The 144,179-nt window shown below is 44.6% G+C and overlaps 4 protein-coding genes across 10 annotated transcripts; all 4 read left to right on the plus strand.

Annotated features, from left to right (window-relative positions):
* Positions 1–5,060: 5,060 nt before the first annotated feature.
* Positions 5,061–28,566, plus strand: LOC106571143 (uncharacterized). Of its 3 annotated transcripts, none has more exons than XM_082961657.1 (6): positions 5,061–5,258; positions 16,421–16,610; positions 16,678–16,713; positions 17,736–17,792; positions 19,161–19,208; positions 22,138–28,566. In XM_082961657.1, exon 6 carries the CDS (start codon positions 23,940–23,942, stop codon positions 24,543–24,545), a length of 606 nt encoding a protein of 201 aa, XP_082817783.1. In that variant the 5' UTR covers positions 5,061–5,258; positions 16,421–16,610; positions 16,678–16,713; positions 17,736–17,792; positions 19,161–19,208; positions 22,138–23,939; the 3' UTR covers positions 24,546–28,566. The 3 variants fall into 3 exon arrangements, 2 of the variants coding, with proteins under 2 accessions (XP_082817783.1, XP_082817782.1); XR_014380599.1 differs by having other exon boundaries at positions 5,068–5,461; positions 27,346–28,566; XM_082961656.1 differs by having other exon boundaries at positions 5,068–5,461.
* Positions 28,567–30,330: 1,764 nt separating this feature from the next.
* LOC106571140 (papilin) lies at positions 30,331–56,104 on the plus strand. Of its 3 annotated transcripts, none has more exons than XM_082961655.1 (14): positions 30,331–30,422; positions 43,787–43,854; positions 43,945–44,006; positions 48,696–48,805; positions 48,998–49,058; positions 49,152–49,254; positions 49,370–49,500; positions 49,744–50,052; positions 51,639–51,815; positions 52,044–52,194; positions 52,348–52,419; positions 54,021–54,168; positions 55,235–55,313; positions 55,632–56,104. In XM_082961655.1, exons 3-14 carry the CDS (start codon positions 43,950–43,952, stop codon positions 55,929–55,931), a joined length of 1,698 nt encoding a protein of 565 aa, XP_082817781.1. In that variant the 5' UTR covers positions 30,331–30,422; positions 43,787–43,854; positions 43,945–43,949; the 3' UTR covers positions 55,932–56,104. The 3 variants fall into 3 exon arrangements, with proteins under 3 accessions (XP_082817781.1, XP_013999334.1, XP_013999332.1); XM_014143859.3 differs by lacking the exon at positions 30,331–30,422 and adding an exon at positions 31,143–31,292; XM_014143857.3 differs by lacking the exon at positions 30,331–30,422 and having other exon boundaries at positions 43,736–43,854.
* A 2,071-nt stretch (positions 56,105–58,175) lies between these two features.
* Positions 58,176–61,262, plus strand: LOC106571145 (enhancer of rudimentary homolog). Its single transcript, XM_014143874.3, has 4 exons — positions 58,176–58,423; positions 58,959–59,046; positions 59,488–59,608; positions 60,318–61,262. The coding sequence occupies exons 1-4, from the start codon at positions 58,421–58,423 to the stop codon at positions 60,418–60,420; spliced, it is 315 nt and encodes a 104-aa protein (XP_013999349.1). The 5' UTR covers positions 58,176–58,420; the 3' UTR covers positions 60,421–61,262.
* Positions 61,263–67,318: 6,056 nt separating this feature from the next.
* On the plus strand, positions 67,319–94,250 carry LOC106571146 (serine/threonine-protein phosphatase 4 regulatory subunit 3). 3 transcript variants are annotated; one of them, XM_014143878.3, is made up of 15 exons: positions 67,319–68,624; positions 69,101–69,156; positions 69,266–69,364; positions 69,697–70,317; positions 74,179–74,256; positions 74,478–74,594; positions 75,405–75,521; positions 80,497–80,628; positions 80,912–81,014; positions 81,305–81,463; positions 85,935–86,104; positions 88,998–89,140; positions 91,243–91,451; positions 91,738–91,952; positions 92,988–94,250. In XM_014143878.3, the coding sequence occupies exons 1-15, from the start codon at positions 68,483–68,485 to the stop codon at positions 93,105–93,107; spliced, it is 2,481 nt and encodes an 826-aa protein (XP_013999353.1). In that variant the 5' UTR covers positions 67,319–68,482; the 3' UTR covers positions 93,108–94,250. The 3 variants fall into 3 exon arrangements, with proteins under 3 accessions (XP_013999353.1, XP_013999350.1, XP_013999352.1); XM_014143875.3 differs by having other exon boundaries at positions 67,320–68,633; XM_014143877.3 differs by having other exon boundaries at positions 67,322–68,633; positions 89,001–89,140.
* Positions 94,251–144,179: the final 49,929 nt, after the last annotated feature.

Genomic DNA, 144,179 nt, shown 5'->3' on the forward strand with positions numbered 1-144,179 from the left:
GGGGGGGGGGGGGTACTGTCATGTCCAGACCAGTAAAAGGGGTTGTTTGTTATTGTAGTTTGGTGTGGCAGGGGGTGTTTGTTTAGTGTGTTTCTGGGTTTTGTGGTTAATGTTCTATGTTAGTATATTTTCTAGTTTTTCTATTTCTATGTTTAGTTGATTGAGTTGACCTTCAATTGGAGGCAGCTGTTCCTCGTTGCCTCTAATTGAAGGTCCTATGGGTGTTTTTCCTTGGGTTTTCGTGGGTAGTTGTTTCTCCGTGTAGTCATTGTACCTTGTTTTGTTATTTTGTTTTGTGTTCACGTTCTACCTATTAAAGAAGATGAGTGTACACATTCCCGCTGCGTTTTGGTCCACTGTTTACGACGAACGTGACAGTGAGTCACTGAAGCCGGGCTGTGACCTCAGCGTGAGGGGGACATGGAGGCAGTAAGGTGCATATGCAACAGCTGTACACTGTGGATTTCCTACAGCAAGGCTCAGATCAACATGGCAGTGGTTGATAAAAGGTTATCTTTATAATGTCAAACATTTATCTAACCACCATAATCATACTCAAACATTATACACATTGTGCAATCAATTAGTGAGAGCCTCAATAATAATATTTGTGTTTATCCTACGGGACACACATCCAGGAAAATTGGTTTCCGTTTCAGTCATGTCTTTGGTCACGTTCATCTCGAGTCATCTAGCTTTCAACCTAACCTTCATGAGTTTAAGGACCTGACATTGAAATGGGTTTAGAATATTTATTGAGGAAATGGAATGGATGTGAGAGGATCCAGGAGAGGAATGAGAATGGACCAGATAAAGCAGATGGCTGCAGATGAAGAATCCAGGGGGTGGACTTTAGAGTTTGGCTTGGAGTCGCAGGTAGACATAGTCAGGCCGTGGTAGTTGGGCTGCTGTGGTGATGGCAATCCTCAAAAAGAGAACGCCAAGTTAGTCATACCCTGGAGAGGAAGGAAGCTGTTCTGTACTGCAGGCACTGAATATTTGCCAATATAGTTGAAGTAGTACAGGCATATGGACGAGATGCCAATGGAGTGACCCAACCTTAGACCCCAGGAGAGCAAGCACAAGGCACTGTGGCAAGGAAAAAACTCAAATGAAGGAAGAAAGACAATCCTATTTTTGTTGGTTGGATTCCGTTTTTGAGGTAGATGGTGTCTGAAATGAGTGTGCTTGAGTTAATGCAGGTTCCCGATAGGAGGGGCAACCATAGACAACCGACCGGAGAGAGGGAGAAGTAGTTTAGTGGAAGAAAAGGGGCACGAGGAATAGAACAATCATGGCTGGACAGACGGCAATGCCAAGAACCTGGTGGCATTTCTAGAGTGAGAAGGCCGGTCTGCAGGATGATAGGATAAGGCCAATATAATAGTGAATTTGTAACAAACTGATGCAATCTGATACTGTGTGGCCTGCCGTCACATGGACTGTGGCACACGTGACCCTGGACAAGTTCATTAACCTCTTACATCTAGACGTTCCGCTAGCGGAACACCTGCTCCAATATCCAATGATAGGCGTGGCGCGAATGACAAATTCCTCAAAAATACGACTATTTCACAGCATTTTAAAGACAAGACTCTCCTTTATCTAACCACACTGTCCGATTTCAAAAAGGCTTTACAGCGAAAGCAAAACATTAGATTATGTCAGCAGAGTACCCAGCCAGAAATAATCAGCCACCCATTTTTCAAGCTAGCATATAATGTCACAAAAACCCAGAAGACAGCTAAATGCAGCACTAACCTTTGATGATCTTCATCAGATGACACACCTAGGACATTATGTTATACAATACATGCATGTTTTGTTCAATCAAGTTCATATTTATATCAAAAAACAGCTTTTTACATTAGCATGTGACGTTCAGAACTAGCATACCCCCCGCAAACTTCCGGGGAATTTACTAAATTACTCACGATAAACGTTCACAAAAAGCATAAATTATTTTAAGAATTATAGATACAGAACTCCTCTATGCACTCGATATGTCCGATTTTAAAATAGCTTTTTGGTGAAAGCACATTTTGCAATATTCTAAGTACATAGCCCAGCCATCACGGGCTAGCTATTTAGACACCCGGCAAGTTTAGCCTTCACCAAAATCAGATTTACTATTACAAAAGTTTGATTACCTTTTGTTGTCTTCGTCAGAATGCACTCCCAGGACTGCTACTTCAATAACAAAATGTTTGTTTGGTCCAAAATAATCCATCGTTATATCCGAATAGCGGCATTTTGTTTGTGCGTTCCAGAAACTATCCGAAATGGTAAATCAGGGTCGTGCGCAAGGCGCAATTCGTGACAAAAAATTTCTAAATATTCCATTACCATACTTCGAAGCATTTCAACCGCCGTTTAAAATCAATTTTTATGCCATTTTTCTCATAAAAAAGCGATAATATTCCGACCGGGAATCTCCTTTTCGGTATACAGAGGAAAAAACACAAAGACGGGGGCGGCCAGTGCACGCGCCTAAGCCCACAGTCCCTTGATCGGCCACCTGAGAAAGGCGATAATGTGTTTCAGCCTGGGGCTGGAATGACGACATTCAGGTTTTTCCCGGGCTCTGAGAGCCTATTGGAGCCGTGGGAAGTGTCACGTTACCGCAGAGATCCTTTGTAATGGAATGAGATGTCAAAGAAAGACAATAAATGGTCAGACAGGCCACTTCCTGTAAAGGAATCTCTCAGGTTTTGACCTGCCATTTGAGTTCTGTTATACTCACAGACACCATTCAAACAGTTTTAGAAACTTTGGAGTGTTTTCTATCCAAAGCTAATAATTATATGCATATTCTAGTTTCTGGGCAGGAGTAATAATCAGATTAAATCGGGTATGTTTTTTATCCAGCCGTGAAAATACTGCCCCCTAGCCATAACAGGTTAATGGTATACTGACGTGGCAAGCAGTTATCAATTACTCTTAACATGAATGAAAGGAATACTCAACGTATCAAACGGGCGCAGGTACGAGATTTTGACAAAATATTACAATTAACTTGCTAAACAGAGAACTTAGCAAAGCTTCATAAGACTCGTCTCGCACATTGTTGTACAACATGCACTACAGAGCAAAGATGTCATGGATCCCTCCGAAACTTTCATTACGCACACCTGTCCCCTATTCCCACTGATTAGTACTTGTATAAGTGTGCCCTTTGGTTTCCATTGGGCTGTTGATTATTGTTACAGTGTCCGTTGGTACGTGTGAGTACCTGTGCTGTGTGTTTTGGGCTTTCATGCCCTTGTGGATTGGACTGCGCAGATCATTACGGGTCTCGTCCCGTGTGATAATCATTGTGCGCTTGTGTTATTTATTTGAGGAACTCCTCGCTCTTTTGTTTGGGTTTCAACCCTGTGTGTTGTATACGTGTTTGTTTGGTCTTCGTGCCCGTGTCCTTACACGGCACATCGTAATTTGGGTGTAATAAAAAACCATATTACGCATTCCTGCGCCTGTCTCCCGATCATTCATACCAACGTGACAAAAGAGGAGGAACATTTGTCTGGCCAGGTTTAATTAAGTTGGGTGCCAGTGGTGATTGAGAGAGAGGACTAGTGTAGAGGTTGATTAGCAATGAGTTGCAGCTAATGCTTGTTGAGGAGCTGTGTTCAAGGAAACTAGTTAAAATGGTTGCATTCAAGTCTGGTCCTCTCTCCTGAATTTTTTAAAACCTTTTAACCTTTACTCTTAAATGGATTCTCCAGTACTTTTTAGCCAGTAGTTCTGAAAGTAGAGCTCACAAGCCAAAAGTTTGACTAAAATTGGATACTACATCACATATGTGCAGATTTGTGCACCACATTCTCTCTGCTCTGGGTGCATCTTGTTAGCTGACATTCTTATGGCGAGGGGCTGATGCTCATTGGTTGAACTCGAATTGCTAGGCGGCTGGCCTACGTGGGGAAAATGTATGAAAAAGGGTGCAGAACAGCTTCTAAAAAAATTGTTGATTTGAAACTAGGGATTTCGTGGCGAATTAAGGTAAGACGCATGTTTGAACTGCACATTGAGCTCTTTGCTTGACATCATGGGAAAATCAAAAGAAATCAGCTAAGACCTCAGAAAACAAATTGTAGACCTCCACAAGTCTTGTTCATCCATGGGAGCAATTTCCAAATGCCTGAAGGTACCACGTTCTGGAGGAAACAGGTACAAAAGTATCTATATCCACAGTAAAACGAGTCCTATATCAACATAACCTGAAAGCCTGCTCAGCAAGGAAGAAGCCAACTGCTCCAAAACCGCCATAAAAAAGCCAGACTACAGTTTGCAACTGCACATGGGGACAAAGATAATACTTTTTGGAGAAATAACCTCTGGTCTGATGAAACAAAAATAGAACTGTTTGGCCATAATGACCATCGTTATGTTTGGAGGAAAAAGGGGGAAACTTGCAAGCTGAAGAACACCATCCCAACCGTGAAGTATGGGGGTGGTAGCATCATGTTGTGGGTGCTTTGCTGCAGGAGGGACTGGTGCACTTCACAAAATAGATGGCATCATGAGGTAGGAAAATGATGTGTATATATTGAAGCAACATCTCAAGACATCAGTCAGGAAGTTAAAGCTTGGTCGCAAATGGGTCTTCCAAATGGACAATGACCCCAAGCATACTTCCAAAGTTGTGGCAAAGTGGCTTAAGGACAACAAAGTCAAGGTCTTGGCATTGCCATCACAAAGCCCTGACCTCAATCCTATAGAAAATTTGTGGGCAGAACTGAAAAAGCGTGTGCGAGCAAGGAGGCCTACAAACCTGACTCAGTTACACTAGCTCTGTCAGGAGTAATGAGTCACTGTTGAAGTGTATAATTGTAATACATACATGCAGACACTGCATCATTCAAATAGTGGAATTTGATACTCCTGGTATTGGATATGATTGAAAAATTATCTCAAAGACATTCATTACTGAACTGCACCATTATTTGTCAAGGTAGAGTACATGGTTCTTAGCCTCGTTTCTCACCGTTTTCAGGAAATGAATGGGAAACGCTGCTTCACTCCGTGACACAGCTTGTTTGTTCAACACTGACGTTTAAACAGGCACTTCCGCTCATCCTCTCGTAGAAACCGCTGAGGGGTTTTTCAACCTGTACTCAGTGATAGACGCGGAAAAGTTTGAGCACTGTTTCTCTAGTTACTTAATATGTTTGTACATATGGATGTCAACAAGCCTTTAATATTAATACTCTGCCTATTGTATTATGTAGCCACGTGTGTTTTGGGCAACCCTGACGGTAAGATTTTTATGTCCTTCCTTGATCTCTTTACAGGAATTTTACGGAGTAAGTTAGCCTCGGTCCCGACCCCGACGCGTGTGCTTGCTTTAATAAACTGACAGATACATTGGATTATGATGAAATCATCACCATATTCAACTAAAAGCTTCGCTGTCTGCACCTTGTGATGTAAGTCATGCCTTATGATACGTCTACTAAAGGTAAGGTACCATTTTATAGTACTACTGCTTGCCGTGGAATAAATTGTAACATCAAATATAGGCTTGTTTGCCCATCGAGATTAAAGTGCGTCTGAAGATGAGTTTTATGTTGTTGGCAACTGGTCTAAAGTTACTGTCTTGTTTTAATATGCTGGGATAGGTAATTATCTGTGTATGTAATGAGTTTGCTCCAAGTACTATGCACTAGTATAAAACGATTGACTGAAGAAATAATATACGGTGCACGTCACAAAATAAATTAAATAAATAAGTAGAAATAATGCCTATCCACATTTTTCTAGGCCTATCCCCCCAAAAAATCTGGCTATGCCCTTGGGATACATATTGTCTTGTAGAGAGAACGTTTCTACCTGACTCAGCTAAAGTGGGGAGGGAAATACTCAATGCGGGCTCTACTTACAAAATATGGTTCGTTTTTGTCTATTACAGCATGGCACTTTCAAAAGTTAGGCCCACCTTTCCACCTCAGACAGAGTAGGTCTACCTACGCAGTTCAATTTAAGCTTTAACTGCTGGCTACACTTCTTCCATGGTTAAACGCAACGACAGAAGGTCACAAGTGTTTCCCTAAAAGCTGTCCTGGGTTTAACCTCTAACCCCACTCCCATCCCCTTAATGTGGCTCAGCCTGGTCTCGTAGACTAGACGTAACATAGTAAATGTAAATCCGGGACACTCAAATTATTATGATACTGTGCATTCGGAAAGTATTCAGACCCCTTCCCCTTTTCCACATGTTGTTACGTTACAGCCTTAATCTAAAATTGATGAAGAAAATTGTGTTTTTAATCCATCTACAATACAATACCCCATAATGACAAAGCGAAAATAGATTTTTTTTTAACATTTTTGCTAATTAATTAAATATTAAAAACAGAAATACCTTATTTACATAAGTATTCAGACCCTTTGCTATGAGACTCGAAATTGAGCTCAGGTGGATCCTGTTTCCATTGATCATCCTTGAGATGTATCTACAACTAGATTGGAGTCCACCTGTGGTCAATTCAATTGATTGGACATGATTTGGAAAGGCACACACACCTGTGTATATAAGGTCCCACTGTTGACAGTGCATGTCAGAGCAAAAACCAAGCCATGAGGTCGAAGGAATTGTCTGTAGAGCTACGAGACAAGATTGTGTCGAGGCATAGATCTGGGGAAGGGTGCCAAAACATTTCTGCAGCATTGAAGGTCCCCAAGAACACAGTGGCCTCCATTCTTGTACTCATTCTTAAATGGAAGAAGGTTGGAACCACCAAGACTCTTCCTATAGCTGGCCAAACTGAGCAATCGGGGGAGAAGGGCCTTGGTCAGGGAGTTGACCAAGAACCAGATGGTCACTCAGAGAGCTCCAGAATTCCTCTGTGGAGATGGGAGAACTTTCCAGAAAGACAACCATCTATGCAGCACTCCACCAATCAGGCCTTTATGGCAGTGGCCAGACAGAAGCCACTCCTCAGTAAAATGTCAGCTTGGAGTTTGCCAAAAGGCACCTAAAGGACTCTCCGGCCATGAGAAACAAGATTCTCTGGTCTGATGAAACCACGATTGAACTCTTTGGCCTGAATGCCAAGCGTCACGTCTGGAGGAAACCTGGCACCATCCCTACGGTGAAGCATGGTGGTGGCAGCATCATGCTGTGGGGACTGGGAGACTAGTCAGGATCAAGGGAAAGATGAACGGAGCAAAGTACAGAGAGTTCCTTGATGTAAACCTGCTCCAGAGTGCTCAGGACCTCAGACTGGGGTGAAGGTTCACCGTCCAACAGAACAACGACTCTAAGCACACAGCCAAGATAATGCAGGAGTGGCTTTGGGACAAATCTCTGAATGTCCTTGAGTGGTCCAGAAAGAGCCCTGTAACATGATCAAACATCTCTGGAGAGACCTGAAAATACCTGTGCAGCAACGCTCCCCATCCAACCTGACAGAGCTTGAGAGGATCTGCAGAGAAGAATTTGAGAAATACAGGTGTGCCAAGTAGAGATGCACAATATATCGGTGAACATATCTGAATCGGACGATATTAGCTAAAACTGCCAACATCGGTATCGGCCGATGTCTAGTTTAACACCCGATTTGCAAAACCAATGTCAAAGCTGACGTGCACACCTATATAACGAAGGTACATGACGTAATGATGCCACGTAAAATTGAGCAATATGTGCAACACAGCATTCCTAAACTAGCCCACAATGTCTGCTGTGTGGATCGAGCAGTCAACAAGTCAAGCAGTCATTTGAAAGAGTAACACAATTTCAGCGAGACGAAATCCATTAAAGCCAAGATAATGGAATTATCAACGTTTCTCTGTCGTGGGTGATTTTGACTTTCACCGACTAGTCGAGCACCGGTTAACATTTTTCAGATGTTGCCCTACCGGTGTTACACAGCAATAGCGTCACTGCTATTAGCTTCACGACATACATACTATGAAACGCCGTTTGGGATTTTGCGTGTCAAAAAGATACAGTAGCATTGTCAAAGCTGTACAAAAAAGTCAGCAAACAAGCAAACACCGGCCACGAACAACGTATTTACAATACCGCATTGATAATAAAGCATCATTTGTTCGACCGCAACTTCTGGGGTAGCTAGCTTTAGCTTGGTACCTAGCTAGCACCAATACAACCAGCCGGAAAACAATGACCAGTAAATACTGCAGTCATTTTCTTTATTCTTAGCAATGATTTAGGAATCCTCGTGAGTAAGTATTAGCTAGGTTGCCACTTGTTGTTCGCCTATTGAAATTTAATTTCAGTTCATGAAAAGCAATAGCTAGCCAGCTACTTAACCCTGTTGCCCAAAGCTAATGTTATAAGCAGCCAGCTAGCTTCATCTGACTAGTGAGGCTCGACCTCACTGGGTTATGTGTTGTGAAGCTAGCCACAATAAGGATTAGGCACAATAGTGGAATTTGCGGTTTGCCTTCAAAATAAAAGTATGTCATTGACAGTGATGCAAATGAATACAAATAGTAGAATTATGCCATACTTTTATTTGAAGGCTAACAGCAAAGTCCACTATTGTGGCTAATCCTTATTGTGGTTAGCTTCACAAGATGGGTCCGTCCACCATTAATCAATTAAGAACTGTCTTATAAATTAGGGTTATTTTAGATGACACCTAGCTATATAGTTACCTAGTTAACTATAGCTACTGAAACAAATCATGTCATCTTGCTATGTTTTTGGGGAAGAACATTGTTTGCATCCATGATAGCTAGCTTTTTTTAATGACCAGCACTGTAGGTGCGCGAGACAACTTTAACAGCATCATAGCATACGTATCGATGAATCATTGTGACATATGAAATACGAGTGATAGTGTAATCAATGTGTAATAAGTAAAAAAAATTATGAACGCGTTCAATTATTATGTGATGTGCAGTCATATTCAGGTCCTGATTGGTCAACAAGCTTATCTGACACGTCAGATAGTGTTAAATAGTATATTTTTTGACACGCAAAGACCCAAACGGTGTTCCATAGAAATCCTGGTTGAGAATGAAACTATTGAACAAATGAACAACGAAACAGCACAGCAAGTGAGTGAATGAAATAGGTTTTGATTATGTTTTACTGGTAATGGGGAAAATAACTTTTTGGTCAGTGTGGTGTGCGGGTGTGTGTAACCTTTATTTAACTAGGCAAGTCAGTTAAGAACAAATTCTTATTTACAATGACGATCTACCCCGGCCAAACCTGGATGACGCTGGGCCAATTGTGCGCCGCCCTATGGGACTCCCAATCACGGCCGGATGTGATGCGGCCTGGATTCGAACCAGGGAATGTAGTGACGCCTCTTGCACTGAGGTGCAGTGCCTTAGACCTCTGCGTCCATGTGTGTGTGTGTTAAATATTTAACTGTACTAGAATACTTAAAAGTCCGCTAAAATTATATCGGTTATCGGTATGTCGGTATAGGCCAAATATGTCATATCGGTGCATCATTAGTGCCAAGCTTATAGCATCATACCCAAGAAGACTCGCGGCTGTAATTGCTGCCAAAGGTGCTTCAACAAAGTACTGAGTAAAGGGTCTGAATACTTATGTAATGCACACACATTGGGTATGGTTACATAAGACAGATGTTTACTTACAAGGAAAGGTTCACCCATTTTGAATGTTTTTGTTTATCTCTGAGTGATGTTTTATAGATTTCCTTGGTCATTTAATATTTTCATGTGTATCTGAGTTATTGGCGTTCAAGTAGGCAGAAATCCGTCCGGTATGACTTAGCACTGTGATAGTACTTTTTAGCTACTTTGCAATTACTTAGCATGTTAGCTAACCCTTCCCCTAATCTTAACCCTTTTAGCTAACCCTTCCCCTAATGAGTGTGTGTGTTGCTATGGGGTAAATATTTTAGGGACAATACAAGATGAATCACAATAATTGTTTGACAAAATAATAATTCCTTGCCAAAAATGTCATTTTTGTAATGCCTGAACGGGTTAAAGTTAACAATCCTTCATATGAACTGCCTACATTATTACACATATTATTTGTTAATAGTGGAAATAAATGAAGATATGCAAGATTTGTTTTTGACATATATACAGTGCATTTGGAAAGTATTCAGACCCCTTGACTTTTTCCACATTTTGTACGTCACAGCCTTATTCTAAAATGGAGTAAATAAATACAAATCCTCATCAATCTACACACAATACCCCATAATGACGAAGCAACATATTTTTTTTTGAAATGTTTGCCAATTTATAAAAAAATCAATCTGATATCACATTTTACATAAGTATTCAGACCCTTTACACAGTACTTGGTTGAAGCACCTTTGGCAGCAATTACAGCCTCGAGTCTTGGGTATGATGCTATAAGCTTGGCACACCTGTATTTCAGGAGTTTCTCCTATTCTTCTCAATCTTTGTGAGGTTGGATGGGGAGCATCACTGCACAGATATTTTCAGGTCTCCAGAGATGTTAGATTGGGTTCAAGCCCTGGCTCTGGCGGATCCACTCAAGGACATTTAGAGACCTGTCCCGAAGCTACTCCTGCATTGTCTTGGCTGTGTGCTTAGGGTCGTTGTCCTGTTGGAAGGTGAACCTTCGCCCCAGTCTGAGGTCCTGAGTGCTCTGGAGCAGGTTATCATCAAGGATCTCTCTGTACTTTGCGCCGTTCATCTTTCCCTTCATCCTGACTAGTCTCCCAGTTCCTGCCGCTGAAAAACTTAACCACAGCATGATGCTGCCACCACCATGCTTCACCGTAGGGATGGTGCCAGGTTTCTTCCAGACGTGACGCTTCGCATTCAGGCCAAAGAGTTCGTTCTTGGTTTCATCAGACCAGAGAATCTTGTTTCTCATGGTCAGAGTCCTTTAGGTGCCTTTTGGCAAACTCCAAGCGGGCTGATATGTATCTTTTTACTGAGTGGCTTCTATCTTGCCACTCTACCATAAAGGCCTGATTGGTGGAGTGCTGCAGAGATGGTTGTCCTTCTGGAAGGTTCTCCTTTATCCATAGAGGGACTCTGGAGTGCTGTCAGATTGATCATCAGGTTCTTGGTCACCTCCCTGACCAAGGCCCTTCACCGATTGCTCAGTTTGGCCGGGCGGCCAGCTCTAGAAAGAGTATTGGTGGTTGGTGGTGTAGCAGGCTCAAGGGTGTGGGGTTTCCACGTCACCAAGTTCAGTAACAAAACATGCACCAGTATCACAAATAGAATGCAAATGGGAAGTTTATTAGGGGTTTTGGTACACTGGGGAAGAGGGGGAAATGCACCAATCACCTCACAGTCCACAAGCTGTTCTCGTTGTCCGTTCCGTTTTCCAGGGGTAATCCTCACACTCGGGTCCTCAGCCAATCCGGTCCGGTACAAACGGGGGATAACCCTACAGTCCAGGTCACAACGGGTAATCACACAGATAATGTTCTCGCTTCTCTCACTCTTCCTACCACTCTTGGTTCTCTCCCACTCTGCCCCTTTGTGCAGGCTGCCTCCTCCTTTATCCACAAGCACTCCCTGGCTTAACGCATCACAGCCTTGTCTCGTTGGGGCAGGAAATCCATATAAGGCTTGGGGGATGGAGCCAGAGGGCTGCAAGATATCTTCCCTCAATAACCACTCCTATCAATTCTCCCTGCTGTCTGCCACAGTGCATATTTCAGTTTTTCATATTTTATACATTTACAAAAATTTCTAAACCTGTTTTTGCTTTGGCATTATGGAGTATTGTGTGTAGATTGATGAGGGAAAAAACAATTGAATACATTTTAGATATAAGATATAAGTCTGTAACGTAACAAAAAGTGAAGGGGTCTGAATACTTTCTGAATGCACTGTATCTATTTATTATGGCCATCGGAATGTTAGCTATTAAAATCAGATCCAACAATAATATGAAGGGGCTAGAAATCCAGGGCTTATAAACAGAGGTCATTGTACGCTGACCTCCACAGCCTCATAGAGGATCCAGATCATTTTTCTAACCTCTGGATTACAACCAAATGATGATAATTATACTATTGACGTGTTGGATCACTAAAAAATTAAACTTTTACATTACCGTATACATTACCAATAAAATGGTCTGACGGTGAAGTGGATATACTCTGTATTCATATCCCGAAAGAAATCATCTCACTACAATACATTTTAATAGAAAGTTAGCAAAAATAAATAAGATCTTGCATGGAAAGAAGAATACCTGTTATACTTAAATCTGAACTGGTTCTCTAGCAGATTAGTAAGAATGTCTCACCCTACGTTCAAGAATGGCCTTTTTCCCTTTATTCAGCTTACAACCTCTTACATTTGGTTATTTGAAAATGAAATAATCTCCAAAATATCGCTATTTTTAAAACAAACCATAGAAAGTTGGTTGCAATTTTAGTTTAATCTACCAGAAAAGACAAAACAAATATTATGGTTGAACTCAAATATAGTAATTGATAAAAAACAAATATTTTGGGATTTTCTTTTTAAAAACGGTATAATCTTTGTAAAATATATGATAAATAGGACTGGTGGAGTGTAGCTAACAAAAATATATGGAAATATCTGCTCTGCTCAAAATTACAACCAAGTAATTGTAGCATTACCGCAAAAATGGAAGAGGCAAGTGGAAGGGGGAGAGAGTAAGGAGCTTGTCTGTTGGTCCTGAATTAAAGAACAAAATTGACAGCTGTGCCATATAGTTTGCAATATAGTTGGGAAGAGATTTTCAATGTCACATGGATTATGAACTGATACACAAAACAACGTTGGATTTAAATTATTATACAAAATTTTTGCAACCAACAGAATGTTTTATATGTGGGGTATACAGCCATCCCAGCTCTGCAGATTGTGCTGCGAAGAGACAGAATCATTTGATGATTTGTTTTGGTTCTGTCCATATGTACAGTTCAAGTCGGAAGTTTACTTACACTTAGGTTGGAGTCATTAAAACTTGTTTTTCAACCACTCCCCAAATTTCTTGTTAACAAACTATAGTTTTGGCAAGTCGGTTAGGACATCTACTTTGTGTATGACACAAGTAATTTTTCCAACAATTGTTTACAGACAGATTATTTCACTTGTAATTCACTGTATCACAATTCCAATGGGTCAGAAGTTTACATACACTAAGTTGACTGTGCCTTTAAACAGCTTGGAAAATTCTTGAAAATGATGTCATGGCTTTAGAAGCTTCTGATAGGCTAATTGACATCATTTGAGTCAATTGGAGGTGTACTTCAAGGCCTATCTTCAAACTCAGTGCCTCTTTGCTTGACATCATGGGAAAGTCAAAAGAAATCAGCCAAGACCTCAGAAAACAAATTGTAGACCTCCACAAGTCTGGTTCATCCTTGGGAGCAATTTACAAACGCCTGAAGGTCCCACATTCATCTTTACAAACAATAGTACGCAAGTATGAACACCATGGGACCACGCAGCCGTCATACCGCTCAGGAAGGAGAAGTGTTCTGTCTTCTAGAGATGAACGTACTTTGGTACGAAAAGTGCAAATCAATCCCAGAACAACAGCAAAGGACCTTGTGAAGATGCTGGAGGTAACAGGTACAAAAGTATTTATATCCACAGTAAAATGAGTCCTATGTCGACATAACCTGAAAGGCTGCTCAGCAAGGAATCCCAAACCACCATATAAAAGCCAGACTACGGTTTGCAACTGCACATGGGGACAAAGATCGTACTTTATGGAGAAAAAGGGGGAGGCTTGCAAGCCGAAGAACACCATCCCAACCGTGAAGCATGGGGGTGGCAGCATCATGTTGTGGGGGTGCTTTGCAGGAGGGACTGGTGCACTTCACAAAATAGATGGCATCATGAGGAATGAAAATTATGTGGATATATTGAAGCAACATCTCAAGACATCAGTCAGGAAGTTAAAGCTTGGTCGCAAATGGGTCTTCCAAATGGACAATGACCCCAAGCATACTTCCAAAGTTGTGGCAAAATGGCTTAAGGACAACAAAGTCAAGGTATTGGAGTGGCCATCACAAAGCCCTGACCTCAATCCCATAGAAAATTTGTGGGCAGAAATGAAAAAGCGTGTGCCAGCAAGGAGGCCTACAAATCTGACTCAGTTACACCAGCTCTGTCAGGAGGAATGGGCCAAAATTCACCCAACTTATTGTGGGAAGCAATTGGAAGGCTACTCAAGTTAAACGATTCAAAGGCAATGCTACCAAATACTAATTAAGCGTATGTAAAGTTCTGACCCACTGGGAATGTGATGAAACGAGTTTTAATGACTCCAACCTAAGTGTATGGAATTTCCGACTTCAACTGTATATGGTTGTATGATCTCTGTAGTAATTTGTATCTGGACAGAGGGAACTCTGAATTACTATAGGCAAAGAGGTTTTATTGTCTTCTCAGGAAATCTGTATTTTTCTTTACATTGTTCTCATCCCCCACACAAGCCCTTAGATGCCGTGACACCCTGTGGAGATTGGGCCTTGGAGGTCAGGTTACACTGTAAACTTGGTATCGTTTAACTGGTCGTTGGTTTTGGGTGGAGAAGGTTATACCTTCAGATGTTACAAATGTAAAAAAATACCCTTGTTCTCTTATCCTCTAGCTTTATGTCTTGTATGTGAATCCATTCATTTAACAAAGTTATTATATAATACCTCCTTTGATATTCGCTTCTCATGACCATTCCTTGATCTTAGCCAGCTAAACTCAATACTTGATAGCACGTGGCTAAACCATTTTTTATTTTTGTACCCTTATTTTACCAGGTAAGTTGACTGAGAACACGTTATCATTTACAGCAACGACCTGGGGAATAATTACAGGGGAGAGGAGGGCGATGAATGAGTCAATTGTACGCTAGGGATGATTAGGTGACCGTGACGGTATGAGCGCCTGATTGGGAATTTTTGTATTTTGCATATTGCTAATTATCTTTGAGGTCAGATAAACATTTTAATAGTCTAATAATTGCTTAGTCTTTATTGTGAGTCGCATGTGAGGTATTTATGGTATCATACTGTATGTATCAAGGAATGGTCATGAGAAGCAAATATCAAAGCAAGTATTATATAATGACTTTGTAAAATGAATGGATTCACATACAAGACATAAAGCTTGAGTTTCAAAGAATTAACAAGCATTACAAGACATCATTCTAAGCATATACATGGCTTGGGTGACTGAAGTCTTTGGCAATTTTTCGGGCTTTCCTCTGTAGTGCTTTGTGGTCGAGGGCGGTGCGTTTACCATACCAAGCAGTGATGCAGCCAGTCAAGATGCTCTCGATGGCGCAACTGTAGAACTTTTTGAGGATCTGAGGGCCCATGCCAAATCTTTTCAGCCTTCTGCGTGGGAAGAGGTGTTGTCGAGCGGGTGTGTGTATTGTAACGGTTTTGACTTGAGGTTATCGTTTATAGGGGTGCCAGGTAGGTTGTGCTTACCAGAGAAAATATTGGTTTCTCCTTTTGGTTTGTGAGGGAATGAGTCCCTTCTGGTCCGTCAAGTCTACACCAATACAAAGGACTTATGTAAAAGTCAGGATGGAAATACACTTTTCATAAACCCTTAAAACATTGGAAAGAACTTCAAAAACAACTGTATTATTTTGCATGTGTTGTATTACCAACATAAATGATCACACACACATAACAATATAACAAATAATGAGCTCTGGTTCCTCCAGAAATGTCCTGTACCTCGGGCCTAAAAAGAGTCCAACCCGGTAAAGAAGTTCAGGGAACTCAAGTGACCTTAGTCACGCAATGTTTGTCCGTTCATACAAGTGTAGCGTAAACCCAGTATCAATCATACAATCAAAATAAGAAATATTTTACCACACAACTATAAAGCTTATCAAATCTTAATACGTCCTCACTTACAACATAAATCATCACGGTATACATCACACCAAAACAAATGAAATACTGTATACAAAAAGGTTGTAGTCAGTCAGACAAGCCAATCCGCCGACAGATCTCCAGCAGAGAAAAGGCCACAAAGAACAATAGAGAGGTGTAGTCCATGAACGCAAAGAGTGGATCCGATCCTGGGTAAACTTGCTATTAGGCTACAAAGCACACTTTTAAATGCAACAAAACAAACGGAAGAGAGAAGCTTCAGAACTGAGGGTTGACCACATCCTCATTCACGTCTCCATCACAACCCCACTTTTGCGCAGCTAATGCTGGCTATTTAATTGGGAATTAAAGGGAACGCGCCCTATTGGAAGGAGAAGTCCGAGACGGTTCAAAAAAATTCAGGGCCGTCACAGTATGGACAATGTTAAGTCCTTAGTGATGTCGACACCAAGGAACTTGAAGCTCTCGACACGCTCCACTACAGCCCCGTTGATGTGGATGAGGCGTGCTCTCCACTCTTCCTCCTGAAGTCCATGATCAGCTCCTATTCAGACAGACTCAATCATGGTACATACCTGTCTCAAACTGACACAATGGTCAATCGTCTGTGTCTCTCTGTCTCTCTCTTACAGCAGCTTGCAGATACAGGACAACCAGGGTTTCCAATAGAGGAGGTGAAATGGTGTCTTGTTTTGAGCCAAGAGGAAGTGTGCGGGACAGGACTGAAAAGCTCGGAGGGCTGCTGTGTTTACATTAAAGACGACCAGGCGTGGTTGAAGTGGGACGAGAAAACAACATTGAGATGTGACGGCACGCATTATGGTGAGGACTAATTAGTCTATGTGTGTTGTGTGAAAAAATATTAATTCAAATCTATTTTTTGTTTCAGGGAACAGCGATGGTGAATGTGCCAGCAATCAATCCAGTGAGTAAAAGATAATAGGCTCCTCAACATAATAGACTACTTACACTGACTAGACAGTTCTATGCCTAAGTTCAGTTTTTCATTTTATTACAACGCTCAATGTCTTCCTATGCATCATCAGCACTTCATCAGTTACATTTTATTTCTCCCAACTTCCCTTTCTCTCTTTTTCTTCAGGAGTGATTATACTCTCCTTTCTCTTTCCCGCCTGTCCATCTCCTCTTTCCCCCCTGTCCATCTCCTCTTTCCCCCCTGTCCATCTCCTCTTTCCCCCCTGTCCATCTCCTCTTTCCCCCCTGTCCATCTCCTCTTTCCCCCCTGTCCATCTCCTCTTTCCCCCCCTGTCCATCTCCTCTTTCCCCCCTGTCCATCTCCTCTTTCCCCCCTGTCCATCTCCTCTTTCCCCCCTGTCCATCTCCTCTTTCCCCCCTGTCCATCTCCTCTTTCCCCCCTGTCCATCTCCTCTTTCCCCCTGTCCATCTCCTCTTTCCCCCCTGTCCATCTCCTCTTTCCCCCCTGTCCATCTCCTCTTTCCCCCCTGTCCATCTCCTCTTTCCCCCCTGTCCATCTCCTCTTTCCCCCCTGTCCATCTCCTCTTTCCCCCCCTGTCCATCTCCTCTTTCCCCCCTGTCCATCTCCTCTTTCCCCCCCTGTCCATCTCCTCTTTCCCCCCCTGTCCATCTCCTCTTTCCCCCCTGTCCATCTCCTCTTCCCCCCCCTGTCCATCTCCTCTTTCACCCCGTTCATCTCCTCTTTCACCCCGTCCATCTCCTCTTTCACCCCGTCCATCTCCTCTTTCCCCCCCTGTCCATCTCCTCTTTCACCCCGTCCATCTCCTCTTTCCCCCCCTGTCCATCTCCTCTTTCCCCCCCTGTCCATCTCCTCTTTCCCCGCCTGTCCATCTCCTCTTTCCCGCCCGTCCATCTCCTCTTTCCCCCCTGTCCATCTCCTCATTGCTATCTACAACAGTATGGCATAAGTATGACACAAAACACCACAGAACCTTTGTTTTTCTCTGTCAGGCCTTGACTGTGATGGAGAGATTTCTGCCAACACGACACCTGGTACAGACACACCTGGTACAAACCTCTTTCAAACATTATTAGCTATGCGTCTTATATGTGTCCATTTGTCATAACCTAACATAACGGTTGATAAATACACTATGATAAATACACATGTATAAATGCTTATCACAGGTAAAACAGTAATGGAGGACAGACCCAATAGAACCCCCCCCCCCCCCCCCCCCTTGACTGGGTGACTGCTGTTTGTTAAGTCTTTCTCTCCACAGTGGGAGTGCAGTATCTGTGTTCCTCCCCACATGTCTATGTGCTGCTTCTCCCCAAAACAAATGCCCAAAGCTAGATGAGTGAGAGTCATTCTAATACACGCCCTCCTGCATACTGAGTTATTCTGAAGGTAGTAAGATAGCTGGTCATTTTAGTTAAGTAAATTAGTAGGTTACAAATGAGAATGAATGCTTATAAAGGTTCTAGAAATCATTAGAAATGCTTATTCATTCTAATGCTTGGAAATCTATTGGTAGTATGAAAACTATTGGTAGTATGAAAACTATTGGTAGTATGAAATCTATTGGTAGTATGAAAACTATTGGTAGTATGAAATCTATTGGTAGTATGAAATCTATTGGTAGTATGAAATCTATTGGTAGTATGAAATATGAAAACTATTGGTAGTATGAAATCTATTGGTAGTATGAAAACTATTGGTAGTATGAAATCTATTGGTAGTATGAAATCTATTTATAAATGTGTCAAAGTGCTACCTATCCTAATTTGAGAATAATGAGACTTAGTGGGTTGGTGGTTGGTTGGTTACTTTTTACTGCATGTTTACATTTAAACATGGTCTGCACTAAAAATACCACCTGGTTGATTTTACTGGATTTTTAATTTGGACACGTATTCACAAAGTACCTCAGAGTAAGAGTGCTGATCTATTATCAGTTTAGCCTTTAAGATCAAAATGAACACAATTACATTAAAGCAGCACTCACTCTGTGAATGAGCCCTGTTTCAGGTCATGACACCATGGTTTTGTTTACTTGTATGAGAATTAAGCAATAAGGCCCGAAGGGGGTGTGGTATATGGCCAATATACCACACGTAAAGGCTGTTCTTATGCGCGACGCAACACAGAGTGCCTGGACACAGCCCTTAGCTGTGGTATATTGGCCATATATCATAAAAACCTGAGGTGCCGTATTGCTATTATAAACTGGTTACTGTTGTAATTAGAGCAGTAAAAATACATGTTTTGTCATACCGTGGTATACGGTCTGATATACCACGGCTGTCAGCCAATCAACATTCAGGGCTCGAACTACACTGGCTTTTCCTCTTTTAATTCTACAGACAAAATATAACATCTGAGTTGAATTTGTTATTTTACAATTGATTTCACTGTAACGTTGACTCTCACAGGACAGCAGAACACTACTCAGAACGGGACACCCCCTGCCAGCCCAAGAGGTACGTTTTTTGGCAAAATAGCCAGACACACTTGCGTTTGTTGTTGGATATTTTTGTGCAGTAGATGCCGTGTGCCTCGTAGAGAAATTAATGGTGATTCAAAGACCATGGAGGCACTTATTGGGACATTTCACTCATAAATGAACATTTTGTCAGATGTTTTCAGAGCTTGAAACTAGAGTAATGTAAAGATCAGGGATGCAAACTAGTCACCTTTCGGTAGGGTGACCAGACGTCCCCGTTGTCCGGGGACAGTCCTCGTTTTTGGTGGCCTGTCCCCGGCTGGAGCTGTCCCCGGAAATGTCCCCTTTTTTAACTGCGTTAAAAACAGACCCAAAGTAAAATATTTTACTTGGCAAGAAGGCTCGGGCAGCAGAGTCTACCGGTTGACGTCTCAATCGCGTTGTGCTTGTTTAGGCCAACAGAGGGGGCTGCTCGCTATAGCAGCTTCATTCACTCTTCTTCTACTAACTACTTGCTCACGATAGTTTTAGAGAAAACTGATGTGGGAAAGCTCAGCCAGAAGCTAGTAAGTGTCAAAGTTAATACACAACATCACCACAAGCGTCTTTTCAAGCCAGCTAAGTTACAATCGTTTGAGATACTAGCTAGTGATGTTCTAATGTCACAATTTAATATATAGATGGATGATCTGCTCTATAAGGTTTTAAATAGGTTATGCTAGCTAACGTTAGCTATGTAGACTAAGTTAGTTAAAACCTCTCTAGGGTATGTGGGACGAAATCGTCCCACCTACTCAACAGCCAGTGGAATCCCGTGGCGCGATATTCAAATACCTTAGAAATGCTATTACTTCAATTTCTCAAACATATGACTATTTTACACCATTTTAAAGACAAGACTCTCGTTAATCTAACCACACTGTCCGATTTCAAAAAGGCTTTACAACGAAAGCAAAACATTAGATTATGTCAGCAGAGTACCCAGCCAGAAATAATCAGACACCCATTTTTCAAGCTAGCATATAATGTCACATAAACCCAAACCACAGCTAAATGCAGCACTAACCTTTGATGATCTTCATCAGATGACACTCCTAGGACATTATGTTATACAATACATGCATATTTTGTTCAATCAAGTTCATATTTACATCAAAAACCAGTTTTTTACATTAGCATGTGACGTTCAGAACTAGCATACTCCCCGCAAACTTCCGGTGAATTTACTAAATTACTCACGATAAACGTTCACAAAAAACATAATTATTTTAAGAATTATAGATACAGCACTCCTTTAAGCAATCGCTATGTCCGATTTTAAAATAGCTTTTCGGCAAAAGCACATTTTGCAATATTCTGAGTAGATAGCTCGCCATCACGGGCTAGCTATTTTGACACCCACCAAGTTTGGCCCTCACCAAACTCAGATTTACTATAAGAAAAATTGGATTACCTTTGCTGTTCTTCGTCAGAATGCACTCCCAGGACTTCTACTTCAATAACAAATGTTGGTTTGGTTCAAAATAATCCATAGTTATGTTCAAATATCCTCTGTTTTGTTCGTGCGTTCAAGACACTATCCGAAGGGTGGCGAAGGGTGACGGGCCCGACGCGTTTCGTGACAAAAAAATTCTAAATATTCCATTACCGTACTTCGAAGCATGTCAACCTCTGTTTAAAATCAATTTTTATGCGATTTTTCTCGTAAAAAAGCGATAACATTCCGACCGGGAAACCCTGTTTTCGTTCAAAGACGAAAAAATAAAAACATGGTGTCGGCTCGTGCACGCGCCCCCAGTCTCATTGTTCTCTGATCGACCACTATCCAAATGCGCTACTGTTTTTCAGCCATGGCCTGCAAAGGCATCATTCAACGTTTTGCCGCCTTCTGAGAGCCTATGGGAGCCGTAGGAAGTGTCACACAGCAGAGAGCCTCAGTTTTCAATAAAGAGAGTGTAGAAGGCCAAGAAATGGTCAGAGAGGGCACTTCCTGTAAGGAATCTTCTCAGGTTTTTGCCTGCCATATGAGTTCTGTTATACTCACAGACACCATTCAAACAGTTTTAGAAACTTTAGGGTGTTTTCTATCCAAATCAAACAATTATATGCATATTCTAGTTTCTGGGCAGTAGTAAGAACCAGATTAAATCGGGTACGTTTTTTTATCCGGCCGTGCAAATACTGCCCCCTACCCTAGAGAGGCTAGCTAGGTTAGCTAGCTACTGTTATGGTAGCTAGGTTAAAAAACTTTCACATGTAAACATGCAGTGGATGGGCTATTTTGAAAATATGATTATATTAAATGAATGCACAATTAATTATGATAATACTTTTGTAAATTACAATTTTAATGGTTTGGCATTATAATAAGTAGTGTGAAAATATAATTAGAAATGTTCATGGATAACATTAGCAGTGGATAGGAAGGAGAGGAGGAAGACTGGATGAATGAATGAGATAGAGGAGGGAAGGTTAGGCTTTGATTACAGAGCCCGCCAATTTATTATTCCAAACAATGTTTTTGAGATAAAATACAAAAATTAGGCAAGCAATAGGAATCTGTTAACCGAAGTATTTTATCTAATATTATTAATATTAGATAAAATGTATTAATACAGATTGGAGAGGAAGATTGGAGAGGAAGGAGAAGGAAAAATGAAGGGAGTAAAAAGAGTGAAGCAAGGAGAGTGTAGAAGAGTGAGGTGGAAAGGTGTAGGAAAGGAAGAAAGAGAAGGAAGATGAGTGAAGAAAAGAGGAGAGAGATTGGAGAGAATAAAAAGTTAAGAGTAAGAAGATTGACACAAGGAGAGTGAAGAAGAGCAGACAGAGGATGGTTCTTTCCAAGAAACGGAAAATGCCATTTTAATGGCAACATGATGAGAGAATTTCCGAGAATTTTCCGCTCAGGTCAAGACGATAGAATGGTTCACAGCAACCTTTGTAATTCCTCTTTTTCCAATTGGCAGCGGGGGAAGAACGGCAGTGGTAGAACATCAGCAGACGAAAAAGCATAAAGCCTCTCTGATTGCCCGTGTTGGTGTGCACTCTGTCACCACATTCTTCCAGAAGGTAGCTTTGCATACCACACTATGCGACACAATCATAGTTACTGATCTATGGACTGCACAGCACAACTGACAAGGAAGCTTTATGAGCCATAATTTACATGTGCTCGGACAAAATGTGAAGCCATAGTGAGTAACGTGTTAGCACCATGGGCAACTACTTTGGTAACACAGGACCTAGACCAGGTTGAATTTGTGTCCCTGTCCATTGATGCGTCCAATCATGGACATGTAAAGCTGCTGCCAATAGTAGTCAGATATTGTAAGATATATGATGGCAGCACATCTGTGGAAATAAAACTGCTTGATTTTGTTGAATTGAACGGAGACACAGCAGAGGAAATTGCAGCTGAGGTCCTGGTGGTCATCCAAAAATGTAACCTGGAAAACAAAGTCGTGGCATTCTCTGCCGACAACAAATACCAACTTTGGAGGACTGAATAGGCTGGGGAGGGTCAATGTCCATACCAAAGTTAAAAATGCTCTGCAGCGGGAGGTGATTGGCTTAGGTTGTCCTGCCCACATCATTCATAACACGGCCAGAACAGCTTTGGATATGATGTTGAGTACCTGCTCACAAAGATATTTGGATATGTTCATATTTTCACCATCAGAGTAGAAAGACTGTTAATAAAAGTACAGCATTTTGAAGCACTTTATTGATTACAATATAGAGATTAATAACAGTATAGCATTTCAAAGACTATTGATTCCATTATAATTATTAAAAGCCGTTTTCACCTTGTCACCCCCTGGCATATTTTTATCTTTCTGGCACTTACCCCCATTGGGTCGAGGAACAGAGCCTTACTGCCCCATTGGGTCAAGGAACACAGCCTTACTGCCCCATTGGGTCGAGGAACACAGCCTTACTGCCCCATTGGGTCGAGGAACAGAGCCTTACTGCCCCATTGGGTCGAGGAACAGAGCCCTCTTTTGGGATGGCAGCATAACCTTTCAAGTTTAGACAGACACACACACATTACACACACATATTACATTCACACATATTACACACACATAAATACACACATATGGCACACACATTTTACACACGTGTATGTGTTCACATGTATATTCTGTATTATGTATGTAGTTGTTAGTACTGCCTTAGCAGCTTACTATCACAGTCCAGTGGTTGTGTTCATTGATGATGCCAATAATGTACTTGTACATCATTGGATCAATCTGAAATTTAATAGAGCAAGGATACAGTTGCTTGAGTTCAAAATATGTCAAATATGACAATATGACAATATGACATTATTATTATGAGAATAATCCAACCAACCTTAAGTTTTGATTTCTTGCTCCCCCAAATGTCAGTCATTTCAAAGGTGTCAATGTAGAAAGCTTGCTCGGTTGACTGCCTATTAAAATTTCACCCAGATGGAACATGCCGGAATTGATGGTCTGACAGAAAAAAAGAAAGACAATGAAGGTAAATCTGTTACATGGAAAAACAACAATTTAGATTTTCCTTATAAATACACAGATTACTCACACACATAGTGTTGACATATACTGTATGTACAATACAGTCTTACCTCACTTTCCAGCTCCATATTTGGATCAGTTCTGTGGAGATCCTAATAAAAGATTTTATATGGGCCGATTCTAGACAACAGCACATATACATCTTTTCCTCCCCAAGCCTCTGCAACACCTGGAAAAATATACCTGTAGTGTATTGAGATATATAAATGGATCAACCTGACAAGATTACATACATAACTTTGTTTATATCAGTAGCTGCTGCTGCTGTTGGTGTGGTGGCTGAGGAGGTGGAGGACACTGGTGTGGTGGCTGAGGACGCTGGTGTGGTGGCTGTGGAGGTGGAGGACGCTGGTGTGGTGGAGGACGCTGGTGTGGTGGCTGTGGAGGTGGAGGACACTGGTGTGGTGGCTGAGGACGCTGGTGTGGTGGAGGTGGAGGACGCTGGTGTGGTGGTGGAGGACGCTGGTGTGGTGGAGGTGGAGGACGCTGGTGTGGTGGAGGTGGAGGACGCTGGTGTGGTGGAGGTGGAGGACGCTGGTGTGGTGGAGGTGGAGGACGCTGGTGTGGTGGAGGTGGAGGACGCTGGTGTGGTGGAGGTGGAGGACGCTGGTGTGGTGGAGGTGGAGGACGCTGGTGTGGTGGAGGTGGAGGACGCTGGTGTGGTGGCTGAGGAGGTGGAGGACGCTGGTGTGGAGGCTGTGGAGGTGGAGGACGCTGGTGTGGAGGCTGCACCTGCTGGTGTGGTGGTTCTGGATTTATTATTGTTATTATTATTTTATTGTTACTACTGTACCTACATTCTTAAAAACTAAAACAGAAAAAGTGTTTTTTTTTTTTTTAAATGTAGGAAAAGCCATAAGAGGGAAAAGCAGGATGGATGGGGGATTGAGGGATGGGTAGAGAGAACCGTAGAGGGCTCTGAAAACTATTATTGCTGAAATAACCACTTCCTTTTGTGACTAGTCTAATACTTCCTGTGGCACACATCAGAGGCCATGATAGGTCACCAAAAGTGATTCAGAAGTGTGCCAGGCCTTGCAGTCCCAAAATAGAAGGGGGGGATTTCGGCAGGCAAGAAAATAGTCTTGCCGAAATCCACCCCCCTTCTAATTTCCTTCATTTTGTGGCTAGAGTCAAATACTTTCTGTGGCACACATCAGAGTCAAATACTTTCTATAGAACAAACATCACATCAGGACAGGCAACCGAAATGAATAATTAACGTATGTGTGTTATATTAAACATTGAGGATGGAGTAAAATGTAGGTAAGCATTAAATATATCAGAACAACTGCTAGTCAAATAAGACATGAGAGAGATTAATTTTGGCAAAGAGATGTATTTATAGACTAATACACCTGAAACAAATAGCCAAACTGAAAACTGCAGACATTACTAGTGCCTCCCCTGCGATCAAACCGACATAAAAATCAAATGAAACGCAGCCTAACGTGAACAGAAATCTCAACCAGAAAGCAAGTCGCAGCAATGAAGAATTGAGTGCGTGCGCGTTCAAGCAAGTCACAGCAATGAAGAATTGAGTGCGTACGCGTTTACGCGAAGGGGGGATTCTGGCAGGGGGGATATTTTCGGCACAACACCGTTCCTCAAGTTATAACGCAACGGGTTAGTTGCTTACTGGACCCTGGCAATCTGTGTGAAATGTTAACTAGCTAACGAACTAACTACTATCTGTGAAATGACATTTTTTTCCTCTTAAATATGTGGTTAATTTTCAGAATGTGAGAACTAGGTGAAAGGCTGTCATGGTAACAAGCATTCTATTATAAAGGCTGTCATGGTAACAAGCATTCTATTATAAAGGCTGTCATGGTAACAAGCATTCTATTATAACGGCTGTCATGGTAACAAGCATTCTATTATAAAGGCCGTCATGGTAACAAGCGTTCTATTATAAAGGCCGTCATGGTAACAAGCGTTCTATTATAAAGGCTGTCATGGTAACAAGCATTCTATTATAAAGGCTGTCATGGTAACAAACATTCTATTATAAAGGCTGTCATGGTAACAAGCATTCTATTATAAAGGCTGTCATGGATTGTTAAACAAGTGGATTCAGGGTTAAAGTGTAGCTGGAGCTGGGCCTGGCTTAAGATGGAGAGGTGAAAGGAACACCGCACACTTTCCCTCTCTCATTTTTTCAATACAGTGGATAAAAGGAGTATGCCAGGTGTACTATCTGCCTGAAAGAGATCAATTATGCCAACAAAGGGTATCATGCTCTGCTGGCACATTGTAGAACAGATGTCTACAGGCAGAAAGTGTACAATGTAGTAATGTGTAGCCCAAAGATATTGCTTTTGTTGTGTTGAACGTGACAGTAACACGTCATATTATTAATGAGGGGGGATTATAATTTTTTTTAACTCAGTGAACGTTATTTTTGAACACATAGCCTTGTGCACTTGATCGATGTCTACTATAGTGGCCACTATAATAGAGCAACAATATAATGCCTGTTTGTTTCATTATATTACTACTTTAAGATGTTTTTTTCCCAAGTGCAATATTTATGTGTGTGTGGTCACAAGCATTCTATTATAAAGGCTGTCATGGTAACAAGCATTCTATTAAAAAGGCCGTCACGGTAACAAGCATTCTATTAAAAAGGCCGTCATGGTAACAAGCATTCTATTATAAAGGCTGTCATGGTAACAAGCATTCTATTATAAAGGCTGTCATGGTAACAAGCATTATATTATAAAGGCTGTCATGGTAACAAGCATTATATTATAAAGGCTGTCATGGTAACAAGCATTCTATTATAAAGGCCGTCATGGTAACAAGCATTCTATTATAAAGGCTGTCATGGTAACAAGCATTATATTATAAAGGCTGTCATGGTAACAAACATTCTATTATAAAGGCTGTCATGGTAACAAGCATTCTATTATAAAGGCTGTCATGGCTAACTGCAATATTACTGTATTGTTTTGTTCTCAAGACTTACAGTAAAGTCTAGGCAACAAATAACATTTAGATTGCTTTCTTTACATTTTTTAGCTGTGAGTTAGGTTCACATTAAACACTTTTCATTTTACACACAGAGACTGATCATGTGGATCATATTCTTTGTTGTTTAATTTGTTAAAACCTCCATTTCCCCCTAGCAGGGATTTTGTGCATATTTCAGTGTCACCTTTTTGGGCCCTCAGCAGTTTGCATTCCTGAAAGATGAAGCCACGTACCATGACATGGTTTGTGTAGATCCAGCTATATGCCTCCACCCTAAATGAATGGAAAAGATAATCCCTGTCTTATTTCCTGTTGTCTTGGTTTTATTCGGTGCCTATTTTTTCTATTAATTTGGGGTGGAGGCATATAGCTTGATCTACACAAACAATGTCATGGGATAGCTTGATCTATACAACCGGTTTCGTTGGACGTGGTTTCAGTTTGACATTAGACTACTTTAGAGATATGAAAACATCTGACAGATTTTTATTTGAAAGTGTAATGTCCCTTTAGGTTGTCTACGTTGTTGATATTATTCCATTATTACTTTTTATAGGTTTCACTTCATGGACAGACAAAAAAATGTCTCATGAACTCATTGGTTAACTCATTCTCTTTCTCTTATTCTCCTTTTAGTGAGATGGTTCCTGTTCCTCCCAGTAAGCATTGTAGCTGTGATTTTTTTTTCTATTTTTATTCTTATTAGACCTTTATTTAACCAGGTAGGCCAGTTGCGAACAAGTTCTCATTCTACTGGGATAACTGGGAACGGCATCCTACAAACACAGGAAGAAGTCGGACTCGGTTGTTATGTTTTTTTGTTGTCCTTGATGGCTTTTGTTTTGGCATTGTTTTCTGTTTTCCTTAGATTTTCAAAATGTTTCTCTTTTGTTCATTTTGTTGGTTGTTGGTGCATTGGGGGATGGTGACTGGGGGGGGGGGTCTCAGGGGAACTGTAGGGGGGATCTTGGTGGCCTGGCGGTTTGGAGCGTGGGCCAGTAGCTGATAGCAGTGGTTCCTCCTTTAAAAGTTGTGTCATACTGCGGCACACCTTGCGTGCTGCTGCAGCATTCTGTGGCACGTAATTTCATTTTCAGCCATTTTTTATGTTACTGCAAGTTATTGCTAGTTTGACCACCAGAGGGCAACTTTGAGAAGCATGTGATAGTATTCCGTATTGGCATTACCAGAGAATTTAAAACCTTTTTGTAATAACATAGTATATGGGATTGATTTTAAGAAATGTGGCTTAATTCATTTGATTAATATTATGGTGTTTCTATTCAGAGAAAAACGAAACCCTCAGGGTTTCCGCTGTACAACATGACGGTCAGGAGTAAGCTACAGGATTGGAGGATTCTAAATTGTTTGCCTTCATTCGACAACTTTGTTCCAATATTTCTGTAAATCAGTGATATTTATTCCCATAGTAATTGGTTATGGATCCATAACTAAATCAACATCTGCATTTTGAAAGAGTATTTTTTTCCCCCATTATTTTATAAACGAAATGTGTTTATTTGTTTATTAGTTGTCACGTCCTGACCAGTAAAAGGGGTTATTTGTTATTGTAGTTTGGTCAGGGCATGGCAGGGGGTGTTTGTTTTGTGTTTCGGGGTTTTTGGTGTATGTTCTATGTTTTCTATTTCTATGTGGGTTTTCTAGTTTTTCTATTTCTATGTTAGTTTTGGGAACGACCTCCAATTAGAAGCAGCTGGTTGTCGTTGCTTCTAATTGGAGGCCATATTTAAGTGGGTTTATTTTCTCTTGTGTTTGTGGGTAGTTGTTTTTCGTATAGTCCTTGTGTCCTTACGGAACTGTTGGTATACGTCTAATAAATAAAAGATGAGCACTATACCCGCTGCGCCTTGGTCCACTTTCTACTACGCACCTGACATTGGTCTACTGTGCAGTCTACAATACATACTGTAGTAAACATGGGAAAGTGCCATGTCTATACTACAGAATGCGGGGCACACATATTCACTATTATTCTACAATGTTGAAAATAGTAAAAATAAAGAAAAATCCTGGAATGAGTAGGTGTGTCCAAACTTTAGACTGGTACTTGCTAAATTAATTTGATTAATATTATGGTGTTTCTATTCCATGAAAAATGAAAAACCCTCTGGGTTTCCGTTAGAATGGAACAGAAAGTATGGTCCTGTACAACTTGACGCTCATAAATTCAGTGTTGTCGGATTGTCCGTTTGTAAATTCAGACCGTTTCGCTCTCGGAACGCACACTGGACGTTCGGGCCAAGGAGTAGGGTTGATCTGAGCATTCTGGCCTTACAACGGCACCCAAGCTAACGTTGGCTAGCTACTTCCAGACACAAATGAGACCACTCTGACCATTTTACTCGCCCTAGCAGAGCTAGTACAGATTGAACTTGTATTTATAATATAATATAACATGTATCATAACTATAATGCATGTATTATGTATTTATAACACCTGGATAATGAACTTCTTTCAATAAAGCATTTCACATTCTCCACGGGTTGAAATTAAGTATCTCATTGAAATACTATCCTGTGTCCTCAGATTAATGCAGATGAAGGAAGTTTGATATGCATAGTTTCTTTTCTGTATATATGAATTACAAATCAATCATGTTTCTAGTCTATTGCATAGTTACAATGTGTAATCATTGATGTCCCAGGAGCAGTAAACACTGTTGAAGCGTATAATTGTAATACATACATGGAGAAACATCATTCAAAGAATGGAGTTTATGACTGACAAAGAATGTCTCAGAGATTCATACCTGAACCTCACCTTTATTTGCCAAGGAAGAGTACATGATCAGTGAATATATTCAATGAACAGTCTACAATGTGGGGATCTCATGCGTGGTAATAACAACAGTACATGTATATAGGACTTGCCTCCTTGGAAAAATAAAGTTATTATATTCTACTCTATCCATAGGCTTCATTAATGCCATTCAGACTTGACGTCGATACAACTGTGATAGCTGAGGTTCATAGATAGGTTCTGAACTAATATTCATACCAAACGTTTTAGGGTCCATACACGTGTCGGCTAAATACTGTATCGAGCTACACATCCATAGACATGCAGTTATTTGTATCATCCACTACACAATAAGCAAGTAAATAGTTATCTAGCTATGTTACTTAAGCTGCATTGCAAGGCAAGTTTATACAATTGTACATTCAATTTGCAGTAAATGCTTTAGCTAGCAAGATTATTTACATCCACTGACGACAGCCTGTTTTGCTGGTTTTCTCAGGAGTCCCTAAATCATTAAACAACACGAATTACAAATGACAAATTCATTGTCATATCATAACACTCGCTAGCTAGCTGGCTAATGTTAGCTAGTCAGAAAACTTGCTAAAAAGCGATTTTCGTAAATTAACTTTATGACGAGAAAATATGCGCAAACGGAGCGGCTTCACTGCAGGTAGATTGTATGGGGGGGTTGGATGTTGGTACGCAGACTAGTGAACAACTGTGGCCCCTCCCTCATCAATGCTGCCCATCCCTGACTTACCTGCTGCTGCATCCTGCTCTAAAGTATTTTTGAGTTCTTAGAGTAACTGTGAATGGATGTTACAATAACACGTTTTCATAAGATGCAATCTATGTCAAACAAGTCGATTTTTCTCGCAAAATGAGAGTTAGGATATTTTAGCCACTGGAATCAGTGTGACACAGGCTGTTGCCATTTTCACAGTCACAGGTAGGTACTGTTTCATTTGTGAAGTTAGGTTGCATAATTATTGAATTTGTGTTTGGTAAAATGTGATATGCGGCAGGTAGCCTCGAGGTTAGAGCGTTGGGACAGTAACTGAAAGGTTGTTTGTTCGAATCCCTGAGCTGACAAGGTGAAAAATCAGTCTGTGTCCTTGAGCAAGGCACTTAATGTCAATTTCTCCAGGGGTGCTGGACAATGGTGACCCTGACTCCCCTCCCTGGTGGTGTCTCAGGGGGGTTTGAGATATACAAAAACCTAATTTCCATTTCACACTTATATAAATGAAAAATATAAACACCCCAAATTATTATTATATTCACTCATAGTGACATTGTATTACATTGATGGGTATAGACTGACATCTGGTGGCTAATTGGCGGTATTACAACTTTAGCCATATTATTGCAATAGGCCATTTTCTCAGACTGGTTCATTCTGTTTGAGAGGAGTGAGTGTATGTTATTTGTTATTACCCAGAGAATAAAAGAGTCCATGAGCTCAATCACCGCTCTGTATGTGTACCTGCTGTGCTGTCTGTTGCCTTTGGAGGGAAGAACAATAACATTTACAAGAGTACTTCCAAGCTCCAACTATACACTATATCTGGGTGTTTTCTGGTACTTGAAGATAGAAATGATCACTGAATCTGATACATAGTTACCAGGAAGAAAATACCTTTCAATTCAACTCTAATATCTTTATTGTTCATGTGAAGGAACTTCTTCTTGTGTAAAGTGGTTCAGGAAAACACACATAACGAGCAACAGGCAACGGAGGACATGCTTACAGAACAAAACTCACAAACGTCAAAGTTGGAGGCAAATAAAGCCAATGTTTGATACTGAAGAAGCTGAGGTAATAATTGAAGTAGCTAGTTGTGCTGCTACATCATGCAATATTTTACGTTTTCTCTGTTCCTTCATCCCAGCAGACACAACAGAGCTGCCTCAAAAGCACGCATATGAAGTGTCGGACTAGCCTGGTTAATACGTGTCGGGCTAGCCTGGTTAATACGTGTCGGGCTAGCCTGGTTAATACGTGTCGGACTAGCCTGGTTAATAAGTGTCGGACTAGCCTGGTTAATACGTGTCGGACTAGCCTGGTTAATACGTGTCGGACTAGCCTGGTTAATACGTGTCGGACTAGCCTGGTTAATACGTGTCGGACTAGCCTGGTTAATACGTGTCGGACTAGCCTGGTTAATACGTGTCGGACTAGCCTGGTTTATACGTGTCGGCCTAGCCTGGTTAATACGTGTCGGACTAGCCTGGTTTATACGTGTCGGACTAGCCTGGTTAATAAGTGTCGGACTAGCCTGGTTAATACGTGTCGGACTAGCCTGGTTAATACGTGTCGGACTAGCCTGGTTAATACGTGTCGGACTAGCCTGGTTAATAAGTGTCGGACTAGCCTGGTTAATAAGTGTCGGACTAGCCTGGTTAATAAGTGTCGGACTAGCCTGGTTAATACGTGTCGGACTAGCCTGGTTAATACGTGTCGGACTAGCCTGGTTAATAAGTGTCGGACTAGCCTGGTTAATACGTGTCGGACTAGCCTGGTTAATACGTGTCGGACTAGCCTGGTTAATACGTGTCGGACTAGCCTGGTTAATAAGTGTCGGACTAGCCTGGTTAATAAGTGTCGGACTAGCCTGGTTAATAAGTGTCGGACTAGCCTGGTTAATACGTGTCGGACTAGCCTGGTTAATACGTGTCGGACTAGCCTGGTTAATAAGTGTCGGACTAGCCTGGTTAATACGTGTCGGACTAGCCTGGTTAATACGTGTCGGACTAGCCTGGTTATTACGTGTCGGACTAGCCTGGTTAATAAGTGTCGGACTAGCCTGGTTAATACGTGTCGGACTAGCCTGGTTAATACGTGTCGGACTAGCCTGGTTATTACGTGTCGGACTAGCCTGGTTAATAAGTGTCGGACTAGCCTGGTTAATAAGTGTCGGACTAGCCTGGTTAATACGTGTCGGACTAGCCTGGTTAATACGTGTCGGACTAGCCTGGTTAATACGTGTCGGACTAGCCTGGTTAATAAGTGTCGGACTAGCCTGGTTAATACGTGTCGGCCTAGCCTGGTTTATACGTGTCTGTTACGGAGTCTAGTTGATAGGTAATCGACTAGCCGGACTGTTCCCCGGACTCCGCGTGTAGGGATTTGTACAATGCATGAACAAGGCTATTGAACTAGACATTGGTGTCTGTCTTTATTACTTTATCCAATATATCATACTGAAACATGGTATCAGAAGTGGCTCGAAAACCATACGTTTGTTATTTTTGTAGCTAAGTACAGTATAGGCGCGGTTACGTTCCATATGCGAACACACGCCGATTCCTACTCACAACACTGATCAACTAGTTGTTAGCTGGTTAGCTAGCATCACTACCTACCTCGATGACTGAAGGCAAAGAAGTCTCCTATTCCATCGCTATGGCAGCGAACATTCCGCCACCTAATCCCATGGTTCTCACAGGGGACTGGAATACTAATTGGGACAATTTCAGGGATGAATTCGAGGACTATGCGCTGGCGACCGGTCTACATGAGAAACCCAACGAGGTACAAGCGGCAACTCTGAGGAGTTTAATGGGCAGCGAATGCAGGCATATCTACCGGCACAATCTCACCCTCACAGCGCGACAACAGTGTGATGCAAAGGCTATATTGGATGCATTGGAGAATTACTTCAAACCCGCCAGAAACGTAATTTACGAGCGGTTCGTTTTCGGAAGCTGCAAACAGGAAGAGGGTGAGTCAGTACACAATTTTGTAACCCGTTTGAGAGAAAAATCCGCCACTTGTGAATACGGGGGATTGAAAGATGAATTGATTCGTGACAAAATAGTACTGGGAATTGCAAATGAGGATACACGCCGGCGTCTACTGAGAGAGAGAGGCTTAACATTAGTAACTGCCATCGAAATGTGCCGCACTGCTGAAGTCACTGACATGAGAATGAGAGCAATGGAAATCGAAACCCCACGCTCCGACGTTGACACTGTTCACGCTGTTGCTAGGCAGACATTCAGGCAAAACCAATCAAGGCAGAGTAATTCACCACGAACGGTGAACACAGAGAGCCCAGTAGCATGTATATACTGTGGGAATACGCACACACGTGGCAAAGAGCACTGCCCTGCCTATGGAAAACCATGCAGAGCTTGTGGAACTAATAATCACTTTGCAAAAGTGTGTCTCAAAAGCAAAAGAAGGGTGAGTGAGGGCAAGATTCACTGTGTTGATGATGTCACTCAATGTTCAGGGCTGAACAGTGAAAGTAACATTTACATGCATGAATCCATTGGGGCTGTACACTCAAGAGGGAAGAAATGGTTTGTGACACTACGATTACACAACAAGCAACAACAATGTCAACTGGATTCCGGTGCTACATGCAACGTAATGAGCTACAAAGACAAAATCAATCTGGCACCTGACACGCATCTATTGCCCAGCGATACTAGACTAAAGCTGTACTCAGGAGAGCTAATGAGCTCTATGGGCACCTTTGAGACCGAATGTGTTATTCGGGGACGCAAACACAAGCTGGAGTTTGAGATTGTGAAAACCAGTCAACATCCTCTCCTCTCAGGCTCTACATGCGAACGCCTGGGACTGATGCAGTTCACTGTACCAAATGACCTGCACATTGTGGATCATGTCCAGCATGGACCCCTGTCCAAAGAACAACTACTCAACAGATATGACGATGTATTCAACATGCCCGTTGAATCAGTGCCTGGTGAGGTACACTTTGAAGTGGATGAGAGCATCACTCCAGTCCAGTGTGCTCCTCGCAATGTGCCCATTGCAATGAAAGTGGCTGTGAAGGCCCAGCTGGACAAGTATGAGGCCGATGGCCACATGACATCTGTGACCGAACCAACTGACTGGATCAGCAATATGGTCATAGTGAAAAAACCAGAGAAGCTGAGGGTCTGCATCGACCCAAAGCATCTGAACCAAGCATTGAAACGATCCCACTACATCATGCCGACACTAGAGGATGTCCTCTACAAGCTTCCCAAGGCCAGGATTTTCACCTTGGTGGATGCCCGAGATGCATTCCTTCAATGCAAGCTGGACGAAGAAAGCAGCTTCATGACTACCTTCTGGACCCCCTGGGGTCGGAAACGCTGGCTCAAGCTCCCGTTTGGTGTCTCAGTGGCACCTGAGGTATACCAACGCAAGCAGCACGAGTTACTGGCTGGGCTCAAGGGCATTGAACCCATCGCTGATGATGTCCTGATCGTAGGCTGTGGTGACACAGACGATGAAGCAGAACGCGACCACGATGTGAAGCTCCTGGCACTGATGGAGCGCTGTCGAACAGTTAAGCTTCGTCTTGGCCTGAAGAAGCTACAGTTCAAGGTGAAAGACGTCCACTTCCATGGCCACATTCTTTCGGCAAAAGGCCTGAAGCCGGACCCAGACAAGGTCCGAGCGATCCTCGACATGCCAAACCCATCTGATGCAAAAGGAGTACAGCGTCTCATCGGTTTTGCAAACTATCTTGCAAAGTTCATGCCACACCTATCAGCAGTCTGTGAGCCTCTGCGCCGGTTGCTGGACAAAGACACACCATGGCACTGGCTACCCAAGCACGAGGCAGCGGTGCAGGAGATGAAATCTCTGGCTTCATCCATGCCAGTGTTGCGCTACTACGACGTCACGAAGCCTGTCACAATCCAGAGTGACTCCAGTCAAAGGGGACTTGGATGCTGCCTTATGCAGGAAGGCCAACCCGTTGCGTTTGCCTCGAGAGCGCTCACCCCCACCGAACAGAACTATGCACAAATTGAGAAAGAGTGCCTCAGCATCGTCTTCTCTTGCCAGCGATTCCATCACTACTTGTATGGTCGAGAGCTGGTCACCGCTGAAACTGACCACAAACCACTCATTGCCATATTCAGTAAACCTCTCCTCAACGCGCCCAAGAGGCTTCAAAGCATGCTCCTGACTCTGCAAAACTACAGCCTGAAGGTCATTTACAAGCCAGGACCAGAGATGTACATCAGCGACACACTGAGCAGGGCAACGGCACAATGTACAGGCAGAGGCACTGCCTATCAGCGGCAGGCCATCTGTTCGCTACAGCAGGAACAACAAGATGTTCAACAGATCAATCAGGCAGACTACTTAAATGTCACAGATCACCGCCTAGCCCAGATCAGGCAACACACTGACAAGGACGAACACCTACAATCACTGAAGTCCATGGCTCTCGCAGGTTGGCCATACCTGAAAGAGGAGACACCTTTCACAGTGAGAGAATACTGGACCTTTCGAGATGAGATCAGCGTGCAAAATGGCGTCTTGTTCAGAGGTCAGAAGGTCATTATTCCCAAATCACTACGTCCAGAGATGCTTACCCGCATACACTCCAGTCACGTTGGAGGTGACGCATGCTACCGCCAGGCTCGTGAAACATTATACTGGCCAAACATGCAAGCAGAAATTAAAGACTTTGTCAGCAACTGTACCACGTGCAACGAGTACGCTCATGAACAGCAAAAGGAAACCATGATGTCACACGAACTGCCCACAAGGGCCTGGCAAATCGTCAGCATGGACTTATTCAGCCACAGACAAAAGGACTATCTTCTCATTGTGGATCACTACTCTGACTTTTGGGAAATTGAACTGCTCCCTGACTTGTCTGCAGAGACGGTCATAAAGCGCTGCAAGGCGCAGTTTGCCAGGCAAGGTCAGCCTGACAAGGTAATCACGGACAATGGCCCACAATTCACTGCACAGTTCAAGCGTTTCGCCTCAGAATGGGAGTTTGACCATGTAACCTCCTCTCCAAGACACCCAAAAGCAAATGGCAAGGCAGAGTCAGCTGTCAAGATTGCAAAAAACCTGTTAAGCAGGGCCGCGCGCGACAGCAACGACCCATGGAAAGCGATCTTACAGTGGAGGAACACACCCACCGAAAACATGGACAGCAGCCCAGCACAACGCCTTCTGTCCAGACGTCTGAAGACTACCATCCCCGTAGCTAACAAGCTACTTGAGCCCTGCGTCATGGTTGGCGTCACGGACAAACTGCGTCGCAGAAAGCAGCTCGCTAAGTGCTTCTACGACCGGACTGCTCGAGACCTACCAGAACTGGAGGTGGGTGAAACGATAAGGATGAAACCGCTGCCGGGAGACCACACAGGACTTTGGAGGCTGGGCACGTGCCTACAGAGAGTTGCACCACGCTCTTACCTGGTGGATGTTGGTGGCTCCCTCTATCGTCGCAATCGGGTGGATCTGCGCATAGCAGAGCGGACAAACCAGAACACGCCATACACTCACCTAGATGAGATGGATCACAGTCCAGGCCTAAGGGTAAGAGGTGCAGAATTGAGACATGAGCCAACTGAAGGTGAGGCTTCTACCCCACCAAGCTCTCCAGCTCGTGGCCCTAATCCTACCCCTGTCAGAGCCAATACTTACTCACGGGTGGGTCGGCTGTGCAAGCCACCGGACAGGCTTACTCTGTAAGCAAGAGACTGTGTTAACTTGTCCTCCTGTTTATAAAAATAAACATTTAAAAAATAAAAATAAATAAAATAAAAGAAAATAAAGAAAAAAAGAAAATTTAAAAAGAAAGGAAGATGACAACTGAAGTAAAAAGAAAATGTCATGCGTTCTTAATTGTTATGACTTGATTGTTAAGAATTTAATGTTATGCTGTTATGTTTGCACTTTCTATTGAAAAGGATGATGTTATACGGAGTCTAGTTGATAGGTAATCGACTAGCCGGACTGTTCCCCGGACTCCGCGTGTAGGGATTTGTACAATGCATGAACAAGGCTATTGAACTAGACATTGGTGTCTGTCTTTATTACTTTATCCAATATATCATACTGAAACAGTGTCGGCCTAGCCTGGTTAATACGTGTCGGACTAGCCTGGTTAATACGTGTCGGACTAGCCTGGTTAATACGTGTCGGACTAGCCTGGTTAATACGTGTCGGACTAGCCTGGTTAATACGTGTCGGACTAGCCTGGTTAATACGTGTCGGACTAGCCTGGTTAATACGTGTCGGACTAGCCTGGTTAATAAGTGTCGGACTAGCCTGGTTAATACGTGTCGGACTAGCCTGGTTAATACGTGTCGGACTAGCCTGGTTAATACGTGTCGGACTAGCCTGGTTAATACGTGTCGGACTAGCCTGGTTAATAAGTGTCGGACTAGCCTGGTTAATAAGTGTCGGACTAGCCTGGGTGACTGTCTGTTTCTGCTCTCCTACCATGTCCTTATGGAATTGTCAAGTCAAACAGAATCCAAATCTATTTTTCAAGCGAGACCAGGTCCAACCACGACAGCAGCAGTGTGTGTGTTGCTGTGTCAGTGTAGTGTGTGGGTAGAGTCAGTGCAAAACAATTAAGATGCATAAATAAATAATAAAGGGTGTTTATGTAAATAGTATGAGTAGCCATTCGATTAACTGTTCAGCAGTCTTATGGCTTGGGGGTAAAAGCTGTTTTGGTCCCAGATTTGGTGCTCCGGTACTGCTTCCTGTGCGGTAGCAGAGAGAACTTGGGTGGCTGGAGTCTTTGACAATTTTTAGGGCCTTCCTCTGACACCGCTTGGTACAGAGGTCCTGGATGGCAGGCAGTTCTGCCCGGTGATGTACTGGGCCGTACATATGTAGCGCCTTGCGGTTGGATGCTGAGCAGTTGCCATACCAAACGGTGATGCAGCCAGTCAAGATGCTTTCAATGGTACAGCTATATAACTTTTTGAGTATCTGAGGGCCCATGCCAAATCTCTTCAGCCTCCTGAGTTGTCATGCCCTGTGTTGATGTGTGTGGACCATGATAGGTCCTTAGTGATGTGGACACTGAGGAACTTGAAGCTCACGACCTGCTCCACTACAGCCCTGTCGATCTGAATGGGGGCGTGGTTGGCCCTACGTTTCCTATAGTCCACAATAAGTTCCTTCGTCTTGCTGACGTTGAGGTTGAGCTGTAGTTCATAAAAAGCATTCTCATGTACTGTAGGTGTTCCTTTTGTCCAGGTCCTTGTGGGGTATGGTGTCAAATGTGTTTGTGTCATAAATATCTTGTCCTAATGTAACCAAAGTTACTACATTCCCATGTTGAAAGTGACCTCTGCTGATCAAATGGTGTAGCTGACCTCTGCTGATCAAATGGTGTAGCTGACCTCTGCTGATGTCACGTCCTGACCATAGAAAGATGTTATATTCTATGGTAGAGTAGGTCAGGGCGTGACAGGTTTTTTTCTTCTATGTTTTCTATTTCTATGTTGTCAGGGTCTAGTTTTGTATTTCTATGTTGGGGTTTTGTTTGGGATGATCTCCAATTAGATCATACTTAAGTAGGGTTTTTTTCCACCTGGGTTTGTGGGAGATTGTTTTTGAGTAGTGTATGTTTCACCTCTGTGTCACGGTTTGTTGTTTTGTTCTGTAGTTTATGTTTATGTATCGCATAGTTTCACAGTGTAAATAAAATGTGGAACGACACACACGCTGCACTTTGGTCCGCTTCTCCTTGTGACAGCTGATCAAATGGTGCAGCTGACCTCTGCTGATCAAATGGTGCAGCTGACCTCTGCTGATCAAATGGTGCAGCTGACCTCTGTTGATCAAATGGTGCAGCTGACCTCTGCTGATCAAATGGTGCAGCTGACCTCTGCTGATCAAATGGTGCAACTGACCTCTGCTGATCAAATGGTGCAGCTGACCTCTGCTGATCAAATGGTGCAGCTGACCTCTGCTGATCAAATGGTGCAGCTGACCTCTGCTGATCAAATGGTGCAGCTGACCTCTGCTGATCAAATGGTGCAGCTGACCTCTGCTGATCAAATGGTGCAGCTGACCTCTGCTGATCAAATGGTGCAGCTGACCTCTGCTGATCAAATGGTGCAGCTGACCTCTGCTGATCAAATGGTGCAGCTGACCTCTGCATCTCATACATCATGGTCATTTCGGTAAGGTTTAATATTCCCATGCTAGAGTTCTTGTACATAGATTGTATTGACTTACACATTCATGAATTGTGTGTCTTCACAGTTTCTATCACCATAATGAAGCCAGAGAGAAAGCAAGACCTCTGCACAGGGAAAAAAGTATACTGTGACATTCAGAGGAGCATGGGAAACATACTTTAATGGGTCTAATAGTAAAGACATGTAATTTAACAGTAAAAATGTATTTACATTTTAATGTGGTATGAACAACCAGTCATGATGTTTTCATCTGATACTCAAACAAATCACTTAAAAAAGTAGGTTACCTGTGGCTGCGCTGTTAAACACCATAAGTGTAATGGCATTGTGATTGTCATTAGGCCTACTAGTGGGTGTATTCATGTATGCCACGGGAAGCCAATCTTCCCCAAAAATGTGAACAATATAAAAAAAGAAAAAACGTATGAAATAATGTTTTAGAATTTTCCTTCAATTCACAAGTGGCTGAATCTACAGTGGCTGAATCTACAGTATCTCACCAGAGAAAGCATCCGGGCAAAACAGCACCCCCTCTATCTAGCCCATGTAATACTGTTTTAGTCCAGAAAGCATCAGATACTTGGGCTACACATTCTGAGACAGAGGCGCACATCTTGTTGTCGGCGCACATCTCTGTCAAATGATCCCCCCCCCCCCCAAAAACAACTTTTACTTTTGTTACCTTTAGAGGAGCTCATGTCTCATTCAGGGGAGCCGACCCCCGTAATTCACATTCTGCCTCTGCGTCTTATATGGAATTCTGTGATCTATGATCACCTTGACTCAGACAGACAAATTCAGGCTGGGAAGGATGATGGAGTGGGAGGTAAGCAGGCACCCTGACTGTGGGGTGGAGGTCAGGTTAGCTGTTGTAAGCGGATTAGTGAGCAGCAGACGTCAGAGAGCAGGCTGAACACACACAGGTGCAGACACACTATGGTCTGTGCAGACATACTGTACTCTCTATTACACACACACAAACACACAAAGCACAGAGGATTACCCTTAGACCTGTATTCAGCCAGAAGAAGCTTAAAAACCTTTTACAGAGAGAATAAGAGCAGGAGCCACTTCTCTTTCTCTGTTACTTTCTTCTTGTTTTTTCTAGCATTTTTCTTTTAACTCTGTACTCATATTTCTTTCCCACTTTACTTGTTGATCATCAGCACCTCTGATTACCGCTACATTTCTGTTTCCTGGTTTGATTACCGCTAAATATCTGTTTCCTGGTTTGATCACTGCTACATTCCTGTTTCCTGGTTTGATCACTGCTACATTCCTGTTTCCTGGTTTGGATTTCTCTTTCTTCTTTCTTTGGATCCCCATTAGCTGACTCCAGGCCATCTGCTAGTCTTCCTGTGAAGCCTCTTCACTACAGCCTTTTCTCAGTCTGGATGGGGGAGGGCGGGATGCTGGTGTCTCCCGAGCGCCTAGAGCAGCTGATGAACAGCATGGAGGTTCTCCTCTCTGACGTGGAGCAGCTCCGGGGCCACTGTGGCCACAACATGACGGAGCTAACCCGCATGGTGCTGGAGCTGAGGCAGGAGCGGAGAGAGCTGGCAGAGAGGTACGAGGCGTTGTCCCGTGACATGCAGGAGGCCATGGACGCCATGGAGGAGCTGCAGGATACCAAGTTCGCCTTCAACTCCAAGGAGAGGCAAGCGCAGAAGCTCAACAGGCAGCTCTGAGTGGAAAAGAGTGCTGTGGTGTTCAGTTGGCAGAAATCATTTTGAAATGGAGTGAAACCGGGAGATACTACCTGGATGTTTCCAATGAGAGTGAAGATTTTCATTTGCTCTGCGAAATGTTTGGCGATATACTGAACACAACCCATGAGAGACTGACTGATTCAGATTCTGTCCCAGACTGCTCTATGGAAAACCAAATGGACACTTGAGAGAGCAGAGACTGTGTGGTGGGTTTAGAGAGGATAGAGATGTATCACTCTCTGTGGAGATACGGGAGGGGGGAGACATCTTTGTGGAATGGTGTTTTTAGCGTTTTTATTTAGCTGTTTTTGATGTTGAGGGATGAGTCAATCAAAGAGCAATCTGTCATATCTGAGCCTATGCAAGTTTAACAGTCTTGTTTGAGACCTGAAGACTAGCGTTAGCTCCCTGAGCTAATGCCTAGGCTTTAGTTCACAGCTAACGCAGTAGCATGAAGTAGACCATGGGTTTGAACCCAGTTGGGAGCACCTGAAATATGGTCACCAAAGTAGTTCAGAACCGACCAGAAAGAACTACAGTTCTACACATTACATACTGTAGTTATTTTTGATTTGGGCTTTCAGGTCATCGGAGGACACTTCTCCACGTCAGCTCTCTGTCTTGTCACTTTCTGTCCCTTTCTCCTGCTCTCTGTCTTGTCACTTTCTTTCCCTTTCTCCTGCTCTCTGTCTTGTCCCTTTCTCCTGCTCTCTGTCTTGTCCCTTTCTCCTGCTCTCTGTCTTGTCCCTTTCTTTCCCTTTCTCCTGCTCTCTGTCTTGTCCCTTTCTCCTGCTCTCTGTCTTGTCCCTTTCTCCTGCTCTCTGTCTTGTCCCTTTCTTTCCCTTTCTCCTGCTCTCTGTCTTGTCCCTTTCTCCTGCTCTCTGTCTTGTCCCTTTCTCCTGCTCTCTGTCTTGTCCCTTTGTCCTGCTCTCTGTCTTGCCCCTTTGTCCTGCTCTCTGTCTTGTCTCTTTCTGTCCCTTTCTCCTGCTCTCTGTCTTGTCCCTTTCTCCAGCTTTCTGTCTCGTCCCTTTCTCCTGCACTCTGTCTCGTCTGCTTTTGACTGAGAAATCCCCCTCTTTTTCTGCCTTGTGTTTCTCCCTCTCTCTCTCTCTACCTCTCCCTCCCCCTCCCCTTTCTCTCCCCAGGATAGATAGCCTACTGATTAGATTAAAGTATATATTCCAGGGTTCCGTGTGGCTGTGTGTTCCCCAGCAGAGAAGCCGTAATGTCTACTGTCTTCTCCTGTCTGGTGAAAACGTGGCATGGGAACCGCTACTAATGGCACCCTAACACACAGAAACAGGGCATGATTCCTTCCCCACCCTGGCATTGCTCTTCCTCTGTTTTCACACTGAAATAACTCCGAAATAACCCCCTAAGGTGATTTCAGTGACTTGGTGTGTGTTTAGTGGGGTTGTGGGGTGTGCAAAAGGGACTTTCAGCGGTTGGAGTGGTAAACGTCGCACGAAGTTGAGCCACAAACAAACCTTTAAAGGACTTAACTAACTGTTGTCTCTGGATGTGTGTAACCATGTCTTTTCCAGCTGTTATACTCTATGCTTTTATGGATGTGTATATTTGTAATAAGGAAAACTCAGGCCTCTAAGAAAGAGTGGCAGCTGGTACAATGAATTAGGTTTAATAATAGCAAAAAGGGAACAACAATCCACAGCAGAGCAGAAGATTGTTGCAGTCTTAAACTGAATCACACAGCATGTACAGTATATACTTGATACATAATGGTGCAATACAATACCTATGTGTGTATACATTCATGTGAATCGTCAGTGTGTCCTTGGACTTTCGGTAACTAGCTCTGTCATCAATCATTATCATCAGATATATGAGAACAATTTATTATAACAGCCAGAATCAAGTCTAGAGACAATCAGCCCACACCTCCACACTATAGACCTTTGTTATCATTTCCCCATCACAATATACGTTCTGAATTCTAGGATCATTTCATTGTCCTTCCAATTGTTCACTTTATTCTACGTTACTGATACCACTGATACTTACCTCTTACCTGGTACTATAATGGTTGTGGAATAATAATGGGTACTTTCTGGTACTTTCTTCAAAGAATATAACTGGTAACTAACTACCTGTTTAGCCTAGTGGTGCTTCATAGACTGATTCCTAGAGAAAGAGTAATTCAGTGTTGTAATTCCTTGGTTATTATTGTGTAATGATCAGAGGTAATTTCTTCACTGTAAAATAAAAGGTACATTTTGTGTTATTGTTTGCTCTTATGGTGTCCTGCTCTGCCCTGTCCTGCTTTACAATATATCAATGTCTGTGTGCAACAAGGTCGATGTAGCAAATACCGTACACAATAACATACTGTACTACCAACACATTATTGGCCTGGATGTCACTTCAGACAGAGTTGAATATCATAGTTTGCCAGAATGAACAGAAGAAAAGTTTTACCCCAAAATAGGTATGTATCCTGATAAAAAGCAACAACAAAAAATATGAAAAACAAAGTGATGGGGGAAATCCAAGTTGAAAGGAGCAAAGTGAATTGAATTTAAAAGGCGTTAATTTCATGCAAGGAGTTAATTGTAACCGGACACCTGTACTATAGCTAACAGCTCTGAGAGCTGGGAAGTTAAGAGGGCTGATAACTGAGTGTCAGTCGCTTTCCTGTCTCCAGGGCGAGTGCACATCCTTCTGGGACACTGAGCAAGAGGAGTGGATTTGAACTACAGAGATCTTGAAAAGGTACGATTGAATGATGATCATATATTCTATTGTATTTTGGACATTTTTGCAAACGTTTAGGCACCTTTGTATTTTTCCTATCTCTGCTAGTAAACATGAACATCCTACTGGTCCTGGTTCTCCTGCAGTTACTGGCTGTACCATCATCTTCTGTGAGTGATACCTATTTGATTTGATGTATTGCTTGGGTTAAAAAAACATACAGGTGAATAATGATGTGTGAGAAAGTTACAGACTCACCAATACCATACCCCCCACCTCAAAAATACTCACATCTCCTGTTATTGTATTTTATTATTATTTGTATTTTTTTACTACCCTGTTTCCCATAGCACAGGGTAATACTGAACGCATTAAGAAGCGCTATCTTACCTCTGAAGTTGCTACAGATTTATTGAGTTTATGAACAATACTCCATCACCTATTCTGCCTTCCTCTCGTGGTGATTTAGTTGATCGTTTTTATTGCAATTTAAGGGCAACTGTTGATGCCATAGCTCAAGTTGAAAAGGGCCACAGCAAAACAAAGAGGCCCTTGGATGAGTGAGGAAACTAATCAATTAAAGAGAAATAGCAGAAAGGCAGAGTGGAAGTGGAGAAAGTCAAAGTTACAGGTGTATTATGATATTCTGAGACAGTAACTTGGCATATATAACAAGGCAATTAGAAATGCCAGACGGGCTCATTTTCTAACTTGATCACTAATAATCTGAATAATTCGAGAGTGCTCTTCTCGACCATTGATGGCCTGATAAATCCTACCCCCCCAGACCTATGTGAACTTTCCTCCACATCTAAATGTGATGAGTTTGCGGCATATTTCAGAGATAAGATAACCAACATTAGGCTGGGTATCAGTCAAGATCTGATGTGAAGTTTGGTGATATGTCCCCTAACCTAGCACACAAAGGCACTATGGATTTATTTACCCTGGTTGACACAGACATGCTCAGGAAAGGGATATCACAACTTAAGTCTTCTACCTGCCATCTCGATCCTATCCCCACCACCTTTTCAAAACTGTTTTTAATTGCATATCTGAAGAAGTGAAAGCTATTGTTAATCAGTCCCTGTTCACAGGCACTTTCCCCACTGCACTAAAAACTGCTATGGTGAAAACCTTTCTGAAGAAAAGTAATTTAGATTCTTCAGCTCTTAGCAAATTTCAGCCAATCTCCAACCTTCCATTCTTAAGCAAAATTCTGTAGAAATTAGTGTTCAAAGAGCTAAATTATTTTTTAAGTGCCAACCGTATTTAGAATAAAATCCAATCTGCTTTCCGTGCCCACCACAGCATAAAAACAGCCTTATTTACAGTGATACATGATCATAGAGTCAACGCAGATGCCAAACAGCTGTCTGTCCTTGTACCCTTAGATTTAAGTTCTGCATTCGACACTGGTGACCATGATGTCCTTCTGGACTGACTGGAGAGGTGGGTTGGTCTCTCCGGTCCAGTTCTAAATTGGTTTAGGACCTATTTAACAGGTCAAGAGTTTTTGTCACCCTTGTTGAAGATAACTCAGTGAAAATACATGTCACGTGGCATTCCACAAGGTTCGATACTGTTCAGTTTATAGGTGTTACCCCTTGGCAGCGTTATCAGAAAGCACAGCATTGATTTTCCCTGCTAAGCAGATAATACACAACTTTACATTTCTGTGTTACCAGAGGATTTTAGCTCCACGGATAAATTATTAGACTGTATTAGTGATTCAAATACTTGGATGGCTCACAACTTCCTATAGGTAAATCAAGACAAGGTACTTTTTGTTGGAGCCAAAGCACAGAGAGAGAATCTAGCCGCACATTTTAATTCACGGACAATAAAAAGTAAAAAACCTAGGTGTTATTTTTGATTCTGAACTCAATTTCAAATCACACATTAGGAATGTGACCAAAATAGCTTTTTACCACCTGAGGAACATTGCCAAGGTGCGGCCGTTTCTCTCTCAGGCTGATACAGAAAAACTCATCCATGCTTTTATTACAAGCAGGCTTGACTATTGTAATGGTCTACCCAAGAAGGTAATTTGTCAACTGTAAAAACATACAGAATGATGCAGCATGGGTAGTGACCGACACCAGACTGAGCACACACACCACCGGTTTTAAAGTCTGCACTGGCTGCCTGTGAGTTTTAGAATTCATTTTAAGATTATTCTATTGGTTTTTAAATCAATCCAGGATTGTGCACCCCAATATGTCAGACATGGTTTTAAGTTATGTACCCAGTAGGTCCCTCAGGTCCTCTGGCACTTTTAACTATCCCAAAGCCTAGGACCAAGAAGCATGGAGAGGCAGCCTTTAGTTATTATGCCCCCAGCCTCTGGAATAGCCTGCCAGAGAACCCGAGGGGGACCAAGAGGCATGGAGAGACAGCCTTTAGTTATTATGCCCCCAGCCTCTGGAATAGCCTGCCAGAGAACCTGAGGGGGACCAAGAGGCATGGAGAGACAGCCTTTAGTTATTATGACCCCAGCCTCTGGAATAGCCTGCCAGAGAACCCGAGGGGGACCAAGAGGCATGGAGAGACAGCCTTTAGTTATTATGCCCCCAGCCTCTGGAATAGCCTGCCAGAGAACCTGAGGGGGAGCAAGAGGCATGGAGAGACAGCCTTTAGTTATTATGCCCCCAGCCTCTGGAATAGCCTGCCAGAGAACCTGAGGGGGAGCAAGAGGCATGGAGAGACAGCCTTTAGTTATTATGCCCCCAGCCTCTGGAATAGCCTGCCAGAGAACCTGAGGGGGACCAAGAGGCATGGAGAGACAGCCTTTAGTTATTATGCCCCCAGCCTCTGGAATAGCCTGCCAGAGAACCCGAGGGGGACCAAGAGGGCATGGAGAGACAGCCTTTAGTTACTATGACCCCAGCCTCTGGAATAGCCTGCCAGAGAACCCGAGGGGGACCAAGAGGGCATGGAGAGACAGCCTTTAGTTACTATGCCCCCAGCCTCTGGAATAGCCTGCCAGAGAACCCGAGGGGGCTGAAACTGGAAACATGAAAAAATAGATCTTAAAACACATTTTTAGATTTGCTTTTCCTCAGGGTGCTTTTTTGTTCAGTTTGTCATTCTTTTGATTTTATCTTATGTTTTTTGTGTAGTAAATATTTCAGCTTTATTTTCATTGTTTTTTTTAAATATTTTTTTCCTGTAAAGCACATTGCGTTGATGGATAAATAAAGCTTGACTTCATTTGACTTGATGGTGAGAGGTTAGCATGTCTTGGGGTATGATATTTGTACTTCTGTAACTTTCTCACTCATCATTATTCTCAATTCATTTAAGGCCAATATGTAATCATGGTAGCATCCACAATAATGTAGAAGTATTTAGAAACATGTTCTATTCTTATTTGCAATAAAAGTGACTCCAAAATGACACAATATATGATTTACCATTCATTTCTATTGGACACAAAATAATCTGAAACAACCTAAACAAACGGCAAATGCATCCAACAAGTTTGTAGAACCACAAGCTTGATGTAATCATTGCGTGCTAGGAATATGGACCAAACACTTAACATTTTACTATACTGAACAAAAATATAAATGCAAAATATAAAGTGTTGGTTTCATGTGCTAAAATAAAAGATCCCAGAAATATTTTTGTTCACGTCCCTGTTAGTGAGCATTTCTCCTATGCCAAGATAATCCATCTACCTGACAGGTGGGGCATATCAAGAAGCTGATTAAACAGCATGATCATTACACAGGCGCACCTTGTGCTGGGGACAATAAAAGACCACTATAAAATGTGCAGTTTTGTCACACAACACAATGCCACATATGTTTCAAGTTTTCAGGGATCGTGCAATTAGCTGACTGCAAGAATGTCCAACCTCCAACGTCGTTTTAGAGAATTTGGCAGTACGTCCCACTGGCCTCACAACCGCAAACCACTTGTAACCACGCCAGCCCAGGACCTCCACATCTGACTTATTCACTTACGGGATCGTCTGAGAACAGCCACCCGGACTGCTGATGAAAATGAGGAATATTTCTGTCTGTAATAAAGCCCTTTTGTGGGGAAAAACTCTGATTGGCTGGGCCAGGACAACCCATGGCTGTGCCCCTGCCCAGTCATGTGAAATCCATAGATTAGGGCATAATTAATTTATTTCAGTTGACTGATTTCCTTATATGAACTGTGTAAATCAGTGAAATCGTTGAAATTATTGCATGTTGGTTTATATCTTTGTTCAGTATACATAAATACACATATAAGTGCATTTTTTCCAATACTTTTGGTCCCCTAAAATGAAGGGACTATGTACAAAAAGTGCTGTAATTTCTAAACGGTTCAGCCGATATGGATGAAAATACCCTCAAATTAAAGCTGACAGTCTGTACTTTAACCTCGTGATCTTTGTAACATTTAAATCCAAAGTGCTGGAGTACAGAGCCAAAACAACAATACATGTGTCACTGTCCCAATACTGTTGGAGCTTCCTATATATATCAATGTTATACAAAGCAGATTTTCAGTGAGTACCCTCAATGAAAGACAAACAAAACAAAAACTAACCGGAAATACATATGATGATCCAATACTACTACATAATACCCCAACATGTATATAAAACAGCAATAATACAACACGACTCATGTCATTACACATTACAGGCACACATAGTCATATATTTTGTTTACAAAAACAGCTGGAATGTGGGGATTTTATATCATTACCATACTGGTGTGTAAAAGGTTTGTGTAATGATATGTAATTGTTTGTGGTGATAGGATGTTATCCACTTGCTATTCTGGTGTATACTTACCGAGTACTGTGTTTACTGGCGGGTTATGGTGTTTGGTGTGCTCACTGCTGTTGTGTTCCAGCTAACGGCGCCCAGCAATGACTACTGGGGAGAATACGGAACCTATGGGCCATGCAGCCGCCCCTGTGGCACAGGAGTAGCCATGAGGACCAGGCAATGTATCACAGCAAGGTAAAAAAAAGTGAATGTGAGAGAGTTGAGAGAGTGTGTGAGAGAGAGAGATGGAGAGAGAGAGAAAAGAGAGAGAGACAGAGAAAGAAAGAGAGAGACAGAGAAAGAGTTGAGAGTTGAGAGTGTGTGTGTTGAGAGTGTGTGTGTGTATGAGGATTGTATGTTTTTCTGACTCTCCTCTTTGATTTGCAGGACAGACGGAGGAAACAACTGCGTGGGATCTTCAAATTCTTACCGCACCTGTAATACGCAGGTACACGCATGCACACGCACACACACACACAACCCCCCCCCCCCCCAATGAAAACCCCAACAAACTGAGATTGTCTGTAATTGCTCCATGCAGGCATGTCCAGTGGGTTCCAGGGATATCCGTGAGGAGCAGTGTGCCCAGTTTAATAGGATGGACTTCCAGAGCAAGCGCTACACCTGGCTGCCTTACCATGGAGGTACAATGGGAATTACATGCAAATTATAAAGTGTAATATTTCACTGTGGATTATTACCCATATCCTAATTTTACATACATGAAGAATGACTAATGTTTGCTGTTAACATGTGAAGCGTCTAACCCATGTGAGCTGAACTGCGTCCCCCGTGGAGAGAACTTCTTCTACAGACACAGGCCTGCCGTGGTGGACGGGACACCCTGCTATGTGGGCCGCAGTGACATCTGTATCGCAGGCATCTGTAGGGTATTAGCACTTACCTTATATCGTTCTTTTCATTCGACATTTAATAATTCAACATGCCATGCACGCACGTGCGCACACACACAGACACACACACTGACAAACACACACACACTCACAGACAAACATACGCACACACACAGACACACACACTCACAGACACACATACGCACGCACACATACACACACACACACACACACACACACACACTCATATTGTCTTAATCTGTGTTATCTGATATCTAGGCGGTGATCAACGGAGAGATCCTCGGCATGGACCGTGATGTGGCGCCCGCCCCTCCCGCTCCCGCCGCCAACTTGCGCCACCGCGAGTCCCTCACGTACGCCTACACATACAGCGCCTGGTCCGAGTGCTCAGCCCCCTGCAATGGAGGCACACAGCACCGTAGTGTACAGTGCATGGTCCAGGACTCGACGGCGCCCCACGTGGTGGATGACTCTTACTGCGTCTCCCAGAGACTACCCAGGCCGGCCAGCCAGCAGGCCTGCAACCAGCAGCAGTGTGCCGAGTACAGTGTGTCCAGCTACAGTGTGGTGGGTACTGGGTACTGGGTAGCTACAGTGTGGTGGGTACTGGGTACTGGGTAGCTACAGTGTGGTGAGTACTGGGTACTGGGTAGCTACAGTGTGGTGGGTACTGGGTACTGGGTACCTACAGTGTGGTGGGTACTGGGTAGCTACAGTATGGTGGGTATCGGGTACTGGGTAGCTACAGTGTGGTGGGTACCAGGTACTGGGTAGCTACAGTGTGGGGAATACTGGGTACTGGGTAGCTACAGTGTGGTGGGTACTGGGTACTGCGTAGCTACAGTGTGGTGGGTACTGGGTACTGGGTAGCTACAGTGTGGTGGGTACTGGGTACTGCGTAGCTACAGTGTGGTGGGTACTGGGTATTGGGTAGCTACAGTGTGGTGGGTATTGGGTACCGGGTACTGGGTAGATACAATGTGGTGGGTATCGGGTACTGGGTAGCTACAGTGTGGTGAGCACTGGGTACTGGGTAGCTACAGTGTGGTGAGCACTGGGTACTGGGTAGCTACAGTGTGGTGGGTATCCCTGTAGCTCAGTTGGTAGAGCATGGTGTTTGCAATGCCAGGGTTGTGGGTTCGATTCCCACGGGGGGCCAGTACGGGGAGAAAAAAAATATATAATAATAAATGTATGAAATGTATGCATTCACTACTGTAAGTCGCTCTGGATAAGAGCTTCTGCTAAATTACTAAAATGTTAAAATAAAATGTACCGGGTACTGGGTAGCTACAGTGGTGGGTATCGGGTACTGGTACTGGGTAGCTACAGTGTGGTGGGTATCGGGTACTGGGTAGCTACAGTGTGGTGGGGACTGGGTACCGGTACTGGGTAGCTACAGTGTGGTGGGTACTGGGTACCGGGTACTGGGTAGCTACAGTGGTGGGTACTGGGTAGCTAGAGTGTGGTGGGGACTGGGTACTGGGTAGCTACAGTGTGGTGGGTACTGGGTATCGGGTACTGGGTAGCGACAGTGTGGTGGGGACTGGGTACTGGGTAGCTAGAGTGTGTTGGGTACTGGGTAGCTACAGTGTGGTGAGTACTGGGTACCGGGTACTGGGTGGCTACTGTGTGGTGGGTACTGGGTAGCAACAGTGGTGGGTATCGGGTACTGGGTAGCGACAGTGTGGTGGGGACTGGGGACTGGGTAGCTACAGTGTGGTGGGTACCGGGTACTGGGTGGGTACTGGGTAGCAACAGTGGTGGGTATCGGGTACTGGGTAGCGACAGTGTGGTGGGGACTGGGTACTGGGGAGCTAGAGTGTGTTGGGTACTGGTTAGCTACAGTGTGGTGGGTACTGGGTAGCTACAGTGTGGTGAATACTGGGTACTGGGTACCGGGTACCAGTATGGCCAGTATAGAGTCAACGTTAGCAATATGAAGACAGAGGGTAGATTAGGAGAGTGTTTCCCAAACCTCTCTGTCAACAAGATGTATCTGTCGGGACGCAAAATCATGTTCACTATACTGTACCTCTCTAGCAAGGTGTAAACTACTGTACTGACCAACTACAGTGTCGCCACAGAATGATTTTCAGATTGCAGATTTTGTTTTGCCGTTAAATTCCCTAATTGATATGTCCAATGTCCAGTGCTCAGTGAGCTGTGGTGATGGCCAGCAGACCAGGGAGGTGTTCTGTGTGGGGGCGGGAGGAGAGCATCTTGCGGAGCAGGCCTGCAGCGGTCTGGCACGCCCACCCACAGTCCAGGCCTGCCACAAACAAGCCTGCCATACCCACATCAGCTGGCATGTCAATGACTTCGGACTGGTGAGACAGATACCTTTTTTTTATTGGGTCAAAATCCTACATTACAAAACACTTTAAATAACATACATAAACAATGAGAGAGATACTTTTGACAGACTACAGTTCACTCTTATGTATCCTCTCATCTTTCCTTACTTTTGTGTCACTCTCTCCCTCTCTATCCTTCCATCCTACTCTCTCTCACTGCCCTCTCCCTCTGTCTCTCCCTCCCTCTCTTTGTCCCTATAGTGCTCTAAGAAGTGTGGTGGAGGGGTGCGTGAGAGAAGGGTGGTGTGTATGGACATAGAACAGAACCCACATGGGGAGGACAGATGTTCCCCCCATCCCAGACCCCCCACTGTGGAGCACTGTAACACCCAGGCCTGCCATGAAGCCCAGAGTGAGTCCAATCCCTGTGTGTGTGTGTGTGTGTGTGTGTGTGTGTGTGTGTGTGTGTGTGTGTGTGTGTGTGTGTGTGTGTGTGTGTGTGTGTGTGTGTGTGTGTGTGTGTGTGTGTGTGTGTGTGTGTTCATCCTTGTCCCTCTCTGTATAGGTGTACCAAGTGTCCATGACCCAAGAGGACATGACAGAACTCTGAGAGGATTTGTGCCTTATAACCCTTCAGGTACGTGTGTGTATCAGTTTGTGTGTGAAATTATAATCACCAATGTTCGTATACTGTCTTGGGATAATTAAAGTAGAGACAGAAATAGCTTACTGTTTATTTATCACTAATTTCTCACTCCAATAAATCACAGTTGACTATGAGACTATCTATCCTCAGGTTAAAACACACTTCTCTGAAGCCTTGTTTACCCTGCAAGCCTTAATGCTCCAATCAGTTCTGTTTTTCAAATCTGTTTTGGTCTACAGATTGTCCAATCAGCAAGTTACAAGTGATCAAATGGGATTTGTGCATGTTCAGACAGCAGTTATTTGCTGACATAGCTATGCTAGTTGTCATAGTAACGAGGGGTGTGTGCACAGTGGTGTAAGTTGATTGGTGGTGGTAAGTGGAGGCTGCTGAGGGGAGGGTCGGCTCATAATAAGGTCTGGAATGGCACAAATGGAATGGCATCAAACACTTGGAAAACCATAGGTTTGATATATTTCATACCATTCCACCTATTCAGCTCCAGCCATTAACATGAGCCCGTCCTCCCAAATTAAGGTGACACCAACCTCCTGTGGTGGTGGTGCTAAAACACACTTCTCTTATGGTACATACTGTATGTCCCAGTCCTCCCTGTCTAGACCAAAGGTATTCAACTCTGACCCTACGAGGTCCAGATCCTGCTGGTTTTGTCTTCTACCTGATAACTAATTGCACCCACCTGGTATCCCAGGTCTGAATCAGTCCAGGAACTAGCTTTGAGGTCCAGAGTTGAATTTGAGTGGTCTAGGCAGTGTTGTAATCCATCATAAAATCGTAGCTACATATATACATCACACGTTCCATTTGCCAAACTGGTAGGCCTATATCTAAAAATATACTGTCTAGCTAAACATACCTACCACTACTAAATATACTGTCTAGCTAAACATACCTACCACTACTAAATATACTGTCTAGCTAAACATACCTACCACTACTAAATATACTGTCTAGCTAAACATACCTACCACTACTAAATATACTGTCTAGCTAAACATACCTACCACTACTAAATATACTGTCTAGCTAAACATACCTACCACTACTAAATATACTGTCTAGCTAAAAAATAAACACACTCAGTTCTACATATTCTTACATGCTCATTTTTATCCGGGTGGGTATTTACTTTTTGTATATGTACTTTAAGTATAATATAGAGTTCAGGTGGGCCTTCGTACCTCACCAAACAAAGGAAAGGAAAGGTGATCAACAACAATGACAAAAATCATGAGAAGGGCTTACCAAGAAAAACTTCCAAAAGGGCTAATTTGAGGTGAAAAGGAGTTGTTGCACTCCACAAAGAAAAGGCAGAGATGTATTTATTTTTGCTCACTTTAATCCATTGAACAGGATGCGAACAGACGACTGATGTTTCAACGCCAAGCTAACGTCTTCCTCAGAGTGAAAAAAAAAAAAAATCTCTGCCTTTCTTTGTGGAGTGCTCCAACTCCTTTTTACCTTGAATTAGTCCTTTTGGAAGTTTGTCTTGGTAAGCTACTCTCATTAAGTATAGGCTATTTGTATACATTATGTAAACATGTGACCTTATGTGTGTTTGCTCTCTTTAGCCACTAACACAGTGTATGACCCTTACTCCACCACCGTGGTTGGTCCCCACTGTGCCCAGTCATACTATGGCTGCTGCCCGGATGGCCACACTTCCGCTGGTGGGCATAGAGGAGAGGGCTGTCCCACAGATGACTGTGAACGCACCCGGTAAGACATTGGTTCTGTTCAGTACGGCGCAGAACGGTTACAGAACATTACATAACGTTCAGATAGAGATAGCGTTGTGTTGCACACACATGGCACAAAGAGGTTGATTGTGACAAAAATGTATGTTACTTGCAGTCCAACTAGTGACTTTTAACTCAATGGCCTATATCAGGGCTGCCCAACCCTCTTCTGGAGATCTACCATCATGTTGGTTTTCAGTCCAACCCTCATCCTGGAGATCTACCATCCTGTTGGTTTTCAGTCCAACCCTCATCCTGGAGATCTACCATCCTGTTGGTTTTCAGTCCAACCCTCATCCTGGAGATCTACCATCCTGTTGGTTTTCAGTCCAACCCTCATCCTGGAGATCTACCATCCTGTTGGTTTTCAGTCCAACCCTCATCCTGGAGATCTACCATCCTGTTGGTTTTCAGTCCAACCCTCATCCTGGAGATCTACCATCCTGTTGGTTTTCAGTCCAACCCTCATCCTGGAGATCTACCATCCTGTTGGTTTTCAGTCCAACCCTCATCCTGGAGATCTACCATCCTGTTGGTTTTCAGTCCAACCCTCATTCTGGAGATCTACCGTACAGGTCTTCCCTGTGGCTCAGTTGGTAGAGCATGGTGTTTGCAACGCCAGCATGGTGTGTGCAGCGCCAGGGTTGTGGGTTCGATTCCCACGGGGGGCCAGTACAAAGAAAAATATATATATATTATCAAATAAATAAATGCACGAAATGAAATGTATGCATTCACTACTGTGCGTCTGCTAAATATGTAAAATGTCTTTTGGTTTTCAGTCCCACCCTAATTTAACAAACATGATTCTACTAATTAGCTGCTCAACAAGACCTTAACTAGCTGAATCAGATACGCTAATTTAGGGTTGGACCGAAAACCTACAGGACAGTAGATCTCCAGGAAGAGGGTTGGGCAGCCCTGGCCTATATGGATGCCATCTGTGTCCGTGTTTCTGTCTCACCTGTCTTTGTGTGTGCCTGTCCATACCAGCTACCTGTTGGTTTGTTTTCTATATCTTACCTGTGTGTGTGTCTGGTTGTCAGGTACGGCTGCTGTCTGGATGGGGTGACTCCTGCTCAGGGTCATGGAAGGGCAGGATGTGCTGATTACCACCCACCTGCGGTAAGAGCTGCTACCACCCATTATACCAGAGTGGCATCACTACAGACACCCTGGTTTGAATCCAGGCTGTATCACAACCGGCCGTGATTGGGAGTCCCATAGGGCGGCGCACAATGGGCCCAGCGTCGTCATGGGTTTGGCCGGTGTAAGCCGTTATTGTAAATAAGAATTTGTTCTTAAATTGACTTGCCTAGTTAAATAAAGGTTAAATATATATATGTCTTACTATACCACCTGTTTGTCTGTCTGCCTGTCTTTCTGTATGTATGTCTCTCTGTGTGTGCGTGTGTCTGACTTTCTCTCTCTCTCTCTCTGCAGGACCACTCTGCCCCAGCTTATGCTCAGTCCGGCCATATGTGCTCCCTGTCACGTGACGATGGACCCTGTGCCAACTGGACATCCCGCTTCCACTACAACTCAGCCACTGGCAGCTGCACCCAGTTCTGGTATGGTGGTTGCCATGGCAATGCCAACAACTTTGTGTCCAGGGACGTTTGCCAGAGGGAGTGTGGCGGCGCCGTCGTGACACCACGACAGGCATCCCCACCTGCACAGTCTGGCATGAGAGTAAGGGTGGGCGTGAGGGCGAGGGCGAGGGCATACCGCGCCCGGTCTTAAGAGACACAGGATGAATGTGTTTCAGTCATACACACACCATACAGAGGAAAGGAAAGATATGAAGCAATTCCATAAATTACTTCATCTGTGAACAAATGTCTTCCAAGATCTGACCTGCACCATTTCTCTGTGCTTTCTGTCATTGTTGGTATCAATAAACTGAACTGAACAAATCTGTTGTAGCATGTTATCCTTCTTCTTGTGTCATAATATATTTTTATTAACTTTTTACACTTGGAGAGTGGCCCCAGTTTATCACTGGCGTTATATACACTGCTCAAAAAAATAAAGGGAACACTTAAACAACACAATGTAACTCCAAGTCAATCACACTTCTGTGAAATCAAACTGCCCACTTAGGAAGCAACACTGATTGACAATAAATTTCACATGCTGTTGTGCAAATGGAATAGACAACAGGTGGAAATTATAGGCAATTAGCAAGACACCCCCAATAAAGGAGTGGTTCTACAGGTGGGGACCACAGACCACTTCTCAGTTCCTATGCTTCCTGGCTGATGTTTTGGTCACTTTTGAATGCTGGCGGTGCTTTCACTCTAGTGGTAGCATGAGACGGAGTCTACAACCCACACAAGTGGCTCAGGTAGTGCAGCTCATTCAGGAATGGCACATCAATGCGAGCTGTGGCAAGAAGGTTTGCTGTGTCTGTCAGCGTAGTGTCCAGAGCATGGAGGCGCTACCAGGAGACAGGCCAGTACATCAGGAGACGTGTAGGAGGGCAACAACCCAGCAGCAGGACTGCTACCTCCGCCTTTGTGCAAGGAGGAGCAGGAGGAGCACTGCCAGAGCCCTGCAAAATGACCTCCAGCAGGCCACAAATGTGCATGTGTCTGCTCAAACGGTCAGAAACAGACTCCATGAGGGTGGTATGAGGGCCCGACGTCCACAGGTGGGGGTTGTGCTTACAGCCCAACACCGTGCAGGACGTTTGGCATTTGCCAGAGAACACCAAGATTGGCAAATTCGCCACTGGCGCCCTGTGCTCTTCACAGATGAAAGCAGGTTCACACTGAGCACGTGACAGAGTCTGGAGACGCCGTGGAGAACGTTCTGCTGCCTGCAACATCCTCCAGCATGACCGGTTTGGCGGTGGGTCAGTCATGGTGTGGGGTGGCATTTCTTTGGGGGGCCGCACAGCCCTCCATGTGCTCGCCAGAGGTAGCCTGACTGCCATTAGGTACCGAGATGAGATCCTCAGACCCCTTGTGAGACCATATGCTGGTGCGGTTGGCCCTGGGTTCCTCCTAATGCAAGACAATGCTAGACCTCATGTGGCTGGAGTGTGTCAGCAGTTCCTGCAAGAGGAAGTCATTGATGCTATGGACTGGCCCGCCCGTTCCCCAGACCTGAATCCAATTGAGCACATCTGGGACATCATGTCTCGCTCCATCCACCAATGCCACGTTGCACCACAGACTGTCCAGGAGTTGGCAGATGCTTTAGTCCAGGTCTGGGAGGAGATCCCTCAGGAGACCATCCGCCACCTCATCAGGAGCATGCCCAGGCGTTGTTGGGAGGTCATACAGGCACGTGGAGGCCACACACACTACTGAGCCTCATTTTGACTTGTTTTAAGGACATTACATCAAAGTTGGATCAGCCTGTAGTGTGGTTTTCCACTTTAATTTTGAGTGTGACTCCAAATCCAGACCTCCATGGGTTGATAAATTGGATTTCCATTGATTATTTTTGTGTGATTTTGTTGTCAGCACATTCAACTATGTAAAGAAAAATGTATTTAATAAGATTATTTCATGCATTCAGATCTAGGATGTGTTATTTTAGTGTTCCCTTTATAATTTTTTTGCAGTATATATTTCACGTAGTTAATGGAGACTTTTATTTTGAATAGGTTCTTTTACTTTGAAATAGATAGACATTTTCTCCACTTTCTAGTGATGGCCATTCGCAGTCTTTTCGGTGAGCCAGCCAACTTGGCTCCTTTCCCGTGAAAGAGCTGGCTCATTTGGCTCCCAAACGGCTCTTCGTTCAAAATGCTTAAAAATCGACCTTGAACCATGACAACATAGCAAATCTCCAATGTAAAGCAAAATGTTGTGCGTTCAAATATATTTGTACCCGAGCAAATTAGTATATATATATTTTTTTACTCACTGAATAAATCTGCGTAGACCTGATTGACGCACTCTCGCAACTATTGATTGTTTCTGCAGTGAGGATTTTCTCTCTTTAGAAAAAGTATTTTTGTGCTCTAAAAGCAATCGCAGGAGTATGCAAGCAAGGGAGCCAAACGTACGGCTCTTTCACCACTGCGATTCGGTTCCCGACGTTCAGCAAAAAATATCCGTTCAAAAGAGCCGTTCCCGAACGAACCATCCCTACTTCCTTTCTCGTAATTTCTATCCATACAGCTGCATTTCACGGCGATAACAGAGCAATATAACAGCCATTTAAACGCTGAATCTGTAAGTCTAGCTTTAAAAGTATAATCGGACTCCAGCACAAACATGGTAAGTGTGATTGCACTGTACGAAGAGCAAAAACTATCTGAACTACATTATCCAATCATTCGACTCTTGCTGAGCTAGCTAGCTAAAACTGTGGCTAGCTGGCTAGCCCGAGCCACAGGGCTCTGGCAGGAACTCGCAACTTTACTAGCTAGATACACATTTGTCTAATAAGCAAAATGCAGTCATTTACGCTAATGTTAGCAAGCTTCGCGGATGTTGATGCGTATCATACAATAACAACAAGTCTCTGCGTTATCGAGACAGTAAGCAAAGCTGATTCGTTAGGAACTGTTATGAGGTTCGTCAGACCAAATTCCATCTGCTCAATTCTTATTGGATAAATTGTAACTTTGTCTGTATAATAAAATACAATTTGAGCAGTGGCAAAGTGTGTAACAACATTTACCCAATGCAATTGTGGAAGACAACGTCATGGTCGGTGTGTTTTGGTTGTTACAGTATAGGCCAAATACACACTTACATATGTAAAAAAAAAAAAAGAAAAAAAAAAAGACTGTTTTTCTCTTCTTTACAGTCACACACAATTCTGCTTGTCCAGCCAACTAAGAGACCAGAGGGGCGAACATATGCCGACTACGAGTCAGTCAACGAATGCATGGAAGGTGAGAATCAGTCTACAGAAACCGAGTGGTGCTGTTTGGGTCTCTGAAGTGGTTGTTCCCAGTAGGGATAAAACACTTTTCCCCCCCTTTTTTTTTTAATGGAGTACTACCCGAACGTCCAATAAGAAGACAGATTTTCATGTTTAGTTTCAAAACGTTTTGCTATGGTGTGCCCTACTGAACACTACCCCGGTGTAGGCCCTACTTGAAGAACACACTGTGCCAACGAATGGTTAAAATAAGCGGTTGGCCATCCTATTGCCTCTGACCAGAACATTGGCCGTCACTTTCTGTTATAATATCCACGATTCTACATGGTGACATTCTGCTTTTAACTGTTGGTCAGCACAGTGTGTTTTTGTCCAGAACTCAGAAGTATTTTCACATGATGTAGCCTCGTTCTATGTATCACCGTATCAACCTGTGTCCCTCCTGATCCAGGTGTGTGTAAAATGTACGAAGAGCACCTGAAGAGGATGAATCCCAACAGTCCCTCCATCACCTATGACATCAGCCAGCTGTTTGACTTCATTGATGACTTGGCGGACCTCAGCTGTCTAGTGTAAGTAGTACTGTACAACCTCACAGTTAGAGCCCAATGGTTTAGCAATAAATCCACCTTGCATTCCAGAGGTGCTATTATTATACTGCATGGTTGTATTTGTTAGTTGACACCGTAGCAAAATGTTTTGCAACGGGAGAAAAAACAAGTTCAGGTAGTCCCTCACCGTTTTGGCTCGTTTGCTTCCATTCCTAGTGAATACCACCCTGGTCTATCCTGGCATTTCACAGCTCTGCCAAGGTTTTAGGGGACTAGGGTTCCATTTTGGATTGCGACTAAGAATTGCCTTCTGTTTTTCCCCCGGTAATTAGGTCTGGTAGAATTATTTCCTGGGATCAAATAGCCTATCTGTACCAATTGAGCACAAGGCTTAATGTCGTGGGAGAACAATCTTATGTTCATGACATGTTTCTCCTGGGTCTTATTTTGGGGGTAGCAGGTAGCCTAGTTGTTAGAGCGTTGGGCCAGTAACCCAAAGGTTGCTCGATTGAATCCCAGAGTAAAAATCTGGCGTCCTGCCCCTGAACAAGGCAGTTAACCCACTGTTCCCCAGTAGGCCGTCATTGTAAATAAGAACAAATTCTTAACTGACTTGCCTAGTTAAATAAAGGTTTGTTTCTTGTTGGAAACGTTGATGTATTTCCTCCTGGTTTGTCTGTTTTTATTCTGTTTGGTGGCTAATGAATACTAACCTCTGCTCTTCATTCAGGTACCGGGCGGACACTCAGACGTACCAGCCGTACAACAAAGACTGGATCAAGGAGAAGATTTATGTGCTCCTGCGGCGTCAGGCTCAACAAGCTGGGAAGTAAAGGCAGGGTAGCCAAGACGTTGCCCCCATTGCACAGATCTAGGGTCAGTTTGCTCTACCACGATCAGAAACCAAACCACTAGGAGGTAAAAACCCTGATTCTGGAACAGTGCATGGGGACAACTTCATCAGATGGCTGTAGGGGTGGGCCTTGGTTTTATTGGGCTGGGTTATTACTGGGCTGTATAAAGGGAGGGGGACAGTGGCCCTGTTCGAGTACACACAGAACAAAGTGCAGCCTCCCTTCCTTGAGAATCACAGATCTAGAAGTGATTGGATAGATGAGAGCAAGGTTATCAACCTATTGCTTTCGCCAATCAGATCAGTGAGTACTCCAAGGAAGGGAGAAAACAATTATATTGAAGGTATTTGAACAGGGACTGATCTGGGGGTGGGGTGACGGGAGACAAGCCTGTGATTTGTTTGGGTCAATTTGTGGGAGGGGCTAGTTGCTTGGTGAAGATGGGTCTATTGAACAGAAGAAAAACGCGCTAAAAACAGGACAACTATTTAAGTACTGTTTTTCTTTCAGCAAATGTTCTCCTTTCTGTTCAAGGAAGAGGGATATGAGTGACTTTTTGCTTTGTTTTTATACATTTTAAGGGAGAATTGAATTGTAACATGCCACTAAGGGTGTGATTTGTTCATTACATTTTTTTCAATTAAAATGTTGATTTTTGATTTAGGGTGATGTTAGTGTCAGTAGATTAACTTCCATATTTGCACCTCTTACTATCGTTCTCATTTTAAACCTGTCTGTTTTTGTAAACGTATTTGCCTGACATCTGATTTCATGTTCATTTGTTATTTTCTCTGAATACAGGAAATGAACTATTGTTTTCAGATTTGATTTGGAGTGTCTTTTTTTACTGAAAGCATATCAATATACTACTTATGGTACAGACTGCATCTATGCTTTTATACTGAGAAGATGAGAACAAGAGGAGCAGAAGAGGCAAATCTTTACGTAAAGATTATCAATATATAGCTCATCTTTGGTGTAATGAGGATTCACAAATGGATTGAATTCTTTAGATAGAAACATTTGGTAAATTACCAGAGGATGAAACATGACATTCTCTAGGGAGACCTGAATCTGAAAAGTTTCTTCCAAATAATTTAATATTTTTCTATTACTGTGCACGTGTATTATGATTCCTTGTCATTAGCTGCATATATCTTCATATTTTGCACCAAGTGATGCTGAGAGGCTCTTCTTGTCTTACGTTTTGAAACCTGTGTACTGTTGCTTTAAAAAGTGGCGGGCTGCTCGATATGCACCCAGCTGCAGACCCACAGAAGCCTGCCACTAAAACTAGCCTGTCACTAGGCAGGTTTCCATTGACCCAGGTTTATTCAACAAAAGCAATGTCGCAAATGTGATGCGAAATGGAATATATAGAGACATTTTCTAAAAATGAACGTTTTTATCCTTTCAACAGTGGTGGATTTATATTTTAGGTAAAACTTTATTGCGAACAAAATGATAGAAACAGTGATTTTCGAGTAAGTGATTAATGCTGACTCATTTTGAAGGTACGCGGGGCACGTAATATCATCACGTAACTATAAATCACCAGTCCGCATTTCATTCATTCTATTATAGCGTATGCTTTCAGGACAGAGCAACAAATTAAATGTATTTGTCACATGCACCGAATACAATAGGTGTAGACTTTACTGTGAAATGCTTACTTATGAGCTAACAATGCTGAGTTAAAAAGTGAGAAAGATGTGCTAATAAAAAGAAATAGTAAAACAAAATAGCCTTGTTATTGTTATCTACAAGGTACTGGTACAAAGTCAATGTGCAGGTGTACATGTAGGTAGGGGTAAAAGTGACTAGGCAGCAGCATATGTGTGTAGCGTAAATATGCATGTGTGGGTAGAGACAGTGCAACAACAAAAACGCGGCCTATGAAGATGGGGGTGTGCTCGGCCCTCTGTTTCCTGTAGTCCACAATAAGCTCCTTTGTTTTGTTGACAGTGAGGGAGAGGTTGTTGCCCTGGCACCACACTGCCAGTTCTCTGACCTCCTCCCTATAGGCCGTCTCATCGTTGTCGGTGATCAGGCCTACCACTGTTGTGTTGTCAGCAAACTTAATGATGGTGTTGGTGTCATGTTTGGCCATGCAGTCGTGGGTGAACAGGGAATACAGGAGGGGACTAAGTACACATCCTTGAGGGGCCCCAGTGTTAAGGATCAGTGTGGCAGATGTGTTGTTGCCTACTCTTACCACCTGGGGGAGGCCCGTCAGGAAGTCCAGGATCCAGTTGCAGAGGGAGGTGTTTAGTCCCAGAGTCCTTAGCTTAGTGATGAGCTTTGTGGGCACTATGGTGTTGAACGCTGAGCTGTATGTAGTCAATGAACAGCATTCTCACATAGGTGTTCCTTTTGTCCAGGTGAGAAAGGTCAGTGTGGAGTGTGATTGAGATTGCGTCATCTGTGGATCTGTTGGGGCGGTATGCGAATTGGAGTGGGTCTAGGGTGTCCGGGAGGATGCTGTTGATGTGAGCCATGACCAACCTTTCAAAGCACTTCATGGCTACCGATGTGAGTACCACAGGGCGGTAATCATTTAGGCAGGTTACCTTCGCTTCCTTGGGCACAGGGATTGTGGTGGTCTGCTTGAAACATGTAGGTATTACAGACTCGGTCAGGGAAAGGTTGAAAATGTTAGTGAAGACACTTGACAGTTGGTCCGCGCATGCTTTGAGTACACATCCTGGTAATCCGTCTGGCCCAGCGGCATTGTGAATGTTGACCTGTTTAAAGGTTTTATTCACATCAGCAACCGAGAGCGTTATCACACGGTCATCCAGAACAGCTGGTGCTCTCGTGCATGCTTCAGTGTTGCTTGCCTCGAAGCGAGCATAAAAGGCATTCAGCTCGTCTGGTAGGCTCGCGTCACTGGACAGCTCGCGTCTGGGTTTCCCTTTGTAGTCCATAATAGTTTTCAAGTCCTGCCGCATCTGACGAGCGTCAGAGCCGGTGTAGTAGGATTCAATCTTAATCCTGTATTGACGCTTTGCTTGTTTGATGGTTTGTCTGAGGGCATAGCGGTATTTCTTATAAGCGTCCGGATTAGTCTCTCACTCCTTGAAAGCGGCAGCTCTAGCCTTTAGCTTGATGCTGATGTTACCTGTAATCCATGGCTTCTGGTTGGGAAATGTACGTACAGTCACTGTGGGGACGACATCATCGATGCACTTATTGATGAAGCCGATGACTGAGGTGGTGTACTCCTCAATGCCATTGGATGAATCCCGAAACATATTCCAGTCTGTGCTAGCAAAACAGTCCTGTAGTGTAGCATCCGCGTCATCTGACCACTTCCGTCCTGAGCGAGTCACTGGTACTTCCTGCTTTAGTTTTTGCTTGTAAGCAGGAATCAGAAGGATAGAAATATGGTCAGATTTGCCAAATGGGGGCGAGGGAGAGCTTTGTATGCATCTCTGTATGTGGAGTAAAGGTGGTCTAGGATTTTTTTTCCCCTGGTTGCACATGTGACATGCTGGTAAAATTTTTGTAAAACTGATTTAAGTTTGCCTGCATTAAAGTCCCTGGCCACTAGGAGCACCGCTTTTGGGTGAGCATTTTCTTCTTTGCTTATGGCCTTATAGAGTTGGTTGAGAGCGGTCTTAGTGCCAGCTTCGTTCTGTGGTGGTAACTAGACGGCTACGAATAATACAGATGAGAACTCTCTTGGTAGATAGTGTGGTCTACAGCTTATCATAAGGTACTCTACCTCAGGCGAGCAATACCTCGAGACTTCTTTAATATTAGACATTGCCCACCAGCTGTTATTGACAAATAGCCACACCCCTCCACCCCTCGTCTTACCAGAGGTAGCGTCTCTGTTTTGCCGGTGCATGGAAAATCCCGCTAGCTCTATATTGTCTGTCTTCGTTCAGCCACTTCTCGGTGAAACATAAGATGTTACAGTTTTTAATGTCCCTTTGGCAGGATAATCTTAATTGTAGGTCATCAATTTTATTTTCCTATGATTGCATGTTAGCAAGAAGAACGGATGTCAGTGGGAGTATACTTGCTCGCCACCGGATTCTCAGAAGGCTGCCCGATCTGCGGCCCCTTTTCCGGAAATGTAGTCTTGTCAGGTATCCCGCACTCCGGCCTCTTCCTTTTTCAGAGTCTCAGGGATTTGGGCCTGGTCCAGAATGAGCAGTATGTCTTTCGACTCATTGAAGTAGAAATCCTCATCCTAATCGATGTTAGTTATCGCTGTTCTGATGTCCAAGAAGCTCTTTTCTATCATAAGAAACGATGGCGGAAGCATTATGTACTAAAGAAGTTAACACACAAAATAGCACAATTGGTCAGGAGCCTGTAAAACAGCTGCTATACCCTCCAGCGCCATTCAAACCCTGCCGAGTACACAAAGATTCAAGTGGACGGAGGAAGAGACCAAAGAGTTTTTTGGTTTGATTCAAAAGTATTTAAGATGGGAAACGCCAAAGAAACGCCTCATTGTTTGAACAATTACTGTAAATAAGACATGCAGAGTAAGGGCTATAACAAAGCCTGGCACATCTTAAGATCCAAGTGGAAGGCCTTGAAACAGCGCTACCTGAGTGAAAAAAGAGAGCTTCCTCGATGTGGTCCTGGAGGTAAAAGCATGTTCCACTTCCTATCGGAAAGAATGAAATCCTAGGACAAAGACCTGTTGTTTCAATGCACACCAACATAAACAGCTCACGTGCTGGTAAGTAATGTTACGTTAGGCTATAGGACTTCAGCAAGGTACCTTGCAATAATGTTGTGATTCTCAATCTCCACACAGGTGATGACAATTGCCCTGAGGGAGAGGCGTCCGTAGACGACGAGGAGGATGACACCCTGGAGAGAGTACCTACAGGTAGGCCTATGTATAAATTCTTCTTAAGAAACTATTAGGTTGGCATTGGCTTATCATGAGGCTGTAGCCTACTTTGCTACTAACTGAAGAAATGCTGAAAATGAGTTGGCTAGCCCATATAATAAGGCCTATGTAGATACAACATACATACATACATACAACTACATGGCCAAAAGTATGTGGACACGTGCTCGTCTAACATCTCATTCCAAAATCATGGGCATTAATATGGAGTTGGTCCCCACTTTGCTGCTATAACAGCCTTCACTCTTCTGGGAAGGCTTTCCACTAAATGTTGGAATATTGCTGCGGCGACTTGCTTCCATTCAGCCACAAGAGCATTAATGAGGTTGGGTGAATAGGCCTGGCACGCAGTCGGCGTTCAGGGCTCTGTGCAGGTCAGTCAAGTTCTTCCACACAGATTACGACAAACCATTTCTGAATGGACCTTGCTTTGTGCACGGGGGCATTGTCATTCTGAAACAGGAAAGGGCCTTCCCTAAACTGTTGCCACAAAGTTGGAAGCACAGAATCGTCTAGAATGTCATTTTATGCTGTAGTTTTAAGATTTCCCTTCATTGTAAGGGGCCTAGCCTGAACCATGAAAAACTGTCCCAGACCATTATTCCTCATCCACCAAACTTTACAGTTGTCACTATGCATTGGGGCAGGTAGTGTTCTCCTGGCAATCGCCAAACCCAGAGTAGTCCGTCAGACTGCCAGATGGTGAAGCGTGATTTATCACTCCAGAGAACGCGTTTCCACTGGTCATGAGAACAATGGCGGTGAGTTTTACACCACTCCAGCTGACGCCTGGCATTGTGTTTGGTGATCTTAGGCTTGTGTGCAGCTGCTTGGCCATGGAAACCCATTTCATGAAGCTCCCGACGAACAGTTCTTGTGCTGATGTTGCTTCCAGAGACAGTTTGGAACTCGGTAGTGGGTGTTTCAACCGAGGACAGAGGATTGTTAAGCGCCACGCGCCTCATCACTTGCCGGTCCTGTTCTGTGAGCTTGTGTGGCCTACCACTTCGTGGCTGAGCTGTTGTTGCTCCTAGACGTTTCCACTTCACAATAACAGCACTTACAGACCGGGGTAGCTCTAGTAGGGCAGAAATTTGACACATGAAAATTACTAGAATATGGCAAATATTAGTAAATTCTTGCATTCTATCCATGCTGGCTTTTTCATGCTACCTGAGAAATGAAACAGATACTAATGTGCAATTTGACTAAATGGAAACACTTCAACCACTTCATTTTTATTTGACATTCTAGTTTTAAGCATTTAGAAAATATGTTTTTTAGGTGTGACATCATTATGTCCAGCTGTTTTTACAGATACAAGACAATTAAATGTGATCGCATCATAACAGGAAATTGTTGCATCAATTTTCTATGAGAAAATTTGCCATCTACTGGACATGGTTAATTCCTACCACATACATGTAAACTCCTCATTTTCTTTCTTAGATTCCTTTTCTCCTTTCCTCGCTCCCTTTCCAACCTCATTTCCTAGCTCCCTTTCTTTTCCAAATCAAATCAAATCAAATTTTATTTGTCACATGCGCTGAATACAACAGGTGTAAACCTTTCTGTGAAATGTTTACTTACAAGCCCTTAACCAAAAATGCATTTTTAAGAAAATAGAGTTGAGAAAATATTTACTAAATAAACTAATGTAAAAAAAAAAGTAACACAATAAAATAACAATAACGAGTATTAGAGGTACCGAGTCAATGTGCGGGGGTACAGGTTAGTTGAGGTAATTGAGGTAGGTAGGGGTAAAGCGAATATGCATAGATAATGAACAGCGAGTAGCAACAGTGTAAAAAAAAACTTCCTTTCCTTCCCTACTTCTTATTCCACTATTCCACTATCTCTATTTCCTTATCTCCTTTCCTTACCTAGCTCTTTTCCTAGCTCTCTTTCCTAGCTTCCTTTACTTTACTCATTTTCTTTCCTAGATTCCTTTCTCGATTTCCTCACTCCATTTTCTAACTCCCTATCTTTTCCTCTTTCCTAGCTTCCTTTCCTAACTTCCTTACCTCCTTTTCTAGATTCCTTTCCATCCCTACCACCCTTTCCTCGAAGTTAGGAAAGGAGGAAAGAAAAAGTTAACATGTTTGTGCTAGGGATTAACCACGGCCTGTCGATGGTATTGGTTTTAGTGACAGGCTAGTTTTGTGACAGGCTACTGCGGGGCTGCAGCTGGATACTATTGTGCTGCCCTGTTGTTGCTGTGCTGGAAACCCCGTACTGACTTTCTGAAGGGACCCAAGATGGCTGAATGGTCACAGGGGCTGTAGTTAACAATTATCTAGATAAGCAGTATATGATGGAAATGAATGACAAATAATGTTAGTATGTGAAACATAACATTGGGGGGAGTTATACGATTACAGCTTGATGGTCTGCCTCATTTTGAAATGCAAGGACACCCAGTGAGGAGAGAGACGGATTTCTCCGCGGCCCAGAGCCAGAACATGGCGGAACACTTGGGAAAGAAATAGCTAGCAGCTAACGTATTATAGAAAGCCGTATAGCTGATCGGAAACGTCGGGCTACATTTAACGACACTGTTTGCGGTTCGTAAACGGGCAATAATGTAACCGGTGCATGGTATTTGTCGATGTATAATAATGTACTGTTTTCATAAGATGTTGAATGTAGCAAGGCAGTTAGCCGACTAGCTAGCTAACGTGCTAGCTAGTTAGCTCCGGTAGATAGCTAGCTAGCTAGCTAGCATACAGCAATTATCTCAGTGTACTATAGCTGAAGTCCTCTAACATAGCCATAATATTACACTGAATGTTTCCCATTCGAACCTAGTTTATATACGTATTATTTGGTCTATGGTTGTACTGTTTGTGTAGCTAGTTTCTGAAGGAGAATGTGTAGGTAGCTAGCTAACTGATCTGTTAGACAGCGCGAACGGACGCGTCGTAGGCTTTTTGGTCTGCGCGAGACAAGTTTTGTGGAAGCCAGCTAGCATCTGTAGCAAGCTACACATAGCGACCTGCGATAACTAGCTAGTTAATCTAGTTTTTGAAATCTACTGACTAAGTGGATCTACGGTAGTTGATACACACAACCACCATACTAGGCAGTCGGTAGAGTTGGCGCGTTGCGGCGCGAGGTAAACAGAAGTCGGCTGGGGGAAAGCGGTCACGACCACCTGCCAAGATGACGGACACCCGCCGCCGAGTCAAAGTTTATACGCTCAACGAGGACAGACAATGGGACGACCGCGGCACCGGACACGTCTCCTCTGGCTATGTAGAGCGGCTGAAAGGCATGTCTCTGCTGGTGCGAGCGGAGAGCGATGGTGAGTCAGGTAAAAGTATTGTTATACTCTCACTAATACTCACAACCATTGATTGATTACTATACTCTTTGTTCTGATCATGTCACGATGTTGTTGATAACACCTAGCTAGCTATCTGTAAACAAACTACGTAGCCTCGTTTTTGTGTACTATTATGAAGAAAGTCAAAAGAGGAGCCTGATATCTAATTAGTGGGTGGTCCATTGAGCCCTTGAGTTCAATACAAGTCACTGACCCTGAATCCTCATACTATGTGCACTAAAAGATACAAATACATAGCTAGAAGTGATCATGGAATATCATGCCCCATCTCAGCCAGGCCCCTGTTGTAAACGCAGCTCGGTCTAAACGGTGTGTCATTGCCTTACAGTTACATAATCACACTGTCCCCACAGCCACCCAAAGAGGGGCCGAGATACTGCATGTTAGTTTTTGGTGTTATCGCTAACTCACTTTGTGTTTCTTCACACCCCCAGGTTCCCTGCTGCTGGAGTCGAAGATAAACCCAAACACAGCCTACCAGAAACAACAGGTGAGTCACTTGCTAGACGAAGACACTTGAATGTTAGCGTAATGTCTCCTGTCTTATTCTAACAGCGTATTTATGATAGTAATAGTGCTGTTTTGTCTCTTTCCATCAGGACACGTTGATAGTATGGTCGGAGGCTGAGAACTATGACCTGGCCCTCAGCTTCCAGGAGAAGGCCGGCTGCGATGAGATCTGGGAGAAAATCTGTCAGGTAATCCCACTTTTCTTCTCTGTTTGCGTGTGAGTATAAGATGAAGGTGGAACATACTCAACTCTATTGTCTTGTGGCTAGAAGCCCAAAATCCCTTAATAATCAAGTATAATTATATGTTTAGCACTCACTTAATGTGAGATAATTGAATTTTCTACATTTCTAAGTATGGTTTAAAGGTTAGCGCATGCATGTTTATGTATAACTAATGCCTTCATGTGTTGTGTTTTGACTCATGTTTCTCTCTGTTCTGTCCCTAATGTTGTGGTGTTATAACTCATTGGTTTGTTCATATGATGTTTACTCCCGTGTTTCTGTCCCATCTCTACCAGGTCCAGGGCAAGGACCCGTCGGTGGACATCACCCAAGAGCTGGTGGACGAGTCGGAGGAGGAGCGCTTCGACGACATGTCCTCCCCGGGGCTCGAGCTCCCACCCTGTGAGCTGGGCCGCCTCGAGGAGCTCGCCGAACTTGTGGCCTCCTCCCTCCCCTCGCCCTTACGCCGTGAGAAACTGGCCCTGGCTGTGGAGAACGAGGGCTACATCCGCAAGCTCCTGGAGCTCTTCCGCCAGTGCGAGGACCTGGAGAACGCCGACGGCCTCCACCACCTCTACGAGATTGTCAAGGGTATTTTCCTGCTGAACCGCACGGCCCTGTTCGAGGTCATGTTCTCCGAGGAGTGCATCATGGACGTGATTGGCTGCCTGGAGCACGACCCGGTGCTGGGGGCTGCGCCGCGGCGCCACCGTGACTTCCTCACCAAGACTGCCCGCTTCAAGGAGGTGATCCCCATCGGCGACCCCGAGCTGCGCGCCAAGATCCACCAGACGTACCGGGTGCAGTACATCCAGGACATGGTGCTGCCCACGCCGTCGGTGTTCGAAGAGAACATGCTTTCCACGTTGCACTCGTTCATCTTCTTCAACAAGGTGGAGATCGTGGGCATGCTGCAGGTGAGTCTGTGGGGACACAGGGAGGGCACCAGCATGCACAGTTAACATTAAAATGTTTTGTATTTATTCCTCCTTACTTTTTCTATAATTAGTAACATTTTATCTCTGCATTGTTGTACCGTAAGTAAGCATTTCACTGTTAGTCTGCACCTGTTGTTTACCAAGGATGTGACAAATAACATTTGATTTTGATTTGAATTAAGTGGCCACAGTCAGGACAACATAGGCCAGAGTAAGGCGCTACACACACACATGCAGGTGTACACATGGGGAGCGTGCTGTAATGGTGAAATGTCAGCGATTTCTGTGTTTTGGTTTTTATTTCCGTTTTAGTTTTTCTTATGATAGCCATATAAACCCCAGTCTGAGTACCAGTCGCTAACGTTCCACTCCTTGTCATTGCCGAAAGGCCCGTTTATTTGGCAATCTCAACATTCAGTATGTGCTGGATTTACAGCAGAGTTGCTCATTGGTTGTTGGAAATAACATTGAATATTTTCCATGATGACATGTGGAGCCTCAAATAGAATTATAATTTATAACAAAGTCAAAAATAAACATTTAGCTGTTAGCTAGGCAAGTTGCTATATTTTAAGGCATTTTGTTGTTTGAATTGCGTTATGCATTTAGATGTGAGCTAGAAACTTTTGACAGACTGGTTTCATCTGGACAAACAAACCATTGCTTAGCAACCAGATACCAACATGTTCTGTGGAGAGAAAAAGTGGTAGTGTTCCAATATTTGCATAATCGTTTTGATTGGACGATAACTGTGAGGGTGATCTCCTCAAGCTCATTATTGATAGTGTTCGTATTTGATGATGGCAGAAAGGCCAGTCTGACATGGAGTACAGGAAGTGGATTAGCTAGTAAAGAGACTGGTACCCAGGCTATATAAACCCTTGCGAACCGTACCTAGAACCCAGAGTTTTCTCTGGCCAGGTTTATACTCCTGCCCCTAACCCCACCGCTTGGTCAGCCTGGCCCTAACCCCACCGCTTGGTCAGCCTGGCCCTAACCCCACCGCTTGGTCAGCCTGGCCCTAACCCCACCGCTTGGTCAGCCTGGCCCTAACCCCACCGCTTGGTCAGCCTGGCCCTAACCCCACCGCTTGGTCAGCCTGGCCCTAACCCCACCGCTTGGTCAGCCTGGCCCTAACCCCACCGCTTGGTCAGCCTGGCCCTAACCCCACCGCTTGGTCAGCCGGGCCCTAACCCCACCGCTTGGTCAGCCTGGCCCTAACCCCACCGCTTGGTCAGCCTGGCCCTAACCCCACCGCTTGGTCAGCCGGGCCCTAACCCCACCGCTTGGTCAGCCGGGCCCTAACCCCACCGCTTGGTCAGCCGGGCCCTAACCCCACCGCTTGGTCAGCCGGGCCCTAACCCCACCGCTTGGTCAGCCGGGCCCTAACCCCACCGCTTGGTCAGCCTGGCCCTAACCCCACCGCTTGGTCAGCCGGGCCCTAACCCCACCGCTTGGTCAGCCGGGCCCTAACCCCACCGCTTGCTCAGCCGGGCCCTAACCCCACCGCTTGGTCAGCCGGGCCCTAACCCCACCGCTTGCTCAGCCGGGCCCTAACCCCACCGCTTGCTCAGCCGGGCCCTAACCCCACCGCTTGGAACTAAAATAAATGGTCAGCCTTTGTATCAGTACAGAAACACCAGATAAAGTGTAGTATAAATAACTGCTGTGTGTTCTCACTATAAAGGAAGCATGTGCTTTTTAGTTTGTCTTGTATGTGCTGTACCCATGGTCAATGATTGGCTGCTTTTATGGGCAAGTGACATTATGGTTTTTGCACTGTCAACTCCACACCTTGTTTATGTACGGTAGTCTCCGTGGAAACGGCAGAGTGTTTTGTAAACAAGTTATGCTGTGTGGGGGGAAACGGACAGACATGGGCTGTGTTAATCAGGCACCAAAGTGAAGAAAGCAGACTGAAGCAGCGAGGGACTAGCTGGGCTTGTCCAATAAGAAAAGTTAATTGGCTGACTCTGAAACTTGGCTAACTATGGTAAAAATGTTGTGACTAGGAATTACTTAGATGCTGATACAATATGTATACGGAACAAAAATATAAACGCAATATTAAAGTGTTGGACCCATGTTTTATGAGTTGAAATAGAAGATCCCAGATATTGTCCATACACTAGTGAGCCTGACAGGTGTGGCATATCAAGAAGCTGATTAAACAGCATTATCATTACACAGGTGCACCTTGTGCTGGGGAAAATAAAAGGCCACTTAAGTTTTGTCATAACTCAATGCCACATATGTTTTGAGGGAGCGTGCAATTGGCATGCTGACTGTAGGAATGTCCACCAGATCTTTTGCCAGAGAATTGATTTCATTTCTCTACCATAAGCCACCTCCAACGTCGTTTTAGAGAATTTGCCAGTATGTCCAACTGGCCTCACTACTGCAGACCACGTGTATGGTGTCGTGGGGGCGAGTGGTTTGCTGATGTCAACGTTGTGAACAGAGTGCCCCATAGTGGGGTTATGGTGTGGGCAGGCATAAGCTACGGACAACAAACACTATTACATTTTATCGATGGCAATTTGAATGCACAGAGATGCCGTGATAAGATCCTGAGGCCCATAGTCGTGCCATTAATCTGCCGTCATCACCTTATGTTTCAGCATGATAATGCACGGCCTCATGCCGCAAGGATCTGTACACAATTCCTCAAAGTTGTAATTATCCCAGTTCTTCCATGTCATGCGTGCTCACCAGACATGTGACCCATTGAGCATGTTTGGGATGTTCAGGACCGGTATGTATGACAGCGCATTCCAGTTCCCGCCAATATCCATCAACTTCGCACAACCATTGAAGAGTAGTGGGACAACATTCCACAGGCCACAATCAACAGCCTGATCAACTCTATGCAAAGGAGATGTCAAACTGCTTGAGGCAAATGGTGGTCATACCAGATACTGACTGTTTTTTCTTCTGTGATAAAACAATGCATATCTGTATTCCTAGTCGTGATAAATCTATAGATTAGGGTATAATGAATTTATTTCAATTGACTGATTTCCTTATATGAACTGTAACTCAGTAAAAATCGGTGAAATTGTTGCATGTTGCATTTTTTTAAATATTTTTTTCAGTATATTACAAATCTAAATGTATTTCAACTCTGCTATTTTAAATGTTCCAAACATATTGCTCACTATATGTCTGCTGCAGAGGGATAAGCGAGAGCCATTCCAAAACTAGGTTTTGATCAGTCATGGAAATAAGTGCTGAAAACAACATGTTGGCTCATCATTTTAAAAAGAGGAGAACGTGCTCTAGAAGGAAACAGAGTTTTGTCACAGGTACTGCCCACTAGCGCAAAAAAATATTGTGATTAATGAAAACATTTATATTGCAATATAAGTCAAATAAATAAATATGCCGATATGTAACAATCATCCCCCCCATCACTAATAAGGACTTCTCATAAAGGTCCTTTATCTAGGAAACGGTTTTCAACTTCCTCTTACGGTGAGTCAGGGTTGTTAAGTTCAAATGTTTTTCAACTAAAAGTTCAAATGAGTGTTCCTATTGGACAAGGACCGGTAGTACTTCCTCTTTTTGGAAAAATGTTCTCTCGTTTCGTGCCTATTGAAACAACCCCAGGGTAAACACGTCATGGTGGGACAGCTAAACATCAGCAGACCTATTGACCATGCAAGCTTCAGATACAAATTGCCTTCATAGGCACAGATCTACGATCAGCTTACCCCTCTCCAACCATAGCCATTTGGGAGTCAAACTCAAAAACGGACAGGTCTGTTTCCGTGTAAAACCTTATGCCGTTATCCTCCTGCTCATTCTTTGTTCTTTTGTTTTTCTTTCCTTCACGGTCAGGACGATGAGAAGTTCCTGACAGACCTCTTTGCACAGCTCACAGACGAGGCCACAGACGACGACAAGCGATACGAACTGGTACGCCAACTGACATCAGCACAGACGCAACTAATGCCGGACTCCCACTATGGGCCCGACCAAACTAGGTCGCATTACCAGGCCGGTAGGGCTTGGCTTGGCCTGGTCTTATAATGTGAATCAAGCACAATAGTTTATTTGGACAAAATTGACAATTATTTCCACTTTTCTCACACATTGTATAGTAGTCATTGGCTAACATGAAGTTGTCTTCCCCACAGGTAAACTTCCTAAAGGAGTTCTGCGCCTTCTCCCAAACGTTACAACCTCAAAACAGAGAAGCCTTCTTCAAGACGCTGTCGAACATGGGCATTCTCCCTGCACTAGAGGTGGTACTGGTGAGAGCCCACACAGCACTCCAGACCTGGGTCATACACGACAAATACTTGAAAGTGTTTGAGGATTTTATTTTCATAGTCTTGGGGAGAAGAAGAAATGTATTGTTTGTAAAATGTGACAAAATGGCAGCTGTTCTTGCCAAGATTATGGTCTGTGTGCACGTTTTTAAGTTTTATTAGTTGTATGTATGGCATACACCGTCCAATGAAATGCTTACTTGCAGGTTCCTTCTGGACAATGCAACAACAATAATAAATAATAATAGGAACATAAAGTAAATGTCTCAGTAGAACAGAATAAACATTTTAACATCACTATAATACAGTAAGGCCCAATTTATAGTACAATATTTACACATGTTTTGGTGAAAAGGGGATTGCTGAGGTGTTTAAATTGTGCAGTATTTAGCGATCATGTAATTTTAGTTTTGTACTTTGTGCACATAAAGAAATAATAGTGTTACTTATAAGCCCATGTGAACTGGCCACCAATAGGTGTATGACACTGGAATAAAATCAGTCAACATTCAGTTAATTAAGCTTGGGCGTCAGGGTCAGAAATGGTAAAATAACGTTTGGAGGCGTTCCATTTGACCAGGCAAACTAAATCAAATACCGCTCAAGCATTTCACTGATCTTTTTTGACCAGCGTATTAAGGTGCCATACGCCTTTAACAATTACTAACAAATTCAGCTGTTTTTTTCCTTGACTATCTACTTATGAAGTTGTTATTCTATTCTGTTCTACTCCGTAGTATTCTATTCCATTGTGTTCTGTGACTGATGTCGTGTGTGTGTGCGTGCCATCAGGGGATGGATGATGTGCAGGTGCGCGGCGCGGCCACCGATATCTTCTCCTATCTGGTGGAGTACAACCCTTCTATGGTACGAGAGTTTGTCATGCAGGAGTCCCAGCAGAACGATGACGTGAGTACAGCTCTCACCTATACCAGGGATGTGTTTTAATATGAACCAAACATAAGCAAACACAATTAAGCGGGGAGGGACCTACAGTTGAAGTTGGAATTTTACATACACTTACCGTAATTTCCGGACTATTAAGCGCACCTGAATATAAGCCGCACCCACTGAATTAAAAAATATATATATTATTTTGAACATAAATAAGCCGCACATGTCTATAAGCCGCAGGTGCCTAGCGGTACATTGAAACAAATTAACTTTACACAGGGTTTAACGAAACACGGCTTGTAACAAAAATAAATAGGCTTTAATGAAACACGGCTTGTAACAAAAAATAAAAAATTAGCAGTAAGCTTTAGTTGTCTTTTTGCACTGAGTCAATTCCTCACGCTGCTGTTTCCAACGTCTTATCATCGACTCATTAAGACCAAGCTCCCGTGCAGCAGCTCTATTCCCTTTTCCAACAGCCAGATCAATCGCCTTCAACTTGAAAGCTGCATCATATGCATTTCTCCGTGTCTTTGCCATGATGAGGGTGACAAAATGACTTCCGTAATCAGAATGATGGGAAGTTTGAGAGCGCTCGATTTAATCTAAACAGTAAACAAAAAAGTCGTTTGACCTTAACTTCTCTAGGGCCAGTGGGACGATTTCGTCCCACCTACATAACAGCCAGTGGAATCCCGTGGCGCGTTATTCAAATACCTTAGAAATGCTATTACTTCAATTTCTCAAACATATGACTATTTTACACCATTTTAAAGACATTTACATTTACATTTTAGTCATTTAGCAGACGCTCTTATCCAGAGCGACTTACAGTAGTAAATGCATACATTTCATACATTTTTTTTTTTCAAGACTCTCGTTAATCTAACCACACTGTCCGATTTCAAAAAGGCTTTACAACGAAAGCAAAACATTAGATTATGTCAGCAGAGTACCCAGCCAGAAATAATCAGACACCTATTTTTCAAGCTAGCATATAATGTCACATAAACCCAAACCACAGCTAAATGCAGCACTAACCTTTGATGATCTTCATCAGATGACAATCTTAGGACATTATGTTATACAATACATGCATATTTTGTTCAATCAAGTTCATATTTATATCAAAAACCAGCTTTTTACATTAGCATGTGACGTTCAGAACTATCATACCCCCCGCAAACTTCCGGTGAATTTACTAAATTACTCACGATAAACGTTGACAAAAAACATAATTATTTTAAGAATTATAGATACAGAACTCCTCTATGCACTCGCTATGTCCCATTTTAAAATAGCTTTTCGGTGAAAGCACATTTTGCAATATTCTAAGTAGATAGCCCGGCATCATAGGGCTAGCTATTTAGACACCCACCAAGTTTAGCCCTCACCAAAGTCAGATTTACTATAAGAAAAATGTTATTACCTTTGCTGTTCTTCGTCAGAATGCACTCCCAGGACTTCTACTTCAATAACAAATGTTGGTTTGGTTCAAAATAATCCATAGTTATATCCAAATAGCGGCGTTTTGTTCGTGCGTTCAAGACACTATCCGAAAGGGTAAAGAAGGGTGACGCGCCCGACGCGTTTCGTGACAAAAAAAATCTAAATATTCCATTACCGTACTTCAAAGCATGTCAACCGCTGTTTAAAATAAATTTTTATGCCATTTTTCTCGTAAAAAAGCGATAATATTCCGACCGGGAATCTGTGTTTTAGTACAAAGAGAGAGAAAATAAAAACATGGGGTCGTCTCGTGCACGCGCCACAGTCTGATTGTCCTCTGATAGACCACTTAACAAATGTTTTTCAGCCAGGGGCTGGAATTACATCATTCAGCTTTTTCCCGGGTTCTGAGAGTCTATGGGAGCCGTAGGAAGTGTCACATTACAGCAAAGATCCTCAGTTTTCAATAAAGAGAGTCAAGAAGAACAAGAACTTGTCAGACAGGCCACTTCCTGCAAGGAATCTTCTCAGGTTTTTGCCTGCCATATGAGTTCTGTTATACTCACAGACACCATTCAAACAGTTTTAGAAACTTTAGGGTGTTTTCTATCCAAAGCCAATAATTATATGCATATTCTAGTTTCTGGGCAGTTTCTCGGGTACGTTTTTTATCCGGCCGTGTAAATACTGCCCCCTAGCCCTAACAGGTTAACCCGTTCTGCAATTTCATTGGTCTAATGAAAGCTTCATGCCGCCAAAAAACTGAGTACGTCACAGAATGTGTTTTTTTGGAGAGAAAAAAATTTGAAAGCGGTAAAAATCCATATATTAGCCGCGTCATTGTTTAAGCCGCGAGGTTCAAAGCTGGGAAAAACGTTGCGGCTTATAGTCCGGAATTTACGGTAGGTTGGAGTCATTAAACTTGTTTTTCAACCACTCCACAAATTTCTTGTTAACAAACTATAGTTTTGGTAAGTTGGTTAGGACATCGACTTCGTGCATGACAAAAGTAATTTTTCCAACAATTGTTTGCAGACAGATTATTTCACTTATAATTCACTGTATCACAATTCCAGTGGGTCAGAAGTTTACATACACTAAGTTGACTGTGCCTTTAAACAGCTTGGAAAATTCCAGAAAATGTCATGGCTTTAGAAGCTTCTGATAGGCTAATTGACATAATTTGAGTCAATTGGAGGTGTACCTGTGGGTGTATTTCAAGGCCTACCTTCAAACTCAGTGCCTCTTTGCTTGACATCATGAGAAAATCAAAAGAAATGTTCATCCTTGGGAGCAATTTCCAAATGCCTGAAGGTGCCACGTTCATCTGTACAAACAATAGTATGCAAGTATAAACACCATGGGACCACGCAGCCGTCATACCGCTCAGGAAGGAGAAGCGTTCTGTTTTCTAGAGATGAACGTACTTTGGTGCAAAAAGTGCAAATCAATCCCAGAACAACAGCAAAGGACCTTGTGAAGATGCTGGAGGAAACAGAAACAAAAGTATCTATATCCACAGTTAAATGAGTCCTATATCGACATAACCTGAAAGGCCGCTCGGCAAGGAAGAAGGCACTGCTCCAAAACCGTCATGAAAAAGCCAGACTACGGTTTGCAGCTGCACATGGGGACGAAGATTGTACTTTTTGGAGAAATGTCCTCTGGTCTGATGAAACAAAAATAGAACTGTTTGGCTATAATGACCATCGTTATGTTTGGAGGAAAAAGGGGGAGACTTGCAAGCTGAAGAACACCATCCTAACCGTGAAGCACGGGGGTGGCAGCATCATGTTGTGGGGGTGCTTTGCTGCAGGAGGGACTGGTGTACTTCACAAAATAGATGGCATCATGAGGGAGGAAATGTATGTGGATATATTGAAGCAACATCTCAAGACCTCAGTCAGGAAGTTAAAGCTTGGTCGCTAATGGGTCTTCCAAATGGACAATGACCCCAAGCATACTTCCAAAGTTGTGGCAAAATGGCTTAAGGACAACAAAGTCAAGGTATTTTAGTTGCCATCACAAAGCCCTGACCTCAGTCCCATAGAAAATTTGTGGGCAGAACTGAAAAGGTGTGTGTGAGCAAGGAGGCATACAAACCAGACTCCGTTACACCAGCTCTGTCAGGAGGAATGGGCCAAAATTCATCCAATTTATTGTGGGAAGCTTGTGGAAGGCTACCCGAAATATTTGACCCAAATTAAACAATTTAAAGGCAATGCTACCAAATACTAATTGAGTGTATGTAAACTTCTGACCCACTGGGAATGTGCTGAATGAAGTGAAAGCTGAAATGAATCATTCTCTCTACTATTATTCTGACATTTCACATTCTTAAAATAATGTGGTGATCCTAACTGACCTAAGACAGAGAATTTTTACTATGATTAAATGTCAGGTATTGTGAAAAACTGAGTTTAAATGTATTTGGCAAAGGTGTATGTGAACTTCCAACTTCAACAGTACCTGAATTTGTCCAATAGAAACTCTCGTTGTCATTGCAAAAAATGCTTTCCCTTTGGTTTAAGCTGTTTCCTTTGCAAAACGTTTGGAACTGAATTTGCTACGTTTTTTGTCTAATGAATACACCCCTGCATTTCCCTTAGTAGGACATCCGAGATGCTAACCTCACAGTTATGGACTATCGAAATGGTACAAATATGAAACAACCAAAATAACGGACTGTTCCGGAACACTAGAGATCACTTTCGGTTCTGTTTCGTTCCTCAATGTTGTTATTTTCCGGTTTTCGGTTATGTTCCCTGAACCGGTTCCAACCACTGGTTGGAACATTGTGAGGGGTGACGCTCCAGGTTGTCGTTTTTGCTGTCGCGCTGCTGTGCATTTCAGAATATTTCTAGGCTTATGTCCCATCAATGAGATTCCTGAGACGTTCCAGGCTTTGTGATCTTGAATCCTTTGGTAATCTGCACAGCTTGACTGCAATAAAAATGACCTGGAACGCCACCATTGTGCATGATGCTGCGTTCACATAGGCGACTCATCATGCCAGGACGACACCTGATGTCATTGTTTGCAATGAGACAATGATGCCTAAAAGGTTGAACCTTTTGCCTTCTGTTAGCATAAGACTAGTCATGAAGACTAACTAAAACAATAACTAGGCTCATTTTAATGTCTATCAGGATATGTTTAGCAACATCACCTACAGTGTAGCTAGGAAGTTTGGATGTTCAAAGTGCCATATTTGTTCAGTTTGGAATTTTGGATGTTGCTAAGCTAGCATGTTCTTCAAATCAGCCAGCCAGGCAAACTGCCAAGCAACGTACGGTAGTCAACAGGTTTTCACATCATCCGGTCTGACGTTCTTTGAGTCGCCTATGTGTTTTTAAAGGTAGCATGAGTGCTAGTGGTAATATTGCCTCTAGACGCTGATCTTGGGTCAGTTTTGCATTTCCCCCCACTAATGGTTAGGTTTGGGGGAGGGGAAGCTGATCCCAGATCTGTCCCTAGGGGGAGCAGTGCTAATGGTGTCTGTCTAAAGTCTCTCTTGTATCTCCCACCGTGTCTCTCCCAGGACATTCTGCTGATCAACCTGATCATCGAGCACATGATCTGTGACACGGACCCCGAGCTGGGCGGCGCCGTGCAGCTGATGGGCCTGCTGCGCACCCTGGTGGACCCTGAGAACATGCTGGCTACCGCCAACGTGAGTAGAGCGTCTTAACCTCTCACCCTACCTTACACCTCTCACCCTACCTTACACCTCTCACCCTACCTTACACCTCTCACCCTGAGCTAACAACCCTCACGCGGGAACATGCTGGTCATCGCCAACGAAGGTCTAGCTCCTTCTCACACCTCTCTCCTCTCGTCCGGAGATCAGGCCTCTCTCTCGTCTAATCCCTGGTGTAGATCTCCTGTGTTTTGTTGAAGCTTTGTTTTTTACTTGGGAGTGTTTGTAACTCAGTTTGTATCTGGTCCTCCTGCAGAAAACTGAGAAGACTGAGTTCCTAAGCTTCTTCTACAAGCACTGCATGCACATCCTCTCTGCTCCTCTACTGGCCAACACCACAGACGACAAACTCAGCAAAGGTGAGTCATCAATCCCCTGTGCGCACGTGTGTGTGTGTGTGTGTGTGTGCAAAGATGACATTATTTTTGACCTGTCCATGGCCCACTGTAATGTGAGTTCTCTGATTATCATGAGGAAGGACACATTCACTGAAAGTTATATGTACAGGCACGCTCACCTGAGATAAGCTACTGTATGTGTGAGTGAATGAACACCAATCTTACCCCCACACACACGCACACGCGCTCACCATATGAGCCACTGTACTGTATGTGTGTGAGTGCTTTATGATAATTATGAACCCCCCCAGATGACTTCCAGACGTCTCAGCTGCTGGCTCTGATCCTGGAGCTGCTGACGTTCTGCGTGGAGCACCACACCTACCACATCAAGAACTACATCATCAACAAGGACGTCTTACGCCGTGTCCTGGTGCTCACCGCCTCGCAGCACGCCTTCCTGGCCCTTTGTGAGTCCCCTATATATATATATATATCACATACATACATACATACATACATACATACACCGTATAGTCAGGGGTTAAAGTTCACTGTTCAGGGATGCAAACTAGTCACCTTTAGGTGAAATATGCCGTTTTGAATCCAAAATAGGTGACCTACGTGATTCGTGTACATCCGATGAGCAAAGTTTGGGAGGGAGGGAGGGGAGATCGAGTGATGCGCGTTTGGAGCAATACTGGCTGTATCGAAGGCTCAGCCAATTGTTCACATAACAAAAGAATGCAGCGCAGCACCCGACTGAAGAGAGAAGAGACAACCAACTTACTAGTTACAGCATCAGCTAGCGCTCTGGAAAGGCAGCTTGTCAGTTACACCAGCGCGTCCCCTGAAAGATAACGAAGAGGTAACGTTAGGTGAGAAGCCTGACCACGGAGATGAGGGTGAGAAGGTGATGAAGCGTACTTCATGAGCTTTAACCGAAAAACTACTGGCATTTGGAAAGTTTGAGTTGAGGGAGAAAGTGTTGTGGAACAAGTATTATCATTAAGTATCTTGCTAGCTGGATCTCCATTAGCTAGCCAGAGAAATGTTGAGCAACATTAGCCAACTCATCTGATCAAATCTGTTAACTAATGTTTTACCTCTACTGTATGTGGCTAATTTTCAGAATGTGAGAATTAGGTGAAAAGGAGGTGTTGATTGTTAAACAAGTGGATTCAGGGTTAAAGTGTAGCTGGAGCTGGGCCTGGCTTAAGATGGAGAGGTGAAAGGAACACCGCACACTTTCCCTCTCTCATTTTTTCAATACAGTGGATAAAAGGAGTATGCCAGGTGTACTATCTGCCTGAAAGAGATCAATTATGCCAACAAAGGGTATCATGCTCTGCTGGCACATTGTAGAACAGATGTCCACAGGCAGAAAGTGTACAATGTAGTAATGTGTAGCCCAAAGATATTGCTTTTGTTGTGTTGAATGTGACAGTAACACGTCATATTATTAATGAGGGGGGATTATCATTTTTTTTAACTCAGTGAACGTTATTTTTGAACACATAGCCTTGTGCACTTGATCGATGTCTACTATAGTGGCCACTATAATAGAGCAACAATATAATGCCTGTTTGTTTCATTATATTACTACTTTAAGATGTTTTTTTCCCAAGTGCAATATTTATGTGTGTGTGGTCACAAGCATTCTATTAAAAAGGCCGTCACGGTAACAAGCATTGTATTATAAAGGCCGTCATGGTGACAAGCATTGTATTATAAAGGCCGTCATGGTAACAAGCAGTGTATTATAAAGGCCGTCATGGTAACAAGCAGTGTATTATAAAGGCTGTCATGGTAACAAGCATTCTATTATAAAGGCCGTCATGGTAACAAACATTCTATTATAAAGGCCGTCATGGTAACAAGCATTGTATTATAAAGGCCGTCATGGTAACAAGCATTCTATTATAAAGGCTGTCATGGTAACAAGCATTCTATTATAAAGGCTGTCATGGCTAACTGCACTATTACTGTATAGTTTTTTCTCATTTGCAGTAAAATCTAGGTAACAAATAACATTTAGATTGCTTTCTTTACATTTTTTAGCTGTGAGTTAGGTTCACATTAACCACTTTTTATTTTACACACAGAGACTGATCATGTGGATCATATTCTTTGTTGTTTAGTTAGTTAAACCTGCATTTCCTGCTAGCAGGGATTTTTCGCATGTTTCAGTGCAAAAAAAAAAAAGGTCCACCATTTTGGGCCCTCAGCAGTTTGCATCCCTGACAAGGAACCCAAACCGGATGCGCCGTGAGCCATCGTGCGTAAATGTATTTTGTCCCCCTACACCAAACGCGATCACGACACGCAGGTTAAAATATCAAAACAAACTCTGAACCAATTACATTAATTTGGGGACAGGTCGAATGCATTAAACATTTATGGCAATTTAGCTAGCTAGCTTGCACTTGCTAGCTAATTTGTCCTTTTTAGCTAGCTTGCTGTTGCTAGCTAGTTTGTCCTGGGATAAAAACATTGAGTTGTTATTTTACCTGAAATGCACAAGGTTCTCTACTCTGCCAATTAATCCACACATAAAACGGTCAACCGAATCGTTTCTAGACATCTCTCCTCCTTCCAGGCTTTTTCTTCTCGACGTTATATTGCGATTGGCAACTTTCATAAATTAGGTGCATTACCGCCACTGACTTCGTTCGTCTTTCAGTCACCCACGTGGGTATAACTAATGAGGAGATGGCATTTGCAGGAGTCATAGGGAGGGAAACATGTATTCTGACATGAAGTCAATGCACAGCAATTCTTAATGCAATCACAGGAAAACACTTTCGAAAGCAGTTTTTGCATATGCATTTTGAAAGTCGTTTTGGCCTTTGTTAATAAAGAGGGTGATCCCAGTTTTCCATTGCCGCCATGTTTATTTCTCTACTCCTTCAATTGCTAGAATGGCATCGTTTTACAAATGTGGTTACAACCGGCAATGACGTTGCCCTACTTTGTAGTAGAAACCAAAATAATCAACCTTTTTTTTTAGTGAATAATGATAATTTATATATTTATAATAAAATAATAAGATGAGTCAGGATGTTGTCCAATGGGGTAAATACAGAGGGACCAAGCCCATGCTTCAGCCTACATCAGATCCCTTCCCCCTGAGTGTTACAGTGCATGTGGAAAGTATTCAGACCCCTTTCCTTTTTCCACATTTCTTATGTTACAGCCTTATTCTAAAATGGATTAAATACATTTTCTGGCTTCACCTGCTGTATCGTCTGAGACCAGCCACCCGGATAGCTGAGGAAACTGTGGGTTTGCACAATTTAGTTTAATCCTTTTTTAGAATAAGGCTGTAATGTAACAGCATGTCGAAAAAGGGAAGGGGTCTGAATACTTTCCAAATTCACTGTAGCTGATGTGAAATCACTAGCTAGTTTGTATCTAGCGATTGTAGTAACTGCCATCGTTCAATTGACGTCACCTTCCCATAGACATAAGTCAACATGATAGACTAGTCTCTTGGCTTGTCAGCTAGCACGGCTGGCTTTGGGTGGCAGGTGTTGTGCGGAGTCTCTGGATCTAACTCTGCTTTGGACAGACAGGGACGGAAGCTATATTGTCACACAGTGCTGACACTTCCTCTCATGCTTTCCTCCTCCACCCTCTCTTTCTCCTCCTCCACCCTCTCTTTCTCCTCCTCCACCCTCTCTTTCTCCTCCTCCTCCCTCTCTCTCTCTCGTTCTTCTCTCCTCCTCCACCACCCTCTCTCTCTCTCTCGTGTTCTTCTCTCCTCCTCCACCACCCTCTCTCTCGTGTTCTTCTCTCCTCCTCCACCACCCTCTCTCTCTCCTCCACCACCCTCTCTCCTCCACCACCCTCTCTCTCTCCTCCACCACCCTCCCTCTCTCTCCTCCACCACCCTCCCTCTCTCTCCTCCACCACCCTCTCTCTCTCCTCCACCACCCTCTCTCTCTCCTCCACCACCCTCTCTCTCTCCTCCACCACCCTCTCTCTCTCCTCCACCACCCTCTCTCTCTCCTCCACCACCCTCTCTCTCTCCTCCACCACCCTCTCTCTCTCCTCCACCACCCTCTCTCTCTCCTCCACCACCCTCTCTCTCTCCTCCACCACCCTCTCTCTCTCCTCCACCACCCTCTCTTTCTCTCCCCTCCTCCACCACCCTCTCTCTCTCCCCTCCTCCACCACCCTCTCTCTCTCTCCCCTCCTCCACCACCCTCTCTCTCTCTCTCTCCCCTCCTCCACCACCCTCTCTCTCTCTCTCTCCCCTCCTCCACCACCCTCTCTCTCTCTCTCTCCCCTCCTCCACCACCCTCTCTCTCTCTCTCTCCCCTCCTCCACCACCCTCTCTCTCTCGCCCCTCCTCCACCACCCTCTCTCTCTCGCCCCTACTCCACCACCCTCTCTCTCTCCCCCTCCTCCACCACCCTCTCTCTCTCTCCCCTCCTCCACCACCCTCTCTCTCTCTCCCCTCCTCCACCACCCTCTCTCTCTCTCCCCTCCTCCACCACCCTCTCTCTCTCTCCCCTCCTCCACCACCCTCTCTCTCTCCTCCTCCACCTCCCTCTCTCTCCTCCTCCACCTCCCTCTCTCTCTCCTCCTCCACCACCCTCTCTCTCTCCTCCTCCACCACCCTCTCGCTCGCTCGCTCGCTCTCCTCCACCACCCTCTCTCTCGCTCTCCTCCACCACCCTCTCTCCCGCTCTCCTCCACCACCCGCTCTCCTCCACCACCCGCTCTCCTCCACCACCCGCTCTCTCCTCCTCCGCCCTCTCTCTCTCTCTCTCTCCTCCTCCGCCCTCTCTCGCTCGCTCGCTCCTCCTCCGCCCTCTCTCGCTCGCTCCTCCTCCACCGCGCTCGCTCCTCCTCCACCGCCCGCTCTCTCGCTCTCTCTCCTCCACCCTCTCTCGCTCTTTCTCTCTCCTCCACCACCTTCTCTCTCTCCTCCAGGCGCGCTGCGCTTCATGCGGCGGATCATTGGTCTGAAGGACGAGTTCTACAACCGCTACATCATAAGGAACTTTCTCTTTGAGCCCGTGGTCAAGGCCTTCCTCAACAATGGCGCACGCTACAACCTCATGAACTCAGCCATCATAGAGATGTTTGAGTATGTCCGCGTGGTGAGTATTTTTCCGCTTCCGATGTCTCATCTTTTTGTGATGTAACTTTTTATTGTAATTTTCGAATATATACACTGAAAGAAAGTAATTAGGCCCTTATTTTTGGATTTCACATGACTGGGAATACAGATATGCATCTGTTGATCACAGATACCTTTAAAAATAGAAAAGTAGGGGCGTGGATCAGAAAAACAGTCAGTATCTGGTGTGACCACCATTTGCCTCATGCAGCGTGAGACATCTCCTTCGCATAGAGTTGATCAGGCTGTTGATTGTGGAATGTTGTCCTACTCCACTTCAATGGCTGTGTGAAGTTACTGGATATTGGTGGGAACTGGAACACGCTGTCGTACACGTCGATCCAGAGCATCCCAAACATGTTGAATGGGTGACATGTCTGGGGAGTATGCAGGCCATGGAAGAACTGGGACATTTTCAGCTTCCAGGAATTGTGTACAGACCCTTGAGACAAGGAGCCGTGCATTATCATGCTGAAACATGAGGTGATGGCGGCGGATAAATGGCACGACTATGGGCCTCAGGATTTTTTCACAGTATCTCTGTGCATTCAAATTGCCATCAATAAAATGCAATTGCCATCGATAAAATTGCAATTCGTTGTCCGTAGCTTATGCCAGTCCAAACCGAAACCCCACTGCCACCGTGGGGCACTCAAGACCCTGGTGAGGATGACGAGCATGCAGATGAGCTTCCCAAAGGGAGTTTCTGACAGTGTGCACTTTCCGGGTGGCTGGTCTCAGACGATACCGCAGGTGAAGAAGCCGGTGTGCTCTTGGGCTGGTGTGGTTACATGTGGTCAGGTGGCTTATGATAGAGAAATTAACATTCAATTCTCTGACATCAGCTCTAGTGGACATTCCTGCAGTCAGCATGTCAATTGCACGCTCCATCCAAACTTGAGGCATCTGTGGCATTGTGTCGTGTGACAACCTCACATTTTAGTGGCCTTTTATTTTCTCCAGCACAAGGCGCACCTGTTTAATGATCATGCTGTTTAGTCATCTTCTTAATATGCCAGGTTGATGGATTATCTTGGCAAAGGAGAGATGCTCACCAACAGGGATGTAAACAGATTTGTGCACAAAATGTTATCTATATACAGTACCAATCAAAAGTTAGGACACACTTAATCATTCCAGGTTTTATATATATATATATATATATTTTTTTTTTTAAACTATTTTCTACATTGTAGATTAATTGTGAAGACATCAAAATGATGAAATAACAGACATGGAATCATGTATTAACCTAAAAAAGTGTTTATATTTGAGATTCTTCAAAGTAGCCACCCTTTGCCTTGATGACAGCTTTGCAGACTCTTGGCATTCTCTCAACCAGCTTCATGAGTTAGTCAGCTGGAATGCATTTCAATTAACAGGTGTGCCTTGTTAAAAGTTAATTTGTGGAATTTATTTCCATCTGAATGCATTTGAGCCAATCAGTTGTGTTGTGACAAGGTAGGGGTGGTATACAGAAGATAGGGCTATTTGGTAAAAGGCCAATTCCATATTATGGCAATAACAGCTCAAATAAGCGAAGAGAAACGACAGTCCATCATTACTTTAAGACATGAAGGTCAGTCAATCTGAAAATTTTCAACAACTTTGAAAGTTTCTTCAAGTGGTCGCAAAAACCATCAATCGCTATGATGAAACTGGCTGTCATGAGGACCGCCACAGGAAAGGAAGAACCAGAGTTACCTCTGCTGCAGAGGATAAGTTCATTAAAGTTAACTGCACTTCAGATTGCAGTCTGAATGAATGCTTCACAGAGGTCAACTAACAGACGCATTTCAACATCAATTGTTCAGAGGAGACTGCGTGAATCAGGCCTTCATGCTCGAATTGCTGCAAAGAAACCATTACTAAAGGACACCAATAATAAGAAGAGACTTGCTTGTCCAAGAAACACGAGCAATGGACATTAGACTGGTGTTAATCTGTCCTTTGGTCTGATGAGTCCAAATTTGAGATTTTTGGTTCCAACCGCCGTGTCTTGTGAGACGCAGAGTAGGTGAACGGGTGTTCTCCGCATGTGTCGTTCTCACCCTGAAGCATGGAGGAGGAGGTCTGATGGTGTGGGATTTTGCTGGAACCCACCAAACCTAGATTTGTCCATCGGACTTCCAGATGGTGATGCTTGATTCATCACTCCAGAGGACGCGTTTCCACTGCTCCATAGTCCAATGTTTGAACTGTACACCACTCCAGCCCCGACGCTTGGCATTACACTTGGTGATCTTAGGCTTGTGTGCGGTTGCTCGGCCAAGAAAACCTATTTAATGAGGCTGCAGACGAACAGTTCTTGTGCTGTTGCTGCTTCCAGAGGCAGTTTGGAACTCAGTAGTGAGTGTCGCGAACGAGGACAGACAATTTCTACGCTCTACGCGTTCCATACTCGGTGGTCCCGTTCTGTGGGCTTGTGTGGCCTACCACTTCGCGGCTGAGCAGATGTTGCTCCTAAACGTTTCCACTTCATAATAACAGCACTTAGAGTTGACCGGGACAGCTCTTGCAGGGCAGAAATTTGATGAACTGTGAGTTGTTGGAAAGGTGGCATCCTATGACGGTGCCACGTTGAAAGTCAGTAAGGTCATTCTACTGCCAATGTTTGTCTATGGAGATGTCATGGCTGTGTGCTCGATTTTTATACACCAGTCAGCAACAGGTGTGGCTGGAAATAGCCGAATTCACAAATTGTATTAGAGTCCACATACTAATGTGCGTATATATACATGACACAGGACATTGTATTAAACAAGACTGGTACGTTCTCCCTATTCCCATCCCTCCCTGCCTCCCTCCCCCCTTCCTCCTCTCCCTTCCTCCCTCTCTCTCTTTCTCCCTTTATACTCTCCCGTTCCCCCCAGGAGGATGTGAAGTCCCTGACGGCCCACATAGTGGAGAACTACTGGAAGGCTCTGGAGGACGTGAACTATGTGCAGACCTTTAAAGGACTGAAGCTGCGCTACGAACAGCAGAGGGAGAGGCAGGACAACCCCAAACTGGACAGGTAATATATTGACAACCCCAAACTGGACAGGTAATATATTGACAACCCCAAACTGGACAGGTAATATTGTTTTTGTATATGTTTGTCATGTGTCAATTGTTTTTACTATGTGGTGCAAATGGATTTCCCCCTCTGGGAACATATAGACTGTAAGATGGTGGGAGGGGGATGGATAGATGGAAGGTGGGTGGGTGGGTGGGTGGGTGGATGGATGAATGATTGAATGGATGGAAGGACGGTGGAATCAAAATTCTGCTAGTGATGTTTGGAGTTGCTGGTGGTCATTCTAGCTGTGGTTGTTTGGGAATGACTACCGTTAGCTACAGGGTGAGTCAGTGGTTGTTTGGGAATGACTACCGTTAGCTACAGGGTGAGTGAGTGGTTGTTTGGGAATGACTACCGTTAGCTACAGGGTGAGTCAGTGGTTGTTTGGGAATGACTACCGTTAGCTACAGGGTGAGTCAGTGGTTGTTTGGGAATGACTACCGTTAGCTACAGGGTGAGTGAGTGGTTGTTTGGGAATGACTACCGTTAGCTACAGGGTGAGGGAGTGGTTGTTTGGGAATGACTACCGTTAGCTACAGGGTGAGGGAGTGGTTGTTTGGGAATGACTACCGTTAGCTACAGGGTGAGGGAGTGGTTGTTTGGGAATGACTACCGTTAGCTACAGGGTGAGTCAGTGGTTGTTTGGGAATGACTACCGTTAGCTACAGGGTGAGTCAGTGGTTGTTTGGGAATGACTACCGTTAGCTACAGGGTGAGTGAGTGGTTGTTTGGGAATGACTACCGTTAGCTACAGGGTGAGTCAGTGGTTGTTTGGGAATGACTACCGTTAGCTACAGGGTGAGTCAGTGGTTGTTTGGGAATGACTACCGTTAGCTACAGGGTGAGTCAGTGGTTGTTTGGGAATGACTACCGTTAGCTACAGGGTGAGTCAGTGGTTGTTTGGGAATGACTACCAAACAAGGGTGAGTCAGTGGTTGTTTGGGAATGACTACCGTTAGCTACAGGGTGAGGGAGTGGTTGTTTGGGAATGACTACCAAACAAGGGTGAGTCAGTGGTTGTTTGGGAATGACTACCGTTAGCTACAGGGTGAGGGAGTGGTTGTTTGGGAATGACTACCGTTAGCTACAGGGTGAGTCAGTGGTTGTTTGGGAATGACTACCGTTAGCTACAGGGTGAGTGAGTGGTTGTTTGGGAATGACTACCGTTAGCTACAGGGTGAGTCAGTGGTTGTTTGGGAATGATTACCGTTAGCTACAGGGTGAGTCAGTGGTTGTTTGGGAATGACTACCGTTAGCTACAGGGTGAGTCAGTGGTTGTTTGGGAATGACTACCGTTAGCTACAGGGTGAGTCAGTGGTTGTTTGGGAATGACTACCAAACAAGGGTGAGTCAGTGGTTGTTTGGGAATGACTACCGTTAGCTACAGGGTGAGGGAGTGGTTGTTTGGGAATGACTACCAAACAAGGGTGAGTCAGTGGTTGTTTGGGAATGACTACCGTTAGCTACAGGGTGAGGGAGTGGTTGTTTGGGAATGACTACCGTTAGCTACAGGGTGAGGGAGTGGTTGTTTGGGAATGACTACCGTTAGCTACAGGGTGAGAGAGTGGTTGTCTTTGGCTTTGAAGGATTCCCATTGGCTAGAGCTGTGATCTTTTGACTCGATCTAATGTCAAACGTTGATAAAGATGTCAGAGTTCAGATATGTGATTGTTTTAGCGCTACCCACTGACTGTTTAAACTACTACACGCGACATGGTACAATGTGTCAACAAATCAGCACAATCTTTTTCTTTTTTTCAAGTTGCCGCCATCTTGGATCTAGAATTGGGATCATGCATATTTTGCTAATGACCATACAAGAAAAGAGTAACAGAGAGCACTGTACAATACGGAGAACTTAACAAATGAGGAATTTGTGATAAGTGGATGGGGGGCTGCTATATTTATGCCCCTCCACTATTGACTTTACCAATAGTTTTAACATTTTTACAGTTTGGAATCTGCCGGTTCTTTATTGATTGCTATTCATTATGTATCTGTCAATAAACTCTACAGTCATGGTCAGGTTTAACCGTTGGTCACCTCCCCTCACACAGCATGAGGTCGATCCTGAGGAACCACAGGTTCCGCCGGGACGCGCGGACGTTGGATGACGACGAGGAGATGTGGTTCAACGCGGACGAGGACGAGCTGGAGGATGGCGAGGCGGTGGTGCCCCCCTCGGACAACAAGACCACCAAAACTAGCGGCGGCGAGAACGAAGACCTCATGGACCCCATCAGCAAGTTCATGGAGAGGAAGAAACGTAAGTTGCAGGGAAAGAATGCATGAATTCCTGGCAAAACATGTATTTGACCCAGGCCAGTTATGTGAAATACAGTTTTTAGGTACACGTGGATTAGCTTGGAATTTGTACTTTTGGGATTATTCAATTGGTTCTGTTACTCTGAGTTAACAAAATTTAAGCGCATCTCATGCATTCGAAAGTAGCTGATATACTCTATGTACTGAGAACAAAGTAAGTTGTGTCTTTAAAAATGGTCAAACTGACTGCCTACAACTGTCTGTATCTCGGTCTCTCCACCACACAGTGAAAGACTCAGACGAAAAGGAAGTTCTGGGCAAGTCCAGTAGTCTGTCGGGCCGCCAAAGCCCCAGCTTCAAGCTGTCCTTCTCCGGCTCCACTACCAAGACCAGCCTGTCCAGCCCGCCTCCCTCCGCCTCGTTGCACCCCGGCTCGCCAGGCTCCCCAGGATCACCAGGGTCAGGGGCCAAGGGCTCGCCCCCGACAGCAGTCACCACAAAGGTGGGTAGTAGTACCTACCCCACGGGGACCTGAGTTGTGTTCATTAAGGCACGTAAGAACAGAAACCATTTCAAATGTTTCCTGATGGAAAATGAAAATGTCTTATTGGACAAGGCCAGGTAACCCTGCCAGTTTGTCAGTTGTCTTCGTTCTGTGACTAGTAATGGGGTGATTTGTTTTAGGGGCTGGGGGGTGTTTTAGTACTTTAGGTCTTACAGAAGACAGGGATAGTTTACCCATAGTAGAAAATTGACATTTGTTTCCTTACCTTGAACGCAGTCTGGAGAAGGACAGACTGCAATCCACACTTTGGGTTTGTTTACAGAGCCATTACCAACAACCGCTGACTTTTCCCAGTAGTCAATTTACCCCAAATTAGCAGGTGCGGTGTATGCTAGCTTTGCACAGTCTGATGCCGGAGTCTCAAACACCCATCTTGCTGCTGTTATAGTTGGCCATTTTGAGTAATGCCCACATTGTGCAAAATATTATTTGTGTGCTGTTGGGGGTTCATTAACATATTTGCCAGCATTCTATGTTAGTGGTTTGAGTTGTTGCGCCCTTGGTGTAGATTGTTTTGTAGGTGGTCTATGGTTACTCCAAAGATATGTGGCCTGTAATATGCGATAGTAATAAATGTAATTGTTCCAATAGGGAATAAGTTCTCTGGATGGGAATCAGATATCAGTCTGTGGGCCCCAAGGAAGTAGCTTGCGGTCCTGATGTGGCCCCCGGATCAGATCTGAATAGATGAATTATCTCTCCCCCTTCTCTCGCTTTCTCTCTCCATCTCTCGCTTTCTCTCTCCATCTCTCGCTTTCTCTCTCCATCTCTCGCTTTCTCTCTCCATCTCTCGCTTTCTCTCTCCATCTCTCGCCATCTCTCGCTTTCTCTCTCCATCTCTCGCCATCTCTCGCCATCTCTCGCTTTCTCTCTCCATCTCTCGCTTTCTCTCTCCATCTCTCGCTTTCTCTCGCCATCTCTCGCTTTCTCTCGCCATCTCTCGCTTTCTCTCGCCATCTCTCGCTCTCTCAGGGAGGTCTGGTGGGGCTGGTGGACTACCCCGACGACGACGAGGAAGACGAAGAGGACGTGAGCGGCGAGAGTAAAGAGGAGACTCCTCCCCTGTCCAAGAAGTCCAAGCTGAGCTCCTAAAAATAATAATAATAATAAAATAAAAAAAAGTTAATGTTGTTGTTCTCTCTCGCTCCGAGCGCCAGACTATTTCCCACCGATCCCACGATAGGCACAGAAACTAACAAAAACTGTTAAAACCATCAATGACTTCACCCCCTTGGTTTTTTTAATGGGGCTCTTGTTGAGGAGCGGACTATGAATGGAAACGCGTCTCCTCGGACTAATCCCAATATACAAGTGCCAATCGGGAGGCCGCAGAGCTAGGAGCGAACGCAGCGAACGAATGGACGAGAGAGGAAGGCGTGGAGAAATGACTATCTCCGATATTACCGTCAGATAAAAGGGGCGGACTGACGATTTATAATTCAACAAAGATAAAATACCGGAAAAATAGACACATTTATCCACACACACACTCACATACAAACTAAAACCCCAAAGAGCTTGCTGGCTCAGACCATGACCCACTGCCCCACCCCCAACCCCCCCACTCAGGGAAGGACATCGCAACGACCCCCAAAATGGGGCCGGCCAATCCGGACGCAGAACCACCACTCACCCCCTACGCTGACTCCTCCTTCACCCAGCTCCTTTTTTTCTGTCTCCTCCCTTCGCTACATTTCCCCCCTTTTTCTCTCTCCGTTTTTTTGTTGTTTTTACGTTGTTTTTTAAAGAAGTTAGTTTCTATGACCAGACGGGAGACGGCAGACACCGGTGCGGCGAAAATGCTGTCTGTTTTTCATTTTGATGATGTCATTGTCGTCGCTCAGAGGGAATTTCTTCCTCTTGATTAGAAAAAAGACAGCGGTTTCTTATTTTGTCTTTTTACTCTCTTTCTCTCTCTCACACTCTCTCTCTCTCCCTCTCTCCTGTTTTTGTAAACAACCCAGCCTTTACATGTTCAGGACATTTTCAGTCGCTCTTGAACAGGTTTTTAAAGACCTCAGTAGGTTGAGCTAGTTTGACCCTTTTTTTGCCCTTTGAAACTGCAGATTTTTTGGGAAAAAGAATTTGTAATCCCGTCTTGATTAAAGATTGAGTGGAATTGTAGATGTGATCAATTTTGTCATATCTTCTCTTTTTTTTGTTGTTTTCTTTTACATAAGTGTATACTTAGTTGTTCAGAAATATTTGGGACCATTAAAAATTATCTTTGCTGTATGATGTCCTACAACCTTTTGTGAAGCGACTCGCAAGGCTGAATTGTGTTATCTCTGCACTCCTATGTTGCTGTAGCCTAGTCCCAGATCTGTTTGTGCCGTCTTGCCAACTCCTATAGGGGTTTGACAATGACCACAGGAGTTGGCAAAGCGAACAGAGCTGGGACTAGGCTCATGTTTAAATGTTCTCTAGCTGCTTTGTCACCTGACACCTCAAACATTTTTGGGGGGGATTTTATTTTTCATTTATTTATTTAACTTTTATTTAACTAGGCCGGTCAGTTAACAAATTCTTAGTTACAATGACGGCCTGGCAAAAGGCCTCCTGCGGGGACGGGGGCGGGGATTAAAAATATAAATATAGGACCAAAACTGATGTTGAAAAGTCTAGTGGAATATTGTGAATGGGAACTTTTTATGCCTTTAAAACTATTTCTGACAATTTTGTAATAGTTTGAAGCTGAACTCATCAATTACCAGTTCTAAATATTGACATGGGTAAACCTCAGTTAGAGCACACATTCAACTTCTCCTCCAGGTGGTGCCCTCGCATCACACAAGACGTGCCAGTCCACTTGGAAAAGTTATACTGGGGGTCTTTGGGAGGTGGAAGGTTGTCCTTTCTGGTCTTAGCTACTCATTATGTGTTGAAGTCCTTTGTGGGTCTTTGTTGAAGTCCTTTGTGGGTCTTTGTTGAAGTCCTTTGTGGGTCTTTGTTGAAGTCCTTTTGTGGGTCTTTGTTGAAGTCCATTGTTTTGTTCAAATCAAATTTGATTTGTCACATGCGCCGAATACAACAGGTGTAGACCTTACTGTGAAATGCTTACTGACAAGCCCTTAACCAACAATGCAGTTCAAGAAATGGAGTTAAGAAAATATTTACTAAATAAAGTAACAAGAAAATCACATAACAATAATGAGTCTATATACAGGGGGTACTGGTACCGAGTCAATGTGTGGGGTGCAGGTTAGTCGAGGTAATTTGTAAAGGGACTATGCATAGATAATTAACAGAGAGTAGCAGCAGTGCAAAAACAAAAGGGGGGGGGGGGGGGGGGGGTTGGTCATTTGTTGAATTTTTCAGCAGTCTAATGGCTTCGGGGTAGAAGCTGTTAAGCAGCCTTTTGATCCTAGACTTGGTGGTCCGGTACTGCTTGCCGTGCATTAGCAGAAAGAACAGTCTATGACTTGGGTCACTGGAGTAATTGACAATTTTTTGGGCCTTCCTCTGACACTGCCTAGTATATAGGTCCTGGATGTACCAGTGATGCACTACCCTCTGTAGCACCTTAAGGTCAGATGCTGAGCATTTGCCATACCAGGCAGTGATGTAACCGGTCAGGATGCTCTCGATGCTGCAGCTATATAACTTTTTTTTCCCCACAACTGTCTCGGTGTGTTTGGACCATGATAGTTTGTTGGTGATGTGGACACCAAGGACCTTGAAATTCTCGACCCCGCTCCACTTCAGCCCTGTCGACGTTAATGGGGGCCTGTTCGGCCCTCCTTGTCCTGTAGTCCACAATCATCTCCTTTTGTCTTGCTCACATTGAGGGAAAGCTTGTTGTCGTGGCACCACACTACCAGGTCTCTGACCTCCCTATAGGCTGTCTCATAGTCGGTGATCAGGCCTACCTACCACTGTTGTGGGTCTTTGTTTATGTTCTTTCTGGGCCTTTGTCTTCTATGAGTCTTCAGTTCTCACATGCAGGTTAATCAGAGGTTGTCATGGTTCTGATTTTTTCAACAAACTGCTTATTTTGATAAACTGTTACTTTGTTCTACTACAGTAGTGCATGTTTCTTCAAAGAGAAGAGCATTTGTAGTCCACTTAGACCCGCTGTGTAACGTTTGATAGCATGGTTTGACCGCTTAAGTAACAAGCACCACCTCTGGGGTTACAATAAGACTTTACATTTAATTATTTTATTTTTTATTTTATTGGTCTCATCTGTATTAGATTGCCTTCGTATGCTCATTAAAATGTCAATGATTTAAATATTTCCCATTTTGCAGGTAGTCTATGGGTCAGGGGAGATTAGTTTTAATTCCATCCACTCTATTAATCCCCAAAGGGCAATTGTTGAAGGTAACTACACACAATTTTTTTATGGTGAAGACCAGGATAGATGTGTGACTGACAGTTCTCTTTACGATAAACATTGATTAGTCTTGTCTTATCTGTGCCTCAGTGGGCCCTGGAACTAAACCAAAAAGCTAACTGCGACATGGGGCCGCCTTGGTGCGCAACGCATTATCCTGCCTCATCCCTTCAATAGCAGAGTCGGCTATCAAACGTCTGCTATTAATTAAAACCATCTGATTAAACCCATCTGATCCACAAAGCTCAGCAGGCCGCGATTCATTGTGATTCACAACGCCTATTTCCAACCCCATTCACTACAAAGCCTTTATTGACTTTAGAGACAAGACGCGTTTCAAAAACAGCCTTTCTCCCCGCCAATGCTACTTTTGTTCCACAGCATGACGGTGTGTGTTCTCTCTCGACTCCCTACCGGACTGGGGAGAGGGGCAGTCTGGTAGTGGCCTAGTGATGCCAGCTCTACTCGACCAAAAGGCATGCCAACCCAACGCAAGGTTTTTGCCAAGACCCTTGCCCCCTTGCGTTGCCCGCCTGTGTGTCTGCCAGCCTGAAGGCATCCCCACTGGCAGAACTGCTGGCGTGCCGTGGACTTCATGGCGTGCCATTGAATACTCTCTTTGACAGCTCTTTTGATTGGCACGACTCCCTGTCTTCGCCGGCATTGCTGCCCACAGTTTTGTCTGGGAGCGATCAGGAGCTGTTCCGTCGACTGACCAGTCCAGGATGAGCATTAACAGCAATGCAGGTAACTGACAACGCTACATAACTGGTTCACTTAAATCTTGCCAAGGTCCCTTAGGCCAGTGTTTCCCCTAGTTTAATTTCCAGGTGAGCCCTCACAGCAACATCCAGGCCTGTGTCTGACATCACAATTGTCAATTGAAACCGATAAAAAATACATTTAGCCTTTATTTATGGATTTCACATGACTGGGCAGGGGCACAGCCATGGGTGGGCCTGGGAGGGCGTAGGTATGTAGACTATAGTTAGCTTGTATGTTAAGTCCTACTACCCCAGTCTTATTTCGTTGTATTAAGAATCCAGACAACTCTGCATCATCTTCTTGCCAATGGGCCATGACTCTGTCGTGGGTTCCTGCGGAGGGAAATATCAGCAAATGTTAATGGAATTTGGTTGAGATGAAACCGGCTAAGCATACAAAATGCTTATGGCAGTGGTAATTTGTGTTTGTAAATCAGTAGCCTAGGAATTGAGGGTTATATACAGGCATGGACCAGATTCTGGGAGTGAAATAATTTTGACATGTAAAAAATGTATTTAAGGTGAATTCAAGGATTTTACAAACAACCAGTTCCCAGACTGATTTCCACCCTTGATATAGAGGTTGTGAGGTAGGTTAACACAATGTGTTGAACAGTGAGATTACTTTAATTGGGAGGAAGATGAGGATCACGGCCCATATTCGCAAAGCAATTCAGAGTAGTAGTGCTGATCTAGAATAATTTTTGCCTTTTTAGATCATAATGAGGTTATATGGACTGATCCTAGATCAATACACTCTGAGATATTTTGTGGATATGGGCCCTGAACCTTCTGTATGACAACCTGGATGTCTATAACTAGAGTGACTAGTGGCCCTTCTGCTGCGTACAGTCCTGAATTGGTCACCTCATACTTCAGGTAGTTCAATTTTGTCCTCTTATCTGGTCTTGAAAGCAGGGACAGGGAATGGAAAGGGGATACCAAGTCAGTTGCACAATCTGAATGCATTCAACCAAAATGTGTCTAACGCAATTAACCCAACCCCTCTGAATCAGAGAGGTCCGGGAGGCTGCCTTAATCCACGTCCACGGCTCCCAGGGAGTAATCCGAATCAGAAATGTTATGTTATCTGATACTTTTATTATGGCGTTGCCATTGAGACTTTGTTAGGGACTTTTATTTTCACAGTAGGGTACCCTTCTAATGCTCACCTGCACCTGAGGAGATTCACCTGAGAGATGAGAGGGTGATTCCTCACCAAACTATAATAAAATAAGACCAGAATTTTTAGATTTCTTTTACAATTTTATCCGTCGAAGGGTCTTTTGGAGAAAGAATTGTTGTCATACAGCATAATTGACATTTTGTATCTTAATTATTTCTCAATGATGTTTTAAGTTGGAACATTTTGCGCCTTACCCAGACCACCTCTAATACTACATAACGTTTCATATGTACTCGCTACAAAGGACTAATGTGTGTCAAATGAAGCTCTACCTCTTGCGCTGTAATATGAGTAGTAAGTTATTTTGATTTCAATAACAATTTTCAAAATTTTAGGAATATATAAACATGAATATTAAAAATATAACGTTCCAAAGTGGAAACTTTCCTAGTTTTAGGAATCATCCGTAAAAAAGGAGAGTGATGAAGTCTTTGCTGCTGCTACTTGGGTTTGGATTAAACTGTAGAAAGGAAATTCATTGTAACCTGGCGTTTTGTCATCGAATCCCCGCCACGGGCCCTTCGGAGAAAGTGATATAGAATAAAAAGTCAAGAAGTTAGGGTTCGAGTATCAATGTGCAAAACAACTTTCATGTGCCAATTATTGCTGTGGAGGAAGCCACGCCAGATGTCATTTCTGCTACTTTGCTAAGTAAGTGCCTTTTTTAATCATCTTCTAGCATGTAGGCCTAATATGAAACATTCATGAAAAATGAATCTTGTGGCAAAATATGAAATGGGAAACGTAGCCTCTACTGGGGAGGAAATGCATGGCCGTGCACGGCGAGGTTGTCTAAACACGCCCCGCACAATGTCCACTTCATGTCCGCAAAACGGACCCAGGCGTCGCCAAGGCCACGACCGGCGGACAATGACCCGTGTTCTCGCCAACAAAGTCTCCTCTGTCTCGCCTTGTGTTGGCGGTGATTCCTGGGCTAATAGAGGTGATTGGCCATGTTCAGCACAGCGTGTCCGCTGTGATTAATCACCATGTGAAAACGGCCGGATCTCTGTGTGCTGTGTCCTACGGGGTGAGAGAGTGGCGGGAGGTCCAACTGTGCAGATGGCTGCCGCTCGCGTTGCGAAATTGGTAGTAGCCGCCCCATGCCCGAGGTCACAGCAAGTCGGCATCCGTCTCCGCAACAGTCAGCATCCGTCCGTCGGTAGCTGTAATGAAAGACCTGAGAAAAAAAGTCATGTGTTTCGCCATGTGTTTTAGATTAATGCCGCTGCCGGGAGAGAAGAGGCCTCACTGCAGCACTACACTGCTGGCTTTCTGCCAGCCTTGGAGTTGTATTTTTAATTGTCAGTAGGTGATGAGACATTAGAGCTCAGGTTCTCTGGGGATAACACAGTTCACTGGAAAGGTCAGATGTAGGCCTTGGATGAATCCCCTATTCTTGGATATTAAACATGTCGTTTTACCCTATTCAGTAACCTAATTTGTATTTTGAGTTGTGCCAAGCCCAATATGTAGGCCTAAAGTGTGTGTGTGTGCATGTGTTCATTGCCTGCCTGCCTGCCTGCTTATATCACTCATATCCCTTATCCCATCTACAAATGGCCACGTGTTGTACATCTGTGATTTTCTATACAACACTACTTAAATAAGCAGACTTGTCTTCCACGAGAAAACAGAAGGCCTTCCAGGTCAGCTGACCAGTACAAAATGTGCTTTCTCTAGTGGCAACATACACTGAGTGTACAAAACATTAGGAACACCTTTAATATTGAGTTGCACCCCGTTTTGCCCTAAGAACAGTCTCAATTCATCTGGGTATGGACTCAGACAAGGTGTCGAAAGCGTTCCACATGTTGACTCCAATGATTCCCACAGTTGTGTCAAGTAGGCTGGATGTCCTTTGGGTGGTGGACCATTCTTGATATACACAGGAAACTGTTGAGCAGGAAAACCCCAGCAGCATTGCAGTTATTGACACAAACCGGTGCGCCTGGCACCAACTACCATACCCCGTTCAAAGGCACTTAAATCTTTTGGAGTTAACGAGTGACATCAATAAGGGATCATAGCTTTCACCTGGATTCACCTGGTCAGTCTATGTCATGGAAAGAGCAGGTGTTCTTAATGTTTTGTATACTGACTGTATAGGCATACAGTATAAACCAGCTATTCAACGTGACTCTATCGGAAACATACATGTTTCTCTAAGTTTGGCAGCTTGGATACATCGCCTATTCTCTTTGTCTTGGATAACAGCAAACCCCCAATCCCACCACCAGTCTGCTGTCTCTCCAGATATGGAGGGATATGATGAGCTTTTCTGTGAATGGCGATGGGATCTGTTCCTGCTTTACGCCCGTCTCAAATGTTAAGTGGTGGGGGGGGGGGGGGGGGTGTTATTGCTCGCTATGGGGGCACAGGAAACACGGATGTGAGGCTAAGTGCGTTTGAGCCGCGTGTTAAATGGAACTGTCACAGTGATAAAGAGTGCACCTCCGCACCGGAAGTGTTTTTGTGTGTGTGTGTGTGTGTGTGTGTGTGTGTGTGTGTGAGAGAGACAGAGAGAGTAAGGACTATTCCGCAATCGCTACAACTCCCATTCGCAGTAGTACTACTACTCTCTAGAGTCTAGAGATTGGGCTCCCGAGTGGCGCAGCGGTCTAAGGCACTGCATCTCAGTGTTAGAGGCGTCACCACAGACACCCTGGCTCGATTCCAGGCTGTATCACAACTGGCCGTGATTGGGAGTCCCATAGGGCAGTGCACAAGTCGTCCGGGTTTGGCCGGTGTAGGCCGTCATTGTAAATAAGAATTTGTTCTTAACCGACTTGCCTAGTTAAATAAAAAAATATATTTTTCATCGCTGTTGCTATGTAAAGTCACGCATTGAGATCGAGCAGATAAAAACATCCACAGGCTGAATTTCTCCCCTCCATTAATAGATGTATAAATCTCCCACTGAGTGAAACTAACAGTTAAAAGGCCCCAAAGGCTTGTACAGTAGGCTGTTCAGGAGGTGTTATTGAGGAACGAGACCGCGCTGGGGAACGTTCAGGAACACAAAAACTCCTCTGAACGCAGCCCAGAGGCAGAGAGAGACAGACATCCGGACAGGGGTCGTATTCATTAGGGCATGCCAAAGCAAAACGTTTTACATCGGAAAACGAAAATGAGCGTTTCACATTGGGAAAGTTCAGCTAGTCCCTCCCTGTTTCTTTTTGTTTTGTGCCTAATGAATGGGACCAGGAGTTAGCTAACCTCACTCACAGTGGTGTAACATCACTTGGCATAGAGGGAAACTGCCAACAGCAATCAAGCTATTGAATTCACTTCATTCACCCTCACTTACCTGTAGTCCACGATCAGCTCCTTTGTCTTGCTCACGCTGAAGGAGAGGTTGTTGTGCTGGCACCACACTGCCAGCTCTCTGACCTCCTTCATCGTCGTCGGTGATCAGGTCTACCACCATCGTGTCGTCAACAAACTTAATGATGGTGTTGGAGTCGTGTGCAGACATGCCGTCGTGGGTGAACAGGGAGTACAGACGGTGACTAAGCACGCACCCCAGAGGGGCCTCCGTGTGGAGGGTCAGCAGGGCGGATGTGTTATTGCCTACCCCCACCACCTGGGGGCAGTCCGTCAGGAAGTCCAGGATACAGTTGCAGAGGGAAGAGTTTAAAACATTTGCGATGTAAGAACCCCTGTTTTGGGGACCTGTGTGGTTCTGGTACTGATTCCGACTGACATTTTCACTTAAATTGATCTGTGGACACTGTAGATTAAAATTGCCTTACATTGAGTGATAGCCCTGGTTTTCACGGACCCAGTAGTATTTGTTTTGAGCCTGTGTGACGTAGGATGTGAAATCTGAAACCACTTGAAGCTGGGATGTTCCTCCTACCATTTAATTACCTCTTCCGACTGTCCATCAATTCCTGGCTGAACCCTACATCGCAGCCACTGACAAAGCACACATGCCTGTAATTGTTACATCCGATCGCATGTCTATGTCATGGAAAGAGCAGGTTTTGTACACTCGTGTATATAAAACACAGGTAAATCACGTTTTTGACTGCACCGGGCCTTTTAAAGCTGAAATGAATAAAGCCTTAAAGATATCGCGTTCCAATAAACTGTAATAAATAGTAATTATAATAAATGAATAATAAGCAATAAACAGGGGAGTCAGAAGTCGAGGACCTAAAGGTTCAACCGGAGTTGGAACATGTGGAGCGAATCACCGATTTGCGTCCCAACCCCAGTCACCGTTGTCTGGATACACACTGTTATACTCTGTGTACATTTCACTCCTCATTTAACTTAACATTTAACTCGACAATTCAAAAACCTGTAGCTTTTATGTTAATGTCTTGGCAGCCGCTATGTTTTGCTAGTAATACAAAACTAAGCAAATATGTTTTCTACATACGGTAGCAGTCCAAGCGTTGTTTGACATTCACACTTTCCCTCCAAAATTTTCCACGGACACAACGGTCATTTTTTTTGTTACGGCGAACTATCAGCTCCAAAGATGTTAAGTCAGGGCTGTCAAGCAAAAATGGTGGCCAGCTGGGGTGTCTGGAGGATTGTGGCGGCGGCTCTGTGTCGTGGGGCGATGGCGTCTGTGCCCTGCCAGTTGCACCGCGGCGGGCCGGCGATGTGTGTGGTCATCAGGCGACTGGGTGACCATGGGGGAGAGAGTGGAACCAGGTCAAAGCCGAGCCCCTGCTAACTCTACTCATCTTTCCCCCATCTGTCTGTCTGTTACTCTCTTGCTCTCTCTCCTTTCTCCATGGCCATGTTTTCTCTCTCTTATTCTCTCACTTTCTCCATTCATCCTATTTGACCTCTTTCTTTCACACTTTTTCTCCTCCCTGTCCGTCTGGCACGTGCCCTGTCTTGTTCACACGCACGCACGCACACACACCGCTCCCTCAGTGTGGCCTAGGGGCATGTGGTTTAGCTGGGCAAGAGATAAGAGAAGTTATCAGCCGGTGGTTGTGAACAAACACTTCCTTTCTTCTCCTTTGACTCCTCTCTCCTCCTCTCCACTCCTCTCCTCTCTCTCTCTTCTCCATTTTACTCCTCTCTTCTCCACCCCTCTCCCCTCTCTCTTCTCCACTTCACCCTTCTCCTCTCCACCCCTCTCCTTCTTTCCTTCTCCCTCACCCTTCCTCTCTCTCTCTCTTTGTCTCTGTCTCTGACTCTGCACTCACCCTCCTTTCACCAATTCTCCTCTTCTCTCTCCTTCACCTAACCCCTCCACTCTCCTCTCCTCTCTCCTTCCTCACTTAACCCCTCCACTCTCCTCTCCTCTCTGCTCTCCTTCCTCACCTAACCCCTCCACTCTCCTCTCCTTCCTCACCTAACCCCTCCACTCTCCTCTCCTCTCTCCTTCCTCACCTAACCCCTCCACTCTCCTCTCCTCTCTCCTTCCTCACCTAACCCCTCCACTCTCCTCTCCTCTCTCCTTCCTCACTTAACCACTCCACTCTCCTCTCTGCTCTCCTTCCTCACCTAACCCCTCCACTCTCCTCTCCTCTCTCCTTCCTCACTTAACCACTCCACTCTCCTCTCCTCTCTCCTTCCTCACCTAACCCCTCCACTCTCCTCTCCTCTCTCCTTCCTCACTTAACCACTCCACTCTCCTCTCTGCTCTCCTTCCTCACCTAACCCCTCCACTCTCCTCTCCTCTCTCCTTCCTCACATAACCCCTCCACTCTCCTCTCCTCTCTCCTTCCTCACCTAACCCCTCCACTCTCCTCTCTGCTCTCCTTCCTCACCTAACCCCTCCACTCTCCTCTCTGCTCTCCTTCCTCACCTAACCCCTCCACTCTCCTCTCCTCTCTCCTCTCTCCTTCCTCACCTAACCCCTCCACTCTCCTCTCTCCTTCCTCACCTAACCCCTCCACTCTCCTCTCCTCTCTCCTTCCTCACCTAACCCCTCCACTCTCCTCTCCTCTCTCCTTCCTCACCTAACCCCTCCACTCTCCTCTCCTCTCTCCTTCCTCACCTAACCCCTCCACTCTCCTCTCCTCTCTCCTTCCTCACCTAACCCCTCCACTCTCCTCTCCTCTCTCCTTCCTCACCTAACCCCTCCACTCTCCTCTCCTCTCTCCTTCCTCACTTAACCACTCCACTCTCCTCTCCTCTCTCCTTCCTCACCTAACCCCTCCACTCCACTCTCCTCTCCTCTCTCCTTCCTCACCTAACCCCTCCACTCTCCTCTCCTCTCTCCTTCCTCACCTAACCCCTCCACTCTCCTCTCCTCTCTCCTTCCTCACTTAACCACTCCACTCTCCTCTCCTCTCTCCTTCCTCACTTAACCACTCCACTCTCCTCTCTGCTCTCCTTCCTCACCTAACCCCTCCACTCTCCTCTCTCCTCTCCTTCTTTCCCTTTTGTCTTGTGTTAAGAAATGTCTGAGCACAGTTAGAGGAGAGTGGCCCATCAGAGAGAGATGTTGTGTTTGTGTGTGGTGGAAAAAGAGGGGGAGAGAATGGACTTACATTTACATTACATTTAAGTCATTTAGCAGACGCTCTTATCCAGAGCGACCTACAAATTGGTGCATTCACCTTATGATATCCATTCATCCTATTTGACCTCTTTCTTTCACACTTTCTCTCCTCCCTGTCCGTCTGGCTCTCCAGGAGTGAAGGTAGGGGGAAGATGAGGGGATGAGTGAACAAAATCTCTCTCATTCACCTATACATCAGATTGCAGAGACACACACACACACACACACACACTCACCGCTCATTTTTCGGACGATTTGTTTCCACCACGTCTTCTGCTTTCGCTTATCCCCCACACACACACACACAGCACTTTGATTTCCTGATTGCCTTGGTTTCTGTGGTGGGCCAACTTAGGTTACTGTTCAGACTCGTTGCCAAGGAATGTGTGTGTGTGTGTGTGTGTGTGAGAGCCAGTGGCAGGTTTCACACAATTAGCTGCTATTCTTAGCCCTCTCTTCCATGGTCATATTTTTTTCCCCCCTCTCCACTTTTTTATACTAGCGTTTTCATTATCTCTGTGTGTGCACCCTATTCCACATGTACTGCTCTACTTTAGACCAGGGCCCATGGAGCTCTGGTCAAAAGTAGTGCACTATATAGGAAATAGAGTGCCATTTAGAAATCAAACTCTATATGGCACAGGAAGGTTAGAGACTCTGAGCTACATGGAATAGAGACAGCTCTGAATCTGAGCTACATGGAATACAGACCGCTCTGAATCTGAGCTACATGGAATACAGACCGCTCTGAATCTGAGCTACATGGAATACAGACTGCTCTGAATCTGAGCTACATGGAATACAGACCGCTCTGAATCTGAGCTACATGGAATACAGACCGCTCTGAATCTGAGCTACATGGAATACAGACCGCTCTGAATCTGAGCTACATGGAATACAGACCGCTCTGAATCTGAGCTACATGGAATACAGACCGCTCTGAATCTGAGCTACATGGAATACAGACCGCTCTGAATCTGAGCTACATGGAATACAGACTGCTCTGAATCTGAGCTACATGGAATACAGACTGCTCTGAATCTGACACAGCTGTTTATAGATGGATCTGTAGATGTAGCTAATCAGTGTGTAGATAGATAGTCAGTGTGAACCAGAAATAGCCTACATAGACTTACACACTGGCAGGTAGACACACACACACACACAGACTGTCCCCTCCCATGCCATGCCCACATCCTGGCTGTGATGTCCTAACACCTTAATTCAGCCCCATTTTAGTCCAGCTTTATTTGTTTCCTTGAGACATTGAAAATAATTTAAAGGGCTTCGAGACATTGAAAATAATATAAAGGGCTTCGAGACATTGAGAAGAATATTAAGGGCTTTGAGACATTGAGAAGAATATTAAGGGCTTTGAGACATTGAGAAGAATATTAAGGGCTTTGAGACATTGAGAAGAGTTTGAAGGGCTTTGAGACATTGAGAAGAGTTTGAAGGGCTTTGAGACATTGAGAAGAGTTTGAAGGGCTTTGAGACATTGAGAAGAGTTTGAAGGGCTTTGAGACATTGAGAAGAGTTTGAAGGGCTTTGAGACATTGAGAAGAGTTTGAAGGGCTTTGAGACATTGAGAAGAGTTTGAAGGGCTTTGAGACATTGAGAAGAGTTTGAAGGGCTTTGAGACATTGAGAAGAGTTTGAAGGGCTTTGAGACATTGAGAAGAGTTTGAAGGGCTTTGAGACATTGAGAAGAGTTTGAAGGGCTTTGAGACATTGAGAAGAGTTTGAAGGGCTTTGAGACATTGAGAAGAGTTTGAAGGGCTTTGAGACATTGAGAAGAGTTTGAAGGGCTTTGAGACATTGAGAAGAGTTTGAAGGGCTTTGAGACATTGAGAAGAGTTGAAAGGGTTTCTAGACATTGAGACGAGTTGAAAGGGTTTCTAGACATTGAGAAGAGTTTGAAGGGCTTTGAGACATTGAGAAGAGTTGAAAGGGTTTCTAGACATTGAGACGAGTTGAAAGGGTTCCTAGACATTGAGAATAGTTTTTAAAGGCACAAACGGAAAGCGAAAGATAAGTGAGCAAATTGTCTTTGAGTGGAGGCTTCTGTGTCTGGCACGAACACCCACACAAAGAAAACAAGATCTAGATGACTGTCTACACCACCTCTCAGGAGAAAACCCTCCATAGATTGACAGGTAAATCTGTCCACAGTCTCGGACTACTGGTGAGTGTGTGTGTGTGTGTGTGTGTGTGTGTGTGTGTGTGAGAGAGAGTGTGTGTGTGAGAGTGTGTGTGTGTATACACAAGACTTTGCGGAACTTTAAGTCAAGAACGTGTGCGAAACACAAGTGAACCATCCTACTAAAAAGTAGAAAACTACACCCCAGTGGTCTCAACCTGACCAGAGAACAAGACCCAGTGTTCAGTAATGTTTCCCAGGGCTTTTACCCACTGTTCAATATCTGACCCAAGACCAGTTTGATGTTAGTTTAGGAATGTCTTAGATTTCTGTAGACCAGAGAACAAGACCCAGTGTTCATCCGTGCTTTTCCCCACTGTTCAATATCTGACTCAAGACCAGTTTGATGTTAGTTTAGGAATGCTGTAGAACTCCCCACAGTGTTTTCAATCTGACCCTAGAATTAAAGGTCTGTGAGTTTAGGAATGCTTCAAACTACTCCCCCGTGTTAAAATCTGACATGGAACCAGAGTTTAGAAGTACATGGAGTGTCTACTAGAAAAGGTTCACTCTCCTGTCATGAAAATAAGAGAAGTGTAAGAAGTCCTAAGATATAACAATAAGTTATATTATATACATCTTCTTTTTCTTTCATGTTAACTGTGATTTAAACCTTACTGTAAATAGTGTTTTTCTTTCATGTTTTATTTTAGGATATATTGCTCATTGTGTTTTCAGCACAGTCTGTATTCTTCATGGGGTGAGCTATATTTACATTATGATCAGGAAACTGGGTTGGTGGGTTTTGTTCGGTCGAGCGAAAGAGGATAAGAGGGGATATGAGCCGTTTCCCCTCACAAGTTCTCTTGCCTTGATCCGCTAGTGAAAAATGATTCGAAAATGGTAGAGCTAATAAAGTGTGAAACAATCCAACAGTACTATAACATCACTGTACCAGGTGTTTACTGTTCCAACGGGAGAGATTTAAAAATCCGCTGTTGGTGGTCGTCAGGCTTTTCACAAGGTACACTATGTGTACAAAAGTATGTGGACACCCCTTCAAATTAGTGGATTTGGCTATTTCAGCCACACCCATTACAGACTGGTGTATACAATCGAGCACATAGCCATGCAATCTCCATAGACAAACATTGGCAGTAGAATGGCCTTACTGAAGCGCTAAATGACATTCAACATGGCACCATCATAGGATGCCATCTTTCCAACAAGTCAGTTCGTCAAATGTCTGTCCTGCTAGAGCTTCCCCGGTCAACTGTAAGTGCTGTTATTGTGAAGTGGAAACATCTAGGAGCAACAACCGCTCAGCCGCGAAGTGGTAGGCTACACAAGCTCAGAACGGGACTGCCGAGTGCTGAACGCGTAGCACGTAGAAATCGTCTGCAACACTCACTACCAAGTTCCAAACTGCCTCTGGAAGCAACGTAAACGCAATAACATTTCGTTGGGAGCTTCATGAAATGGGTTTCTGTGGCCGAGCAGCTGCACACAAGCCTAAGATCCTTATGCCCAATCCCAAGCGTCGGCTGGAATGGTGTAAAAGCGGCGCTGGGAGTGTGGTGCCAGGAAAAATAACCTCTCACTCAACGTCAACAAAACTAAGGACTTCAGGAAACAGCAGAGGGAGCACCCCCCTATCCACATCGATGGGACCGCAGTGGAGAAGGTGAAAGTTTCAAGTTCCTCAGCATACACATCACAAAAAAAATGAAATGGTCCATCCACACAGTGTGGTGAAGAAGGCACGCCTCTTCAACCTCAGGAGACTAAAGAAATTTGTCTTAACACCTAAAACCTTAACAAACTTTTACAGCTGCACAATTGAGAGCATCATGTTGGGCTGTATCACTGCCTGGTACGTCAACTGCACCGCCCGCAACCGCAACGCATCACCGGGGGAAAACTACCTGCCCTCCAGGACACCTACAGCACCCGATGCCATAGGAAGGCCAAAAAGATCATCAAGGACAACAACCACCCGAGCCACTGCCTGTTCACCCCACTATCATCCAGAAGGCGAGGTCAGTACAGGTGCACCAAAGCTGGGACCGAGAGACTAAAAACCCGCTTCTATCTCAAGGCCATCAGACTGCTAAACAGCCATCACTAGCACATCAGAGGTGGCTGCCTATAGACATAGACTAGGAATCACTGGCCACTTTAAGGAAATGAAACATTAGCCTCTTTAATAATGTCTCTGTATCTTGCATTACTCATCCCATATGTATAAACTGTACTCTATACTATTCTACGGTATCTTAGTCCCTTTAATTGTGTGTAAGGGTCAATTGTGTGTAAATATTGCATCTAACATTTCATATGTATATAGCGTATTCTATACAATGCCGCTCTGACAGTGGGGGGAAAAAGTATTTGATCCCCTGCTGATTTTGTATGTTTGCCCACATACAAAGAAATGATCAGTCTATCATTTTAATGGTAGGTTTATTTGAACAGTGAGAGACAGAATAACAACAAAACAATCCAGAAAAACGCATGTCAAAAATGTTATAAAATGATTTGCATTTTAACGAGGGAAATAAGTATTTGACCCCTCTGCAAAACATGACTTAGTACCTGGTGGCAAAACCCTTGTTGGCAATCACAGAGGTCAGACGTTTCTTGTAGTTGGCCACCAGGTTTGCACACATCTCAGGAGGGATTTTGTCCCACTCCTCTTTGCAGATCTTCTCCAAGTCATTAAGGTTTCGAGGCTGACGTTTGGCAACTCGAACCTTCAGCTCCCTCCACAGATTTTGTATGGGATTAAGGTCTGGAGACTGGCTAGGCCACTCCAGGACCTTAATGTGCATCTTCTTGAGCCACTCCTTTGTTGCCTTGGCCGTGTGTTTTGGGTCATTGTCATGCTGGAATACCCATCCACGTCCCATTTTCAATGCCCTGGCTGAGGGAAGGAGGTTCTCACCCAAGATTTGATGGTACATGGCCCCGTCCATCGTCCCTTTGATGCGGTGAAGTTGTCCTGTCCCCTTAGCAGAAAAACACACCCAAAGCATAATGTTTCCACCTCCATGTTTGACGGTGGAGATGGTGTTCTTGGGGTCATAGGCAGCATTCCTGCTCCTCCAAACATGTTGAGTTGATGCCAAAGAGCTCCATTTTGGTCTCATCTGACCACAACACTTTAACCAGTTGTCCTCTGAATCATTCAGATGTTCATTGGCAAACTTCAGACGGGCATGTATATGTGCTTTCTTGAGCAGGGGGACCTTGCGGGCGCTGCAGGATTTCAGTCCTTCACGGCGTAGTGTGTTACCAATTGTTTTCTTGGTGACTATGGTCGCAGCTGCCTTGAGATCATTGACAAGATCGTCCTGTGTAGTTCTGGGCTGATTCCTCACCGTTCTCATGATCATTGCAACCCCACGAGGTGAGAACTTGCATGGAGCCCCAGGCCGAGGGATATTGACAGTTCTTTTGTGTTTCTTCCATTTGCAAATAATCACACCGAATGTTGTCACCTTCTCACCAAGCTGCTTGGCGATGGTCTTGTAGCCCATTCCAGCCTTGTGTAGGTCTACAATCTTGTCCCTGACATCCATGGAGAGCTCTTTGGTCTTGGCCATGGTGGAGAGTTTGGAATCTGATTGATTGATTGCTTCTGTGGACAGGTGTCTTTTATACAGGTAACAAGCTGAGATTAGGAGCACTCCCTTTAAGAGTGTGCTCCTAATCTCAGCTCGTTACCTGTATAAAAGACACCTGGGAGCCAGAAATCTTTCTGATTGAGAGGGGGTCAAATACTTATTTCCCTCATTAAAATGCAAATCAATTCATAACATTTTTTACATGTGTTTTTCTGGATATTTTTATTGTTATTCTGTCTCTCACTGTTCAAATAAACCTACCATTAAAATTATAGACTGATCCTTTCTTTATCAGTGGGCAAATGTACAAAATCAACAGGGGATCAAATATTTTTTCCCCCACTGTATATGTATATAAACTCAGCAAAGAAAGAAACTGGATATCATAAGGTGAATGCACCAATTTGTAAGTCGCTCTGGATAAGAGCGTCTGCTAAATGACTTAAATGTAAAATGTAAATGTCCTCTCCCTGTCAGCTGCGTTTATTTTCAGCAAACTTAATAAATATAAAACTTGTAAATATTAAAATGAATATAAGATTCAACAACTGAGACATGAACTGAACAAGTTCCACAGACATGTGACTAACAGAAATTGAATAACAGAAATGGAATAATGTGTCCCTGAACAAAGGGGGGCGGGGGTCAAAATCAAAAGTAACAGCAAGAACTGGCAAATCTGGTGGCCACACCAACAGCAAGACTGGTGTGGTGTGGCCACCAGCTGCATTAAGTACTGCCGTGCATCTCCTCATGGATTGCACCAGATTAGCCAGTTCTTGCTGTGAGATGTTACCCCACTCTCAGACACCAAGGCAAGGCACCTGCAAGTTCCTGGACATTTCTGGGGGGAATGGCCCTAGCCCTCACCCTCCGATCCAACAGGTCCCAGACGTGCTCAATGGGATTGAGATCCGGGCTCTTCGCTGGCCATGGCAGAACACTGACATTCCTGTCTTGCAGGAAATCACGCACTGAATGAGCAGTATGGCTGGTGGCATTGTCATGCTGGAGGGTCATGTCAGGATGAGCCTGCAGGAAGGGTACCACATGAGGGAGGAGGATGCCTTCCCTGTAACGCACAGCGTTGAGATTGCCTGCAAGGGCAACAAGCTCAGTCCCATGATGCTGTGACACACCGCCCCAGACTGTGACGGACCTTCCACCTCCAAATCAATCCCGCATCAGAGTAGAGGCCTCGGTGTAATGCTCATTCCTTTGACGATAAACGCAAATCCGACCATCACCCCTGGTGAGACAAAACCGTAACTCTTCAGTGAAGAGCACTTTTTGCCAGTCCTGCCTGGTCCAGCGACGGTGGGTTTGTGCCCATAGGCGACGTTGTTGCCAGTGATGTCTGGTGAGGACCTGCCTTACAACAGGCCTACAAGCCCTCAGTCCAGCCTCTCTCAGCCTATTGCGGACAGTCTGAGCACCGATGGAGGGATTGTGTGTTCCTGGTGTAACTCGGGCAGTTGTTGTTACCATCCTGTACCTGTCCCGCAGGTGTGATGTTCGGATGTACCGATCCTGTGCAGGTGTCAGCTGTCCGTCCTGTCTCCCTGTAGCGCTGTCTTAGGCATCTCACAGTACGGACATTGCAATTTACTGCCCTGGCCACATCTGCAGTCCTCATGCCTTCTTGCAGCATACCTAAGGCACATTCACGTTCAGATGAGCAGGGCCGCTGGGCATCTTTCTTTTGGTGTTATTCAGAGTCAGTTAGCTGTTAGTAGGTTCATAAGTTTTCATAACTGTGACCTTAATTGCCTACCGTCTGTTAGCTGTTAGTGTCTTAACGACCGTTCCACAGGTGCATGTTAATTTAATTATGGTTCATTGAACAAGCATGGAAAACAGTGTTTAAACCCTTAACAGTGAAGAACTGTGAAGTTATTCTGATTTTTACGAATTATCTTTGAAGACAGGGTCCTGAAAAAGGGACTTCTTTTTTTGCTGAGTTTATATTGTTTTTGATTTGATTTTTTATATATATTTTCGAGAGCCGTTTGCCTCCGAAACACAACTCAACCCAACCAAGCCGCACTGCTTCTTGACACAATGCCTACTTAACCCGGAAGCCAGTCGCACCAATGTGTCGGGAGGAATCACTGTACACCTGGCGACCGTGTCAGCGTGCACTGCGCCCGGCCCGCCACAGGAGTCGCTAGTGCGCAATGGGACAAGGATATTCCTGCTTGCCAAACCCTCCCCTAACCTGGACGACGCTGGGCCAATTGTGCGCCACCCCATGGGTCTCCCAGTCGCAGCTAACTGTTAGATATTACTGCACTGTCGGAGCTAAAAGCACAAGCGTTTCGCTACACCCGCAATAACATCTGCTAAACACATGTATGTGACCAATACAATTTGATTTGATTTGTAATGCTCGCCGTCATTGGACTCTTAGCGCTACAGCATACAATCGCATCCATTATCCCAGAAACCCTAGACCCACTTCCATTTGCATACCGCCCCAACAGATCCACAGATCATGCAATCTCTATTGCACTCAACACTGCCCTTTCCCACCTGGACAAAAGGAACACCTATGTGAGAATGCTATTCATTGACTACAGCTCAGCGTTCAACACCATAGTACCCTCAAAGCTCATCACTAAGCTAAGGATCTTGGGACTAAACACCTCCCTCTGCAACTGGATCCTGGACTTCCTGACGGGCCGCCCCCAGGTGATAAGGGTAGGTGACAACACGTTCCACACTGACCCTCAACACAGGGCCCCTCAGGGGTGCGTGCTCAGTCCCCGCCTTTACTCCTGTTCACTTATGACTGCGTGGCCAGGAACAACTCCAACACCATCAAGTTTAGCGATGAAACAACAGTGGTAGGCCTGATTACCAACAATGATGAGATAGACTATAGGGAGGAGGTCAGAGACCTGGCCATGTGGTGCCAGGATAACAACCTCTCCCTCAACGTGATCAAGACAAAGGAGATGATTGTGGACTACAGGAAAAGGAGGACTGAGCACGCCCCCATTCTCATCGACGGGGCTGCAGTGGAGCAGGTTGAAAGATTCAAGTTCCTTGGTGTCCACATCACCATCAAACTATCATAGTCCAAACACACTTAGACAGTCGTAAAGAGGGCACGACTTAACCTATTACCCCTCAGGAGACTGAAAAGATTTGTCATGGGTCCTCAGATCCTCAAAAGGTTCTACAGCTGCACCATCGAGAGCATCTTGACTGGTTCCATCACTGCCTCGTATGGCAACTGCTTGACCACCGACCTCTGCAAGGCGCTACAGAGGGTAGTGCGTACGACCCAGTACGTCACTGGGGCCAAGATTCCTGCCATCTAGGACCTCTATACCAGGCGGTGTCAGAGGAAGGCCCTAAAAATTGTCAAAGACTCCAGCCACCCTAGTCATAGACTGTTCTCTCTGCTACCGCACGGAAAGCTGTCCCGGAGCGCCAAGTCTTGATCCACAAGGCTTCTTTAACAGCTTCTACCCCTAAGCCATGAGACTCCTGAACAGCTAATCAAAGGGCTAGCCAGACCCTTCTTTTACGCTGCTGCTACTCCCTGTTTATTATCTATGTATAGTTACTTTACCTCTACCTAGATGTAGGGCTGGGCGATATGGCCAAAATATCATATCATGGTTCTATGTTTATGATTAATAAAAGTTCTAAATTTGCTTAATGAGTAGTGAGTGATCCTAGGGGTGGCAACACATATATTCTAAGTGATTTCAATGTGTCTTTCTCCATTCTGATTGTTTTATACTGTTCAATTCAACTTCAACCTAAAATGATATCCTGCATTTCCATCAATTTCTAAATTTCCTGCACTCATTTGAGATCCACACTGCCACGATATGGGCAAAAATACTAGGCCTTATTTTTAACCAAATGTTGCAATTCCGATTTAGATCAAAACACTTGGGTGAACTTTTGGAATCATGGAAATAGAATGTTTATTCTAATTCTATAGTTAAAATATAAATAACAGTGGGCACATTGAATACAGTGTTGTTTGACGTGACAATGAATGAAAATACCATGGATGGGTTATTGTGACAGGGTAGGAATCAAAGTGATGTTCAGTGTTACCTAGGGGACCCTATAATCTTTGGATACATAAAATCTTTATTCGTATAGCCAACATATTCATGCTTTGCCTATTCCTCTTTGATTTAGAAGATACTGTTGCACAAACAAGATGCTGATTTAAGCCTCCACCAGTAATGGTATCAGGCTGTATTAGCTAGCTTTGTTTGCTCTGACTCAGTACTTTTATTAGCTATTTAGCTAGCCAGCTAACTAGGGATTAGCATTAGTGGCTAACACGATTTAGCTTAACTTGCTAAGAAAATATCTGTTTGCAGATGTAAGAAACACTAATGTTGTAATTATAGAACGCTTGTGGATTTATATTAAGATCAAAGTGGAAACAACATCGTTGTCATCAACATTGTTGCATGAGCTGCATTAACCATCCAGACTGAACGAAAGTGTCTCGTGGTCAAGTAACAACAAATGCACTCCTTGAGTGACAGGGGGTGGGACTTGGTCTGCGTGGAAAGCAGCATGGAGAGAGTGAGTGAGAGAGAGCGGAGAGGGAAGACTCAAGTTGCGGAGTAAACTATAAAAATGGACGTTAAGCGCGGTCTATTACATTTAACAACCAAACATTCAAATACCGTTATAGAAGGTAAAGTTAAAAACCCAAACCGGTCCCTGCATCAATACCGGTATATAGTAAAATACGGTATACCGCCCAGGCCTACCTACATGTACATATTACCTCAATTACCTCGACTAACTGGTGCAGCCTCACTATTGTTATTTTACTGCGGCTCTTTAATTTTGTTACTTTTATTTAATTATCTATTTTATACTTAACACTTTTTTTTCTTAAAGCATTGTTGGTTAAGGGCTTGTAAGTAAGCATTTCACTGTAAGGTCTATGACCTGTTGCATGTGACAAATACAATATGATTTGATCCTAGATGATTTTGTGCTTCCAACTTTGTGGCAACAGTTTGGGGAAGGCCCTTTCCTGTTTCAACATGACACTGCCTCCGTGCACAAAGCGAGGTCCATACAGAAATGGTTTGCCGACTGTTAGTTTACTCCTATTGTTTACAAAGTATGTGACAAATAAAATGTGATTTGATTTGACGTATACAGACACACACACACACACACACACACACACACACACACACACACACACACACACACACACACACATATCTGGAGGTGACCCTGAACAGATGGGCCAAGCGCCAGTGTTCTGCTGAGGAGGTGAAATGCAACCCCACTCAGTGTACCAGATCGATGGGCTCGCCCCTCAGACTAGTCTCTGGGGTCTCCTCTTACCCCACCCTTACCCCCGTCTATTTGTCCTATCTTTTCTCTCTCTTAACGATCTCTGTCTCTCAATTATCTCTTTTTCTCTCTCTCAACGATCTCTCTCTCTGTCTCCACTAGCGGTTCTGGGGGGGGGGGGGGGGGGGGGCAGTGCCCCTGTGACAACAATTTTGGACCCCCTTATGGCCCACCTAAATGTGGAGTATGAAATATTATTTTTTACATCTGTTATTAGACAGTGGCAACGATGATGATTATGAACATGGTCTTTTGCCTGCTAATGCCTGCAATGCAGTGAAGAAAACGATATGACAACAATAACGTCTAATGTAACTGGCCCCTCTAACAGTACAACTGGCCCCAGCTTGCCCCCCCCCCCCCCCCCAGTTGAAATGGTCTAGAACCGCCACTGTCTGTCTCTCAACGATCTCTCTCAATTCAATTCAAGGGGCTTTAATGGCATGGAAACATATGTTAACATTGACAAAGCAAGTGAAGTAGATAATATACAAAAGTGAAATAAACAATACAAATGAGCAGTAAATACTACACTCCCAAAAGAACAAAGACATTTCAAATGTCATATTATGTATATATACAGTGTTGTAACGATGTGCAAATGGTTAAAGCACAAAAGGGAAAATAAATAAACATAAATATGGGTTGTATTTACAATGGTGTTTGTTCTTCACTGGTTGCCCTTTTCTTGTGGCAACAGGTCACAAATCTTGCTGCTGTGATGGCACACTGTGGTATTTCACCCAATAGATATGGGAGTTTATTAAAATCGGGTTTGTTTTCAAATTCTTGGTAGGTCTGTGTAATCTGAGGGAAATATGTGTCTCCAATATGGTCATACATTTGGCAGGAGGTTAGGAAATGCAGCTCAGTTTCCACCTCATTTTGTGGGCAGTGTGCACATAGCATCTTGCGAGCCAGGTCTGCCTTCGGCGGCCTTTCTCAATAACAAGGCTACACTCACTGAGTCTGTACATAGTCAAAGCTTTCCTTAAGTTTGGGTCAGTCACAGTGGTCAGGTATTCTGCCACAGTGTACTCTCTGTTTAGGGCCAAATAGCATTCTAGTTTGCTCAGTTGTTTTTGTTAATTCTTTCCAATGTGTCAAGTAATTATCTTTTTGTTTTCTCATGATTTGGTTGGGTCTAATTGTGTTGCTGTCCTGGAGCTGTGTGGGGTTTGTTTGTGTTTGTGAACAGAGCCCCAGGACCAGCTTGCTTAGTGGACTCTTCTCCAGGTTCATCTCTCTGTAGGTGATGGCTTTGTTATAGAAGGTTTGGGAATTGCTTCCATTTAGGTGGTTGTAGAATTTAACGGCTCTTTTCTGGATTTTGATAATTAGCGGGTATCGGCCTAATTCTGCTCTGAATGCATTATTTGGTGTTTTACGTTGTACACGGAGGATATTTTTGCAGAATTCTGCATGCAGAGTCTCAATTTGGTGTTTGTCCCATTTTGTGAATTCTTGGTTGGTGAGCAGACCCCAGACCTCACAACCATAAAGGGCAATGAATTCTATAACTGATTCAAGTATTTTTAGCCAGATCCTAATTGGTATGTCGAATTTGATGTTCCTTTTGATGGCATAGAAGTCCCTTCTTGCCTTGTCTCTCAGATCGTTCACAGCTTTGTGGAAGATACCTGTGGCACTGATGTTTAGGCCAAGGTATAAATATTTTTTTGTGTGCTCTAGTACAACGGTGTCTAGATGGAATTTGTATTTGTGGTCCTGGCGATTGGACCTTTTTTGGAACACCATTATTTTGGTCTTACTGAGATTGACTGTCAGGGCCCAGGTCTGGCAGAATCTGTGCAGAAGATTTAGGTGCTGCTGTAGGCCCTCCTTGGTTGGTGACAGAAGCACCAGATCATCAACAAACATTAGACATTTAACTTCAGATTCTAGTAGGGTGAGGCCGGGTGCTGCAGACTGTTCTAGTGCCCTCGCCAATTTGTTGATATATATGTTGAAGAGGGTGAGGCTTAAGCGGGATCCCTGTCTCACCCCACTGCCCTGTGGGAAGAAATGTGTGTTTTTTGCCAATTTTAACCGCACAATTGTTGTTTGTGTACATGGATCTTCTAATGTCGTATGTTTTTCCCCAACATCACTTTCCATCAATTTGTATAGCAGATCCTCATTCCAAATTGAGTCAGGCTTTTTTGAAATCAACCAAGCATGAGAGGACTTTGCCTTTGTTTTGGTTTGTCTGTTTGTCAATTAGGGTGTGCAGGGTGAATACGTGGTCTGTCGTACGATAATTTGGTAAAAATCCAATTTGATATTTGCTCAGTACATTGTTTTCACTGAGGAAATGTACGAGTCTGCTGATAATGATAATGCTATAAGGTCACAAGGCGAGACCCAGATGCAGACACAGGAGGCAGATGGTTAGAATCTTTGTTGTTTATTTTTATCCAAAAGGAGTAGGCAAGAGAATGGTTGTGGACAGGCAAAAGGTCAAAACCAGATTCTGAGTTTAAGAGGTAAAGAGTGGCAGACAGGCTCGATGTCAGGCAGGCGGGTACGGAGTCCAGAAAAACAGACAAGGGTCAAAACCGGGAAGACTAGATAAAGAGAATAGAAAACAGGAGCACGGGGGACAAAAACACGCTGGTTGACTTGAAAACATACAAGACGAACTGGTATAGAAACACAGTGATAAATACACCAGGGAAAATAGGCGACTCCTGGAGGGGGTGGAGACAATCACAAGAACAGGTGAAACAGATCAGGGTGTGACGAATGCAGATGATTTCCCCACTGTTGCTGTTGACGCATATCCCACGGTAGTAATTGGAGTCAAATTTGTCTCCACTTTTGTGGATTGGGTGATCAGTCTTTGGTTCCAAATATTGGGGAAGATGCCAGAGCTAAGGATGATGTTAAAGAGTTTAACCTCTCTGGGAAATGTGGGACACACTATTCAACAGCCAGTGAAATAGCAGGGCGCCATATTCAAAACAACAAAAATCTCATAATTCAAATTTCTCAAACATACAACTATTTTACACCATTTTAAAGATGAACTTCTCGTTAATCCAACCGCATTGTCCGATTTCAAAAAGGCTTTACGGCGAAAGCATAGCATTAGATTATGTTAGGACAGCGCCGAGACAAGAAAAACCACACAGCCATTTTCCAAGCAAGGAGAGGCGTCACAAAAACCAGAAATACAGCTAAAATTAATCACTAACCTTTGATCTTCATCAGATGGCACTCATAGGACTTCATGTTACACAATACATGTATGTTTTGCTCGATAAAGTTCATATTTATATCCAAAAACCCCATTTTACATTGGCGTGTAATGTTCAGAAATGTTTTGCCTCCCATAAACGTTGATAAAATATTAAACTGTTATTCAAAGAATTATAGATACACTTCTCCTTAATGCAACCGCTGTGTCAGATTTCAAAAAAACTTTACAGCGAAAGCACACTTTGCAATAATCTGAGTACAGCGCTGAGACGAAACCAAACCCGCCATTTTGTGGAGTCAACAAAACTCAGAAATAACATTATAAATATTCACATACCTTTGATGATCTTCGTCGGAATGCACTCCCAGGAATCCCAGTTCCCCAATAAATGTTAATTTGATTCGATTAAGTCCATATATATGTCCAAATACCTCCTTTTTGTTCACGCGGTAGAGTACTCCAAATGCACTGTGCTCGCACAGTTAAGTTCAGACGAAAAGTCAAAAAAAGTTATATTACAGTTTGTAGAAACATGTCAAACGATGTATAGAATCAATCTTTAGGATGTTTTTATCATAAATCTTCCATAATATTCCAACCGGACGATTCCTTTGTCTTCAAAAAAGAAAAGGAACACAGCTAACTCTCATGTGAGTGCGCCACTGAGCTCATGTCATTTTCTCACTCATCTACTTCCAGGAGCTCTTATTCTCTCCCTATTCACAGTAGAAGCATGAAACAACGTTCTAAAGACTGTTGACATCTAGTGGAAGCCTTAGGAAGTGCAAAATGAACCCTAAGTCACTGTGTACTGGATAGGGAATCACTTGAAAAACTACAAACCTCAGATTTCCACACTTCCTGGTTGGATTTTTCTCAGGTTTTTGCCTGCCATATGAGTTCTGTTATACTCACAGACATCATTCAAACAGTTGTAGAACCTTCAGAGTGTTTTCTATCCAAATCTACTAATAATATGCATATCCTACCTTCTGGGCCCGAGTAGCAGTCAGTTTAATTTGGGCACGTCATTCATCTGAATTTCCGAATACTGCCCCCTGTCACTAAAAAGTTAAGTATAGCCAATTGGAATTTGTGGTCTGTATATTTGATAATTTCATTGAGTATACCATCAACATCACAGGCCTTTTTGGGTTGGAGGGTTTGCATTTTGTCCTGTAGTTCATTCAAGGTAATTGGATAATCCAGTGGATTCTGGTAGTCTTTAATAGTTGATTCTAAGATTTGTATTTGATCATGTATATGTTTTTGCTGTTTATTCTTTTGTTATAGAGCCAAAAAGATTGGAGAAGTGGTTTACCCATACGTCTCCATTTTGGATAGATAATTCTTTGTGTTGTTGTTCTAGTGTTTTCCAATTTTCCAAGTGGTTAGTCTATAGATTCTTCAATTACACTGAGCTGATTTCTGACGTGCTGTTCCTTCTTTTCCCGTGGTGTGTCTGTATTGTTAGTCATTCACCATAGTGAAGGCGTAGACTCAGGTATTCTGGGTCTCTATGTTTTTGGTTGGATAGGTTTCTCAATTTCTTTCTTAGGTTTTTGCATTCTTCATCAAACCATTTATCATTGTTGTTCATTTTCTTTGGTTTTCTGTTTGTAATTTTAAGATTTGATAGGGAAGCTGAAAGGTCAAATATACTGCTAAGATTTTCTACTGCCAAGTTTACACCTTCACTATTACAGTGGAATGTTTTGTCCAGGAAGTTGTCTAAAAGGGATTGAATTTGTTGTTGTCTAATTGTTTTTTGGTAGGGTTCCACACTATATTCCTTCCATCTATAGCATTTCTTAATATTACTCAGTTCCTTTGGCTTTGATGCCTCATGATTGAGTATTGCTCTGTTCAAGTAGACTATGATTTTGCTGTGATCAGTGGGCTGACTGTGGTGTCAGTGGACTGACTGTGAACGCTCTGAGAGTCTCTGGGTTGAGGTCAGTGACAAAGTAGTCTACAGTACTACTGCCAAGAGATGAGCTATAGGTGTACCTACCATAGGAGTCCCCTCAAAGCCTACCATTGACCATGTACATACCCAGCGTGCGACAGAGCTGCAGGAGTTGTGACCTGTTTATTGTGTTGGTTATATTGACATAGTTGTGCCTAGGGGGGCAAATGGGGGAGGAAATGCTATCACCTGCAGGCAGGTGTTTGTCCCCCTGTGTGCTGAGGGTGACAGGTTCTGGCATTTAGGTCCCTGGGCCTGGAAATGATTGATTTCCCCCTCCAGGATGGAGAAGCTGTCTTCATTAAAGTATGGGTATTCTAGTGGGGGGATATAGGTAGCACACAGGAGGACATTTTTCTCTGTTGAGATCATTTCCTTTGCATTTCTAGCCAAATGTGAAATGTTCCTGTTTTTGATTAATCTAATAGAGTGAGTTTGGTCTGCGCTATACCAAATTAGCATACCCCCTGAGTCCCTTCCCTGCTTCACACCTGGTAGTTTGGTGGATGGGATTACCAGCTCTCTGTAACATAGAGGGCAACCAGTGGGTCCATCTCCTTTATACCATGTTTCTTGTAGGATGATAATGTCTGTATTTCTTTGATAAAGTCCAGGTTCATGCTCTTTAGGCCAAAGGCAGATTACCTCAGGCCTTGGATATTCCAGGATGAGATAGTGAAGGCTTTGTGTTCCATAAAGTGTCCAATGTTGTTGGTTGTGTGGTTTGGCCTCCGGCCAGTAAGTGTGAGCAGAGCCTGCTGAGCATCTGGTACATTCCATTGACTTGGGCTAGTGTAAGAGTGGGGGTTGGGCCTGTTCCTGCTCACGGCCTGGGTGTATGTGTGACTTCCATGTTGAGGCTCTCTTTGCGGGAGTGGGGGTTAAGGGGTGGGCAGGAGGGGCATAGGTCTGATCTCTAGGGTTCTAAATGGGGTGTGGGCATGGTTGACTTGGGGGGGTGTTGATTGGTGGGGGTGTGGATGTGGCTGGTGGGGGTGTGGTCTGGATATAGGTCCTCTCGGCGTGGGCCCTCTGTATAGGTCCGGGGGGGGCTGGGGGTGTGTGTCTATTGATCTGTTGCTCCTGTGTGAAGTGTTGGGGCTGCGGTTGAGAGCGAAGGGTCCGTGCGAAGATGGGCACTGCTGCCTTGTATAGGTGGACCTGGTCGTAAAGTCTGTACAAGTCCAGGGTGGAGTGGTGGACCAGGTAAACATTTGGTTTTCAGTCACGGGAAATTCTTGCGTTTACCTGCTGTGTGGAAGTCTTTTCGTGGTAGCAGGGTGGAGATAACCACTTGTGCGTTGGGGAAAGTGGAAGAAGCTTTTTCAATCCCTCCTTTCAGTGCTGTGGCCACCCTTCCCTGCTGTGCTCTCAGGTCGTTTGTGCCTGTGTTTATTATTATGTGGCTAGGTGAACCTAGTTGGTCCTCAGACACAAGGTCTAGGGCACGCTGGGTGTTTGGACACCAGAGTTTAGACACTCTGTGTTTGGGAAAAGGTATATATATTTTTTTGTATATATTTCCCGTTTGAGTCCATAAGGAGTACAATTTGTTTTGTGTATGTCCTCAGTGGGTGTGGGGGGGTTGTCAGGAGGGCTATCAGGGTGCTGACAGGGGGGTGAGATCCCCTGGGCTTGGGGTTCTTCATTTGTCTGTCCCGCTGTGATTTTGACGCTATGGTCAGGGTCTGAGGTGGACTGTTCTGCTGTGGTGTCGAGACTTTTGTCGGGAGCTGAGGTGGGCTGTTCTGCTGGCTTCTCTGTGGGGGTGGCCTCCTCTCTAGTAGGTTGTTCTCTGTCACACGCCACCCCCTCACCCTCTCCTCCAGCAGTCTGATCCTCTCCTCCATCCCCCTCACCCTCTCCTCCAGCAGTCTGATCCTCTCCTCCATCCCCCTCACCCTCTCCTCCAGCAGTCTGATCCTCTCCTCCATCCCCCTCACCCTCTCCTTCAGCAGTCTGATCCTCTCCTCCATCCCCCTCACCCTCTCCTCCAGCAGTCTGATCCTCTCCTCCATCCCCCTCACCCTCTCCTCCAGCAGTCTGATCCTCTCCTCCATCCCCCTCACCCTCTCCTCCAGCAGTCTGATCCTCTCCTCCATCCCCCTCACCCTCTCCTCCAGCAGTCTGATCCTCTCCTCCATCCCCCTCACCCTCTCCTCCTGTAGTCTGATCCTCTCCTCCATCCCCCTCACCCTCTCCTCCAGCAGTCTGATCCTCTCCTCCATCCCCCTCACCCTCTCCTCCAGCAGTCTGATCCTCTCCTCCATCCCCCTCATCCTCTCCTCCAGCAGTCTGATCCTCTCCTCCATCCCCCTCACCCTCTCCTTCAGCAGTCTGATCCTCTCCTCCATCCCCCTCACCCTCTCCTCCAGCAGTCTGATCCTCTCCTCCATCCCCCTCTCCCTCTCCTTCAGCAGTCTGATCCTCTCCTCCATCCCCCTCACCCTCTCCTCCAGCAGTCTGATCCTCTCCTCCATCCCCCTCACCCTCTCCTCCAGCAGTCTGATCCTCTCCTCCATCCCCCTCACCCTCTCCTTCAGCAGTCTGATCCTCTCCTCCATCCCCCTCACCCTCTCCTTCAGCAGTCTGATCCTCTCCTCCATCCCCCTCACCCTCTCCTTCAGCAGTCTGATCCTCTCCTCCATCCCCCTCACCCTCTCCTCCAGTAGTCTGATCCTCTCCTCCATCCCCCTCACCCTCTCCTCCAGCAGTCTGATCCTCTCCTCCATCCCCCTCACCCTCTCCTCCAGCAGTCTGATCCTCTCCTCCATCCCCCTCACCCTCTCCTCCAGCAGTCTGATCCTCTCCTCCATCCCCCTCACCCTCTCCTCCAGCAGTCTGATCCTCTCCTCCATCCCCCTCACCCTCTCCTCCAGCAGTCTGATCCTCTCCTCCATCCCCCTCACCCTCTCCTTCAGGAGGCTGATCCTCTCCTCCATCCCCCTCACCCTCTCCTTCAGCAGTCTGATCCTCTCCTCCATCCCCCTCACCCTCTCCTCCAGCAGTCTGATCCTCTCCTCCATCCCCCTCACCCTCTCCTTCAGCAGTCTGATCCTCTCCTCCATCCCCCTCTCCCTCTCCTCCAGCAGTCTGATCCTCTCCTCCATCCCCCTCACCCTCTCCTCCAGCAGTCTGATCCTCTCCTCCATCCCCCTCTCCCTCTCCTCCAGCAGTCTGATCCTCTCCTCCATCCCCCTCACCCTCTCCTCCAGCAGTCTGATCCTCTCCTCCATCCCCCTCTCCCTCTCCTCCAGCAGTCTGATCCTCTCCTCCATCCCCCTCACCCTCTCCTTCAGCAGTCTGATCCTCTCTAGTGCTCTGTTCTTCTCCTGCTCTTTCTCCTGTAGATGTTGTCTCAATACAGTCCAGAGTGCAGATATGTCTCTCTCCAGCTCTCCAGGTCTAGTTAAGGGGGTGTTGTTGTGCTGGACTGTCTGGGTCTGTGCTGACTGGAGTGTAATCACCTGCTGTTCCAGCTCCACCTGCCTTACCTCCAGCTGGGTAAATTTATCCTTCATTTCAATGAGGGAGTAGTACTCTGTGCTGGGAGGTTGACTTTCCACTTGGGGTGGCTCGTCTGTGGGGTTATATAATGAAGAGGTCTGGTCTGACCCACTTTGGGTGGGGGTGTCTTTCTCAAGGGAGAGCTTCTCGTGCTGAGCTAACTCTTTGTTTGGGTGAAAGTCCAGCTGAAACTGTTTGGGGGTTGCCCTGTACCAATACTGTTCCAGACTTATAGAGATCTATATTAGCTGACTCTGAGTCCTCATTGTCTAATATCCGGAGTTTCCACCCCTCGTTAACACCCCCCCTCTTGGGGGGTAGTGTGTTAATATAGCACTGTGCCATGCCAGGGGATGATCTGTGTGGAAGATTAAGTTGCTTATGTACCCATTTTTATAACAGTGAGCAAAAAAGTGTCTCTTGATTTTCCATAAGGAACTCTTTTCTTGCCTTGTCATTTATTACATACAGAGGGTAATGTATTTTAATTACCTCTGAACTGCGAGAGGCAGCTCTGAATTTGGTTGGGGTAGCCTGTTTGATTCTCCTGCCATTGTTGGGCTAAAGGACTTTGGCAAGATTCACACTTGACACGTCAGTGCTAATTGAAGTTGTATCTCTTTGTCCAAGCAAGCTTGGTAGCCTAACTTAGCATTCAGTCCTTATAAAGTAAAATATATCATTGTAATGTATTTTTCTTCTTGGCTTTTGAATATAAAATATAGTTTCATACTAAACATTACTCACTCATTTCCAGGTTGGATGGTGTTTTCAGTTTGTTTGTTTGCCAGAGCATTTGCTGTATAGCTTGGGCCTTCCAGGTAATTCCGTCCAAAATCAGGTTGTAGGTTTTGAGTTTTGGCGTGAAGGTTCTGTTGTGGAGGTTAGCATCCTGTATATGTCCCTGCCACAAAATCCAAGTTTATATAACTCTATATATTTTTTAAGAACATACTGAAAAATGCAGGAGCTCATCTGCTCATGATCTCTCTCTCTCAATTATCTCTCCATTTTCTCTATTCTGCATTGTTAGTTAATTAAGGGCTTGTAAGTAAGCATTTCCCTGTAAGGTTTACACCTGTAGTATTCGACGCATGTGACAAAGAACATTTTGATTGGATTATTTCTCTCTCTCTCGGTCTCTCTCATATGCCTGTGTGAGGGCCAAGTGGTCCCTGAGTGAAAAGCAAGTCTCTGGCGACACATACAGAGAGACAGACACACGTGAGCTTGAAAACACTAATCCCACACACACACACACACACAGCACACACACAGAGAGAGAGAGAGAAAGACAGACACACATGCGTGCATGCTCGCCTGTCTGTGCTTGGATGAGTTTTCAAGCTTACATGTGTGTGGTATGTGTCGCCAGGGACTCTTCACTTTCACTCAGGGACCACTTGGCCCTCACACAGGCATGACTGCGGCCTTGTGTGTCCAGGATCCAATATAAGAACTTGGGAATTCCAGCGAGGAAGTTTTTCCTGTAAATGTTCTCCTCCAGGTGAGAGTCATCAATCCCGCTCTGGCCTCATTCCGCCCGGAACCACGGATCACAGCCAGTCAAAATACTGGAGGGTTTGGTTTCCACCGTTGTACCCAGTTGGACGCCAGTGGCAAAAGAGTGAAGGAGAGAGAGACGTGTGTGTGTGTGTGTACATGGCTGGACGCCAGTGGAAACCTGAGAGAGACATGAATAGAAAACCTTGTATCCACTGTTAATTCTCTGGGAAGCCTAAGAAAATAGACGGACAGCCTCTGCCCTCAACGGAACAAAACTCAAACCTTTCATCTCGAATAAAGATAATTGCGTCAAAATGGCCATCCCTGAAACGTGAGTCTCTCACACATCTTCTCTTAGCACGTTGGGCTACTTACTGTACTCTACTTTCAATGAGAGCTCCCATCTGTATATTTCTCTGCTCCGCTTCTTTCGTTTCTTCTCAGCTATAGAGAAACACAGTTCATTAATCATCACCTGGGACTCTGTCAGTCTCACGTTTCGTTCCGCTTTTTGATCCCAGCGGTTTGACAGCTCCCTCTCTCTGGCGTTTGATATACCAGAGGGGTAAGACCGTAGGCTGGGGCACAGGAGGGGTGCAGGATGGGGTGGAGGGGTGTAGGAGGGGCGCAGATCACAGGGGCGCAATTGGCTGTGAGTGAGCGGTTACCGGATCCGGAGCGATTCCTTTGTTTTTGGGGGAGGATCCCCTGACAGTGGTTGTGTGTGTGTGTCCAAGGTTTTGGACCCCCTCCAGGAGCGTGGGATATTTTTAATTTTGCATCCATTCTACATCAGGCCGCAAGAATGTCATTCCCCCCACGATCTCGTCCTCCTTCTCTCCTTTCTCCCACTCAATCCCTCTCTCCTTTCTCACACTCCATCCCTCTCTCCTGCTTCCCATTAGGTTTTATTTGAAATGCAGATTTATATTGACTCATCAGAAACACATGTTGGGCCAAGACACACACACACACACACAGGCATGCATGATTGTATGTATGCACGCGCGCACATGCTGAAAGCCGATCCGCAGAGTTCACTGTAAAATCGGCCCAAGGTGCGTTAGACCAGGAGCGCTCCGGAAATACCTGGAAGTTACCCAGGATGCATGTTGTTTTATCTTGCCTCTCTGAGGTCGCCAGAGTTCATCCTACCTTCAGAGGCATACCTCTTTGATTGGTCTGGATCAGAACCAGGGAATGTTCTGCCCTCAGGCAGTGCGCTGGGCTCAGGCAGATCCAAGGTTGTATTCATTAGTGCACACTGTAGCAAAACATTTTCCAATGGAAAACAAAAAACAAGTGGTTTCTATTAGACAAGTTCAGGTTGTCTCTCCCAGCTTCAGTCCGTTTTTTTCCCGTTGGTGCCTATAGAACCAGGTTGGCTCCATTTAGCTTCTCGCCGTGGCTCGACCCCCGCTGATCAAGCACAGGCCTGCTCTAGCATCCCAACCCAGCTTTTGATTGCCAGCTAAGTTAATTGGACGTTTCATGGCTGCACTGTCGTGTTTGTGTGGTCAATTACTGTTTTTTTTTTTTTACCTGCAACAAAGGGAATTTGCTACGGGGTAAATAAACATCCCTGTCCAAGTATCCCGGTAAAGTGAAGGCTCCACCATAGCTGCTTTTGGGGATGTTTTTTTTGTGCAACAGGAAGTTTCACCCTCTAATGATGCCCTTGGGAAATGAGAGTTCTAGGAACCAAACGGTGTTGCTCATACAACTCAACACCTTGATGTCTCATTTAGCTGTCTGACATGCAGTGCCTTCAGAAAGTATTCACACCCCTTTACCTTTTCCACATTTTGTTGTGTAACAGCCGGAAAAAAAAACTGGCATACACATAATATCCCATAATGTCAGTGGAAGTTTTTTTATTAAAAAAAAACGGATTAGTTGAAATGTCTTGAGTCAATAAGTATTCAACTCCTCTGTTATGGCAAGCCTAAATAAGTTCAGTAAAAATTTGCTTAACAATTCATAAAATAAGTTGCATGGACTCATCGATAGGTATTAATAAAATTAAAATAAGAAGACATTGAATATCCCTTTGAGCATGGTGAAAATATTAATTAGGCTTTGGATGCTGTATAAATACACGCAGTCACTACAAAGATACAGGCATCCTTCCTAACTCAGATTCTGGAAAGGAAGGAAACCACTCAGGGATTTCACCATGAGGGCAATGGTGATTTAAAACAGTTACAGAGTTTAAATGGCTGTAATTTGAGGATGGATCAATACTATTGTAGTTACTCCACAATACTAACCTAAATGACAGAGTGAAAAGAAGGAAGCCTGTACAGAATAAAAATATTCGAAACATGCATCTTGTATGCAAAAAGGCACTTAATTAAATTTTTGCAGTTTTACTTAACTTTTAGTCCTGAATACAAAGCTTTATGTTTGGGGCAAATCCAACACATCACTGAGTACCACTCTTCATATTATCAAGCATTGTGGTGGCTGCATCATGTTATGGGTATGCTTGTCATTGGCAGGGATTTTGTTAGGATAAAAAGAAATAGAATACAGCAGTCAAAATCCTAAAGGAAAACCTGGTTCAGTCTGCTTTCCAACAGACACTGGGAGGCAAATGAACCTTTCAGCAGGACAAATTCACCTTTCAGCAGGACAATAACCTAAAACACAAGGTCAAATATATACTGGAGTTCCTTACCAAGACGACATTGAATGTTCCTGAGTGGCGTAGTTAGTTTTGACTTAAATCGTCTTGAAAATCTATGGCAAAACTTGAAAATGACCGTCTAGCAACGATCAGCAATCAACTTGACAGAGCTTGAATAACTAAACAAAAAGTATAATTGGCAAATATTGTACAATCCAGGTGTGCCAAGCTCTTAAAGACTTACCCAAAAAGACTCATCGCTTTAATCGCCGCCAAAGGCTCTTCTACAAAGTATCGACTCGGGTGTGAATACTTATGTAAATGAGATTTCTGTATTTCATTTTCAATAACTTTGCAAACATTGGGTGTAGATGAGTGAGAAAAATATATTGAATCGATTTTGAATTCAAGTTGTAACACAACAAAATGTGGAATAAGGCACTGTACCAGAGGAAGACTTACGTTTGGATTATTTGCGTAGAAGTCATTTTTTTAAGTGTCTTCACCTGACACTGTGTTGACAGCACCAAGGACTGAGTGAATGGGAGAACATTTGAGGGATCAAAAGGGTTGAGCGTGGGGCTCACATTTTTCCTAGAACCATCACCAAGGTTACGGGGAGGTTATGGAAGGGTTCACTGCCTAGATCCTCCATCTGTGCGTGGGTGCATGGGGGTCTGCATGCATGTGTGGCCTAGCGGTTAGAGCGTTGGGCCAGTAAACCAAAAGGTTGCTGGTTTGAATACCTGAGCCGACAAGGTGAAACATCAGTCGTTGTGCCCTTGAGCAAAGCATTTAACCCTAATTTACTCCAGTGGTGCTGTACTACTATGGCTGACTCTGTAAAACAACACATTTCACTGCACCCATCTGTAAAACAACACATTTCACTGCACCTGTCTGTAAAACAACACATTTCACTCCACCTATCCAGTGGATGTGACGACAAAACATGTTTATTTTCTTCTCTCGTTATAAGGGTCTACCTGAGGAGAGTCTGTTTCTGTTGTCACGGTGAATTCCTAAAGCGTTCTTACAGTGTCAGAACTGGCTCTGTGGCCCCCTTTCATAGCCCCTGGGTCGCCCCCTGCCCTGCCTGTCTGAAATTAAAAGCCTTTCTGTCCTTGTCTTCTGTGAGGGTACACAGTGTAGGTGATGTACCTTAGAAAAGCACTCTCATATAAACTAACAACAGGCATTTCTGGGAGGCATGTTTTGTTTTTGCACTAGTGTGGATGTAGATCATGTAAGACATTTTAAACGTCTTTAATAAATGTCACTTTAATGTTTACATATTTTGTATTACTCATATGTATATACTGTACCTTATATCATCTATTGCATCTTGCCTATGCCGCTCGGTCATAGCTCATCCATGTATATATTCTTATTCCATCCCTTTACTTAGATTTGTGTGTATTAGGTAGTTGTTGTGGAATTGTTAGTGCAGTAATATCTAACAAGTATTCTGTCGGAACTAGAAGCACAAGCATTTCGCTACACTCGCAATAACATCTGCTATTCATGTTTGTGACCAATAAAATGTTATTTTATTTGTATCTCTGATATAGGTAACAGTGTGTAGAGGTGTCTAAGACTCCAGCATTATTCTTTTCAACATGAAGATGTGTTTTAAACCTTTAAACCTTCCAAATGTGTTTATAGCAGTGTTCTCTTTTTTGAAATGGATGTTTTTAATGTATTGATTGAACAGTTCACCTGCCCAGGGAGGTATGCCTATACATCCCCAATATGTTCTCTTTGTAAGGCCTTCTCACAACGTGTCATAAATTGGAAGTTTATTTAAACAATCTCTACCGTTTTCTTTGGCATTCGGTTGAGCATGACCTCCAGCAAAATTAGGATTAGTGTTTTGGTTTATCTGGGCCGCATTTTCACACATCACAATGTATGACCATTATATGTCGCACTGTAGGACCATAATTCATGTCGCACCATAGTACCATTATTCATGTCGCAACTGATGACCAATATTTCCACTATGGCCAGTCGATGAGGAAAATTCATTATCCTAGATCAAATGGAGAACGACTAGGAGATTATCTGTACTAGATAAGAGATGATCTGTACTAGATTTTCTATTGTTTCTGGGCATTGGAACAAAGGGAAGGGGGTGGTAATTGGGAGAGGGAGGGAGTCGGGGGTGCTAAGTAATGTGTTTTTATGCTGGAGACTTGGTAATTTTTCCGCCTGCACACTCAACAAAGAAGTCGGGACTTCAGGGTGTTGAAAGGGGGAGGAGCACTCTGACAAATGAATCTCCCATCTCTGTCTTTTGCTCTCTTTGTCTTACAGAGGGTAATGCTCTCTCTATCTCCCTCTCTCTCTCACGTGTACTTTCCCTATCCCTCCCTCCCTCCTTCCCACCATCCATCCCTCACCTCCACCCTTCCCTCCCTCCCTCTCTTTCTGACATGTGCTCTCGCTCTACCTCCCTCCCTTCTCCTCTCTTTCTCTCTCCCTCCTTCTCTTTGTCCCTTTCTCAGTCCATGCTGTAATGTATAGATGATGTCATTGTAGAGGTTGCACTCATTGCTTAACGTTGTTTGCTAGTTGGTAGACATGGAGTGTATCTCAAATGGCACCCTATTCCCTATATAGTGCACTACTATTGAGTAGGGCCCATAGGCCATTTGGGAGGCAACCATTGTTAGACATGTAGACTGCAGTTTTTATTAAGAGTAGACACTGTGGGAGATGTTCAGGTGTTGATGATGATGTAGTCCTCTTTGTCTCCTTCTGCCTCACTGATTACTTTCTTTGTCTCGTTATTTCTCTCTCTCTCATTCTCTTTCTCTCTCTCTCTCAATTCAATTAAATTACATTTCCATTTAAGGGCTTTATTGGCATGGGAAACATATGTTTACATTGCCAAAGCAAGTGAACTAGACAATAAACAAAAGTGAAATAAACAATTAAAATGTACTGTTAACGTTACACTCACAAAAGTTCCAAAAGAATAAAGACATTACAAATGTCTTATTATATGCAAATAGTTAAAGTACAAAAGGGAAAATAAATAAACATAAATATGGGTTGTATTTACCATGGTGTTTGTTCTTCACTGGTTGCCCTTTTCTTGTGGCAACAGGACACAAATCTTGCTGCTGTGATGGCAGACTGTGGTATTTCACCCAATAGATATGGGAGTTTATCAAAATTGGGTTTGTTTTCGAATTCTTTGTGGATCTGTGTAATCTGAGGGAAATATGTGTCTCTAATATGGTCATCCATTTGGCAGGAGGTTAGGAAGTGCAGCTCAGTTTCCACCTCATTTTGTGGGCAGTGTGCACAAAATCTAAGGAAGTCTCAAGGTTTTGTTCGCCTGGGGTAGAGTATCTCACCATAAGCTGTAGACCACACTATTTACCAAGAGAGTTTTCATCTGTATTTTTCGCAGCTGTCTATATACCACCACACACCGATGTTGGCACTAAGACCACACTCAATGAGCTGTATACGGCCATAAGCAAACAGGCAAACGCTCATCCAGATGTGATGCTCCTTGTGGCCGAGGACTTTAATGCAGGGAAACTCATCTGTTTTACCTAATTTCTAGCATGTTAAATGTGCAACCAGAGGGAAAAAACTCTACACCACCTTTACTCCACACACAGAGTCACGTACAAAGCTCTCCCTCGCCCTCCATTTGGCAAATCTGACGATAATTCTCTTCTCCTGATTCCTGCTTACAAGCAAAAACTAAAACAGGAAGCACCAGTGACTCGGTCAATATGAAAGTGGTCAGATGAAGCAGATGCTAAGCTACAGGACTGTTTTGCTAGCACAGACTGGAATATGTTCTGGGATTCTTCATCAATAAGTGCATCGATGACGTTGTCCCCACAGTGACCGTGTCCCCACAGTACATACCCCAACCAGAAGCCATGGATTACAGGCAACATCCGCACTGCGCTAAAGGGTAGAGCTGCCACTTTCAGGGAGCAGGACTCTAACCCGGAAGCTTGTAAGAAATCCCACCATGCCCTCCGACAAACCATCAAACAGGCAAAGCGTCAATACAGGACTAAGATTGAATAGTACAACACCGGTTCCGACACTCGTTGGATGTGGCAGGGCTTGTAAATGATTACAGACTACAAAGGGAAGCACAGCCGCGGCACAAGCCTACCAGATGAGCTAAATTACTTCTTTGCTCGCTTCGAGGCAAGTAACACTGAAGCATACATGGGAGCATCAGCTGTTCTGGACGACTGTGTGATCACGCTCTCTGTAGCTGATGTAAGACCTTTAAACAGGTCAACATTCACAAGGCCGCAGGGCCAGACGGATTACCAGGACGTGTACTCCGAGTATGCGCTGACCAACTGACAAGTGTCTTCACTGACATTTTCAACCTGTCCCTGACTGAGTCTGTAATACCAACATGTTTCAAGCAGACCACCATAGTCCCTGTGCCCAAGAACACTAAGGTAACCTGCCTAAATGACTACCGACCCGTAGCACTCACGTCTGTAGCCATGAAGTGCTTTGAAAGGCTGGTCATGGATTACATCAACACCATTATCCCAGAAACCCTAGACCCACACCAATTTGCATACCGTCCCAACAGATCCACAAATGGTGCAATCTCTATTGCACTCAACACTGCGCTTTCCCACCTGGACAAAAGGAACACCGATGTGAGAATGCTATTCATTGACTACAGCTCAGCAACTGGATCCTGGACTTCCTGATGGGCCGCCGCTCAGGTGGTAAAGGTAGGTAACAACACATCCGCTATGCTGATCCTCAACAAATAAATTCAAATCAAATCAATTTTTATTGGTCACTTACACATGGTTAGCACATGTTAATGCGAGTGTAGCGAAATGCTTGTGCTTCTAGTTCCGACCATGCAGTAATATCTAACAAGTAATCTAACAATTTCACAGCAACTACCTTTTACACACAAGTGTAAAGGAATGAATAAGAATATGACATATAAATATATGGATGAGCAATGGCCGAACAGCATAGGCAAGATGCAGTCGATGGTATAGAGTACAGCATATACATATGACATGAGTAATGTTGGGTATGTAAACATTATATAAAGTGGCATTGTTTAAAGTGACTAGTGATACATTTATTACATCCAATTTTTTATTATTGAGTCTGTATGTTGGCAGCAGCCACTCAATGTTAGTGATGGCTGTTTAACAGTCTGATGGCCTTGAGATAGAAGCTGTTTTTCAGTCTCTCGGTCCCAGCTTTGATGCACCTGTACTGACCTCGCCTTCTGCATGATAGCGGGGGGAACAGGCAGTGGCTCGGGTGGTTGTTGTCCTTGATGATCTTTTTGGCCTTACTGTGACATAGGGTGATGTAGGTGTCCTGGAGGGCAGGTAGTTTGCCCCCGGTGATGCATTGTGCAGACCTCACTACCCTCTGGAGAGCCTTACGGTTGTGGGCGGAGCAGTTGCCGTACCAGGCGGTGATACAGCCCGACAGGATGCTCTCGATTGTGCATCTGTAAAGGTTTGTGAGTGTTTTTGGTGACAGGCCAAATTTCTTCCGCCTCCTGAGGTTGAAGAGGCGCTGTTGTGCCTTCTTCACCATGCTGTCTGTGTGGGTAGACCACTTCAGTTTGTCCGTGATGTGTACGCCGAGGAACTTAAACCTTGCCACCTTCTCCACTGCTGTCCCGTCGATGTGGATAGGGGGCTGCTCCCTTTGCTGTTTCCTCAAGTCCACGATCATCTCCTTTGTTTTGTTGACGTGCGTGTTCAGTCCTCTCCTGTACTCCTTGTTCACTCATGACTGCATGGCCAGGCACAACTCCAACACCATCATCAAGTTTTGCCGATGACACAACAGCGGTAGGCCTGATCACCAACAACGATGAGACAGCCTATAGGGAGGAGGTCAGAGCCCAGCTAGTAATGAGGAATAGGCCCAGAAGCGGCCCTCTTCTGGGGGGCCAGAACTGATTGAATCGGACCGGAATCGGGTGTCAGACTCGGCCCGGAATCAAAATGAATGAAGTACATCGGGGCGCTTCCGTCGACCGGAATTCAGCCGACTTTGCCGGCATCTTACCAGAATCCCCCCAGAAGCGGCCCATTGCAAATATAAATAAATCTATACAAAATTACCCAATTTAGTCATTTTAAAGATTACTATTATACATTTTATACATACAAATTATACACATCCACAAAAAATTACATTTTGTCTTGGAGGAAACACCATACACCTGGTGACCATGTCAGCGTGCATGCGCCTATCCCACCAGAGGAGTCGCTACAGCGCAATTGGACAATTACATCCCGGCCGGCCAAACCCTCCCCTAAATTGGATGACGCTGGGCCAATTGTGCGTCGCCTCATGGGTCTCCCGGTCGTGGCCGGGCATGGTTCTCGAACAAGGATCTGTAGAAACGCAGTTTGCACTTCGATGCAGTGTCTTCGACCGCTGTGCCACTCGGGAAGCTCCATCCACAAAGTTTTTAATGCTTATCAATTGTCTTGCACAAAGTATCTACTAAAATACTACATAGGACTCTTGAAGAATTTAATTTAAATGTTAATTGTATTTTTTGATCACAGAAACAATTAGGAAAATATGGAAAAATAAATAAATAATGATATGTTAATTGTATAAAGCAGGGATCCTAAACTTGGTGATCAGCTTGGAGGGAACTATGGTGTTGAACGCTGAGCTGTAGTCTATTAACAATATTCTCACATAGGTATTCCCCTTATCTAGGTGGGTGAGGGCAGTGTGGAGAGCAATTGAGATTGCGTCGTCTATGGATCTGTTTGGGCGGCATGCAAATTGGAGTGGGTCTAGGATGGCTGGGATGGTGGAGTTAATCTGTGCCATAACCAGCCTTTAAAATCACTTCATGATTGCAGATGTGAGTGTTACAGGGTGGTAATCATTGTGGTCTGAAGCCTTAGAGTTCTTGGGAACAGGAATGATGGTGGTCATCTTAAAACAGGGGGATTATAGACTGGGACAAAGAGAGGTTGAAAATGACTGTGAATATGCCTGCCAGCTGTTATGTGCATGCTCTGAGAATGTGACTTACAAGTGTTGACCTGATTAAAAACCTCACTCGCGTCGGCCTTGGAGAGCTAGATCACCCAGTCCCCTGGGTCAGCGGGGGCCCTCGTGCATGTCTCAGAGTTGTTTTTGCCGAAGCGTGCATACAATGCATTGAGTTCGTCTGGTAAAGAGGCATCATTGGACTGTAATGGATTGTAGCCCCTGCCACATACGTCAGGCTCCGTAATAAGATTCCACCGTATTCCTATATTTGCTTGTTTGATGTCTCTGTGGAGGTCGTTGCGGGACTTCTTGTACTTGGGTGTGTCCTCAGCCGAACCCTCGGGGTTGTCTGTGATAGCCCTGTGTGCAGTAACTATCTCATGGATCGGTTTAGTGTACTGTAGCTAGAGGGAGGTGAGGGGAGAAAGGGAGTGTTTCCATGTCTGCTGACCCTTTGTCAGTTTGTCATTGTAGTACTGTGAATTCGTCATTGATGTTGAAGGGGAGTAGAGGACATTCTGGTTATTGTAGATATTCCCTTAAAATTAAAAGGGACTGTAGTGGTTATACTCTGGAGACAAGGGAGGAGGAGAGAGAAGCCAAGGTCATGGGATCTAAAAAAGAAAGAGAATTCACAATAGCCAAAACAGGTCGTTCAACCCTCACCAGAGCAATGAGAGATGATAGGTGGTGAAAATAACCCCTCTAGCCCTCCTCCACCCCCTACCACTTTCCTAGCCCCCGGCCCTCACAGCTGCCCATACCCCCAGTGTCCAGACCCAGTCTGAGAACCTCTGTTGGTCCCCCTCCGGGACCTCAGTGTTACCCCCCCTACAGGGTCTCTCCTTACCCCAAACAGAGAGCTGTCACCTCGGGCATGGCTTAGCCTGTCAGACCCCTGTTGGACCCACAGCTGGAACTTTGAACCAGGAAACAAAGGGCACCATAGGGACACTCACTCCGCAGGTCTTTTTAGATATGTGTCAGCATGTAAACGTGGCTTGAAATGAACTCGATGTGACACAGGAAAATTGCCACCAACGAAGGCTAGTGGAGGCTAGTTAGTGAGAGGCCTCAGGGAAGCCATCAAACAACGGGACAGGACAATGAGTGACACAAAGCTACTGTCTGAGCACATTAGCTAGCAGCATCTCGCCCCCCCTCTCTTTCTTTCTTTCTCTCTCTCTCTTCCCCTCTCTTTCCTTGTTAGTCATGACAACTACTGAGAAGCTTTGGAATATCTGATAAACTACAGAGGGGATACGTGACTTAGATCAGTTTCAACAGAATATTGATCGTACATGAGCAGTTGAAACTCCACAGTATGGGATTAGGGTAAAGCACTGCAGAGACGTAGTCGGCTCCACGTTTGTCGCCGCACCGACACACGTTTGTTAGGAATTGACCATGTACAGGAATAATCGATTACACAACGCACGCCACAACGGTCACATAATTCAAACGTTTGCTGAACATTAGCTGCACACCCAATCCGACCCTGTCTGCTTCAAAGCTACCTATTGATCATCGATAAACCATTCAATACATGTGGGTTTTAATTGAACGTTAGCCCAGCGTTAGCTGAGCGTTAGTGGAGCGTTAACCAGACGTTACGGAAGCGTTATGTCTGATGCCTATCGATCGTGTGCACCAGCGATGACCTACTTGGCCACGGTTACAGCGGGGAGTGCTGGGTGGTCTCCGTGACGACGGGACAAGGTTATGTAACCGGGACGATGGAGGTTGGAGTTTGATTGGAGGCCGGTAGGGCCATGTGATCCCCACAAAGGGAATTACACACGCATCACTTCCCCCTGATCCCTCCACATCAACAGAGAGGCAAATTACAGGCTGACAATCTGCAGCTGCCCTCAATGCCAGCCCCAGTCTCTACTAGTATAAGACAATGGCATTGTTCTGGGGGGCGCGCACACACGTGCACACGCATGAATGGCAAACACACACATATGGAAAAACACTTGATGCACGTACGTGCATACACACCCTAGCACGGAAGCATGGCAAACGCGCACACACACATACACACACACACACACACACACACACACAAACCCCACTGGGCTAAGGGGAGCCTGTCACCCTCAATTCCATGAAACCTGAACCGTCGTTCAAAGATGGAAAATAACGTTTGTCTTATTTTTTCCCGGTCCTTGAAGACATTGTTCGTTAATTGATGGTTCTCTTTCCGCCCGTTTTTCCCATGGCAATGATGGCTGACTGCTGATTGGTCAGACAGGGCTCTTATTCCGGGCAGTACAGGCCAGGGGACACACACAGTGTGGCCCAAAACATACGGACAGACACAGAATCCAGGGACCACCCACATTCCGTACAGATCGCTACAAATTCTGAGGTTACTGGGTGGGTTTCAAATGGCACCCTATTCCCTACAGTTGAAGTCGGAAGTTTACATACATCTTTGCCAAATACATTTAAACTCCGTTTTTCACAATTCCTGACAATAAATCCTGGTAAACATTCCCTGTCTTAGGTCAGTTGGAATCACCACTTTATTTTAAGAATGTGAAATGTCAGAATAATAGTTGAGAGAAGGATTTATTTCAGATTTTATTTCTTTCATCACATTCCCAGTGGGTCAGAAGTTTACATACACTCAATTAGTATTTGGTAGCATTGCCTTTAAATTGTTTAATTTGGGTCAAACGTTTTGGGTAGCCTTCCACAAGCTTCCCACAATAAATTGGATGAATTTTGGCCCATTCCTCCTGACAGAGCTGGTGTAACTGAGTCAGGTTTGTAGGCCTCCTTGTTCGCACACACTTTTTCAGTTCTGCCCACAAATATTCAATGGGATTGAGGTCAGGGCTTTGTGATGGCCACTCCAATACCTTGACTTTGTTGTCCTTAAGCCATTTTGCCACAACTTTGGAAGTATGCTTGGGGTCATTGTCCATTTGGAAGACTCGTTTGCGACCAAGCTTTAACTTCCTGACTGAGGTCTTGAGATGTTGCTTCAATATATCCACATAATTTTCCTCCCTCATGATGCCATCTATTTTGTGAAGTGCACCAGTCACTCCTTCAGCAAAGCACCCCCACAACATGATGCTGCCACCCCTAGGCTTCACGGTTGGGATGGTGTTCTTCGGCTTGCAAGCCTCCCCCTTTTTCCTCCAAACATAACGATGGTCATTATTGCCAAACAGTTCTATTTTTGCTTCATCAGACCAGAGAACTTTTCTCCAAAAAGTACAATCTTTGTCCCCATGTGCAGTTGCAAACCGTAGTCTGGCATTTTTATGGCGGTTTTGGAGCAGTGGCATCTTCCTTGCTGAACGGCCTTTCAGGTTATGTCGATATAGGACTCGTTTTTACTGTGGATATAGATACTTTTGTACCTGCTTCCTCCAGCATCTGCACAAGGTCCTTTGCTGTTGTTCTAGGATTGATTTGCACTTTTCGCACCAAGGTACGTTCAACTCTAGGAGACAGAACGCGTCTTTCTTCCTAAGCGGTATGACGGCTGCGTGGTCCCATGGTGTTTATACTTGCGTACTACTGTTTGTACAGATGAACGTGGTACCTTCAGGTTTTTGGAAATTGCTTCCAAGGATTAACCAGACTTGTGGAGGTCTACAATTTTTTTCTGAGGTCTTGGTTGGTTCCTTTTGATTTTTACATGATGTCAAGCAAGAGGCACTGAGTTTGAAGATAGGCCTTGAAATACATCCATAGGTACACCCCCAATTGACTCAAATGATGTAAATAATCTTGTCAGAAGCTTCTAAAGCCATGACATCATTTTCTGTAATTTTCCAAGCTGTTTAAAGGGCACAGTCAACTTAGTGTATGTAAACTTCTGACCCACTGGAATTGTGATACAGTGAATTATAAGTGAAAAAATCTGTCTGTGAACAATTGTTGGAAAAATGACTTGTCATGCACAAAGTAGATGTCCTAACCGACTTGCCAAAACTATAGTTTTTTAACAAGAAATTTGTGGAGTGGTTGAAAAACGGGTTTTAATGATTCCAACCTAAGTGTATGTCAGGGATTTCTTCGTCTTCTGACGATATAACGAAATCATCGTCGGAAAAGATAGACCAATACGCAGCAGGTATGTGATTGTTCATTTTGAACATTTATTCACTTCAAAATGAATACAAAACAGCAAACAAAAACCACGAACGATTGACAAACTGACAGTCTGGTAAGGCACTAGGCTAAACACAGAACAATCACCCACAAACACACCCTACTATATGGGACTCTCAATCAAAGGCAGATAGACAACACCTGCCTTCAACTGAGAGTCCCAACCACAATTAATCAAACATAGACATACACTCACTAGACTCCACATAGAAATACCTAAACATAAACCAAAACCCGGAATTACTAAATCAAACACCCTTTTTACAAAACACACCACCCTGAACCACATAAAACAAATACCCTCTGCCACGTCCTGACCAAACTACAATACTAATTAACCTTTATACTGGCCAGGACGTGACAGTACCCCCCCCTTAAAGGTGCTAACCCCGGAAGCACCTTAAAAAAACAACAACAAAAAAACAACCCCAAACAACAAAACTACAATTCCCCCCTACTAAAGGGAGGGAAGGGAGGGTGGCTGCCGTCAACGACGGCACTGTGCTACACCCCCCCTCCCCAACACACCTATATCTGGAGGTGGCTCTGGTTCCGGCCGTTCCAGGCTGTCGGGCCACTCTGGCATCGCCGAGGGGCAGTCGGGCCAGTCTGGCATCGCCGGGGGGCAGTCGGGCCAGTCTGGCATCGCCGAGGGGCAGTCGGGCCAGTCTGGCATCGCCGGGGGGCAGTCGGGCCAGTCTGGCATCGCCGGGGGGCAGTCGGGCCAGTCTGGCAGTTCGGGACAGTCTGGGCAGTCTGGCAGTTCGGGACAGTCTGGGCAGTCTGGCCACTCGGGACAGTCTGGGCAGTCTGGCAGTTCGGGACAGTCTGGGCAGTCTGGCAACTCGGGACAGTCTGGGCAGTCTGGCAACTCGGGACAGTCTGGGCAGTCTGGCAACTCGGGACAGTCTGGGCAGTCTGGCAACTCGGGACAGTCTGGCCACTCGGGACAGTCTGGACAGTCTGGCCACTCGGGACAGTCTGGCCACTCGGGACAGTCTGGCCACTCGGGACAGTCTGGGCAGTCTGGCCACTCCGGCAGTTCAGCGCAGTCTGGCCACTCTGGCGACTGTTGACTGGCGGGCAGCTCTGGCGACTGTTGACTGGCGGGCAGCTCTGACGACTGTTGACTGGCGGGCAGCTCTGACGACTGTTGACTGGCGGGCAGCTCTGACGACTGTTGACTGGCGGGCAGCTCTGACGACTGTTGACTGGCGGGCAGCTCTGATGACGACTGTTGACTGGCGGGCAGCTCTGATGACGACTGTTGACTGGCGGGCAGCTCTGATGACGACTGTTGACTGGCGGGCAGCTCTGATGACGACTGTTGACTGGCGGGCAGCTCTGATGACGACTGTTGACTGGCGGGCAGCTCTGATGACGACTGTTGACTGGCGGGCAGCTCTGATGACGACTGTTGACTGGCGGGCAGCTCTGATGACGACTGTTGACTGGCGGGCAGCTCTGATGACGACTGTTGACTGGCGGGCAGCTCTGGTGACGACTGTTGACTGGCGGGCAGCTCTGGTGACGACTGTTGACTGGCGGGCAGCTCTGGTGACGACTGTTGACTGGCGGGCAGCTCTGGTGACGACTGTTGACTGGCGGGCAGCTCTGGTGACGACTGTTGACTGGCGGGCAGCTCTGGTGACGACTGTTGACTGGCGGGCAGCTCTGGTGACGACTGTTGACTGGCGGGCAGCTCTGGTGACGACTGTTGACTGGCGGGCAGCTCTGGTGACGACTGTTGACTGGCGGGCAGCTCTGGTGACTGTTGACTGGCGGGCAGGGTTGACGCACTTGTAGCCTGGTGCGTGGTGCTGGTACTGGGCTTACCAGATTATGAACACGCACCTCCAGGCTAGTGCGGGGAGCGGGAACAGGACGAGTCGGACTGGGTTGACGCACTTCTGGGTCCGCACGAGAGACAGGAGCTGGAAACCCAGGGCTATGGAGGCGCACAGTCGGTCTAGATCTTACCTCCTGCACAACCCGCCTTGGCTGGATGGAACTAGTAGCCCTGTACGAGCGGGGTGCTCGTACAGGGCAGACTGGGCTGTGCAGGGGCCTGATGGTAGCCGTGCGTAGAGCGGGAGTTGGGTAGCCTGGTCCTCGGAGGCGTACCGGCGACCAGATGCGCTGCGCAGGCATCCTCCTACCAGGCTGGATGCCCGCTCTAGCACGGCACCTGCGAGGGGCTGGAATAACGCGCACCGGAATGTGCGTGCGTATGGGTGAGATAGTGCGCTCCTCAGCGAAACATAGCGCTCTCCACCCCATACGCTCCTCCATATAACCACGGGTAGCTGGCTTCCGGCTCTTCCTACGCCTAGCCAAACTACCCGTGTGCCCCCCCCAAAAAAATTATTGGGGGTGCTTCTCCCTCAGCGTGTCCATGGCCTCGTACCTCCGCCTCTCTGCCTTGGCTGCCTCAATTTCCCACTGCGGGCGGCGATACTCCCCAGCCTGGTGCCAAGGTCCGGCCCCGTCCAGAATTTCCTCCCAGGTCCACTTCTCCCGCCAGTCCAACTCGAATTCCCTCTGCTCCTTCCTCTGCTGCTTGGTCCTTGAGTGGTGGGTGATTCTGTCAGGGATTTCTTCGTCTTCTGACGATATAACGAAATCATCGTCGGAAAAGATAGACCAATACGCAGCAGGTATGTGATTGTTCATTTTGAACATTTATTCACTACAAAATGAATACAAAACAACAAACAAAAACCACGAACGATTGACAAACTGACAGTCTGGTAAGGCACTAGGCTAAACACAGAACAATCACCCACAAATACCAAACACAAACACACCCTACTATATGGGACTCTCAATCAAAGGCAGATAGACAACACCTGCCTTCAACTGAGAGTCCCAACCCCAATTAATCAAACATAGACATACACTCACTAGACTCCACATAGAAATACCTAAACATAAACCAAAACCCGGAATTACTAAATCAAACACCCTTTTTACAAAACACACCACCCTGAACCACATAAAACAAATACCCTCTGCCACGTCCTGACCAAACTACAATACTAATTAACCTTTATACTGGCCAGGACGTGACAGTGTATGTAAACTTCCGACTTAAACTGTACATAGTGCACTACAGTGGTGTAAAGTACAAATATTTTAAGTACTACTTAAGTCGTTTTTTTGGTTGTCTGTACTTTAATATTTATACACTGCTCAAAAAAATAAAGGGAACACTTAAACAACACAATGTAACTCCAAGTCAATCACACTTCTGTGAAATCAAACTGTCCACTTAAGAAGCAACACTGATTGACAATACATTTCACATGCTGTTGTGCAAATGGAATAGACAACAGGTGGATATTATAGGCAATTAGCAAGACACCCCCAATAAAGGAGTGGTTCTGCAGGTGGGGACCACAGACCACTTCTCAGTTCCTATGCTTCCTGGCTGATGTTTTGGTCACTTTTGAATGCTGGCGGTGCTTTCACTCTAGTGGTAGCATGAGACGGAGTCTACAACCCACACAAGTGGCTCAGGAAGTGCAGCTCATCCAGGATGACACTTCAATGCAAGCTGTGGCAAGAAGGTTTGCTGTGTTTGTCAGCGTAGTGTCCAGAGCATGGAGGCCCTACCAGGAGACAGGCCAGTACATCAGGAGACATGGAGGAGGCCGTAGGAGGGCAACAACCCAGCAGCAGGACCGCTACCTCCGCCTTTGTGCAAGGAGGAGCAGGAGAAGCACTGCCAGAGCCCTGCAAAATGACCTCCAGCAGACCACAAATGTGCATGTGTCTGCTCAAATGGTCAGAAACAGACTCCATGAGGGTGGTATGAGGGCCCGAGGTCCACAGGTGGGGGTTGTGCTTACAGCCCAACACCGTGCAGGACGTTTGGCATTTGCCAGAGAACACCAAGATTGGCAAATTCGCCACTGGCGCCCTGTGCTCTTCACAGATGAAAGCAGGTTCACACTGAGCACGTGACAGACGTGACAGAGTCTGGAGATGCCGTGGAGAACGTTCTGCTGCCTGCAACATTCTCCAGCATGACCGGTTTGGCAGTGGGTCAGTCATGGTGTGGGGTGGCAGTTCTTTGGGGGGCCGCACAGCCCTCCATGTGCTCACCAGAGGTAGCCTGACTGCCATTAGGTACCGAGATGAGATCCTCAGACCCCTTGTGAGACCATATGCTGGTGCGGTTGGCCCTGGGTTCCTCCTAATGCAAGACAATGCTAGACCTCATGTGGCTGGAGTGTGTCAGCAGTTCCTGCAAGAGGAAGGCATTGATGCTATGGACTGGCCCGCCCGTTCCCCAGACCTGA

The sequence above is a fragment of the Salmo salar genome, chromosome 15 (assembly GCF_965601325.2).
Source record: "Salmo salar chromosome 15, fSalSal1, whole genome shotgun sequence".
NCBI lineage: Eukaryota > Metazoa > Chordata > Actinopteri > Salmoniformes > Salmonidae > Salmo > Salmo salar.

Bases quoted from the DNA above. Each gene is read 5' to 3' on its own strand.
- LOC106571146 (XM_014143875.3), top strand. From the start codon at position 68,483: ATGACGGACACCCGCCGCCGAGTCAAAGTTTATACGCTCAACGAGGAC. The intron at 69,157-69,265 runs GTGAGTCACTTG...TCTTTCCATCAG, and splicing joins CAGCCTACCAGAAACAACAG to GACACGTTGATAGTATGGTC. The intron at 70,318-74,178 runs GTGAGTCTGTGG...CTTCACGGTCAG, and splicing joins AGATCGTGGGCATGCTGCAG to GACGATGAGAAGTTCCTGAC.
- LOC106571140 (XM_082961655.1), top strand. From the start codon at position 43,950: ATGAACATCCTACTGGTCCTGGTTCTCCTGCAGTTACTGGCTGTACCA. The intron at 44,007-48,695 runs GTGAGTGATACC...GTTGTGTTCCAG, and splicing joins TGGCTGTACCATCATCTTCT to CTAACGGCGCCCAGCAATGA. The intron at 50,053-51,638 runs GTGGGTACTGGG...TCCAATGTCCAG, and splicing joins GTGTGTCCAGCTACAGTGTG to TGCTCAGTGAGCTGTGGTGA.
- LOC106571145 (XM_014143874.3), top strand. The intron at 59,047-59,487 runs GTGAGAATCAGT...CTCCTGATCCAG, and splicing joins AGTCAACGAATGCATGGAAG to GTGTGTGTAAAATGTACGAA. The intron at 59,609-60,317 runs GTAAGTAGTACT...CTCTTCATTCAG, and splicing joins GCGGACCTCAGCTGTCTAGT to GTACCGGGCGGACACTCAGA.
- LOC106571143 (XM_082961657.1), top strand. From the start codon at position 23,940: ATGGATCAACCTGACAAGATTACATACATAACTTTGTTTATATCAGTA.